Here is a 128,878-nt window from a genome sequence, read left to right as displayed (position 1 = left end):
CTTTCTTCACCCCCTCACTCTCTCCATCAGAGGACACTGAGACCCATTGTGAAGAGCCCTGAGTGGCTGGGTAAGGACAAAGGAGCCATGGGAGAGTCACGGGGGCCTCTGCTGTGTTATGACAGTCTCTCAGCTGGGGCCATGCCTTTTCCTCTCCATACAGACTCCTGTTCTACCTCACTGCTCCACACCAAGCTCTCGTGGGACCTCCTACCATACCCCAGGCTTCTATCTCTCCTCCTCTCCATCTCCTCTAGCCTCCAGCCATGCCTGAACCAGACTCTGTGACCTTGGAAGGGGTCACCCATCTGAGCCCTGGGTTACTTCTTGTGGAATGTGTCTGCACTGAGAAGTGTACACCCCAGAAGCCCCACAGTCCAGGTCCTAGAGGAAACTCTGAGGCATGGCAGGAGATGGTTAAATTTTCTAAGGTTTTGGGGAAAGCAGTCTGCTCCCATACATACTCAGTGACAAGCAGCCCAGAAACAGTCACACTGTGTGGCAGGCAAGCTTGGCAACAAGCCTGGGCTCTGTCTGTCCGTGAGTTCAGTGCAGGTGTGTTCTCCCAGCACTCAGGAGGCTGAGGTAGAAGGATTGCTGTGGCTTGAGGCCAGTCAGAGCTACATAGCAAGCTCAAAGCCTCATCTACTCAGCTACAAGATAAATCTGAAGCTAACGTGGGCTACACCATGAAACTGTCTTCAGACAGACATAAACAATAAACCCCTAAACCAAACAGCAGACTCTGTGAAGGCAGGTGTGGTGACGGCCTGGGGGCAAGATTCCAGCCTCTTCAGTCACAGTCGGGGCCTGACCTGGACAGTGAGTGTGCATACACAGACACACCCAATTCTTACTCACAGAACTGTGATAGCATGCACCTGTAATCATAATGTTTGGGAGGCTGAGGCTGAGGAAGGATTGAGGTCAGCCTGGGCTACTTGGTGAGACTGTCTCAAAACTCCGAGAAAGGGGATGGGAGGAAGATCTATTCAGATCAGGCTAGTGTCATTACCTCCAAGAGCTAGAGGGCATATTCATGATTTTATGTTACTTTTAATATTTTTTTAATTTTTTGGGGGGGCTTTTTGAGACAGGGTTTCTCTGTGTAGCCTTGGCTGTCCTGGAACTCACTCTGTAGCCCAGGCTGGCCTCGAACTCAGAGTTCCACCTGCCTCTGCCTCCCAAGTGCTGGGATTAAAGGTGTGGGCCACCACCACCTGGCCTAAGATTTTATTTCTAAGTATGTGTGTATGAGTGAATCTGTGTGGGGTATGTGCATGTGAGTGCAATGCCAGTTGAGGCCAGAAGAGCTGGAGTTAATAGGTAATTGTGAGCTATCCACAACTCAGGTCCTCTAAAAGAACAAGAAATGCTCTTAACCACGGAGCCATCTTTCCCACCCCTCAGCCCCATTCTTTATATTTTAAACACCTAAATATTGCATAAGGCATAAAGGAAAATGATTGAATAACAATAAATTCACAAAGTTCAGTGGTTCCGATTATGGCAGTTTGCCAGATAACCCTGCCTACCTTGGTAGCCTGGCTGAGTTTCTTTTATTCCAGTTTTAATTACTAATATTAACTCATATCACACAGCACACAATAACTATATCTACACATATGTACACACACGAGTTTATGAATGAATAAACGTTAAAGAAGCTACAGCAGCATTTAGAAGTGGGCTGATATGATCGCAACTAATGTATTGATAAAATGAGAGGAAGCTGGATGTGGTGTCGTATGCCTTTAATCCCAGCGCTCAGAGGGCAGAAGCAGAGGGTCTCTGTAAATCTGAGGCCAGCCTGGTTTACTTAGTGTCCTAGTTAGGGTTACTCTTGTTGGGAGGAAAGGGTTTATTTGGCTTACACCTCCACATCACTGTTCATCATGGAAGGAAGTCAGGACAAGAACTCAAGCAGGGCAGGAACCTGGAGGCAGGAGCTGATGCAGAGGCCATGGAGGGGTGCTGCTTACTGGCTTGCTCCCCATGGCTTGCTCAGTCTGCTTTCTTATAGAACCCAGAACCACCAGCCTAGGGATGGCCACACCCACAATGGGCTGGGACCTCCTCCATCACTCACTAATTAAGAAGATGCCTTACGGCTGGATTTTTTTTTTTCATTTTTCTTTATTAAGAAAATTTTCTACTCACTCTACATAGCACCCACAGATTCTCCCTTCTCCCTCCCCCACCCCCCAGCCCTCCCTCCCAAGCCACCCCGCATCCCCACATCCCCCAAATCAAGGTCCCCCATGGGGAGTCAGCAGAGCCCGGCACACTGAGCCTAGGCAGGTCCAAGCCCCTTCCCACTGCACCAAGGCTGTGCAAGGCACAAACACCACAGGCACCGGGTTCCCAGAAGCCTGCCCATGCACCAGGGACAGATCCCAATGCCCCTGCCTGGGTGACCCCCAAACAGTTTGAGCCAAACAACCGTCTTCTATATCCAGAGAGCCTAGTCCAGTCCCATGGGGGCTCCACAGCCACCAGTCCACAGTTCATGGGCTTCCACTAGTGTGGCCGGTCATCTCTGCACATCCTCCCATCATGATCTCGACGTCCTTCGCCTGCAGTATCTCTCCTCTCTCTCATCAATTGGATTCCCGGAGCTCAGCCTGGTGCCTGGCCGTGGATCTACAGCTGGATCTTGTGGAGGCATGTTCTCAATTGAGGCTCCCTCCTTTCAGATCACTCTAGCTTGTGTCAAGTGGACAAAACTAGCCAGCACACATAGTGAGTTCCAAGCCAGGCAGGGCTCCACACTGAGACCCTGTCTTAAAAGAATGAGGAGAGAAGCTATTGCTGTAAAATCAGACCATGAGAGAGTCGGGGCTGAGAGCGAAGTCGTAGCTGCAGAGACAGAAACTCCAGAGCAGGATGGGCAGGCCCAGCTCCAAAGTCAATCAGGTGGACATGGCCATTGAGTAGGCCTTGTCAACAGAGGAGGACGGGGTCAAGTGGAAGCCCCAGCACAATTGGGAGTTCTCTGTGGTCCATCCTTGCTACACACCCTGGGTGTCAGCTTGGTGGGGCGCATCCATGGCTGCTGTTGTGTTCAGCGTCTATCACTTTACGGGATCCAGGCAAGGGAGTTCCGCCCTTTCCTCGGTCTGGTTTGTCTGGTTAGCTCTTGGGTTTGTTTTGACTAACATGATGTTAACATGCCATGTGTCCACAGTCTAAATTCACACTGATAAATGTATGGGGCAATACCCTTCCTACTTTTAGTAATAAGTCACTTATCACTTATCTAGGTGCTGTGTAGGTGGCGCAGGACAGCTGGTGGTATTTGTGGGTTCACCTTGGTAAGCAGTTACGCTCCACCCTTGAAATGGAGTAGAGAAGTGTTTGTAGAATTCAGTCTTTGGGGCACAGCGTGGCTGAAAAGCAAGTCTACACGATAGGAACTGACAGAACAGACTCATCTCAGCATGAACCTCTAGAGTTTCAATTTTATATTTAAACCATAATAGACGGAGAGATTGAGGCACTGGGCCTTCTGGGGGGAGTTGAATCAATAGCTGAGAAGGGAACCTGAGATCTGTTACTGGATCCTTAGAAAGGCCACCTGGTTGGAACAATGCCCCCTGCCCCTTTTCTTTTTTCTTTTCTTTTCTTTTTTTTTTTTTTTTTTGGAGTTGAGGATCGAACCCAGGGCCTGAGCTAAATCCCCAACCCTTTTTTTTTGTTTTTCGAGACAGGGTTTCTCTGTGTATCTTTGTGCTTTTCCTGGATCTCGCTCTGTAGCCCAGGCTGGCCTTGAACTCACAAAGATCCACCTGCCTCTGCCTCCCAAGTGCTGGGATTAAAGGCGTGTGTCACCACTGCCCGTCCCCCACCCCTTTTCAAGATGGTCTGTGTAGCCCAGGCTGGTCTGGAACTCACTATGTAGCCAAGGATGACCTTGAACTCCTGACTCTGCTGTCTTGCCCTCGAAAATGCTGAGGTGATGGGGTGTGCAAATAGACCCAGTTTACAGTGGCAGTTTTAAAATCTATCCAGAGCTCATAATCATCCAGGGACTGGTGAAAAATGCATATGCTGGCCCCTCTCTGGGAATTCCAAGGTGTGAGAGGCCAAAGGGTCCCGGATTCAACCCACTGAGTCCTAGATAGGACCAGGGGCCTGGAGGCATGGGCACCTCTGTTTTTCTCTCCCCAAGAAGGCTCCCTGACCTGGGCACTAGACTGTGCCCCTCCCTCCTCCCTCAGACATAGGACCACCCTCTCTCTCGGGCCTCACACTTCCCCCGGCTCACTGAAAACACTGGATCTGACTGTAGACATTTGTTTCTTACAGGTCTGGTGTACGGCTGGGCTGTTCCAGATGAGCACCAGCTTCCCGGATGGTGGACTCCCAACACTCTCCTGTCCTCACCCAGGGAGACGGGCACAGTGGCAGCAAGCCCTCTAGTGTCTCTTCCTTTTTTTCTCTTCCTTCCTTCCTTTCCTTTTGTGTATGTGTGTGTGCATGTGGGTGTGGATGTGTGTGTGCATGTGTGTTTGCATGTGGGTGTGTATGTGAGTGTGCATGTGTGTGTATGCATGTGGGTGTGCATAGAGGCCGGGAATAATCTCAGCTGATATTCTTCAGGAGCCGTCCGCCATATTTAATGAGACAAGGGTCTCTCACTGGACTGGAACTCACCAGACTGGCTGGTCAGTGAGCCCCAGACATTCTCCCACCTCTGCTCCACCACAGCTCTGGGTTTACAAGCATGCAACACCACACCTAGCTTTCTACATGGGTTCTGGGGTGGGAACCAGGTCCTCCAGCTCACAGGTCAGGAGCTTTATCAATGGAGATGTCTCCCAGCCCTTTGTCTTCCTTTTCATATAAATGCATCCAACAGACCTGCCCTATCTTCATGATCTAATCTAACCATCCCTGCAAGGGCCCACCCCCAAATCCTGTCACACTGAGGCTTAGGGCTTTAATATATAAACTTGGGGGATACCATTTAGCTCATAGGCACATGTCAGATCTCACTGGAGTGTCATGGCTGACTGCTCATCTGTGTTAACAGGCTACATCCACCGGGTGGTTGGTCACTTGATGTAGAAGTCCCCAGAGGAGAGCTAACCTGCCCCACCTCTCCATCCTACAAGTTCCAACTTCATCCTCATGCTCACCCCCTGCAGTAATGTCTTCCTGAGCATGGGGACACCCCACCTCACCCCACATGGTACCAGCCACCGTCTGCATCCCTTCAGCCACACAAGTCTGTGGAAGAAGCATGGAGGTTGGAGTTCTCCATAGGGTGTGAGGTGACCTTCGGGGGACATCTTGCAATGGGTGGATATAGTCTTGGTTTCACAACTGGAGGGTGTTATGTGCCCAGCTGTCACCTCTGCACATGCAGATGACAGAGCAGGAGCCACACCCTGCAGCCTGCTGAGACCACAGCTTTCCAACTGCATGAACCTGCTGGGTCAGAACATGACTGTCACCAAGGGCCAGACGCTACAGATGTCCCCCTGACCTTCTCCAAGTGGCAACCTCCAGCTCTGGCCTATTTACCCTCATTGCCTCGGGCGTGTCCAGCTCTGTCCATTTCAACCAGCAGTATCTCTGGCTGCCTGTTTTCTATACTTCTCCATAGAAGGCATTGTCCAAGACAGGTTGGAGGCCCCACAGCTGGCTTCGGCCTGAGCCCCCAACTTGTATTTCAGGCAGATGTTCTATGTCTCACTGGGCACCACTTGCTGACCCCTCTATCCAGACAGGACTCAGGGTCTCCACCTCCCAGGGCACAAAACCTGAGCCCTAAGAAGCAATTTTCAGTCTATCTACAGCCTAAGCAGAAACCTGGTCGGCCCCCCAATTTCTCCCTTCCCTTTGCCCCCAAACCCTGGCACCTAATCCAGGACAGTCCTTGAAGTTCTTCCAGGAAGGCATTCAATTTCCTTTTAGATCAGGTCATGTGATGTAGCCCAGGATAGCCTTCTACTCACCATCCTCCTGCCTCAGCCTTTGGAGGGCTGGGATTACAGATGTGTTTCCCCAGGACCAGCCCATCCAAAGCCACTGAAACTCCCCTAGTGACCCTGTTTGAAGTCCCCACAGCCGTGACTGAGGTCTCTGCCCAATCCTAACCCCATCTATCTAGCAGACAAGGCATTGCTGGCTGTCCCCTGCCTCCTGCCTGAACCTCTGCTGTGTTTTACTGATGGCCTGGGGCGGCTCTTCTTCCTTCTCCAGTTCTCTGCCTCTCTCCTGTTTGACCATCAGCCTCCCCTCTGCACAGGCATGTCAAGGTGGGGTAAGGCGGCCTCCCCTCTGCATGGGCATGTCAAGGTGGGGTAAGGCGGCCTCCCCTCTGCACAGGCATGTCAAGGTGGGGTAAGGCGACCTCCCCTCTGCACAGGCATGTCAAGGTGGGGTAAGGTGGCCTCCCCTCTGCATGGGCATGTCAAGGTGGGGTAAGGCGGCCTCCCCTCTGCACAGGCATGTCAAGGCAGGGGTAAGGCGGCCTCCCCTCTGCACAGGCATGTCAAGGCAGGGGTAAGGCGGCCTCCCCTCTGCACAGGCATGTCAAGGTGGGGTAAGGCGGCCTCCCCTCTGCATGGGCATGTCAAGGTGGGGTAAGGCGACCTCCCCTCTGCACAGGCATGTCAAGGTGGGGTAAGGCAGCTCAGCAGGTGCTTATCTGGGCTATGGGCATCTGGGTATGTTTTCTGAGAGCAGGGGTGACAAAGTAGTGGCATTTGCTCCCCATGGCAGGCAGATAATAGTTCCTGGAAACAATACCTCCTAACTCAAGGGACCTGCGAAGGTGACACTGTGGGAGAAAGGGTCTTTCTTTTCTTTTTTTAATGTGTATTGATTAATGTGCTTTTTTTTTCTTTATGTGTATTGGTATTTGACCTGCATGTCTTTGTGAGGGAGTTGGATCCACTGGAACTTGAGTTACAGACAGTTGTGAGTTGCCATGTGGGTGCTAGGAATTGAACCCGGGTCCTCTGGAAGAGCAGCCAGTGCTCTTAACTGCTGAGCCATATGTCCAGCCCAGAGAAAAGGGTCTTTCCAGGTGTGATGAAGTTAAGGATCTTGGCAAGAGGGTCATTCAGGTAGGTGATACCTTGAGTCACAGGTGTCCTCATAAGAGAGGCAGGTGGGCTTGGGATGTAGCTGAGGGGTGGCGCACACGCTGAGCATGCAGGAGGCCCTGGGTTCCATTCCCAGAGGCAGAGACTGAAGTGATGAGACCATGAGCCAAGGGTTGCTGGTAGTCACCCGAAGCTAGAAGAGAGAGAGGACAGTCTTGAGAAGCCCTGCATGGGAACTGGGCGCCATCTAATCTCAATGGCTGGCAGTACTTCTCCTCCTCCTCTTCTTCTTCTTCTTCTTCTTCTTCTTCTTCTTCTTCTTCTTCTTCTTCTTCTTCTTCTTCTCTCTCTCTCTCTCTCTCTCTCTCTCTCTCTCTCCCTCTTCCTTTCTCTCTTTTTAAATTTTGAGACAAGGTTTTACTCTGTAGCTCTGACTAAACTAGAACTCTGTGTCCGGAACTCACGGCAACCCTCCTGGCTCAGCTACATGAGGACTGGAGCTACACATGTCAGCCACCATACTTGGGTCAATTGTGGACTTCTGTCTTCAGTGTTGTGAGAGAGCACAGCCCTCCTCTCACCCACCTGGAGTCATTTGTCACAGCAGCCCCAGGACAGGACAGAGCAGGGTCCAGGAAGCTCCTTAATGATTTCATTTCACACTCTGCCCACTGTTGTTGGGATCTAGGATATTTTATTCACAGGCTGTGTGGGTTCCTCCATGGTTTAGTTTTCTTGAAATGGCAGCTCTACTGAGTTAGGAGTCACACAGCCTGTAGCCTCCACACTGTATAGCTTCACATGGGCATGGGAAATCATCTCTGGGACCCTCCTGCTGCTCTTAGGCAAGGCCACCCCTGAGACACCATCCTCTGACCCCCTGGATCACACTGTGCTCCCTTCCTGGGCCCACATTGGGCATTTAGCTCTAAAACTAGCAAAGATTCAGGGGGCAGGGGTTTGTAGTGTGTTGTGGCTCCGCCTGACTCAGATCCAACCACAAGGAAGGGTTATGGCAGATACCTGCTGGCCCAGAGACACCCTCTCTGCAACCCTGAACTGGGGGTGTATTGATGTCTGGGTCAGGGAGGGTGGGGACGGGGTGTGGCCATCAGTGAGAGACAGCAGCAGGGCCTGAGCTCAGTCTCCTGCTTCTCAGACCCTAGGAGGTCCTCAGTGAGTGTTCATAGAAACACTGGGAGCCACCAGTACTGCAGCCCCAGAAACCCTGCCTTGTGCCAGAAGCTGAGATGGTGTCTTCCCACTCCCAGGAGAGTCTCACAACAATCAGTTACACTCAGGATAAATAACCCAGCTTGGTGCCACACAGAACATGGGAAATACAGATATGAGTGACATCCACCTTGGTGTGCTCCCTCCCCTCACCGGCAGTCTCCTCTACCTCTGGCAGGGCCCTTTCCTCTGCCTGCTGTGTGCCATTTGGTCACAGGGGGAAATGAAGGTGCCTCAATTATGCAGGGACACCCTGCTTGTGCATGTGTGTGAGGGTGGGGATGATATTGAACTTGTGAGGGCTTCCTGGAGGAGGTAGCGTTGCTGGTAGAGCTCTGGTGAGGTTTGTCTTGGGACCCCCGGGGGGACTTTTCTCCTTCCAGCTAGCTTCCTGCCTGCCCCTCACAACTCGGTAGCCCAGACAGCAGCCTGCAGGTCCTGTCACTCCAGTTCTCCTCAGTGGAACCAGGAAGGAATTCTGATTGGAAGGGTGTAGGGTTTAAAGGCAGCTGCCCAACCAAGATAGAATCACTGTGCTATCTGGTGTGGGCGCAGGAGTGTGGTCCAGGGGCACTTGGAGGAATTGGCAGCAGCAGAGGCAGGAGCCAGAAGGGTAGCAGAGGAGCCAGAATGTCCACCAAAGGCAAATACCCAGAAGCCGAGCAGAGGTAGGTGAACCTTCTGGCAGAGGACCCTAGGGCCGCAGATTGGGACCAGTGGCTGATGGAAATGGGATGTCTCAGTCACAGCAGACGGGCAGGACCAGGAGTCCAGGGGTTGAGACCACCAACCCAGTGGTGGCCCAGCGGGCTCAGGGCAGAGGTGTGGCCTTCTTCCTTGCCCTGAGCCTCACATCCCTGTGACAGACAGGTTCCCTGGGGTAGGAACAAAACCCCCCATCTTTCCTAGAGGAGTTCCAGGCTGTGTGGGCAGACGGGATCCTGGCAGGATGCTAGAGCTGGGAACAGGTTGTTAGAAAGAAGGAGGCTTCTTGGGAGATGAGTCCAGAGCTGAGTTTATGGTTCTATGTTTAAAAGGGCCACATATTTATTTTATTTTAGGGACAAGCCTGTAATCCCAGCTCTCTAGAGACTAAGGCAGGAGTCTGAACTCAAGGACTGGGCTATGTAAAAAAAAATATGTATCAAAGATGAAGAGACAGAGGGAGAGGGAAGGAAGGAGGGTGGGCGGGCTGGGATTACAGATGTGTTGCCCCAGGACCAGCCCATCCAAAGCCACTGAAACTCCCCTAGTGACCCTGTTTGAAGTCCCCACAGCCATGACTGAGGTCTCTGCCCAATCTTAACCCCATCTATCTAGCAGACAAGGCATTGCTGGCTGTCCCCTGCCTCCTGCCTGAACCTCTGCTGTGTTTTACTGATGGCCTGGGGCGGCTCTTCTTCCTTTTCCGGTTCTCTGCCTCTCTCCATTTGACTGTCAGCCTCCCCTCTGCACGGGCATGTCGAGGCAGGGGTAAGGCGGCCTCCCCTCTGCACGGGCATGTCAGTAAACAGAGTACTTGCCTGGTGTGCAAGAAGCCCTGGGTTTCAGCCCCTAGCACCATGTAAATGGATCATGATGACACATGCCAGTCATCCTAGCACTTGGGAGGAGGTGGAGGCAGATGGAGTGAGGTGATCAAGGTCATTCCTGGCTGCATAGCAAGTTTGAAACCAGCCCAGGCAGCATAAGATTCTGTCTCAAAAAAAGAGCCAGCGGTGGAGGATGTTCCTGTGTTTCTGGAACTGTTGTATTCTTTTAAATTTTTTACATTTATTTAGCGTGTGTGCATGTGCACACCAGCAATAATATGTAAGTGCAGTAGCCTGACTGTGGAGGGCAGAGATCAGAGCACAGTTTGCCTGAGTTATTCTCTTCTGTGACTATGTGGGTTCCAGGTCATCAGGCTGAGTGGCGAGTGCTCCTTCCTGAGACATCTCACCAACCTGAAGAATTACGTTCTTATTATAGAAAATCTTGAAGTTACAGAAAGGTGTTGGTGATAAAAGGTGTGCTCCTAGCACTTAGGAGCAGAGACAGGAGGATTGCCACAAGTTTGAGGCTACCTAGGGAGTAGCAGGCAGCCAAGGCTTCACAGTGAGACCCACATGGGGCTGGAGAGATGATTCAGTGGCGAAGGGCTTCCACACAAGTGTGAAGGTCAGAGGTCAGAGTTCAGATCCCCTGCCCTCAAGAAAAAGCTGAATAGGCGTAGCAGCCCACGTGTTAACCCAGAGCTCAGAAGTCAGAGAAAACGGGCCCCTGGGCCAGGCGAACTAGCTAGACTAGCCAAATTAGTGAGCTCTGGAGCAGTGAGAGACCTGCCCACAGCAATAGAGGAGAGCCACAGGAGACGGCGCTCAGTGCCAGCCTGTAGTCTCCACATAGCTCCACGTGCACCTGCACATACACACGAGCCCACCTACATTTGAACACGTGCACACACCGTGGGTTGCACATTGGCACATGATCATAATGTTGGTGAGAGGAGAGGCCTGTGGGGTCCAAAAGACCCACTGTTTAGCAGCCACTGTGAGTAAGACACATCAGCTGGCCTCTTTTTTTTTTTTTTTTTTTTTTGGTTTTTCGAGACAGGGTTTCTCTGTGTAGCTTTGCGCCTTTTCCTGGAACTCGCTTGGTAGCCCAGGCTGGCCTCGAACTCACAGAGATCCACCTGGCTCTGCCTCCCGAGTGCTGGGATTAAAGGCGTGCGCCACCACCGCCCGGCCAGCTGGCCTCTTGAAGCCTCAGTTTCTTCATCCTTACAATGGGGTAGCAGTATCTGCCAGGCTTAAACATCACCCCTCCTTCCATCTTTACCCAGCTTTGTATTTGATGTCCACATACTCTACCACAGCTCCCTGTTAGAGGTCCCATCACAGCAACTGCCCTGCTGTGTTTCATTGCTCAAAATCTGCACCACAAGGCCCTTGCACCGGCTGCCTCACATCCACAAAGCCCAGTGTCCCTGTGTCTTCACTGCAGGGAGAGCCGGGCTGATGACTCTATGGCCTGCCTCCAGAGGTGTCTGTGTGTGCTGATCCCGAATAATTGCAGTCTTGTGCCACATCACTGACATGTCAGTCAGTGACAGTCAGAACGAACAACAGTAATCCTACAGATTATAACCGAGCTGAGGGAAGTAGGCTGCCTCACACTAAGGAGCCCTGGGGGCCTCAGCACATCCCAGGTTCAGCCCCATGAAGGCAGTAGGAAGACATGGACAATGTTAGAGCAAGGCCAGTGTGACCAGGAGCTCATGGAGCCCAGGCGGAGGGAACACTGGTGAAGGCTGGTGACGTGGGCCCCCCACAAGGAGCTCTCAGGAAGAGACCTGGAATGCTCTAGGGCCTAGCATCTAGACCAACCACGCCAGCCGTCCAGGAGTGGGGAACCGAGCATCCCCAGCCAGGCCCAGCTCCTCCAGGGAGCCCCTGCAGGGAATGGCCCTGGTCCTCCTGGGAAGGGGTCTAGGTGGGGGCTCCCCCGGGCCTGGCTGTAAGGAGGAGGGTTTGGGTCCCCATCCAGGCCTGACAGGAGTTGAGCCTGCTCAGGGACAGTCCTCAGCAACGCTGCTGTGAGCTGCCTCCTGCTGCCAGCCCCGGGGGAAGGGGACATGAATGTGGAGGCCTCAGCCAGGAAATCAGCAGCACCGTCCTGGGGAGGAGGGCAAGTCTGTACTCTCCTGTCTCCCCACGTTCCTCAGCTGGGACAGCCCCTCAGAGCCTGCAGTGGCTGCTCCACTTTGCCTCTTGTTCTTAGGAACAGTCTCTGTCCTGAGAGTTCTGTCCACAGGGAAGAGTGCTGTCCACAGGGGGCGCTGTCCTGGGAGTTCTGTCCACAGGGGGCGCTGTCCTGAGAGTTCTGTCCACATGTCCACAGGGGGCGCTGTCCTGAGAGTTCTGTCCACAGGGGGCGCTGTCCTGAGAGTTCTGTCCACAGGGGGCGCTGTCCTGGGAGTTCTGTCCACAGGGGGCGCTGTCCTGAGAGTGCTGTCCACAGGGGACAGTTTCCTGAGTGCCCTATCCATTGTGTGTGTGTGTGTGTGTGTGTGTGTGTGTGTGTGTGTGTGTGTGTGTGTGTGTGTGTGTGTAGGGAGCTCTCCTGAGAGTTCTGTCCACAGGGGGCGCTGTCCTGAGAGGACATATGACTGGAGAGGCCAGGGAGTGCCCATGCTGTCCCTGTAGGAGCCCTGCTCCCAAGAGCACTGTTTTGAGAGCTGTCCACTCTGGGGCACTGTCTGACATGAACTCTGTTCACAGGGAGTGCTGTTGCAAGAGCTCTGTTTGAAGGGGTGTGCTGGCATTAGGTGAACCTCCAAGGGCCATGAGCAGGTTCCAGCATGGGCAGCTCCTGTCTACACAGATGCATAGCACACATCTGTATTCATTCAGGTCATCACAAAAACCCAACAATGGCACACACACACACACACACACACACACACACACACACACACACACACATGCTCATACACACAAAGACACTTATCCACAGATTCAGAATAGACACTTGTTCAGACACATGAAGACACATGGGCACAGGCACTCATTTGCACATGGACACACAGCGATCGATGTAAAATGACATCCAGCCTTGAAAGTTGGCTCACGCCTGTAACTTCAGCTCTGTAGAAAGCAGGAGCAGGAGTATCAGGAATTCACAGGTCACTCCTAGCTATATAATACTTTGGAGGCCATCATGAACTACATGAGACCTTGTCTCAAAAACGGCAATCAACAATTCAACAACAAAAACAACAATAAAATAGTCTCTGTCTTCACCAGCATTTAGAAGTGCTCAGCACCACTGCAACGCCCGGCCTGGGAGGGGGGGGGGGTCATAGGAGGGAGGAGGCACCCATGGAAGACCACAAGCTTCTGGAGTGGCCCAAATCACGGGTAATTGGAACGTGTCTTAAAGATGGAGACAGTCCCAGCTGCCCAGTTAACTGCCCTGTGTTGCAGGATGGACCCCTTCGAGGAAAAGCTGCGGAGGCTGAGGGATTCCTTCAACACAGGGAAGACAAAGTCAGCCAAGTTCAGGACTGAACAGCTACTGAGCCTGGGCCACTTCCTGCAGGACAATAAGAAGCAGCTGCATGATGCCCTGACTGGAGACCTGGGCAAGGTGCTGGGGGGTGGGGGAGGGGGCACACAGGTGCCCATGTGTCCTTCCCAGCCTGGGACACATCCTTTCTGAGACCTTGAGTCCCTAAAGAGAGTCATACCTTGCAATGTGATTAGCTGTGTGCCCAAACTGTATCCTGAATATCCATTCCGTGCCTTGTATGCAGAATGCAGTGTTAACCCAGGAACACACAGAGCCCCTCTGAGAGGCCAGCTGGATGGCTGTTCTCAGGTCACAAATAGGGAAACTGAGGCACTCAGGTTAAGTCTCTTGCCTAAAATTACAAGATCAGGCAGTGACAGGTCAGAATCTTGGTTCCCATGGGACCACCATGCTGTCCTTACACTGCATACATTTATATGCTCAAGGAAACCACCTCACGCCCTTTCCAAATGGTAGACCCCAGCCCAGCCTTGAACCTGATCTCCCCACCCCACAGTCAGCCTTCGAGTCAGACATGAGTGAGATCATCCTGTGCCAGAATGAGGTGGACCTGGCCCTCAAGAACCTGCAGACCTGGATGAAGGATGAGTCTGTGTCCACCAACTTGGTGAGCCCTGTAGGCTGGGTGATGGTAGGTGGAGGTGGCAGTGGGGTGGCAGAGCACAGGGCAGCCTGCCCCAGACCCCCTCCTGCCCTAGAGACCAAAGTGAGCCAGTCTTTTCATTGGGGACCCCATCAGCCAGGAAGGTGAGGACACACGTGCAGGGGGCAGGCGGGGGTGGGGTGGGGTGGGGTGGGGAACTGTTCTTCAGTTGACACCTGACTGTCATCCTGCATCCTAGCTCACGAAACTGAGCTCAGCCTTCATCCGGAAGGAGCCCTTTGGCCTGGTGCTTATCATGGCACCCTGGAATTATCCTTTGAACTTGATGATCGTGCCCCTAGTGGGGGCCATTGCTGCAGGTGAGTGGGGTTTGGGGCCCTTAGTCTGAGGGTCCTTCCCAAAGAGGGCATCCAGAGTTCCCTGGTGGTGCAGGCACCAGCCTCCCTCCTCTGCTTCCCCATTGACTCCTGCAGGGAACTGCGTGGTACTGAAGCCGTCAGAGATAAGCAAGAACACAGAGAAGGTGCTGGCCGAGCTGCTGCCCCAGTATTTGGACCAGGTGGGCATGGCTCTGCCTGTCAGCACCCAGCATCCCCACACCCGTGTCCCGGCCAGTGAGGAAGTCCCTGCTGTCCTCAGGTCTGCCTCCTGAGCTGTCACCCTGCCTTGCAGAGTTGCTTTGCTGTGGTGCTGGGTGGGCCCGAGGAGACCGGGCAGCTGCTGAAACATAAATTTGACTATATCTTCTTCACGGGTAAGGATGGCCCTGGCCAGGATCCTGGGGATGGGGGGCAGCAGAGAATACAGTGTGAAGGCATTGAAGCATAAGGCCATAGGCCAGGGTAGAGAACCAATCAAGAGGTGGAGGTGTCCCTGAGGTCCAGTCCAGGCCCTCTGAGAATCTTGGAGATTGGATCCTGGGTGGTCAGGATAGGTGGAACAGCCCAGAACTTGGGCTGGGAAAGGTGTCTGTGGAGAGAGGAGGCCAAAATTTATGCCTAGACCAGTTTGCCAGATGAAGATAGTGTCTCTTGACCATGTCCTCAGGAAGCTCTCGGGTAGGCAAGATCGTGATGGCCGCTGCTGCCAAACACCTGACGCCCATCACCCTGGAGCTGGGGGGTAAGAACCCCTGCTATGTGGATGACGACTGTGACCCCCAGACCGTGGCCAACCGTGTGGCCTGGTTCCGCTACTTCAATGCTGGCCAGACCTGTGTGGCCCCCGATTACATCCTGTGTAGCCAGGAGATGCAGGAGCGGCTGGTGCCGGCCCTGCAGAACGCCATCACACGTTTCTATGGAGACAACCCACAGACCTCCCCTAACCTGGGCAGAATCATCAACCAGAAACACTTCAAGCGTCTCCAGGGATTGCTGGGCTGTGGCCGCGTGGCCATTGGTGGCCAGAGCGATGAGGGAGAACGCTACATTGGTGAGTCTTCTGCGCCCATCACTGGCACACAGCCCACCTGGGCTGAGGCTCTTCTCTGCTGGAAGAGCCCGTTCTGGATCTCAAGTCTGATCCTGCAACTGAATTCTAGTTTCTGGTGCTAGGAGTCCCCAACACTGTGGTTCTTGGCCTGTGACTTTTCAATGCTAAACTGCTGTCCCACAGCTCAACCCCCCCTGAGTTACAACTTTATGCTATTGCCCCATACCCCATGCCAGAGTCCCAGACACTAAGCCTGGAGTTCTCAGAGCCCAGGCTCTGTCCCTGTCAGAGCCCCTGTTTCTCAGAGTGTCCTGCCTATGGAGAGGCTGTCTCCTCTCTGTGTCTGCAGCACCCACAGTGTTAGTGGACGTGCAGGAGACAGAGCCTGTGATGCAGGAGGAGATCTTCGGGCCCATCCTGCCCCTGGTGACTGTGAGGAGCCTGGATGACGCCATTGACTTCATTAACAGGCGGGAGAAGCCGCTGGCACTGTATGCCTTCTCCAACAGCTGCCGGGTGCGTGCGGTCTCCAGGAGTGGGCTACGGGAGCGGTGGCAGCAGAGAGCACAGGCCCTCTGGACAGTGACAGAATTTCAGGGATGGTGGCTTCTTAGGCTCTATCCCTGCCCTCCCTCCCAGAAGGCACTGAGGTCCCCCTCCACCACATCCTATCCAGATTACACATATTCTCCTAGGCACCACCACCTCTGGCTGAACCGAGTCTCTCTTTTTTTTTTTTTTTTGAGACAAGGTCTCAAGTAGCCCTGGCCTCATTCTTCTTATCTAGCTGAGATGGCTTCAGACTCCTGATTTTCCTGCCTTCCCATCAGTAGTTCTGGGGTAACAAGGGGTACACACTGGGCCTGGTTGAAGGTGGTCTGAGGAATCAAACTTAAAGCCTCACACATGTTAAGCAAACACTGCCGACTGAGCTCCATCCTCCAGCCCTCAACGTTGGTTTTGTAAATACACTTTTATTTGAAACACATTTATGGAAAAGCCACAGAGGCAGCAGACTCTAAGCTGGCCTCTGGGGAGGTGTGTGGTACTGCAGATCTTCAAAGAATGCTGACCACTAGGCTACTGCAGACATGTTCTAGACCCTGGGAGAAAGAATTGTCTCCTGAGCCATTTATCTGACTGGATGTGTGTGCATACATTTGTGTATGTGTGTATACATGTGTGTGTATATATATACATGTGTGTGTACATGTGTGTATAAGTGTGTGTATACATGTGTATGTATGTACATGTGTACACATGTGTACGTGTGCACATGTGTGCACATGTGTGTATACATGTGTGTATGTGTATACATGTGTGTATACATGTGTGTATTGTATATACATGTGTGTATTGTGTATACATGTGTGTATGTGTATACACATGTGTATGTGTGTATACATGTGTGTATGTGTGTATACATGTGTACACATGCTGTTTGCTTTGTTTTACGAGGCAAGCTCTTGTAAACCAGGCCAGAGTTCTGTTTCCTATGTTGCTGAGAATGACCTTGAACTCCTGGAGCCAATCTCAGGCTGCTAAGCCCAAACCTGAAGTTAGTGGCCCAAACTCACCCCACAAAGCCCCCCACTTCTTTCACCACAAGACTCAGCAGCCACCTCACGTCCCTCCACTGGGATTACCATGATGACCGTACCTCACTACGGCCCCATTCTGACTACCTCTAGCCTCATGCTGCCCCCTTGGGGTTCTGTCCCAGCACCTGCCAGGGCCACATACAGGCAGACATACTGGGAACATGTCCACAGCATAGGAGTCTGTGAGTCTGTCCAGACCCACCTTGGACCTCAGACCCTTACTGAAACAAATTATAAGCAGGTATTTTACAAGTTCCTCTTTCTCTCTCAGGTGATTAAACAGGTCCTGGCGCGGACCAGCAGCGGGAGCTTCTGCGGGAACGATGGCTTCATGCACATGACCCTGTCCAGCCTTCCTTTTGGAGGAGTGGGTAGGTGGCAGCAGAGCTCTGCCCTCCTGGGCTGCTCCATGGCTGCATCCCCACCCTGCTGCTCCAGCACACTAACTGCAGAACATGCAGCCCACTCTCAGTGCAGCGGACACGAGAGGAAGTCCCTCTCCACAGTCGGTGTCCATCTAGCCTGCCTCCCACCTCCCTCCAGCTGTGGGGGACCTTCCAGGGGTGCTTGCACTTGCATGTGTGGGTGAGGATCCGAGAGGCCATTTGGTGGGTTTTAAGAAAACACACCTGAGGTTTTCAGCCATTAAGCGCTTTGCTGTTCATCAGGAAACACTTGTCGTCAGCCACCCAGCCCCCACGTAACTGGGGGTGTTTTCACTCAACTATGAGGCTACCTGTTTGCCCCTTCCGCCTTCCCTTGTCCATATGAACCAAGCCCTGGGCACCACGGCTTCCAGGAGGCCTGGGATGTGGAGATGCATGCCCCACAGGCATGTGTGACCTTGGTAGGCCCTTTCCCTCTGAACCCACTTCATTATTGAAAGGGTACCCTGGTCCTCCACCTGGGGAGTCTCAGGGGTGGAATGAATGGCAGATGGGCTCTGGCTCTCCTGGTCTGTCTAGAGGACCTGCTCTCTTCTCTTTCCCTCAGTTCTGTCTGCAATGGCAGCCATTCGGCTTGGCCCTAACATGTCACCCACCTCTGAGGCTCCCTCTACTGTTCCCGAGTCCTTTTGGCTCACCCACTAGTCCTCTGGTAGACCTCACCACCCTCTGGCCTCATTCACTCCAGAAATCCCAGCTCCACGGACTTCCCCGGCTGGGTCTCTGTCCCTTTCTAGACACTGGGAACTCCATGGGGCTGAAGATTCACTTCCTTTCTTCACCCTAGGAGGAGGGTGTCACTGTCCCAGAAGAGGAGCCTGAGGCAAAGTCACTTTCTCAAGGTGGCATAGCTATTCAGGGCAAAGCTGGGATCCACCCCCACTCCCACCCTGGCAACTTGGCCTCAAGATACAGCCCATTGGCCACTGTCCAACTATCCTGTATCGGCACCTGGTGCCCGGCAGGCTCAGGGCTCAACCTTTCACTCACAGTGCTTTGTGTAGCCCAGTGGACAAATGGGGAACCAGAGGCTCAGATAACCCCTGTCAGAGCCAGGTCTGTGCGATATTTCTTCAGCTGGCCACTGAAGGCTTGACCCTTTGTTCCATGCTGCCCACAGGATCGAGCGGGATGGGCAGGTACCACGGCAAGTTCTCCTTCGACACCTTTTCCAACCAGCGTGCCTGTCTGCTGCGCAGCCCGGGGATGGAGAAGCTTAATGACCTCCGCTACCCTCCTTACAGTCCCCGTAACCAGCAGTTGCTGAAATGGGCCCTGGGCTCCCAGAGCTGCACCCTTCTATGAGCCCCACCCTGACTCCCCCCTGCGGCCCAGCCCCTGACCTACCTGAGCTTTCAGCTGCTCCCACATCCCCAGTGGTCCCCGAAAGGCAGGTGTCTGCCTGTGAACACCCCACTTCTGGAACTTTTTCTGAACAGACCTGCAGCCAGGCAGGACCTCCAGGTGGCTGGTCCAATCCCTTCCCAGAGCACAGCCCCCTCAGCAGCCTCCTGACCCTCTGTTTAGACAGGTCTGCTGACAGAGAAGCCCCCTCCCCAAGGCTGGGAAGATCTGGTGACTGAGGAAGACTTCCTTTGTCAGATCATAGACAGGGTCCCAAAAGACAGAGCAGAGTGGCCCACAGCTCCATCCACACCCGGAGGGTGGCTTTGTCCCATCTGAAGTGACATGATCTTGAACCCAGGTCAAATAACTAGTGAATCTGTCTGAAGTGTGTTCATTAGTTACTCTCCTGTTGCTTCCATCAAAGGACCTGACATGGGCAAGTTCAAGCGGGAAAGACTCTCTCGTAGCTCATGGTCAGAGGGTTCACTGTCGTGAAGTGTCGTGGCACGGGTGTTAATATTCTGATCTCGCCCTTTGGGGCCGCCCTGTGTCCTGATGTAGAAGCTTCTTTTTAAGGAAAAAAATCTGTCCCTTCCTCTCTCCTTCCACTTTTCCTCCCATGAGGCATGCCCCTCTCCTCCCTCTCCCTCTCCCTCTCCGTCTCCCCTCTCCCTCTCTCTCCCTCTCCCTCTCTCTCCCTCTCCCTCTCTCTCTCCCTCTCTCTCTCTCTCTCTCTCTCTCTCTCTCTCTCTCTCTCTCTTTCTGTCTCTCTCTCTCTTTCTCTCTCTCTCTGTCTCTCTGTCTGTCTCTCTGTCTGTCTCTCTCTCTGTCTCTCTCTCTGTCTCTGTCTCTCTGCCTCTTTATCTCTCTAGTATAATAAACTCTCCATGTGGATGCACTGGCTGGGTTGTGTATTACTGGCAGCTGCCTCGCCGCCAAGCTTGCATGGCGCGCATCTGCCCAGCCTGCTGCTACGTCTGCCCAGCATGTTTCCCTGCACGCGTGAGATACCCTCCAGGGGCTCCTACATAATAAATAAATCATAACACTGGCACCCAGCATTGCCAGGCAGTCCCACTCGGAGATCTTGGGACCCTGTACCACCCACCTTTTTTCGGGCTGGAGGACCGCGGGAAACTCTTCACCCTATCAGGTTAGTAAGATTCTTCCCTTCCCTTTTGGCCATTTCCCCACAACTGAGAATTCACTCATCTCTGTTGATCTTGGTGCACTGTACCGCTTGTCTTTCCGGCTCTAAGCCCCTCAGGCCTATGTCCTCTATGACTGATAGCCATTGTGGCGGCCATTTGTTCTCGCTGACTCTCTGGGATGCTGAAGGTCAATCTCGTTTCTCTCGCTGGCACCACCTGTCTTTGGGGCTCATAGCCCCTCAGCCCCCACCCCTGTGCACCGGCATACGGGGGCAGCCTGTGCCCTCTGAATTCCATGGCCCATGGCCTCTGTGACGACAGTCCATCGACTATCTTGCACCGTTATACCTCATTGTGGAAAAATATGCCTACCCACTCCCAGCCCCCACCCCGTCACCTACCCCCCCCCCACGCCCCTACAGCCTCCACTAAGCAATTACGTCATCACCTGTCACCGGGTTCCTTTCCGCAACATGTGAAATTGCCCATCGGGCAAAGCTCGCTGTCTTTGCCTGTCCCTGCCTCTAATTCCTCTCCTTGTCTTAATCTTTTCTCTCCGTTGCTTTGACTCTGTTATCAAAACCTCCCGTTCTAACGGAGAGAGTGTGGCGCACAGCCCTGAGCCCCGCCCCAGTGGCTGCCCAGCCACACAAATATCTGGTCACCTGACTGTATCTCTGCCTCCACCTCCATTGCAGCCTGAACTCCACTGGCGGCTCCTCAGAGCCCCTCCACTCCCTCCTTAGACAGCCCCCCTTTCCTCTGCCGCTGGGGCTTGGGAGATGGCCACATTAACTTGTTTCCGACTTTTTGTTTGTTTGTTTTTCAAGACAGGGTTTTTCTGTGTAGCCCTGGCTGTCCTGGAACTCACTCTGTAGCCCAGGCTGGCCTCGAACTCAGAGATCCACCTGCCTCTGTCTCCTGAGTACTGGGATTAAAGGCCTGAACCACCATGTCCAGCTCTGACTAACTTTTAAATGCTTCACTTTATCTGTTCCTTATCTGTTCAGTTTGTCTTGACAAAAAAAAAAAAAAAAAATCACATGACCATGTGCTCAGCTGCCATATGTGCCAGGGCAATCACGTGATCAGGCCGCACCATCTTAAATAAGGGCAACCACGTGGTCTAGCTGCCATCTTGGCTAAGGTCAAAACAGGCAGGTCATATGACCTCATCGCCATCTTTACTAAGGGCAGCGTGGGTGGGGTGCCTGGCACTCAAGCTGACGGTATGGAAGGAGGTTAGGGAATTGCCTCCTCCACACAGTTTCACCATTGTTTTACTGGCCGAGGAAAAGTCCTCTAGCCTTGGCCTGGTGTTCCCCAGCTGCCTCTCTCAAGCTGCAGCCGTCTGGGCAGAGGGAAGTGCAGTCATGGCCTGCATTCCTTCCTCCCCAGCCACTCGGGTGGGCGGGGAAAGCACGCTCCTATGCTGGGATAGGGTAGCAGCACCAATGCTTAAGGTTTTAAATTTCAGATTTTAACATTAATACAATTCTGATACCACTTGAGTGACAAGCTCAGGATTTTAAACCTATGGGTATCAGTCTACTGCTTTTCAGACGTCCCATCTCTGCTCGAGTTCAGGAGTCTTTCTCACATGTCTGTTCCTGAGGATGACATTTTTCTCTCCTGGTCTCCAATTACAAAACTACAGGCCTGAAGGCTCCAGATAAGTTCATAAAATTTTATCTCCCATCTCTAGTCTATATTCCAGCGGGCTGGCAGAAACACCAGAGCAGCAGTTATGGAACCTGCAGCACTTGCCCTGCCGCGGATGTCATCAGAGCTTCCTGTCTATGTGATGTAGACCACAGCCAAACGTCAGTGTCCCCGGCCTCTACAGCCAGGTCAGAGGACCACACGCTTCTGACAAGTAACCCATTGCCTGGGTCCTAAACACCTGCACCCTGGTTCAGCTTGAAGCAGCTATGGAGAAAACATCGTCCTGTGCTCCCTGTTCCCAGGACAAGCTGGAGGGCTAGGTTAGGGATGAAGATCCCCTGGCATCGACGACTGATGGGCTATGTAATGCCCATTGATATTTATTAATTAAAATGGTTCCGCAATAATATAAGACACTTGACCTTCTTTATATAGAACCAGGGAGGTATTGTATGACCTTAAGGACTTATTATTTCTTCAGGATGGAGTTTCTGGTCCACCAAGAGGGTCTTTTTCCTTTTCTCAGAGGGCCCTTTTCTCAGAGTTGGGCTGCACTCTGACTCACAAGCCCCCTTTCTCCTGTTCTCATTCAGCCTTGGAATCTTTCCCTGTCACTCCTCTTTGCCTTCTCAGGAGACAGCTTAAGAAATAAGTATTTCCTGGGTTCAATTCCCAGCACCCACAGGGCCGCTCACCACTCTGTAACTCCAGTTCTAGGGGGCCCCAATGCTTCCATCTGGCCTCCACCCAGTACCACACATGCACATTATATATAGACATACGTTCAGGCAAAACACCAAAACTGAAAATAAATAAATAAATTAATTAATTAATTTAAAAAATTAAAAAGTAAAGAAATAAGTATTTCTATATAAGTCATTCAGGATTATAATCTAGCTGTACTCAAAGGTTATGTCCCCCCGTCCTTACTAACTTCATTAAGCTGAAACTAACTGGAAAATCTGTATATTCAGATTTAAGTCATATATATGCTCTCAAAGTTATAAATTCATCTAACAGATTTTGTTCCCCCAGTCCTTAAACACCCATAGAGATCTGAGAACATGGCATTTAATATAAAGGCGTTTTATGGTAAAGAGACATGTCAGCTCCCAGCAGCAGCATCCTGTATCATCTCCAAGAAGAAAAATGGCTGTAGAACCTTCACCTGCAACTTATGACAAGGCCAGCCATGCAGCGAAAAGCTGAGATCCTGTCCAGACCATGAATAAAGAGGAGCAGCAGGGATCGACTGTTCTCTCTGCCAAGACAGGTAGGACAACCTCCCCAAATTCCTACTCCACAGAAAAATCTGTCAGATCTTCTGGGCCTATCAGCTGAACAAATGCTACCTTTGGGGCCTCTGTCCCCCAGGGACCTCAGAGAGACTTGGAATTGCTGCCTAGGTAGCTAGAAAGCTGTCTCACTTCTTAAATTTATCCTTCTCAGATCTGACGATGTTTGATGACTAGGGTGTATCAGTTTGACAGCTCCAATCCCAAGATTACTGACAGTTCATTAATAAGTTTCCTATTAAAATTAAAGACAGCTATACCTTATTCACAGACTTCATGGTACAGGATAGACTGGTTTCAGATATAACTCCAGAGGTTCAAAACTAATATTGATAAATGCAGCCTTGATAAACTGATAACAACACTGACTATAAACAGTTCTTAAGAGTCCTTAAATGTGTATGGATTTTCAACCCTCTTGCTATGATGTAAATCTAGTCCACTGTCTTACAGATACCTACAGGTCCCTGGGAAAAGTTCTGTTACTGCATCAAAAAACTCCTGTCTGACCAAACCTAGCAGTCTCCAGAGCCCACTTGAACCTCACCCATTTTTGAGAATCTTTTGCAGTCTCTCTCCTCCTGCCTGGGCCAGGGGGCTCTCCAGATATGCCAGCCCCTGCACCAGCTGGCACCAGCTCCAAGGACGCCAACCCCCAGACAAGGACACCCACTGGGATGGATGCACCCCCACCTCCAGAGAAATGACAGATAAGATGGCTCCTACCATCCTGAAGAACACATCCCTCAATTCACTGCTGGTGCCACCTCTCCAGGCTCAGGTGGGCACCTGCCCAGCGACTGGAACCTGGTTTTCCAAGATGTCCCAATGAAGGGCATACGTGCACTTGTGTCTCACTCATTCACCCTTGCCTCTTCTGTACAACCAGGGCCCTTCCCTATTCCATTCTTCCTGGCAGTTATCACTCTACCCATGGCTAGCACAGCTCGTAAGGCCAATGATAACCATCTATTTTTTCTCCTAGCAACCTCAAGGAGCAGACACCTGAGATCTCCACACCAGAGATTTCCACGATGACAGCGAACAATGCTTCTTCACTCACGCCTCCCACCATGCGTGACTCCCGGCCTCCCCCCTCCCCACTTGGGAATTCAGTGCCCTTGTTCCCTGACTTGCTCCCCTAACTCACCTCTTTTTATAGTAATCAAAATGGAGAAATGTTAATATTCTGATCCTGACCCTTGGGGCCGCCCTGTGTCCTGATGTAGAAGCCTCTTTTCAAGGAAAAACTCTGCCCCTTCCTCTCTCTCTCTTTTCCTCCCATGAGGTATGCACCTCCCCCTCCCTCCCTTCCTCCCTCCCTCCCTCCCTCCCTCCCTCCCTCCCTCCCTCTCTCCCCCCCCCCTCTCTCTCTCTCTGTCTCTCTCTCTCTCTGTCTCTCTCTCTCTCTCTCTGTCTCCCTCTGTCTATCTCTCTGCCTCTTTCTCTCTCTAGTATAATAAACTCTCCATGTGGATGCAGCGTCTGGGCTGCGAATTTCTGGCTGCTGCAGCTGTCATACCCGCATGGCGGGCATCTGCCCAGCATGTTTCCCTGCACACTCGGGATACCCATGGGGCCCCCGTCATAATAATTCATAACAACGGGGGTGTGGGTTCACACAGATCTGTGGAAAGAAAACTCAGAGGCACCTTAAGAATGAATTTAGCCTTTCGTGGCTGCAGGGGGATCCAGTCTCTAATGACTGAAGCCCTTTCCCTTCTCCCAGAGCATCTTTATTTTTCTCTATATTTACAGTTTAGCCAGTTCATTTCCATATGCTCAAAACAACCTGAATGAAGCCTCCAAAAATACAATGCCAAGCGCAAATTTCTCGATTCATCAGGTACCACAGTTCCCCGGGTTTCCTGAACCAACTTTTTGTATAGGCTTGTATCCTTGGGAGACGCTCAGACAAGATTCCCATAGGGCGACAAGAGAAACAAAGGGTATCTGCTGAACTTTTAAAGATGGATTGGGGCTAGGTGCTGCTCTCTGAAGGCAGGCCAGGTGTACCCAGCGGGAATGTTGCCACAGTTCCCTCCACCACAACTTCTGATGGAGCTAAGGACCTTGGCGAGAGGGTCATCCACATGGTGCTAACTTTAGTCTCAGGAGTCTAATAAGAGAGAAGCAGGGGGCAGGGAGTAGCTCCATGGTAGAGTATTTGCCAAGCATGTGGGAGGCCAGGATTGCTGAAAGAGAAAGGGGGCTGGGCTGATGTGTTCTGAGACAAGACAGAGACAGGATTAGCTGTGTCCTGAGACAAAGGTTATGTAAAGATTGGAGGAGACCGAGGTGGTGTGGCTACAAACCAGGATTCTTGACAGTCACCTGGAGCTGGAAGAAGCAAGGGGCCCCTCCCCGACAGGCTTTCAGGGATCAGGGCCTCAGCATATTTTTATTTATTTTTCTTGTCTGAGATAGAGTCTCACTGTGTAGTCCTGACTGTCCTGGAACTCATGGCAACTCTCCTGGCTCAGCTGCATGAGGACTGGAGCTACACATGTCAGCCACCATGCTTGGGTCAATTGTGGGTTTCTGTCTTCAGTGCTGTGAGAGAGCACAGCCCTCCTCTCACCCACCTGGAGTCATTTGTCACAGCAGCCCCAGGACAGGACAGAGCAGGGTCCAGGAAGCTCCTTAATGATTTCATTTCACACTCTGCCCACTGTTGTTGGAATCTGGGATATTTTATTCACAGGCTGTGTGGGTTCCTCCATGGTTTAGTTTTCTTGAAATGGCAGCTCTACTGAGTTAGGAGTCACACAGCCTGTAGCCTTCACAACTGGGCATGGGAAATCATCTCTGGGACCCTCCTGCTGCTCTTAGGCAAGGCCACCCCTGAGACACCATCCTCTGACCCCCTGGATCGCACTGTGTTCCCTTCCTGGGCCCACATTGGGCATTTAGCTCTAAAACTAGCAAAGATTCAGGGGGCAGGGGTTTGTAGTGTGTTGTGGCTCCGCCTGACTCAGATCCAACCACAAGGAAGGGTTATGGCAGACACCTGCTGGCCCAGAGACACCCTCTCTGCAACCCTGAACTGAGGGTGTACTGATGTCTGGGTCAGGGAGGGTGGGGACAGGGTGTGGCCATCAGTGAGAGACAGCAGCAGGGCCTGAGCTCAGTCTCCTGCTTCTCAGACCCTAGGAGGTCCTCAGTGAGTGTTCATAGAAACACTGGGAGCCACCAGTACTGCAGCCCCAGAAACCCTGCCTTGTGCCAGAAGCTGAGATGGTGTCTTCCCACTCCCAGGACAGTCTCAAAACTCTCATGATAAGGGATTGGAGAGATTGCTCAGTGGTTACCAGCACTGACTGCTCTTCCAAAGGACCTGGGCCTAGTTCCTAGCACTCAGATGGCATCTCACACCATCTGTAACTCCAGTTCCAGGGTATCTGATGCCGCCTTCTGGCCTCTGCGAGCACCAAGAATGCAACATGGTACACATATATACATGCAGGTAAAACACTCATACACGAAAAATTATATATATAATATATATATATATATATATATATATATATATATGACATTAAGCTTAGAGAGGGTAGGTAACTTGACTAGGATCACACAGTAAATAGGAAATACAGACATGAGTGACATTCCCCCACTGGAGCAATTCCCCTGCCTGCAGCGTGTCCTCTACAACCACCAGTGCCCCTTCCTCTGTCCCCTGTGTCATTTGGTCACAGGGGAGTGCAAATAAAAGTACCACAATTTGCAGGGCGGTGGTGGTGCACACCTTTAATCCCAGCACTCGGGAGGCAAAAAAAAAAGTACCACAATTTCTCTTCTAGACAGGGACACCCTGTTTGTGTGTGTGTGAGAGGATAGAGATGATTTAGCCTGTGGAGGCTTCCTGGAGGGACCTGGAAGGGCTGTCAAGGACCTGAGGAGGTTTGTTTTCACCTCCACCCCCCATGACTTTTCTCCCCACTGCTAACTTCCTGTCAGCCTCTCCAGAACATTCATACCCACAGAGAAGCCTGCACAGCCTGCCATTCCGGTTCCCTACAGCTGTGCCCGCGAGGCAGTGCAGAGGGAGAGTGTGGGATTGAGGAGGCGGCTGCCCCACCCACCATCTGTTAGAGCTCCGGCCTGCGCTGCCACGGTAGTGTGGTCCTACTGTGGTCCCACCTAGAAGGGTCAGCAGAGGCAAGAGAGAGCCTGGCTAAAAAAGGAGCCACACATCTGAAACCAGAATGTCTGCTACGGACACAGGCTCGGAGCCCTCGCTGGGGTAGGTAGGGTCACGGGTACTGGCGGCAGAGGGTCTTAGTGCAAAAGGCCTTGGGTGGGTGACAGTCACCGGTGGAAATGGGGTATGGGTCATAGGTGAGGGACGGGGCTGGGAGCCAAGGGGTTGAGATCACCTGCTGAGCCTAGGACAGGACAGTGGCAACAGGACCAGGGGCTGAGCACAGAGGTACAGCTGTCTGCTTTCTCCTTCTGAGTCTCGTGTTCCTGTGACAGATAGGAAGCACTCAAGACCCCTAGGACTGGGGACAACCCATCCTGTCTGGAGGAGCTCCATACTGCTGAAGGTGACAGCCATATGAGCAGATGGAGACCTGGCAAGGGACACCAGAGCTGTGATTAGGGTGTCAGAAAGGAGGGGACTGCAAGGCCAGAGCTGAGGGTTTTGTTTGTTTGAGGAAGGGTCTCACTACGTAGCTCTGGCTGCCCCGGAACTTATTATGTAGACCAGGATGGTCTTAGACTCACAGAGATCCACCTGCCTTTGCCTCTGGAGTGCTGGGGGTTAAAGGCGTGTGCTACCACACCCAATCCAGCTTTAGGTTTAAAAAGCCACAGTAACAGTGCGGCTGTACGCCTGTAATCTCGGCTCTCTGGATGCTGAGGTAGTAGGGTCATGAATTCAAGGACAGCCTAGAATGCATAGTGAGAGCTGTTTCAAAAAGAAAAGAGGAATTAAAAAAGGAAAGGAAACACTGGGGGCGGGGCTGGTGGAGCACTTGCCGGGTGTGCATGAAGCACCGTGTCTGACCCAGGACAGCATAAACTGCATGTAGTGGCACATGGATATAACCCCAGCACTTGGGAGGTAGAAGCAGAGGCATGAGAATCGGGGTTCCAGTTCAACCTTAGCTAGATACCAAATTTGAGGCTAGCATGAGCTACATAAGATCCAGTCGGGGTGTTGGGGATTTAGCTCAGTGGTAGAGCGCTTGCCTAGCAAGCTCAAGGCCTGGGTTCATTCAAAAAAAAAAAAAAAAAAAAATCCAGTCGGGGCTGGAGTGATGGCTCAGTGGTTAAGAGCACTGGCTGCTCTTCCAGGGAACCTGGGTTCAATTCCCAGCACCCACACGTAACTGTAACTCTAGTTCCAGGAGATCCAACACCCTCACACAGAGGACCCAACAACCTCACACAGATACACATGTAGGCAAAACACCAATGCCCATGAAATAAAAATGATTTTTTTTTTAAACAAAAGATCCTATCATTGCGCTGGATGGCGCATGCCTTTAATCCCAGCATTCTGAAGTCAGAGGTAGGTGCATTTCTATGAGTCTGAGGCAGCCTGATCTACGTAGAGGGTGCCAGGCCAGCTAGAGCTACATAGTGAGACTTGGTCTTAAAGGAAAAAAAAAAAGCCCTGTTCATTGTGGCTCTGGAAATGTGACACTCTCTTAGAAAAGTTGGATGCTACCAACAGGCATGGAGGAGATGATAAAAACATGTAAAGCCGGGCGGTGGTGGCGCACGCCTTTAATCCCAGCACTCGGGAGGCAGAGCCAGACAGATCTCTGTGAGTTCGAGGCCAGCCTGGGCTACCAAGTGAGTTCCAGGAAAGGCGCAAAGCTACACAGAGAAACCCTGTCTCGAAAAACCAAAAAACAAACAAACAAACAAACAAACAAACAAACAAACCATGTAACTAAAAGCTTAGTGTGGCAGCCGGCACAACAAGTCGCCTCCATACTCAGAGGCAGGAGGATTGCTTCAAGTGTACCAGGCTGGCTAAGGCTGCATAATAAGACCCTGCCCCAAACCCATCACATACATGGTGATTCCCGACACCCAAGCAAAATCCAGGTGGGCATACCAGCCCACCTGTTAAGCCACTGTTTGGGAAGCAGAGACAGGAAGCCCCCTCGGCCTCACCAACTAGAGCAGCCAAAGTAGTGAGCTCTAGGTTCAGGGATGGATTCTGGCTCATTAAATAAAGGGGGATTGAGGAAGGTAGCAGGTGTCAGTCTCTGGTCTCCACCCACACCCACACATGCATCTGCACACATACAAGCCTTCACTCATACATGTGAACACACACCACACACACACACACACACACACACACACACATAACCCCACACACACCACGTGTGGGACACACATTGGAACATGGTCACAGTGTTGGTGGAGGAGAGATCCATGGGGGCTGATAAGCTTGAGGAGGGTTTTCTCACTTCCTCTCTGTAACTGTGATAAAATGCCCTGCCCAGAAGCAGCTCACAGGAGGAAAGGGTTGATTTCCGCTTACAGGTTACAGACCATCACTGAGGGAAGTTAGCCAGGAGCTAACTCAAAACCAAGGAAGTAGAGCAGAAACCATGGAGGGTGCTGCTTTCTGTAGCTCACAGGCTTCTTCTCAGCTACCTTTCTTATACAGGCCAGGACCACCGACCTAGGGGATGGTGCCACCCACAGTGGACTGGGCCTCCTATGTCAGCTAGCAATCAACACAACCCCTCACAGACACGCACACAGGCAAACCTGGTCTGGGCAAGTCCTCATTTGTGACTCGCTTCTCAGGTGACTCTAGGCTGTGTCAGGTTGACTGGCAAAGCTAATTAGGATGAATCAGCTGGACCCTCTGAGTCTGACTTTCTCATCCTTAGTATGGAGTAATGATATCTTCAGGACTTAAATGAGATGGCACTGCCACCCTTCGGTCCAACTGCCGCTCTGACTTCCTTCTAGCTTTGTTCCATATTGTATTTGATGTCCACAGACTCTACCACAGCTCCGTGTTAGAGGTCCCATCACAGCAACTGCACTGCTGTGTTTCATTGCTCAAAATCTGCACCACAAGGCCCTTGCACCGGCTGCCTCACATCCACAAAGCCCAGTGTCCCTGTGTCTTCACTGCAGGGAGAGCCAGGCTGATGACTCTATGGCCTGCCTCCAGAGGTGTCTGTGTGTGCTGATCCCGAATAATTGCAGTCTTGTGCCACATCACTGACATGTCAGTCAGTGACAGTCAGAACGAACAACAGTAATCCTACAGATTATAACCGAGCTGAGGGAAGTAGGCTGCCTCACACTAAGGAGCCCTGGGGGCCTCAGCACATCCCAGGTTCAGCCCCATGAAGGCAGTAGGAAGGCATGGACAATGTTAGAGCAAGGCCAGTGTGACCAGGAGCTCATGGAGCCCAGGCAGAGGGAACACTGGTGAAGGCTGGTGACGTGGGCCCCCCACAAGGAGCTCTCAGGAAGAGACCTGGAATGCTCTAGGGCCTAGCATCTAGACCAACCACGCCAGCCGTCCAGGAGTGGGGAACCGAGCATCCCCAGCCAGGCCCAGCTCCTCCAGGGAGCCCCTGCAGGGAATGGCCCTGGTCCTCCTGGGAAGGGGTCTAGGTGGGGGCTCCCCCGGGCCTGGCTGTAAGGAGGAGGGTTTGGGTCCCCATCCAGGCCTGGCAGGAGTTGAGCCTGCTCAGGGACAGTCCTCAGCAACGCTGCTGTGAGCTGCCTCCTGCTGCCAGCCCCGGGGGAAGGGGACATGAATGTGGAGGCCTCAGCCAGGAAATCAGCAGCACCGTCCTGGGGAGGAGGGCAAGTCTGTACTCTCCTGTCTCCCCACGTTCCTCAGCTGGGACAGCCCCTCAGAGCCTGCAGCGGCTGCTCCACTTTGCCTCTTGTTCTTAGGAACAGTCTCTGTCCTGAGAGTTCTGTCCACAGGGAAGAGTGCTGTCCACAGGGGGGCGCTGTCCTGAGAGTTCTGTCCACAGGGGGGCGCTGTCCTGAGAGTTCTGTCCACAGGGGCGCTGTCCTGAGAGTTCTGTCCACAGGGGGCGCTGTCCTGAGAGTTCTGTCCACAGGGGGGCGCTGTCCTGGGAGTTCTGTCCACAGGGGGCGCTGTCCTGGGAGTTCTGTCCACAGAGGCACTGTTGTAAGAGTCTGTTCACTGCCGTGGTTGTGGATGTTCTGAGAGTTGTGGGCACTTTTCTGAGAGTAGCTTTGTCCACAAGCAAGGCACAGTCTGCAGGAATGTGTGCTGGGATGTCATTAATTAGGACGGTGACCTGCTGAAGTCAAGGGAGGGTGTAGGTGTGCATGGGGCAGGACTTCAAGGGCACCACAGAGGTGCTGTTCCTGCTCCCTCTCAGGGCTGTGAGCAGGTCCCAACATGTGCTGTTCCTGTCCACACAGATGCAAAGCAACACCTATTCCCACCCAACTCACCGCACAGGACACATGTACACAGACACTCAGGTGAGCACACAAAGATAAACCCACTGACACACACTCCTTACTTGTAGACGCTTGAAAACAGGCACTCGTGGATACCGGCGCACATGCACACGCACACACAAGCATATAAATATCAGCATCATAGTTGGAGGCGGGCCTGGGCTACTGTTGTGTGGCAAAACTTCTACTGCGGGGACAAAACACGAAGATCTGCTCACCCCAGATAGGGATCCCATGGCAGACCAAAGTACGGCTACCACCAAAGTCCAACCTGGTGAACCAATGCTTTAATTACAGGTCACTCACAGGAGATGGGTGAGGGGTGACTTACGAAGCAGAAATGACTCAGGGCCCACCCCAGCACGTGACAGCTCACAAAGCTGGGAACCTGAAGCTCACTGTGCAGCCTGAAGCTCAACCAGTTGGAGAGTGGCCTTACCGGGCAGCTCTACTCTGGAGCCTAGTGGATCTGCGCTCTGAGAGAGAGACAGAGAGACAGAGAGAGAAAGAGAGAGAGAGAGAGAGAGAGAGAGAGAGAGAGAGAGAGAGAGAGAGAGAGGCTGGTGAGATGAGATGGCTCAGCAAGGCAGACACTTCGCACACGAGCTTGGTGACCTGTGTTTGATTGTGGGGACCCAAAGAAAGGTGGAAGGGGAGAACGGACCCCACAATTTGTTCTCTGACCTTCACACACACACAGTATGAGTGCCTCTCTTCACATCCAATAATAAATACAATTTTAAAAAAAGAAAGAAAGAAAGCTATTAAATTGCTTATTTTAAACAATGACAAACAAAAAGTCATTAAAAAAAAAAAAAACAAATCAGACACATACAATAACACCCATGTGCACACAACACCATTCCGTAGCAACTGGTCCATGGGGTATGAAACTTCATCCAAGGGATATGAAACCCCCTCAGGGCAGGGGCTTGGGAGGATGGGCAAGTGGGGCATGACTGACATGCATTTGCGGGCTGCCTTGGGCCCTGGGGCTGCTGAAGCTCTTCCCAAAGGTTGAGTGGTGCACAAGCTACTAGTGAACACTGTCCCATCCTGCAGGGTGGACCCCTCTGAGGACACACTCCGGAGGCTGCGGGAGGCTTTCAAGGCAGGGCGGACTAGGCCTGCTGAGTTCCGGACAGCACAGCTGCAGAGACTGGGCCAATTCTTGCAGGACAACAAGCAGCTGCTGCAGGATGCACTGGCCAAGGACGTGGGCAAGGTGCTGTGGGGGGATGGGAGGGACATCTAGACAGGTGCAACTGTGTCCTTCCCAAGCTGAGTCACATCCTTTCCGAGATCTTGTGCCCTTGATGAGAAGCAAACCTCCTGGCGTGTTTAACCCTTGCAACAGAAGGCAACACTAACTTGACAACACACAGAACATCACGGAGAGGCCAGCTGGATGGTTGTTCTCAGGTCACAAATAGGGAAACTGAGGCAAGTGTTAAGTTGCTTGCTCAAAGTCTCAAAGCCAGGCAGTGGCACTCCAGAATTAGACCCCATGGAACCATATACTGCATTTATATGCTCAAGGAAACCACCTCACGCCCTTTCCAAATGGTAGACCCCAGCCCAGCCTTGAACCTGATCTCCCCACCCCACAGTCAGCCTTCGAGTCAGACATGAGTGAGATCATCCTGTGCCAGAATGAGGTGGACCTGGCCCTCAAGAACCTGCAGACCTGGATGAAGGATGAGTCTGTGTCCACCAACTTGGTGAGCCCTGTAGGCTGGGTGATGGTAGGTGGAGGTGGCAGTGGGGTGGCAGAGCACAGGGCAGCCTGCCCCAGGCCCCTTCCTGCCCTAGAGACTAAAGTGAGCCAGTCTTTTCATTGGGGACCCCATCAGCCAGGAAGGTGAGGACACACGTGCAGGGGGCAGGCGGGGGTGGGGTGGGGTGGGGTGGGGAACTGTTCTTCACTTGACACCTGACTGTCATCCTGCATCCTAGCTCACGAAACTGAGCTCAGCCTTCATCCGGAAGGAGCCCTTTGGCCTGGTGCTTATTATTGCACCCTGGAATTATCCTTTGAACTTGATGATCGTGCCCCTAGTGGGGGCCATTGCTGCAGGTGAGTGGGGTTTGGGGCCCTTTAGTCTGAGGGTCCTTCCCAAAGAGGGCATCCAGAGTTCCCTGGGGGGTGCAGGCACCAGCCTCCCTCCTCTGCTTCCCCATTGACTCCTGCAGGGAACTGCGTGGTACTGAAGCCATCAGAGATAAGCAAGAACACAGAGAAGGTGCTGGCCGAGCTGCTGCCCCAGTATCTGGACCAGGTGGGCATGGCTCTGCCTGTCAGCACCCGGCATCCCCACACCCGTGTCCCGGCCAGTGAGGAAGTCCCTGCTGTCCTCAGGTCTGCCTCCTGAGCTGTCACCCTGCCTTGCAGAGTTGCTTTGCTGTGGTGCTGGGTGGGCCCGAGGAGACCGGGCAGCTGCTGAAACATAAATTTGACTATATCTTCTTCACAGGTAAGGATGGCCCTGGCCAGGATCCTGGGGATGGGGGGCAGCAGAGAATACAGTGTGAAGGCATTGAAGCATAAGGCCATAGGCCAGGGTAGGGAACCAATCAAGAGGTGGAGGTGTCCCTGAGGTCCAGTCCAGGCCCTCTGAGAATCTTGGAGATTGGATCCTGGGTGGTCAGGATAGGAGGAACAGCCCAGAACTTGGGCTGGGAAAGGTGTCTGTGGAGAGAGGAGGCCAAAATTTATGCCTAGACCAGTTTGCCAGATGAAGATAGTGTCTCTTGACCATGTCCTCAGGAAGCCCTCACGTAGGCAAGATCGTGATGGCCGCTGCTGCCAAACACCTGACGCCCATCACCCTGGAGCTGGGGGGTAAGAACCCCTGCTATGTGGATGACGACTGTGACCCCCAGACCGTAGCCAACCGTGTGGCCTGGTTCCGCTACTTCAATGCTGGCCAGACCTGTGTGGCCCCCGATTACATCCTGTGTAGCCAGGATATGCAGGAGCGGCTGGTGCCGGCCCTGCAGAACGCCATCACACGTTTCTATGGAGACAACCCACAGACCTCCCCTAACCTGGGCAGAATCATCAACCAGAAACATTTCAAGCGTCTCCAGGGATTGCTGGGCTGTGGCCACGTGGCCATTGGTGGCCAGAGCGATGAGGGAGAACGCTACATTGGTGAGTCTTCTGCGCCCATCACTGGCACACAGCCCACCTGGGCTGAGGCTCTTCGATACTGAAGAGAGCTGTGTGGGACCCTAAATGTGAGCTTCAACACGAGTCTCGGATCCTTAAGTTCACCACTTCTGGTGCCTTAACTGTGGCTGAGCCTGTGGCTCCTAAATTCCAACCTTGGGCCCCACAGCTCTAGACTTACTGAGCTGGGACCCAGATTTACGGGCTTAAACTTTCATTTGCTTTTCATTGCCCAGTGAGACCTGGTCTCTGGGCACTCAGACCCCGGAGTCCTGAGAGGTCACGTCCTCACACTCTCCAGTCTGAATCCTTGTTTCCATCCAAGCCCTGACAACCAGCGAGGCTGTTTCCCCCTTTGTCCACAGCACCCACGGTGCTGGTAGACGTGCAGGAATCAGAGCCTGTGATGCAGGAGGAGATCTTCGGGCCCATCCTGCCCGTGGTGACCGTGAAAAGCCTGGATGAGGCCATTGACTTCATTAACAGGCGGGAGAAGCCGCTGGCGCTGTATGCCTTCTCCAACAGCAGCCAGGTGGGGTCTGCCAGGGCTGGGGTCCGCCAGGGCTGGGGCCCCGAGGAGCTGGAAAGGGGGCGATTGACCACACCTCTTGCTTGGGGCTTTAGACAGATGCTCTGAGTTTAGCAACCAACCTAGTTCCATTGGATACTGCACAAAGACACCCGAGGATAGGACACAGGCAGGGCCACAGGTGCCAGGTGCATGACTGGCCAGCTGTCTGTCCATCCTGGCTGGGGCAGCCTCCACTTGCGGCAAGAGGTGTGTGAGGGAGCCCCCTCCCCCGTTCTGAGCTGCGCAAAGTTCCTCATAAACCAAACTCCTGTGGGATTGAAGGGCAATACCGACCAGGACCGCACAGGCAGAGCCTGGCTGGTTGCAGTGGGGATCCACCACACCCTCACAAAGTCGTGACCTCCTCATGGTCTTGGTTATGGGCATGAACTTGTGCCCTACATATCCCTATGAAGTGCGCCCCTGGTGGGTGCTTATAATAAGGGACTGCTCAGTGGAGGGAGGAGATGGGAAAGGCAATGTAGGGGTGAAAACTTTGTTCCCCCAGTGGGACAGTCAGTCAGGGCTCACCTCCTGCCCCATGCGCTCCGCCTCTCTCAGGTGGTGAACCAGATGTTGGAACACACCAGCAGTGGTGGCTTTGGAGGCAATGATGGTTTTCTCTACCTGACTCTACCTGCCCTGCCCCTGGGGGGAGTTGGTGAGTTCCTGGCCCCCTCCACAATCCAGCCCCAGCCCCAGAAAGGCCTTTGCTATTCCACCTGAATGTAGGCCCTGGGCCTCATATGGCCTCAGTTTCCCTGTCTGTAAAATGGTTATTTGATTGCCCTGCCTTTCTCTCTTCTCTTGCAAGCTTTGGGCTTCTGGCTCGGGCAGGTGTCTGCTATCCAGGCTGCCAAGCAGGGCTACACAGGTGCTGTCCTCACATGTTCGCTCTCCGTGTCCTTGCAGGCAACAGTGGAATGGGCAGGTACCACGGCAAGTTCTCCTTCGACACCTTCTCCCACCAGCGTGCCTGTCTGCTGCGCAGCCCGGGGATGGAGAAACTTAATGACCTCCGCTACCCTCCTTACGGTCCCTGGAACCAGCAGCTGATAAGCTGGGCCATGGGCTCCCAGAGCTGCACCCTTCTATGAGCCCCACCCTGACTCCCCCCTGCGGCCCAGCCCCTGACCTACCTGAGCTTTCAGCTGCTCCCACATCCCCAGTGGTCCCGAAAGGCAGGTGTCTGCCTGTGAACACCCCACTTCTGGAACTTTTTCTGAACAGACCTGCAGCCAGGCAGGACCTCCAGGTGGCTGGTCCAATCCCTTCCCAGAGCACAGCCCCCTCAGCAGCCTCCTGACCCTCTGTTTAGACAGGTCTGCTGACAGAGAAGCCCCCTTCCCAAGGCTGGGCAGATCTGGTGACTGAGGAGGACTTCCTTTGTCAAATCATAGACAGGGTCCCAAAAGACAGAGCAGAGTGGCCCACAGCTCCATCCACATCCGGAAGGTGGCTTTGTCCCATCTGAAGTGACATGATCTTGAACCCAGGTCAGATTAATTGGTGAATCTGTCTGAAGTGTGTTCATTAGTTACTTTTCCATTACTTCTATCAAAAGACTTTACATAGGCTAGTTCAAGAGGGAAGATTCTCATGTAGTTCATGGCTTCAGAAGGTTCTATCTCCCATGACTCAGCAGACACGACAGAATACAGTTCAGCTCATAGGATGGCAGGCCAGGAAGCATCATGAAAAAGAAGGAAAGCATGGTTGATTAGTCATGTCTGCTCTGGCCCAGGGAGGGCTGTGTGCATGTGTTGGCTACACCTCTACTCCTAGAAAGAGGTAGTGAGAGGTAGAATATGAAATTGGAGACTTGGGGCTAAAGAGATAGCTCTGTGGTTAAGAGCACTGACTGTTCTTCCAGAGGACTGGGATCAGACCCCAGAGCCCACATCACAGCTCACAACCATCTGTAACTCCAGTTTAAGAGGATCTAACACCCTTTCTGACTTCAGCAGGTACCAGGCATACATATGATGCCCAGACATACTCATAGGCAAAACACTCATACATGGAAAATAAAATTTAAAAATAGAGGCTTGGGGGGCTGGGGAGATGGCTCAGCGGTTAAGAACACTGGCTGTTCTTCCAGAGGTCATGAGTTCAATTCCCAGCAACCACATGGTGGCTCACAACCATCTGTAATGAGATCTGGAGCCCTCTTCTGGCCTGCAGGCCAAACACTGTATACTTAATAAATAAATAAATCTTTAAAAAAAAAAAAAAAAAAAAAAAGAGGCTTGGAACCAGGTGTGGTGGTGCACGACTTTAATCCCAGCACTTGGGAGGCAGAGACAGGTGAATCTTTATGCTCTTTGTAATGTTAGCCTGGGCTACAGAGTGAGTTCCAGGACAGTCAGGGGTATGCAAAAACCCTATCTCAAAAACAAACAAAAAGCTGGAGACCTCATCTGAACATGGGGAACTGAGGCCTTGAGTCAAGGCAGGGTTGTACTGAGTTCACAGAGGAGAGCAGGGCTCGAGCTGAGAGACAGTGGGCTTTGTTGAGGATCACAGGGCTGGAGGCTGGGTAGACAGCATGCCTGGCCCTGGGAATGGTTCCTTGTTCTTCCCCAATCCCCCACCCCTACCCCTGACTCCAGAGCCACTTTCAATCCCCAGCCTTGGCTTGCTGGGCTCCTCATCCTTAGAGTCACAGGAAATCTGAGCTAGTGGCCTGAGGTTGAGAAATTAAAAGTGTGGTCTTAGACATTTTGGGTGATGGCATCTCCAGAATGGGGAACATGGGGGACACCGCAGAGGCACCGAACAGGGACTTATGGATGGATGAAGGAGAGAACGAATAAGAGAGAGGAACAGATGGGTGTGTGGCTGGTGGCTGGCTGGGAGGCGGTTGGATGGAGGGATGAGGGGTTACTGAGTAGGTGGCCAGGTGAGTGGCAGGCTTGGGAGCTACCCTGGGGCTCCAGTGGGTCCTGGTGGTGAAATCTAGCCATAGGTGCTGGGCCCACAGTGGTCATTAGCTTCAACCTAGAGTGGCCATAAGAAAATCGACACTATCATCCTTCCTGGTCCAAACCCAGGACATCGGGTTAGCAGGAAGCCAGCAGGACAGCGCTGGAGTGAGAGCTGAAGGGACTGGTCACAGTGAAAGCAGTGGGGAGCAGAGAGAGCAGCGGGCCCCCCCCCCCGATTGTAAACGGGCTTTGGGAGGCCAGGTCTGGTGTAGGAAGGACTCAGGTAGGAGCACATATCTTTGTGCAGCCATAGCCAGGGGCCTCCTGCCCTGGTGTGGATTGTGCTGGTTAGTGTTTTGATAACTTGAGATAAGCTAGAGTCATTTGGAAAGAGGGAACCTCAATTGAGAAAATGTCCCCACCAGATTGGCCTGCACGCAAGTCTGTGGGTTATTTTCCTGATTGGGTGATGGTGGGAGGGCCCAGCTCACTGTGATGGAGCCATCCCTGGGCAGGTGGTCCAGGGGTATGAAAGGGAGTAGGTTGAGCAAGCCCTGGGGAACAAGCCAGTAAGCAGTGTTCCTTCACAGCCTCTGTTTCCATTCCTGCTTTCAGGTTCCTGCCTTGAGTTCCTGTCCTGACTTCCTTCAGTGATGGGTTTGTGCAGACCTATTAACCCTTCCTTCCCAAGTAGCTCTGGTCATGGCGTCTTTATCGCAGCCACAGGAAGCAGGATGCTGTCCCTTCGGCGGTGGCAGCTTTAGCTCCTGTGAAGCAGCACCAAGCGCCAAAAGTCTTGCCTGACACAGTGCAGAGGGCAGAGGACAGAGCTGTCCCCTGGGGCTGTACCTGTAGATCTCAGAGGGTTCTCCCGTGCCCTCTAGAGGAATACAAAGAGACTTCCCACGCCCCCCTGCCCCCCTGTCTGTTCTCTAGAAAGTAGACACAAGGGGGACAGAAGCCAACTCTGGCTGGTTGCCATGTCCCCAGTGCCCAGCCAGAGCTGGCCCTGCCTGGTACCTAAATCAAATTAATAAGGCAGGGTTGAGGGACAAGAAACAAAGGCACCCTCAACCTCTCCCTCCCCCAACTAGCCATGCACTCTTTGAGAAGGGGCCAAGCATCCCCACCTCGGCATCCGCAAGCCCCGTCCTCGAGAACTAGTTATGTTGGCCTGGCCACAAGGTCAGTACCCACACCGCTACCCTTCCAGGTCTCCACTTCAGCAAGGCTCAAAATTTAAACTTCTCATTCAGTGAACCTTTTACCCGAGCTGGGCCCTAGCCTTCCTCCTCTGTGTTGCTCACTGACTCCCCTCCCCTCCCAGGCCCTCTCCCCGGTCCACTTCCTCAGCTCCTTCCCCCACTGCAGGCCGTGTGGTCTCTGACCTGGTCCATGGCACAGCCTCCCAGGTCCTCCCCTGGTTCATTCCCCGGGGCTGGCATCCAAAGCACATTCAGAGAAAGACAAAGTCGGCTGTCATCCCCTAGTCCTTGGCAGAAAACACCAGCCAGGTGCCACAAGCCCTGCAAGGCCACAGCATCCCTCTCAGTGGCCCGAGCACTGTTGCCTGGGAGATTCCATCCCAGAAGGAAGCTGGAGGCGGCTACATGACACACAGTGTGTCTCAGATGTCACCTTTGGAGTCACCGCAGGGAGATGGGAGGTCATTTGTGAAGAATGGACAGGACCGAGCAGCCTGGAGAAGCTGGGGGGGGGGGGGGGGGCGGTGGCCAGTGGCACTTCCCTGAGGACTCAGCGGACCAGGCACAGGGAGCAAGGCTGATGGACCTTGACCAAGATGTGACAGGCAGGCCAGAGGAGCCATAGCCTGGTCAGGAGGGTGGAGGGTCAGGCAGGGGCTCCAGAGCCGCTGGGCCATGATCCTCAGGCATGGATCTCAGGCCCCGAGGCCCTCTTGGATCAAGATTTACAACTTGGGGAGAAGGGGAGCTTGGTTCTGACACCTTTCTGGGCCTCAGCTTCCCTAACTAGAGAGATGCTGGGCCTGTGGGTACTGTGATGATGGGCATTGCTCTAGCCCATGTTCACCTTGGGGTGTTCTTGCCCATGCCAGTTTTCCAGGCTTGCACTTGCTCTGCCCCTACTCCCCACAGCTGCCTCACCCCCACTTCCCATACAGGATCCAAGGCCCAGGGAAGACGCTGACTCCGGATCACACAGCTTCTCAGGAGCCCCTCTGTTTCCTGGGGTTTGGGGGGGGGGGAGAGAGAGAGAGAGAGAGAGAGAGACAGAGAGAGAGAGACAGAGACAGAGACAGAGAGAGAGACACAGAGAGAGACAGAGAGACAGAGAGAGACAGAGAGAGAGAGAGAGAGAGAGAGAGAGAGAGAGAGAGAGAGAGAGAGAGAGAGAGAGAGAGAGAGAGAGCGCTCGAACACTACAATTGTGTTTACATGTTGGCTCCCAGTTCCATTTCCATTCTAGAAACTGGCAGAAACAGAGAAGCCCAGGAAGTGAGGCACTCACTCCTCACTGCTGCCCTCCCCGTAGCTCTGCGCCTCCTGGCAGGAAGGGCTAGAACACTGCCACCCGCCTAAACAGCCAAGAATTCCTACTTCGGAGTCCCTGCAGGAGTCAGCAGGACCCCAGCAGCTGAGCGGCTTTCAGACTGAACACGGAGGCTTTGGGCTGGAGCACAGCGGGGACCGGGAAGGAGACGGGCGGGCGCACTGATCCGCTCCGATCTCCTCCAACACCCCCCCGCCACCTAGGGGTAAGGGCTCGGTGAACAACTGCTGGGAGCTGTTGACAAAAGGTTCGGTGACCCTCTGCGTAGGCCTTGTGGAGGTCTCTGCCTCTCTCAGCTGCCTCACCCAGACTCCAGAAAGGGTGCTCAGGACCACACCCCACCAAAGGACGGGTGCTCTGCGCAGAACAAAGGTGAGCCACGGTGCCCACTCTCCCCACATTGACTTCGTAGAGACACAGGGCGGGGGAGGGTAAGGGGCAGGCTCAGGCCACCTGAGTCAGCGATCTACGCGGCTTTGAGGAAAGTTAGGCCAGAGGACCCTGGCCACCCGGAAGCCCCAAACTGGTCAGCTTGAACCTACAGCAGGACCAACAGGTAATTGGACTGCACGCTTAAGCGGGCTGCACAGTTCACCGCCTCCATCTTGCCTCTCTCCTCCGCGACCTCTGAACAGTGGTTGGCTCCTGCCAGGGGACAGTTGAGCTCAGTGGGAGGGACAGCCCTGGTTCAGGGGACAAGGACTTCTCCTTTGCCCTTCCCCAGGACCCTATAGAGGCAGCAGGGAACGGAAAGGGTCAGACCCTGTCTTCCAGGTCCAACTGTCTCCTGTGTTCAGTGCACCCTTAGCTACTCTGCCTGGGCCTCAGTTTCCACATCTGTAAACTGAGTCTGAGGGTTGTTTCCCAAAACAGAGCAAATAAAGCCATTTCAGTTACAGCATCCTTGAAGACCACAAAGACTAAAGCAAAACTTTCTGCAATTTTGTTTGAAGCATCAAACAAAATTTTGTTTGAACTATACTGAGCCCCGTGGGTCACAGCCTTAAAGAAGTGGGGAGGTGCCCTGACAGATGCAAGGGCAGAGGGCGACACTAAAGAGGCAGAAGGAAGGGGACTTCTTTTCTGATGGCCCCCAAGGTACCGGGCTGGTGCAGCCACAACCAAGTCACTACCCACTGCTCTCTGTCCTAAGCAGCCTCATGGAAAGCGCCTCTCCGGGTGGATCCAGGCAGGACAGCAGGCAGGCCTTGTCTCCCTGTGTGGGACCAGGCCCTAGGCTTCTTTGCCAGGAGGCAAAGCCCAATCCTTTCTGAGGACTGGGAGTCATCGGTCCAAGTCAGGAATCTCTGTGATTCATTTTCCAAGGGTAAGTGCAGTTCCAGCAGGCGTCCTCAGAGGCCCTGGCAGGCAGAACTGTGCCCATTCCCAGAGGAGGAACAGAGGGCAAGGACAGGAACCTGCCCCCAGGGACCTGGACCCATCAGACCGTGGAGAGTCGGGGCAGGTGGAGCTTGGGGGGTGGAGGTGGGGCCCTGTGAACTTTGGCTGCTTGGATCTTAGCCCAGCCACCGCCCCCAGTTCTCCACTAACTGGGCATAAATACTTCCTGCCTGGGGCCTCCAGGCCCGTAAACACAGCGGGCTAGGAGGTGGACAGACACACCAGGCCTGTGGCCTAGGGAAGCCCAGACACGTACAGCAGGTAAGAGGCCTCGCAGAGGCTTCCTGCCGGTTCAGAGGAAGGTGTGGGGGTGGCCTGGGACCCACATGCTTGCTACATAGCTAATGGGGTGACAGTCTCTTCTCCCTGCAAAGCTTGGCATTGGCTTACCATCTATAAAATGGGTGTATGGTTCTATGGTGAGGATGGTGTGGGTGGGACCAGGTCACCCTTCTGAATGTCTGAGTCCCTCTTCTCAGCTTAGGGGTGTTAGACGTGATGGGGAAAAACATTTCCACAGCTGCCTGATTAAAGCAAGCTGTATTTAGAGGTGTACAAGGGACTGGCCAGATGACAGTCTCCCCCTAAGTCGGGGTTCCAGAGAGCAGCCCCTCATTGGCTTTTGAGGTCCCTTTTATGGGGAAGGGTTAGGTTGATAGAAAACAGCTGTGGAGATTATCGGCCGTTACACCTGGACTGAAGAGTGGGGGACTCAGGGCTTGAGGCTGCCGGTGGGGTAGATAAGTGCAAGAATATGTCGTGTGGAAGGGGGGTCACCACCGTGTGGAAGGGGGGTCACCACCGGTGTTCAGGGGTTTAACAAGGCAAAGGGCTGGGCATACATCCTGGGGTCACAAGTTCAGCACAGGTTGAAAAACACGGCTTGCAGGATACATTCGGTTTCAGGAACAGAAACTTCTTGTAAGGCTTGGAGACTTAGTAACAATGTATGACAACGTGGCTCCTTAACAATGTGGCTCTCCTGTTGGTTTCACAGGTGGAAGAAACTTCTTCTAAAAGCATCAAGGAAAGTCTTCTCCAAGAGGAAATCGGGGAGAGCAACACCCACCCTCAAAGAAAGTTCCGGAGACGGGACTGAGGTTCCAAGTGGAACAAAAATTTGGCTGATGGTGTCCTTGAACTTGGCTCCTGGGTACAGGTGGAACACAGCTGACACTACCACTTAGCTACCTCTTCAAGAGCAGCCCCCTGTCTCAGACTCCTCAGGGCCTGGGGAGCTCACCCTACTGTCCAGCTCTGTCTCTTGTGGACTCCTGACCCACACTGGGATGTGCTCCCTTCCTGTGCCCCGGGAGCCCCTGCGCCGAGTGGCTGTGACTGGGGGCACCCACGGAAATGAGATGTGTGGCGTCCACCTGGTCCGGCAGTGGCTGCAGGCCCCAGGGGAGCTGCAGAGACCCAGCTTCTCAGCCATGCCAGTTCTGGCCAACCCAGCAGCCACAGCTGCCTGTCGCCGTTACATGGACCGTGATCTCAACCGCATTTTCACCCTTACCTTCCTCAAGTGAGTAGGCTTGGCCAGGTTGGCTGGTCCACAGCCGGGTACTAGCATCCCTGCAGACCCATCCCTGTGGATAGCAAGCTACCCCTGCCTTTGCTCATTGACCCTCTGGTTTAGAGAGATCCAGATCATAGTCACCTCTTCCAAAAAGTCTATCCTGATGGCAAGCTGGGTCAGAAACTTAGGCCAGACTCTTACCAGCTAGAGTGAGATTAGCATGAGGACGAGGACCAAGGTGCGAGCCTCAGGTTACTGGGGACACAGAGGAAGTGGGAGGGGGGTGCTATGTGAAGCATCCAACCTGGCCAAAAGCAGTCAGGGAAGGCTTCTTGTAGGAGGTAGCATTCTCAGCTAAGCCCTCAAAGGTGAGAAGTTAGCCAAGAAAAAGGAGATTGATTGAGATGATGGGACTGGTGTCCCCTACTCCTTTCCCCACAGTTCCACAGCCACTCCCGATGACTCATATGAGGTGACAAGAGCCCGAGAGTTGAACGAGCTACTGGGTCCCAAGGGCACAGACCAGGCCTTCGACTTTATCCTAGACCTGCACAACACCACAGCCAACACTGGAGTCTGCCTCGTCTCTGAAGCCTCCCACAACCCCTTCAACTTGCACCTGTACCACTACCTACAGGTGGTCCCTAGAGGGCAGGCGAGGGAGGGCAGGGAGGGGGCGCAGTGACCAGTGCCACCTCTGCCTGTCCCTGTCCACAGGGGCCTGCCACCTGCAGGTACTCCAGACTCTCTGGAACCTTCCAACCAAGGGAGAGAGGTGGGGCAGGGTGGATGACTCTGTGCTTCCTGTACACTGCTCTTCCCAGCCTCAGTGCCTCAGTTTCCCTCTCAAGGAGGTCTGGGTCCTGACTGCCTTCTCTCACCCCACAGCTGCAGAACCCGGGGCTGCCCTGCCACCTCTTGCAATACGATCCACCAGGGATGGAGACCTACAGCTTGGAATCTGTGTCCAAGAATGGAATCTGTGAGGGGGATGGGGTGGGAGGAATCAGCAGGGAGGAGAGGAAAGAGGCCAGAAGGGCGGAGTCAGGGCCTGGAGAGGCGGAGTTGGAAGGGGTGGGAAGATGCTTGGAGGGCGGAATGAGGACCCAGAAGGGCAGGACCTCCTATGGTTGTCTGGGCCTGGGACACCTGCCTAACATCTCCTTTCCTGGTCCCCAGGTCTGGAGATGGGCCCCCAGCCTCAGGGCGTGCTGCGGGCCGACCTGTTCTTACGGATGAGAGCTCTGGTGGCGTCCATTCTGGACTTCATCGAGCTCTACAACCAAGGTGAGGCCCCACAATAGCTTGCAGGGAAACTGAGGTCTGAGGAGAGGAAAACGGAGAAATGGACAGACGGTTATACCCAACCTCTACACAGGCAAGGCCTTTCCCGCCTTTGAGATAGACATCTACAGGAGCTTGGGCAAGGTGGACTTCCCCCGCACCGCGGACGGTGACCTGGCTGGCACTGTGCACCCTCAGCTGCAGGTCGGTACTGTGGGAAGCGTGTGTGTGGGGGTACCCTGAGAGTCAGACAGAGCCCCCACTGCCTTAGAACCCTGGCTGGACCAGAGGCTGGTTCAGCCCGTGCCTGCGCCTGGAGCCCCACCTTGCACCTGGCATTTGGAGCCACAGCCATCTTCACGCTCCTGGGTGGCTGCTCTTCTTTGACTGAAGAAGCAGAGGGGAGGGGACGGGACCCAGGTCACTTGATTGGAAGTGCAAATATTCTTTTCCCATGGATATGTGAGCAGCCCCGTGTCTGTGATCTAACCGTCCACAAGGGGTCGCTGTTGAACAGGGTCTTGTGCAGTCTTGCGGCCTTTTCCTGCAGCAGTCTTACTTGGTACTTTTGAGAGTATTTGACACCTGGTAGAGCATCCTAAGTTAGGGCTGCCCATATGCTTTGCAAATGCTATGTAACAACAGTTATTTTAGGGAGTTTACCTTAAAAAAATATAAGCATGTTCTATATTTTGTCCAAGAGGGGACTGTACAGAAGCAATTCTGGTGAGGGGGTATTTCCTGATGATGTCATAGCCATCCTAATTTGCATAGTATACTCCATGAAGTTCTTGTAGTTGATGACACATCTCTCAAAACTAACCCTGTCTTCAGTCAGTGCTCCTTGGCAAGCCTGGAGTTACTCCCTCCTGGGGGGGATGGGGTGCAGAGGTCATGGCCCCAGCAACCTTGGCCTTGGCTCTTCTCCTAGGACCACGACTTTGAGCCACTGAGGCCTGGTGAACCCATCTTCAAGCTGTTCAGTGGTGAGGACGTACTGTATGAGGGGAACTCCACTGTGTACCCTGTGTTCATTAATGAGGCCGCCTACTACGAGAAGCACGTGGCTTTCCTGAAATATGAGAGGATCCGGGTCTCTGTGCCTGCCCTGCCAGAACTGACCTCCAGCTCCACCCTGGCCCCCTAACCCAAGTCATACCTGCCTGGTCTCAGTCTCCCTTTCTGAACAGTCAGTCCTGAGGCATAGTTCCGAGCCCAGGGTCCACTGTCCTACCCTGGGCACCACGTCCCTTGCCAGGCAACCAATCTCATGATATAAATGCAGTGTGCCTGGAGACCACGGTTCCTGTTCTTTGCCCAGCATGGCCTCTCTTCTAATAGGGAGGTGGGTGGAGGAGAGGAGGGATGCCCACAGGACTATGCATGGACCTGCACATGTGAGCATAGCATGCTGAAGGGAAACTGGGGGAAGGGCCACCAGTGTAACCTTGGACCTGGGAACAGTGGTAGCAATCTCCGTGCCCACATTTAGCCACACATCCTGGAAATAGAGAGAGATCCTACATGTGGAAAAAAGTCTGGAGAGGGACTTCTAGGACCCCAGGAGGGATCCCCAGTCCCCTACAGACATGTGCTCATGTAAGCATTGACAGCTGTGTTTGTCCAGGTGTGTGCCTACCCAAGTGTTCTTAGTGTATGTGTGTGTTCCCAAGAGTCCTGGGCCCGCAAATGTTCTTTTTAGGTGATCTGTACGTAGCTAAGCACATGCCCTAGATGCAAATTTCCACGTGAGTCAAGGGATTCAGGACGCAGAAGGGGTGTGCCCAGGACAACTGCCCAGCTGTTGGGCACTGAGGGGAGATGGTTTGGGTCAGGGCAGAAGGAAGCTTACCAGAAGCCAAAGTACCTTTACCACCATTCCCACCCTCTCTACCTTCCCCCACCCACCAGCATCAGGGGAGTGAACATGAACTGAAATCTGAGAGGACCCCAGTCTCTGTGCCTGCCAGGGCTGACCTCCAGCTCCACCCCTGGCTCCCTAACCCTACAGCAATGTCCTAGTGGTGCCCCCCAGTCCTCACCCAGGTGCCCTCCTGGGCAGGCACAGCATTGCAAACCACCCAGGAAAGGTCAAGATGCTGGGGCCCAGAGCTCCGTCCCCCTGCTGCCTCACTCTCTGGGCCTCTGCAGTCTGCCTGGCCCATTCATCTCCCTGCGGCCATGGCTGCCATGCCGCCTCCTGGTATCGAGCTGTGAGATGAGAAGGTGTGAAGGATATGGGTGCGCCGGGGACCAGCTGGCAGACAAGATGGATGAGAGGGCAGTGGGGGCCGGCAGGAGCCTGGGGCAGGAAAGCAGGCCAGTTAGGGAGGGGCGCAGGATGGCTTGCCTTGCATAGTGTGCATGTGTTCATGTGCCGGGCTGTGTCCCCTGTGTGGACAGACTACACACACATAAAAGCTCCATCCACTGTCCTGCTGAGAGCGGGCCCCTGAGTTCATGAGTGTGCTTGTAGGCATGTGAGTTAGCATGTCTATGCTCACGTGTGTGTTTCCCGTTACATGTAACAAAGGCAAGCACACACACGTCAAGACCCAACAGAAGCCCAGGCTGGCCCACTTCTGGAGGAGGAACTGCAGACTGGGAAGAACCCCCAAGCCTCTCCTTTGTCTCTCCTCCTCCCTCCCACCACATTGAATCCTGGGGCAGGAGTGCTGGGCACACTTCGCTGGAGTTCCCTGGGAGACTCTGGCACCCCTTGACTTGCAGACAGCACCCCTTTCTTGCCTGGCTGAGAGCTCCAGAGCCAATGTCAATGTCTTTCACACAGTGGAGTATGGATTTGTGCAGGGTGGGATCCTCCCCCCATCCGTGTGTGTGTGTGTGTGTGTGTGTGTGTGTGTGTGTGTGTGTGTCCGTCTGTCCAGCTTCAGGCTGGAATCTGAGGCTGAGAGCATGGAATAAGTGGCAGGGAGAGGCAGGACATTCTAGCCTGAGTGCACTACCCTCAGAGAAAAGCACCCCTCCAGCCGTGGGTTTGGGTCCTGCCCATTTGCCCCTGGCAGAGACCATGGCTTCTATGAACCTAGCCTAGCACCAGACTCTAAGGAAGCCTAGGTATTCCCTCCCAGGGTGGGCTGAGGTGGCTTGGCCAGGTGAATTTCTGTGGGCCATTTAGTACAGGCCACTAGTCAAGGGGTGCCCTCAGCTAAGGAAGTGCGGGCTTAGAGGAAGCCCCACCCCTGGACAGTGATTAGGTTTCCCTCAGGACAGATGGGGAAGCTTGGAGGAGGTGCCTGGCAAGGCTGGAGAGGGACCAGTGGGTCGAGTGGATGCACAACCTGCCTCAGTCTACCCTAATGAAGATGACAGGTGACCACAACCTGCTATGCCGTTCTCAGCTAAGGCTGGATCACCCCAGACAAAGTTGATTATTCACTGAAGCCAGGGAAACTGAGGCAATCAGGACTGGTGGGAGGATCTGAATATCTTACTACCCAATCTGGAGCTCTCCCTGCCCTTCTTGTGTTTCCTGCTTGTCCCTTGCCCCATGCAGTACCAGTAGGCTGGGTCTCCGGCTAGGAGGGAGGGCATCACCTCTGCACTTAGCCCTCATCAGCTGCCTCCCTTCAGCCCTTCCATCTAGCCAGATCCTGGTCCCCCGTGGACACCAGGCTGTCCTCAAGATGGCACCCCACCCCCACCTGCACTGGGCCCATTGATCAGGAATAGCTGGGGGGCTCTTAGCTGGAGAAGAGAGAGAGGGAGCTTTGCAACGTCACAACCTCCCACCTGCCCCCTTCCACATGCGCCTACCCCTGGAGCTAAACCCAGCCAGTGGCCCAGCTCCAGACACTACGATCAGAGGTGGTTTGGAGACGTCCCCCTCACCCCCAGACATCCCAGAGCCAGACTTTCTGAACATCCAGACCAAGTGCCAGCTCAGGAGGACAAGCCTTGGCCAGGGACGTGGACAGTCGAGGAGTGAAGGATAGTCCTGGAACTGGGGACTTGTGCATGCTTGCGAGTGAAGTGTATTGCTGAACACAGAAGCCAAGCCAGTGTCGCTGGCTACCCTTCCCTGGGTGAGGCTGCATCCCAGCCTGAGTGAGCAGAGATCCGCATGGCAGGTCGGTATGGTTCAGGCAGTAGAGGTGGCCTCATAAGTGGATGGGGTTCCGGGACCTGGGCAACTGGATGGGGGGCTTCTTAAGCTACGGCCTCAGATCCAGCCGATCTTTCCCAAAGGTCTCTACGCGCTGCCGCGATCCCAGGATCTTGTAACATGCCAGTCTTCGTGGGTCAGGGGCAGTCAGGGCTGCGGTGAAATCCTGTCCTCACTGCTCTGTAAGCAGTCCAGTGGCACTGCCTACCTGGGGTCATGTTAGACACCTCTAGCCACTGTCTTCTTTATTGTTTACAATTATTGTATGTGCAGTTTCCTGCACATACATGCATGCTAGTGTGCATGGTTGGGTGGGGCGGCCATAGAACTCCTGTGGGGGTCGGAGGACAACTTTTGTGGGGTCGGTTCTCTCTTTCCAGCTTGGTTGGTTCTGGGAACGACACTCGGGTCGTCTGGCTTTCATGGCCACCACTTCACCTGCTGAGCCACCTCACCAGCCCCCCATCTCTCTTCATCTGTCTGTCTGTCTGTCCAGCAGCCTCCTTTGCTCAGGCTTACCTGGTGGCACTGTTGGGAATGGAGACCTGGCCTCCTGCCTCCCGGCCATCATGCATTCTGTGGGCCCTCCTGTCCTCAGCCGACTGGAATGGCGTTCACCGAGTTTTGTTTCCGTACTGAACAGGTCTCGTGTAGCCGAGGCTGACCTTGAATTCTGTATTGCTGAGAGTACCTTCAGCTTCCAAGCATTGGGAGTACAAGTGTGCACCCACCACATTTGGCTCAAAATAACCTGCTTTAAAATCCAATGTGGGCATTGAAAACAAGTCCCCATACATGCTAGGCAAGTGCTCAATTGCTGAGCTATATCACCAGCAAAACTTCTAAATTGTGGAAAGGATATATAATGTAAAATTTACTGTATTGACCATGTTTAAGCATACGGTATTAGGTATTAGGACATTCATGGCTGTGTATCCCTCACCACAGTCGGCTTATATCTCTTTGCATCTTTTAAAACTGAAACTCTCTCATCCCCATTGAACATTTCTCGTCCTCCTGGGTCTCGGCAACCACCACTGAACTTTGTGTTTCTATAACTTTTCACCTTCTGTGAGTAGAATTATACAGTTTGGCCCTGTGCTTCTCTCACTGAGCAGAATGTACACACACACACACACACACACACACACACACACACACACACAGCCTCAGAAAGTCCTTTCCTTTGCAGGGTGAATAGTAGCCCATTTTACTTACCTGCTCATCTGTCAGTGGACACTCGATTGCTTCTGCCTTTGGCTATAGCAAGCCATGCTGCCCAGAAGCAGGTGGGCAGACACCTTTGTGTGGGCTCCTATTTTGGGGACCCCATGTTTAGTTTTGCAAGAAGCCTCCAATTTCCGCAAAGGCTGCACCATTTTAAATTCCCACCAACCCTAGGATTCCAGTTTCTCCATAATTTCACCCACACTTGTTAAATTCCGGCTTCTTTTCTTGTCCTAGCAGCCATCCTGATGGCTGGACCTGGTGTCTTACTGAGAATAGTATCACTGTTTGTTTATTTGTAGGTTTCGAATCAGAGTCTTATCCATTCTGTTTGCTTGTTAATTTTCTTTTTATTCTCCCCCCCCCTTTTTTGAGACAGGGTCTCATGTGGTCCAGGCTGGCCTCAAACTCACTATATAGCTAGGAAGAGCCTTGAACTCCTGATCCTCCTGCCTCTACCTCTCAAGTCCTAGCATTACAGGCACGTACTACCATGTTGCTGTGTTTTTAATGTGGTGCTGGGGATCAAGCCCAGCGTTTTGCACACACTAGGCAGCAAGCAATCTACCAGCTGAGCTGTGTCCCAGCCTATCGCCATTATTTTATGTTGATATTTATCTATTTCCCATGTGTGCTGGTTAGTTGTCAACTTCACTCAAACTAGAGACATTTGGGAAGAGGGAATTCACCTGAGGAATTGCTCGAATCAGATTGGCCTGTGGGCATGTCTCTAGGGCATTTTTCTTGATTAAAGATTGGTGTGGAGGATGCAGTCCACTGGTGTGTGGTGCCACCCCGGGCAGGGGGTCCTGGGTCATGTAAGAAAGCAAGATGAGGGCTGGGTGGTGGTGGCGCATGCCTTTAATCCCAGCACTTGGGAGATAGAGGCAGATGGATCTCTGAGTTCAAGGCCAGCCTGGTCTACAGAGTGAGTTCCAGGACAGCCAGGGATATAAAGAGAGAAGCCTTGTCTTGAGAAACAAAAACAAAACGAGAGAGAGAGAGAGAGAGAGAGAGAGAGAGAGAGAGAGAGAGAGAGAGAAAGCTGAGGAGAAAGCCAGTGAGCAGTGTTCTCCCACGGCTTCAGTTCCTGCCTCCAGGCTCCTGCTGGAGTTCCTACCCCGACTTCCCTCAATGATGAGCCAAATAACCCCTTTCCTCCCCAAGTCGCTGTTGGTCTTGGCGCTTACGACAACAACAGAGAGCAAACTAGCACAGTATGCATGAACGGAGGTCGGAGGACAAGTCAGTTTTCTCCTTCTACCACGTGGGGCCTGGGAATTGAACTCAGGTATTCAGGCCTGGCAGCAAGCTCCTTCACCTGCTGAGCCCATATCTTAGCCCAAGTATCATTATTTTAAATGGGAGACTGGAGAGTTTGGGAGCTTTGGCCAAGGATTGTATTGGAAATCGTGACAGAGACTGTCCAGAACGTGGTGTGTGTGGGGGCAGTTGGGGGCGGGAGTTGCACTGCCATGAACATCCTAATGCCATGAGTTGTATGTTTAAACATGGTTAACACTGTACATTTTTTACATTATGTATACTCTAGCCACAATGTAAAGGTTTTGACGGGGATGTGGCTCAGGTTTCAGGTCTAAGGAAGATCATTTAGATCATTCGGATGAACTGAGATCCCCCATCAGTCCCCTTCCCCGTAAACACTAGGCAGCTGGGGTTCCACAGACTTTCTAAGCGCCTGATGCCCTTCCTCACTTATACACCATCTGTAAACATGTCACCTATGGAGAGTCTCCTATGTGTCACACTCCGCTCTCCACACCAATGTGCATGTCTGCCCTATGAGACAGGGAACCTGGGGGTCCAAGAGCTGAGACAACTCGTCCAAGGCCATGTAGCTCTTGTCTCTCCTCTCCAGAATCTTCTGGGGGAAAGACTTTAGATCAGGAACAGTGACTGTAATCCCAGCACTTGAAAATCTGAGGCAGGAGGATTCCCTCTAGCTTGTGGCCAGCCTTGGCTCCCGAATGCTACCATGCCTCAACACTTCCATCCAAATAGTTGTGGTGACACATGGTTGTAACCCTAGGCCTGGGAAGTGGAGGCAAAAGGCTCCAAAGTTCAAGGACATCTTCAGTTACATATTGAGTTTGAGGCCAGCCTGGGCTACATGAGACTATGTCTCAGAAAAAAAAAAAAAGTTCACTGTAACTGAATATGGGGTGATGTTTTATGACAAAACTAGGAACAGATGCCTGGCAGGGAGGGAGGCCTTCCGGAGGAAGAGGTGTGTGGATACTACCTGAAAGATGAGGCTGAATGGACAGTGAGTCAGGCTGGCAAGGTCAGGGCTCACAGATTCACCCTCTCTCCACAGTCTTCCTGTCTGCTGGCCTAGGGGTACTTGCTCCCCCAGAGACCTACCCCCCACCTGTGACCAGTGCCAGCTGGGAGCCCCGGCTGGGGATGTCCTTCCCATCAGGTTCCTGCACCATGCCCACAGAAGGCCAAGCTATGGTGGAGCCCACTGGGCAGGGCCCCAAGAACCCACGTGTGTCCGGTGTGATGGTACAGTTGGAGATGAAGCCACTATGGGAAGAATTCAACCAGCTGGGCACGGAAATGATTGTCACCAAAGCGGGCAGGTGTGGGCATGGACAGTGGGGGCTGGGCAGGGGGTGGGGGCCACGGCCAGGCTGAGCACCTCTCTCCCACAGGAGGATGTTCCCCACCTTCCAGGTGAAGATCTTGGGCATGGACACATTGGCTGACTATGCTCTGCTCATGGACTTCATCCCGCTGGATGACAAGAGATACAGGTCTGGGCCCCAGGGGGGTGGGGGAAAGGTGCTGAGGACAGGAACTGGACCCCAAGGTTGGGCGGGGTGATGTGGAGCCCTTCTGAGTTCATGCCCAGGAGGCTTAGCCTGGAGCAATAGCCTTTAGGCAGAAGGAAGCCCAGCACAGAGGGGTGGGCTAGCCTGAGGCAGGCACAGGCATGTACACATGCAGAATTAATTCAAAAACGAAGGATGCTGGGTCAGGATCAGCCTCTTCACTATTCTCTTGGTCAGATTTGGCACTGAGCAGGACGGGGACAGCCCTTGACCTCTCACTATGCTCCCCCAGGTATGCCTTCCACAGTTCTGCCTGGCTGGTGGCTGGCAAGGCTGACCCCGCCACACCTGGCAGAGTGCACTTCCACCCTGACTCGCCAGCCAAGGGTGCCCAGTGGATGCGTCAGATCGTGTCCTTCGACAAACTCAAGCTGACCAACAACCTGATGGACGACAACGGCCATGTGAGGCGCAAGCCCCTAAGCCACTGGGGAGGGGCTGAGCCGGTTGTAGCCGGCTGGCACTCTGATTGGCATGAAGCCGGGGGCTAGAGCTGGCAGGGCTGACATATCTGAATGGTATCAGAAGGAAGAGGGGGAGGAAGGTGCGAGAGGAGGCTGTTTGAAGCCTAGGGGACAGCCTGAGCAAAGGTCCTGAGGCCACCAAGTATGGAGTGAGTTGGGAGGCTGCCAGGAGATTCCCAGTGGGGCTGAAGGGAAGACAAGGGTAGGGCTCTCACACAGGCCAGGTGCCGAGGTGAGAACCCTGGCTCTTCCTCTCTGTGGATGGCGCTACAGAGGGTTTAGAGCAGGTGTGCGTGTCTTGCCCAGCTGCTGTGTGGAAACCGGGCAGGACAAGATGGGGAGGCAGGGAGGCCAGGCAGGATACAGCTGAAAGATGACGGGGCTGGCTAACATGGGGATAGGTTGGAGAGGTAACCAGATTCTACGTAGTTCTGAAGGTAGAGCGGAGATAGGCCATGGGCAAGGGGCAGAAGGATCGTGGGCCCAGGGAGGATGGCTGCACCAGCTGTATCCCTGCACTCGGCTCCCACCCTCCTACAGATCATTCTCAACTCCATGCACCGTTACCAGCCCCGTTTCCATGTGGTCTTCGTGGACCCACGCAAGGACAGCGCCCGCTATGCCCAGGAAAACTTCAAGTCCTTTGTTTTCACGGAGACCCAGTTCACAGCTGTGACAGCCTATCAGAACCACCGGGTGGGTCATACCAGAGCTCATGAGGACCAGCTCATCTCTGAGTGGTGGGGACTGAGGCTGGGGGTTCCCCCTGCCCCCTGGACATCTGCCTTCATGTTGGCTCTGGAGGTCCTAGGCCAAGGGGGTCTGGGTCCTGCTGACTGGGAGTTCCCAGGGGACGGAGTGGCTAAGTGTGGGCTTTTCAGGGCCCAATGGCTGGAAGCCAGCCCATAACTATACTTTCTCTCTGTAGATCACACAGCTGAAAATTGCCAGCAACCCCTTTGCCAAAGGCTTCAGAGAGAGTGACGCGGACTCATGGTACTACCTCATCCCTGCCTTCTTGCTCTAAGCCCAGCCCTGGCCCCAGGTCCCACCCAAGCAGCTCCAAAGGCCTTCACTTCTGACTTGTTTCACGGTTATGTCCTCTGGCTTGCCCTGGGATCCCCTATCTGACTCTGACCACAATGTCTGGGGTGGGGGTTCCCCTTGGCCTCCTACCTGATTCCTGCTTGCCCTGTCTTCAGGCCTGTGTCCCCAAAGCCACTGTTCAGCATCTCAGCCCGGAGTCGTAGCAGTCTCGGTCCTTGCCTGCTTAAGGGTTCTGCAGAACGAGAGAAAGGTAAGAACCCAGCCCAAACACAATGACAGGGACACATAGGCCTCTAGGAAGGGGCTTCACCATGATCAGCAATATCCCCACCTAGGCAGAAAGGCCCAGGGAAGAGAGAACAGGGCAGGGACATGGTATAGAACACAGGAGGGGTGCCTGGTGGGCTTCCTGGAGGAAGCAGATCCTGAGCTGGGCATTGGAGATGGAAGCCCAGCGTGGGACTGGGAGAGGGTATTGGGATAGAGGAGAAGGTAAGGAAGAAAGTTCAGGCAGAAAAGAAAACAAGGAGAAATACTGAAGCAGGCCAAGATGGGCAACCAGGGACAAGTAGGCCTCAGTATTAGGACCGGGAATGTGAGGGGAAATCCCTGGTCCTCTGAAACCATTTTCTCCCTCAGAAGCCAGTAAAGTTTCAGCTTCCAACTCCAGGACCCCTACCCAGCCGCACCATCAGCTGCTGCCTGCCCCAGAGGTCCTGCTGGCTCCTGCCACCTACAGGCCCCTCCCTTACCAGGACCTGTACCCTGGAGGCCCTGGCCACGTTGGAATCCCAAGGGCTCGGCTGGCACCGTACCCTCTCCCCAACATCGGCACTGATGGAGATCAGGAGGACCCAACCCTCCCAGCCAGACTGGGGCTCCTGCCCTCCTCTGCCTTGTGCTTGGGGCCTAGCCAGGACTCCCAGTGATGCCAAGTGCTTTGGAAGCCTTTTACTCTGTGCCCCACCTCTCCTACCCTCCTCTGTAGAGACATCTTCTACGGAGAGCAGGGCAACTGGAAGCCCTGATGGCAGCGGTTCCTGCCTCAAAGCCAGTCTGGAGCCTGCCAGTCTTGGAAGCAGGACTCCTACCCAGAAGCCCTGAATTCTGCCCCCCTGCCTCAAAGATGACTCCTCTAAATCCTGCTTCGATTGTCCTTCCTCCGCATTAAACTGCTTGACACCAGGAGTCAAAGCACTTCTGTCCACCCACAGGAACTCCCAGACCAGATAATCCCATCACCTTTGCAGGTATCCAAAAGCTGGACCCAGGAGCACAGGGTGATAGTAACAGTGATGACACCAGCAAGGCTGTGCTTAACCTGGTGTGTCCCCCACTTTGTGCACCCATATAAGGACGTAACTGGCTCAGAGAGGCTTCTGCTCACAGTCACACAGCAAAATACCGCTGACACCCATCACTCCATTTAAATGATGTCCTCCAAGGCTGGTCCTGAAGGCTAGAGGCCATCAAGGGGTGCTTAATATGATAGGTAGGGATCACACAGGCCAGGGTAGGGACGGGTGTAGACTCGGAGAGCCAATCAAGGCCGGAGGGAAAAGTCCAGGTGGACAGGGGCTGGAGTCCTGCTCGGCAGAGGCTGGTGGGATAAGGCTGGGGGAGGCGCGTATCCTTCATCCTCTTGGAGTGGGCGCCCCAGGACCCGGAGGATCCGACTCTGCTTAACCCAGAGCTCTTCCTGTGAGACCTTTTGGAAAGCACCGACACCCACAGGGGCGAGAGACAAGGAGCCCAGCAGATCTTCAGTAGCCAGACATCTCAACCCCCCGAACCTGAAGTCAGGACCCACTCAATTCAGGTCACCCAAGTGTTCTGGAAACACAAAGACCAAAACAACACCGCAGCATTGATAGGGAAGTCAAACTGGCCCTCTTTTCCGGGCACGCCTCCACTAGCTCTAGGCCCGGTCTTTCCCTCAGGTGGCGCCCTGGTTCCGGTACACAAAACCTCGTCTGCCCTCGCCTAGCAAGCCCCGCCCCAGATGCCCCGCCCCAATCAACCTCCGCTGCCCAATAGCAGCAAGCCCCGCCTTCATGCCCCCAGTATGCCCCGCCCCCGACAGCCTCCGAGACTGCCCCAGACGGCTTCGTGTGGAAGGCCTCCGAGATCCCGCCCCAGCAGACACTGCCTTGTCCGCCTCCGAGGCTCTGCTGGGGCAGGCCCCATCCCCTCGGCCTGTGAGGCCTTGCTCCGGCAGTCCCCGGCCCGCCCGTCTCCGATACCCGCCTCCGGAAAGCCCCGCCCCGCCATCCGAGGCCCCGCCCCCGCAGGAGCACAGGCTTCCGACCGCCCCTGAGGCTCCGCCCCTCAGTCCCCAGCAACACCCCCTTCCGACTCTCGCTTAAGTCCCGCTCCGCGCCTGAGCTTCCGCGCCGCCGCGACTCCTCCCTCGCTGGCCCGCACCCTCTGTGTCCCGGGCGTCTGGGACATGCTGCCTGATTGCTTGTCCGCCGAGGGCGAGCGGCGCTGCCGGCAGCTGCTAGCGGGGACCACTGCCCGGCTGCGCTCGCGGCCTGCGGCGGCCGCGGTGCTCGTGCCGCTGTGCCTGGTGCGCGGTGTCCCGGCGCTGCTCTACACGCTGCGCTCCAGACGCCTGGTCGGAAAGCACAAGGGGGAAGTCAGGTACGCCGGCCGTGCCGGCGCACCACCTGCGGCCCGCACACCCCGCTGAATTTTCCCCTTCAAAACCTGGACTCTGCCCCTTACCGGAGACTGGAGAGTGGCCGTCTGGGGCTCCCGTTGAGGGCACTCCAGGGTCAATATCTGTGCCACCAGGACATCATAGGCAGACTTGGGGTGTCTGAGCAGCAAGATAGTCTTACCCTGCTGTCGACCCTCATGTCCTAACCTGCATTTCCAGTGCCTGTCGTCCTCTCCTCCCCGCTCCTCACTTACTCTAAAGGGAGGTAAACTGCCTCCCGAGGGCCTGTGGTTCTAAGACACCCTTTGCCCATTCAGTTTCCCAGGTGGTAAATGTGATCCCGACGACCAAGATGTAATACATACGGCCCTTCGGGAGACCCAAGAAGAGCTGGGCCTAGAGGTGCCCAAGGAGCACGTGTGGGGTGTCCTGCAGCCTGTGTATGACCGGGTGAGCCACCCTCATCCTGTCACACTCTGTGCCCCAAGTGAAGGGGTGAGCCAGCCCTGCTCAGGGTCCAGGGAGGCTTGCAGGGTAGGCTGCATTGATCTGGGCTTGAAAGACAAGTGGGAGATTTTAGGGGGGTAAGGGAAAGAGATTCTAAACACTTCAAACCTGTGAGTCAGTCAGCATGGTGAGAAGCTAAGGAAAAGGATTGGAGGGCTTGGCCATGACTGCCCAAGACCTCTGGATGGCAGAGCGAGGTCTGCCTCTCAGCTCTGCTTCGCCTGACTGCTCACTCTCCTCCTACCCTAGGGAAAGGCCACCGTAGTCCCTGTGCTTGCCAACGTGGGCCCACTGGATCTACAGAGCCTCAGGCCCAACCCTGAGGAGGTGAATGGGGGTTACTGAGGAGCTGGGATGTCCTACCAGGGGATTCAGAGGCAGTCCTCTGTCCACCCTCTCTTTGTCTCTTGCCCACAGGTGGATGAGGTATTTGAGCTGTCTCTGGCCCATCTGCTGCAGACCCAGAATCAGGGGTATACCCACTTCTGCCAGGGTGGCCACTTCCGCTACACAATGCCTGTCTTCTTGCATGGACCACACCGTGTCTGGGGCCTCACAGCTGTCATCACTGAGTTCACCCTGAAGTTGCTGGCCCCTGGCATCTACCAGCCCTGCCTAGCTGTCCCCGAGCTGCCTAGGAGTTGAGGTCTGGCCTTTAGGGGCCTCGGCCTTCATTTGAGCAGGCTACTCCAGAGCTGATTAAAAGAGTCTTTGACAACTTTGCTTTAGCATCTTCTGTGTGGAACAGGGGGAAAAAGCAGGGCATGGTGACACACCCGTGTAATCCCAGCACTGGGGAAACAGGTGGATCTCTTGGGGCTGCTGGCCAGCCAGGATAGGCTACTTGGAGAGACCCAGGCCAATGAAAGACCCTGTTTCAAAAGAAAAAAAAAAAAAAGAAGAAGAAAGAAAGATAAGGGCTGATGAAATAGCTGGGTGGGTAAAGGCACCTGTCCCAAAGCCTGACAACCAGGATTTGATCTTTGGGACCCACATGGTGGAAGGAGAGAACCAACTCCTGCAAGTTATCTTCTGACCACTACATGCATGCTCACATATGTGTATGTATATACATACACAGAATAAATATTAAGTGAAAGAAGCAGAGTATGTGGCACACCCCTGTAATGCCTGCACACTGGAGGCAAGCTAGGAGGGTGGAGAATTCAAGGCCCCCTGGTACTTGTGTTGCATAGTGAGACTTTGTCTCAGAAACCAATAGGCTGTTGGGTAGCAGAAGGGGAAGGGTTGCTGGGGAGCTACTGTCAGTGAGATCTCCTGTCAGGAACACCTCAAAAAAGTGACCAGCCGGGCGGTGGTGGCGCACGCCTTTAATCCCAGCACTCGGGAGGCAGAGCCAGGCGGATCTCTGTGAGTTCGAGGCCAGCCTGGGCTACCAATTGAGTTCCAGGAAAAGGTGCAAAGCTACACAAAGAAAACCTGTCTCGAAAAAAAAAAAAAAAAAAAAAAGTGACCAATGGCCAGGGCAAAGGCCAGTCTAGGTAGAAGGTACTGCCTGGAAGGAGGAAGGGAAGAGCCATATGGAGATGAAGAGATAGGCCAGTTCCACCGCACGGAGGGCCACCATAACGCCAAGGGGACAGACTTGGGAGACAAAGGGACATGACTGCTTTGATTGTATCCCAGCCAGGGGACAGGGCCAGAGTGTGGCATGATTTCCAGCTGGTTTCCTCAAGGGAACTAGAATGTAGGGCCTTCCCAGTTGCTATACCCACTTCTCCCACAGATGCCTCCCCATCCATGCCCACCTCCATAGCCCCCTCTCTTCACCTCCCTTCATCTCCCCACATTCCTACCCTTCTCACCTGTGTCCTTTCCCGCCTACCCCCAACACACCCTCTTTGTCACCTCTAGCCCTGCGGCCTCCTTAACCAACAGCAGGACCACATGATGCTGGTAAAAATAGCTCCACTTGACAGAGTGTGGGTGGAGGGGGGGGCAGAGGCAGGAGACAAGGCTGGGCCCCCGGTGCTAGGGAAGGGCCCTTGGGTGGTGTGGGCTCCTGACCCCTCCCTGCTCAGTCACACATTTGCTCAGGTCACTTTAGTCTCGGGTTCTGTCACCCTAAGCATACACCCAGGACCAGCAGCAGCAGAGCGGTGTGACAGCTGTCTCAGGTAAGGACCCCAGAAGGCTGACTCCAGCCTTGACCCTCCAGGTAGAGCCCCAACCCTGCCCGTTTAGTCTTAGGATACCTTGGTCTGTCCTAGGGCAGCCTTGGTGATGCTTCTTTCTTCCATCTTGGTATTTAGGTGTGTGCCCAGTGTCTCCAGTAGGGGGGAGTTTCTCTGAGTCTATGTCTGAGCCACCATGGCGTGTGCAGGGCCAGCCGGTGGGCGGCAGCGGGTGAGCATGCAGGAACACATGGCCATCGACGTGAGCCCCGGGCCCATACAGCCCATCCACCTCATTTCTGACTACTTCCCACACTTCTACCCCTTCCTGGAGCCGGTGCTGTGCGCACCAGACCCGCAGGTGGCCCCGGCCATCCACTCTGCACCCCAGCTGCAGCCCAACCCGGAGCCAGAAGGAGACTCAGATGACAGCAGTGAGTAGGGGAAGCAATGAAGGGGTGCTCCCTAGGACCGGGTCGGGGTGTCTCTAGCACCCATGGCAGAGGCCAGGCAAGTGGCACTGTGCCATGTGGGACAGGTGGGTGCAGGAGTGGGGTGACCATGCCTGCCCCTGCCCCCTTAGCTGCCCTGGGTACCCTGGAGTTCACGCTTCTCTTTGATGCAGACAACAGCACCCTACACTGCACAGCCCATCGTGCTAAGGTGAGGATGGGGCCAGGGCTCCTGGGGTGGGACAAGCCACAGGCCTCTCTACATCCACGTTCTGTTTCCAGGGCCTCAAGCCACCAGCCTCGGGCTCTGTGGACACCTATGTCAAAGCCAACTTGCTGCCAGGGGCCAGCAAGGTGAGGGTAAGATCTAGGCCCCTTAGATGGCAGGGCCAGCTTAGGTACCCACGGAAACTACGTCACCCCTACCCCAAGAACTAAGTCTCAGTTGATAGGATCCAAGAGTCAGGGCAGGAGGCCAGGAGGGGACCTGACCTGCCTGCCTGGATCCAGGCCAGTCAGCTTCGGACTCGCACTGTTCGAGGCACGAGGGGACCTGTCTGGGAGGAGACACTCACCTATCATGGCTTCACTCACCAGGATGCTGGACGGAAGACCCTGAGGTGAGGACCAGATTAGCCACCGGTGGGGGGCAAGGGGCGGGGTTTGTATGATCAGGAGTGACCTGGATGGCCACCAGGTTATGTGTATGTGAAGATTCACGGCTGCGGCGCCGGCGGCGAGCACCCCCTTTAGGGGAGCTACGCGTGCCCCTGAGGAAGCTGGTGCCAAACCGAGCCAGGAGCTTTGACATCTGCCTGGAGAAGCGGAGGCTGGTGAGTGGGGCTGGGGCTCCGGTTGGGTCCACAGGGCCAGGATCCATGTAATGAGGATGGGTAAGGGACCTGGACAAGGTCTACTGAAGTAACTAAGTGCTATGCTTTTTCAGACCAAGAGGCCCAAGAGCCTGGACACAGCCCGCGGCATGTCTCTGTACGAGGAGGTAGGTAGGAAAACTTGACTGAGCAGGTATGGAGACAGACAGGCCTAGATGGCCTGGGCTGGGATCAGGTGTGAGCTGGACAGGGGTCCAGGTCCTTAAAGGCTTAGAGGAATTTGAGTCCATTTCTCTCGTAAGTTCTGTGAGTCCTCAAGAACTGGCTGGGCAGGGTGACGGTGACTCTTTTGCCAGGGTAGCCTGGAGATGAGGACCTGCAGAGTTCTCAGAGGATATGTAGGCAGAGACCCAGGCATCTAGAGGCAGAACCTGAAAGGTGGTGCCCGTGGCCAGTGGAAGGTCTGGGCCGGGTAGAAGAATAAGCTCCCAGGATGCTTGTCTGCCTAGTGTCAGTGCTGGGGATACCTCTGGGTGTGCCTGTCAGGAGGCAGTGAAGGTGACCAGTGCTTACTGAACCGCACCTGAGATCCTGCCCAGAAGCCCCACCACCCAGCAGGAAGGGCATCTAAAGGCTGGAGGCAGGCTCTCCACCTGCTGCTGTCAACAGAGTGGGTGCCCTGCCTCCTAGTGGAGGCCCAAGTTTCTGCAGCGGCTGATTAGCTATGCCCAAGCCTTTGAGTCCCTCATAGTGGACATCAACTAAGAACCCCGAAACAGTCACAGCCAATCCCAGAGCCTGTGGCAGAGCACTCCTGTATTACCAAGCACCACCAATGATAAGGAAGTTTGGATCTCTGCTGTCAGTTCTACCCCAAAGGTGGGGAAGAAGGCATGATCTCCCAGGCCATCATCCCAGCTGGGGGGCTCCAGTGTCTAAAGAATGTGGCAAAGGACATTCATAACATGGTCAGTAACATGGCATAACAGGCATAACAGGCAGTGTTTGTGGAGGTGGGCTTAAGAGGTAAGAGACCTGTCTCTCCCTGATGACAGCCTCCCAGAGCTACTTCCATTGCATGGGAACAAGCTACTTAGAAAGCCCCTGGCATGGATGGCTGTGACAAACATGTTCCCTTACTTGACCTGACAGAGATGTGAGCAGCAAGCCCTTCCTTTCCTTGGGCTTTGGAAGGGACAGACCTCTGAGAAGGTCTCTTCATGGGTACTGGGGAAAGTGCTGTTTAGGGAAACAAACTTGATGGCCTGGTTTCTCTATAGGCAATTGTGCTCTCACACTGGGGCCCAGCCCCTGCAGGTGGGGGCTTCAGACTGGACAGGGTCTGACCACAGCTTACATCTGCAGGAGGAAATGGAGGCAGAGGTGTCTGGGGAGGAACGTGGGCGCATCCTACTGTCCTTGTGCTACAGCTCCCAGCGCGGTGGCCTGCTGGTGGGTGTGCTGCGCTGCGCCCACCTGGCCCCCATGGATGCCAATGGCTACTCGGACCCCTTTGTCCGCCTGTGAGTAGAAACAGGCAGGTGGGCATGAAGCGTGAGAGAGAGAACCCTTGGCTCTGCAGGGTTCTAGCTAGCCCATCTCTCCCTCCAGTTTCCTGCATCCAAGTTCTGGGAAGAAATCCAAATATAAGACCAGTGTTCGGAGAAAGACCCTGAACCCCGAGTTCAATGAGGTGGGTCACGGCTGGGAGAACCCAGTAAGTGTGGTCTGGATTTAGCAAACCAGGCCCTGCCTGAGCCTGTCTCTAAAGCTGCAAGGGACTCACCTCCCTCTTCCCTGTCCCTTTCCCTGCAGGAATTCTTTTACGCAGGTCATCGGGAGGAGTTGGCCCAGAAAACACTGCTGGTCTCCGTGTGGGACTACGACCTGGGCACAGCTGATGACTTCATCGGTGAGCAGAAACACGGGGTGCTGAGGGGAGCCTCAGGAGCCTCTGCTGACTACTGACCCATCTTTCGGCAGGTGGGGTGCAGCTGAGCAGCAGAGCCAGTGGGGAACGCCTTCGCCACTGGCGCGAGTGCCTGGGCCGCAGTGACCGCCGGCTGGAACTGTGGCACCTGCTGGACAGTGTGCCCCCCCAACTTGGCGACTAGCCAGCACAGGCCCTGCTCGCAGCCTGTTCAGGGGCCAAGACATCTGCTGCAGCTGCAAAGAGCTGTAGGTTGGCCCCTACCTGCTGTGCCCATTCCTGTCTCCTTTCAGTCACCCCACCCCCAAACACTACGCAAAACAAACATCTGCTTCTGCCAGCCAGGAGCCTGTCCTTTCTCTAGGAACATCTGCCTCTTCTCTGCCCTCGCCTCACAGGGCAGAGCAGGCCCATATTCTGTTTCCCACCCCTTAGAACAGTGGTTCTCAACCTTCCTAATTATGCAACCCACCCAAACAGTTCCTCATGGTGTGGTGACCTCCAACTATAAAATCACTGTTGCTACTTCCTAACTGTAACTTTGCTACTGTTATGAATCATAATGTAACTATCTGAAATGTAACCCCAAAAGGGCCATGACCCACAGGCTGAGAACCACTGCTTTAGAGGCTGCATTGGGCCAGGTTTGGGACTGGGGATACAGCTCAGTGGCAGCACACACAAAGCCCTGGGATGGATCCCTAGTGTCACAAAAAGAAAAGTAGGCCATGCCCAGCCTTCACCTCCCTGTCCCATCCTGCTTCTCTTGCCCAGTGCAGGAGGAAGCCTCCACAGGTGGATGGAAGATAGTGGGGTGGAAAGCAAAGCCACAGACAAGCTGTGATTGAAGAGTGAGCAGCACTTGTTTATTGTCCGGCTGCCCGAAGGATATGAAATCACCAGGCCAGGGTACGGGCTCAGGAGGCTGACTGCCTGGCCTGGTGCTGCTGTGCGAACCGTTGCATCCGCTCCTCAAGCTCTGGCCGGAAGTGTCGGATCAGACCCTGGGAGAGAGGCAGGCACTGTAGGAACCAGAGTTCCAAATTCCCAAAGCTCCGGGCTCTCAATGCCACCCACTTTAGAGTCACACAGCAGGGCAGTGTGTACCTGTACTGGCCAGGCGGCCCCATCACCCAGGGCGCAAATGGTGTGGCCCTCTATCTGCTTGCTGATCTCCCAGAGGGAGTCGATCTCAGCTGGCCGGGCATCCCCCTTCACAAAGCGGGCCATCACTTTGTTCATCCAGTCGACACCTGCAGCAGAGTAGCAAGAGGGGCCTGAGGCTCTCCCACCAGGGAGGGGGCAACAGGACGGGGGAGGTGAACAACAGCCCAGCAGCCAAAGCCCAGCCTTCCCAGGAAGCTCACCCTCACGGCATGGGGTACACTGGCCACAGCTCTCATGCTTGTAGAACTCAATGAGACGAGCGATGGCTTTCACAATGTCTGTCTGGGAGACAAGGGGCAGTGCAGACACCTCAGCCTCCCACAGCACCCCACCTGGATCCCAGGGTTCTGGCCCCACTTCCCCACTGTACTGGGACCTCAGGCTGCCAGGATTGTGGGGCATGGGGACTGCATTACCGAACGATCCATGACGATCACTGCAGCTGTGCCCAGGCCTGTCTGGGCCTGCACCAGTGCATCAAAGTCCATCAGTACCGTCTCACACACAGACTTGGGGATCAGTGGAGTGGATGAGCCACCAGGAATCACAGCAAGGAGGTTGTCCCAGCCACCTGTGACACCACCTGTGACATTCCCCAAAGAATGATCACAGCTAAGACTGGCACATCTGCTTAGGCTTAAGACAGGACCAATGTCAGCCCCTGAAGCCAGCCTGGCTCCTGAGGTTTCCCACTGCGCCTTCTCACAGCACCCTGCCCCTCCTGGCTGGCCCCCAGGCTTACCAGCATGCTTCTCAATCAGCTCCTTCAGTGGCACGGACATCTCCTCCTCCACAGTGCAGGGGTGGTTGACATGGCCAGAAATGTTGAACAGTTTGGTCCCCGAGTTGCGTTCTCGGCCAAAGCCAGCAAACCAGGTGCCCCCACGACGGCAGATGGTGGGGGACACAGCCACTGTCTCCACGTTGGCCACAGTTGTGGGGCACCCAAACACTCCTTCAAGGAAATGAGAGGAGACAGGTGACTGGTGGCTTCTCAGGAAAGGGAGCACGGTTCTTTTTTTTTGAGACAAGGTTTCTCTGTGTAGCCCTGGCTGTCCTGGAACTTGCTCTGTAGACTAGGCTGGCCTTGAACTCGGAGATCCTCCTGCTTCCGCCTCCCAAGCAGTGAATTAAAGGCGTGTGCCACCACTGTGTGGCTGGGAACATGTTTCTTGCAGTGGGATGTTTTATGTCCTGGTCCCATGGCAGTTCCTGCTCTTGTCGCCTCATCACTCTTGGCCCACACTGCACCCCAGACTCCAGGGAAGCTCATCTCCTGTTCACCACCACTCCTAGCTCCTAGGACAGGTACTGTGAAAGAAAGTCCACTGCCAGGAGGGGACATGGGTATGTGATGGTGGCACTGGTAGAGCCTGTGTTAGAAACACTGTCCCCTATCAATCTGTCCTCCCCTCCAAAGAGCACAGAGAAATATTGTAAGAAGCACCCAGAGGGCACCTGGTCACATCAAGATCCCACAGAGCAGAGCTAAGGCAAGGCCTCAGCCAGGGTCAGGCAGTCTTACCCACATCTGCTGGGAAGGGTGGCTTCAGGCGTGGCTTTCCCTGCTTGCCCTCAATGGACTCAATGAGCGCCGTCTCCTCTCCACAGATGTAGGCCCCAGCCCCGCGCACCACGAACACGTCAAAATCATAGTCAGAGCCACAGGCATTCTTGCCAATCAGACCTGCTTCATAGGCCTCTCGGATAGCTACCTGTGGGACAAGGTGTGAGTTCCCCAGCCCCACCACAGCCCAAGAGTCAGCCTCCAACCCAGGGGCCATGGAATCCTTGAAGACTTCCTAAATGGACCTTTGGAGCACAAAGGAAGAACTCTGGGGCCAGGTCCTGTTGTTGATGGACTCAGAAATGGACCCCTGCCCCCTGTTGGACCAGAGACTGGAGCTACCATCTAAAGATGGCTGTTCCAGGAAAGGGAGCATGTGAGGTGTGCATGCACTGTTGGCCAACACCCATGTCTCACCTGCAGATTGGAGGCCTCATTGTAGAATTCCCCTCGGATGTAGATGTAGGCAGCCCGGGCGCCCATGGCCCGGCCTCCAACCAGGCAGCCCTCCACCAGCTTATGAGGGTCATGGCGCATGATCTCTCGGTCCTTACAGGTTCCTGGCTCCCCCTCGTCAGCATTCACCACCAGATACTTGGGCCTGTGGGGTCCTGAACATCAGTCAGGCTACAGACCCACCAGGACCCAGCTCTCAACCAAACTCCATTCCTCTTGTACCCAGAGAACCTCAGAAAAGCTGGTCCTCTCTGCCCTACCTGAGGCTCTCTGCCTCACCACCAATGCCAGGGCACTCCCAGCCTAGTCCATCTGTGGCCAGGTATGTCCACAAGCAAAGTCTTTGTTCTCCTTAGTCCCGACATCACTCCCTGTGCCTTCTCTTGAGAGTCAGCTCTTGGTCATAAAGACTCTCCTTCAACCTCCACCACAGCCCTGAGGCCAACAGGAGGTAGAGTGGCTGACTTAAAAAAAAAAGGGGGGGGGGAGCTGGGCATGGTAGTCAACATCTTTAATCCCAGAACTCTCAAGTCAAAGGATCTCTGTGAGTTCGAGGACAGTCTGGTCTACAAAGCAAGTTCCAGGAAAGCCAGGGCACACAGAGAAACCCTGTCTTGAAAAACAAAATTTTTTTTTTGCTTATTACATATATTTACTGGTAGAGGCAGCATGTGAAGCTCAGGGAACAATTTGTGGGATTCAGTTCTCTCTTTCTTCCAAGTGGGTCCTGGAGATGACCTCAGGTCACCAGGCTTGGAGGCAGGCTCCCTTACCTGCTGAACCATTATGCTAGCCTTGTGGCTAACTTTTATAATTTGTATTCTAGGTGTCAACTGAAGTTGCAGGTCAAAAGCTGAACCAACAGTATCTTTTTAATTCCTGAATATCATGCTCAGGCATGAAAAAAGAAACTTGAGATTCAAAAGGGCCAGATTCCCCAAAACTTGACAATTACTAAAAGGCAAAGTTGGGATTTGAGTAATAAGGTCTGCCTGAGTCAAGTCTTGTATACACTATAATCTCTTGAGTCTCTGCTGAGGAAATCCAGAGACATCTCGTAAGCTCTGCCTGGCCTCTTAGAATCAGCCCCAAAGCCCAGCGCTCCGGCAGCTCTAGTCTGTCCTACCACCACAGCTCGTGGCGCTCCCCACAGACCTGCCGTCTGAGGGCTTATTCATGAAGCTCCACTTGAGGCCAGTGGGGAAACCAGCACCGCCGCGGCCCCGTAAGCCGGATGTCTTGATCTCACCCAAGATCCAGTCAGGCCCTTTCAGCAGGATCTCCTTTGTCTTGTACCAGTCACCCCGACTCTGGGCACCTTTCAGCCTGGACAGAGAAGGAAAGGATGTGAAGGAGAGGCCCTGCTAAGGGACCAGCAGGCTAAGGGCACCGTCTCACCTCCAGTCATGGCGGCCATACAGGTTGGTGAAGATCCGGTCTTCATCCTTCAGCGAGCCAAATGAGGTTTTCTTGGGTGCTGTCTGGGGAGACGGAAGGTCAGGAGGCCCAGCGGAGCTCTGTGGCCATGAGGGGCTGGGGCAGAGGCTTCAAACTCTCTGAAGCATCACAGCTACCTATCATCACTACCAATTTCAACGCTTCCTGTTTAGAAGTTACTGGGCTAAACGTTCCATACTTCATCTCAATTCAATCCAAGACAGGAATGGTTTCCTCCATTCTACAAAGAAGGAATCTGAGGCCCTGAGCGAAAGGAACTTAGGGAAGGTCACAAAGCCAAAAGCAGATGGTCCCTGCTGAGCCCATATCATACTTCAACTATGGCACCAACACTGGTTCCCCAAGCCCAGCATTTACTTGTCCAGCTCTTCCGCCAGAGCGAAACCTCGTTAGAGGAGGGGTTTGACTTCCCTACCTCTGCTAAAGAGGCAGTATGTGTTCACTGATGGAAAGGAAATGCCTCACTGGAGCTGGGACACAAAAGGGATGAGGGGCCTACCTGAGATTGGGTGGAGGGGTATAGATTGGATTGGCTCATGGTAGTAGAAAGTGGCCTGACTTCCATTCTTACCTCCTTAAAAGTATTTTCCAGGTGTGGTGGTCGATGCCTGAGCACCCCGGGAGGCGGAGATAGGAAGATCATCACTAGTTCGAATACAGCTTGGACTATATAGTGAGTGAACCTCTATCTCATAAAGCAAACAAAAACCACAAAAGCGCTTCCTGGCCACTACAGGAAGCAGAACACTGGCGGGGCAATGAGGAGGTATACAACCTCTCCAAAGCTGTTTTCTGCATTTGCAAATGGGGCAATGACCCTGATACCCGGCAAGGGTGCGAGAAAGAAATAACAGACTTAAGATGTCGCAAAACCTGCAAACCCTCACGCTAGGACGAGGCTGTTAAACAAAAGAAGCTGGACCGGAGAGCGTCAGCCCTGGGTTGGGACCGTTCGTTTTTATCCAGGCTGGGCGGCAGCCTGGATTAAAGAGGACTCTGCAGAGGGGACCATAGACCCGAGGAAGGAGCGCGCTGCGCGGACACCCCAGGCCTGAACCAGGACGGGCCTCACCGTGCCGCTGCTGAAACGCACAGACACCCGCACGGGAAGCGACCCGCCGAGAAGCTGCCGTGCCGCTAGCATCGCCGGACCCAGGCGGGTCACCTCCCGCTGTCACCTTCAGAACTCCGAGCCGCGGGACCGGCGCGACTGAAAGGCACGGGGACGCACAGGAAGCGCGTCACACGCCTCTCAACCGGCGGCGCGCCCATGCACCCGCGCGCCTTCGCGCTCCGCCCTCGGCCCCGCCTACTAAGGGGGCGTGGACACAGAGACCGGAACTTTACTTCGGGGCTGGGGCTTCTGGGAGGTGTAGTCCAGCTGACCCAGCCTGTCCTTTCTTAGAGACCAGGTTCCTCTCCCAAGTAAACAAATGCTCTGGTGTCGCCCTCTGCTGGATCCCGAGTATTCCACTTCCTACAGGCTCTGCGTTTAGTGGGCATAAACTGTATGCACGAAAGGACGCTGGGGAGAGAATCAGTCGGACTAGAGCCAAATTGACCTGATCTAGTGTAATTACACTGACAGAGCCCAGCCCTGCTGGATAAAGCGCTCCCTCTGGACATCGTGTGCCGGGAAAGTGCTCATTAACCCCCCACCCCAAAAGCTGACCGGGCATCTTTGCGTTGATCTTCTCTGGAGCAGTGTGTCTGCAGGCCTTTTGGAGTGATGCAGAGACCATGGTCAGTGGGTGTCACAAACCACTTTCGTTCCAGTCGGTGCTGCAAGGCTTGCCCTCCCCTTTCCAGGGAATCTAGCCCACACTGCAGCCTGATCCCTCCTGTCCTCAGAATCCAACCCCAGCTTGGCATTTGAGGATTCCACCGTTCATTCAGCATGGTCCAAACCACTGTTGTCTCTTCCAAGACCCTTTTCTGGGCCTCAGTGGACATTAGAGCGTGACTGTTGCTATCTCCTTCTGAAGGGACCAAGCAGATGCCATAACAGGCTGCTCAGTCTTCTCTCAGAGATCAGGCCTCAATTTCAGTTTCCTGAGACTTGAGCAAGCAGTTTCTGGGAGGGCCCCGAACAAAAGACAGTCCTTACAGAAGCTCCCTTTCTGCACGTACTCTGACCGCTCAAGGTTCAGTCAGTTGTTTACTGTCTGGGACCCCTTACCAACTTAGAGCTACGTGCATGGGTCAATGTGAACATTGACCAGCCAGCCTCCATGGCAGCTCAGGGACAAAGCCTGGGCTACTGAGTCAGCCCTCACAGTCAGTATGTGCTAGGCCAGCCAGCCTCCATGGCAGCTCAAGGATAAAGCCTGGGACTTGTCCAGGCCTGCCCCAAAATGATAACTGTAACCCCCAACCAGTAAATTCAAAGGTTACACACCCTCACCCAATCATATGATGCAAAGGCTTGTACCACCCTGTTTGCAGTTTTTCCCTTTAAAAACCCCTCACCCTGAGAGCTCAGGGCTGTCTTCCTCCACCCGCTGTGTCAGATGTTGGACGTGGACCAAGCCCGGGCTTGCTTGTTTTTAATAAACCCCTGTGTGCTTTGCATCAGGAATTGGCTCTGTGGTGCTCTTGGTCTCTCGACATGGCACAAAACTTCCCCTTATTTTCTCTGTCCTTTTCAGTTCAAGAAAGTATTGGGCACTTGATCGATCTGTAGAGGGGACCCAAAACGGCTTGACCACACAGCTGCCATGACAGGCTTTAGGAGCCTAGACATAGCTTCTGTGACAGGCTTACTGGCAGGCAACACCCAGATCCAGGATAATCCTTATGCTGACACCACCCAGGGATCCACCCAGGGATGGGGAAGTACCTGACATCCCAAATTTTCCAACCATTAGATAAGGTGGCCAGGTGTCCGAGTCTAGCACACCCCTGTTTTTGTTTTACAGATACCCCTAGACAATTGCCAGACAATCAGGGTCCTGGACCCTGGAAATCCCCTCACCCCAACCTCTGCTATGATAAAAACCCTACACAGCCCGGGCTCAGGGCTCTCTGCTCTCACCGCTGCATCAGACAGACAGAGAGACCAAGCTCGGAGCTTGAAGAGAATAAAGGCTCTTTGCTTTTACATATAGGGTTCCTGGTGGTCTTTTGGGGGTCCCCAAGATCTGGGCATAACAGATCAATGCTTGTCTTACTCAGCCTTCGGACCTTGCTCTGGTGTGACTTTTACAGAACAAAACCAAAAACATTTCGTTTGTTTTTCTTTCAAGATAGGGTCTCATTTAGCCCTGGCAGGCCTGGGATTCACTATGTGGTGTAGGCTGGCTTTGAGCTTGCTGTGATCGTCTGACTTCCTAATACTGGTATTACAAGATAGACCCAGATATAAGATAAGAGTTTTCCCTCCCTTCCTCTCTCCCTTCCTTCCTCCCTCCCTCCCTCCCTCCCTTCCTCCCTTCCTCCCTCCCTTCCTTCCTTCCTTCCTTCCTTCCTTCCTTCCTTCCTTCCTTCCATCCACTTAGCCAAACAGGGTCTCACTATACAGTCCTAGCTGGGCTGGCACTCACTGCGTAGGGTCAGATTAACCTTGCGCTCACAGAAATCCTCTGCCCCACGTGCAGTGATTACAGGTGTGGGCCACCAGACCTGGCTTTCTTTTGGGCCTTTCTCCCCATTTTAATCTTCCATTCTGGGTAGGAAGGAACTGCCCTATCCTGTAGTTCTGAACTCATTCTTTCTTTTTAAGGATGTACTTGCAGCAGTGGTGGCGCAGGCCTTTAAAATCCTAGCACTTGGGAGGCAGAGGCAGGTAGACCTTGGTGAGTTAGAGGCCAGCCCAGCCAAGGCTATACAGAGAAGCCCTGTCTCAAAAAAAAAAAAAAAAAAAAAAAAAAGAAAAGAAAGAAAAGAAAAGAAAAAAGAAAAAAAGAAAAAGAAAGAAAGAAGAGAGGAAAAAAAGAGATGTACTCGTAGGGAGGGGCCAGAGAGGTGGCTCAGCAGCTAAGAGGACTTGTTGCTTCTGCAGAGGATCCAGGTTTGGTTCCCAGTGCCCATGTGGTGGCTCACAACCATCTGTAACTCCAGTTCCAGAATATTTGGCACCACAGTCTAACGTCTGAGAGTACTAGACACCCATGGGGTACACATATATACATGTGGGTAAAACACTCATACATGTAAAAAAAAATCTAAAAAATTAATTGTTTTTAAAAAACAGGATCTTGCTGGCTGATAGTGGCACACAATTTTAATCCCAGCACTTGGGAGGCAGAGGCAGAAGGATCTCTGAGTTCAAGGTCAGCCTGGTCTATAGAGTGAGTTCCAGGACAGCCAGGGCTACACAGAGAAACCCTGTCTCAACCTCACCCCACCCCCCCAAAAAAAACCAAAAACCCAGGATCTTGTTATGTAGCCCAGGCTGGCCTCTAACTCACAATCCTGCTTCAACTTTCTGAGTGCTGGGATTACAATGTGTGTAGGAGACTAGTGTGGGCCTGTTCACTCACACACTCCCCAGAATGTGTGCTGGTTAGTTTTTTGGTTTTTTTTTGTCTGTTTGTTTTTGGTCAACTCGACACAAGCTAGAGTTATCTGGAAAGAGGGAACTTAACTGAGGGATTGCCTCCACCAAATTGCCTGTAAACAAGTCGGTGGGAGCATTTTCTTGATTAATGATTGACATGAGAAGGCCCAGCCCCTGTGGATGGAGCCATCCCTGGGCAGGCGGTCCTGGGTTGTATTAAAAAGAAAGCTGAGCAAGTCATGGAGAGCAAGCCAGGACGTAGTGTTCCTTCGTGGCTTTTGCTTCCACCGTTTCTGCCTCCAGCATCCTACCTCTAGTTCTTGCCCTTACTTCCCTCAATGATGGACTGTGAATGTGGAAGTGTATGTCAAGTAAACCCTTTCCTCCCCAAATGTTTTTTGGTCATGGTATTTATCACTGAAATAGACAGGAAACTAGGAAGTGACCCTAGCTGGTGTAACTCCATGGGCATAAAAATGAGGCTCTGAGGCTTTCCTCCCTGACTGGTAGAGCTTTCCTTCCCATAGTGCTCTGCATACAGCAGACCCACAGCACTGCTGACGTGCCTGTGACAGTCACTGCGTTCATCACGGCACCTGAAAGAGGCACCAAGAGCATCCAGGTTCTGCCTGAAGTTTCACAGCCTGGCAGGACAGTCCCAGCCCCCCTCTCATGGGTAGAGAAGAAATGCCTGTGTAGAGCTAGGGATTACGCAGTTAATCCAGGGCTCAGACTTAAGTCTCTGGATCCTTTGGGGACAGAAGAGGGGGAGCAGGATGGAGCCAGGGGATTCCCCAACCCCCGTCTCTCATCAAGAGTACTCAAGTCATAATGGGAAGGGGCAGGGGTGCCAGGGACAAGAGATGGTGGTCATGGAAGTGATGGAATGGAGCCTGAAGGACAAATCCCACATTTGTCTAGTGTCAGGCTCAGCGCCAAGGCTTACCATGTGGTGTTCCCTTAATCCTTCCACGTACAGAGTGTAAGTGATGAACCTGATTACAGAAGCAGACAGTGTAGCTATGATGCCGAACGGTCCACCCAGCGTGTTACAGCTGCCAATGTACTTGCTTGCCAGGCTCCTCAAGTAAAGAAGGTCTGAGGCAGAGGCAGGAGGATTACTAGACATTCAAACCATCGTGTATGTAGTGAATTCCAGGCCAACCAGGGATACATAGCAAGACCCTGTTTCAAATAGGGGAGGTTGCTTATTTGTTTGTTAGTTTGTTTTTAAGGAGGCAGCTGGAGATGTCCCTTAGCTTGCCTAGCATGCTCAAGGCCTTGCCTTTGACCCCAGTAAAAAAGAGGTGTGTGTGTGAGTATGTGTGAGTGTGTGTGAGTGTGTGTGTGTGTGTGTGTGTGTGTGAGTGTGTGTGTGTGTGTGTGTGTGTATGTGTGGGCAGAGAGAGACACAGAGGTCTGTAAACTGGCTGTGCAGGCTCACATCTGTACTTTCAACTCTTGCCAACTAAGGTAGAAGGATTGCCAAGAGTCTGAGGCCAAGTTAGACTAGAAAAACAAATCTTTCTGAAGGTCCACTCTGGAGTCATCTCTTAAGCAGGCTCCTCTGGGGTGCTTCTCCTTTCTCAGCCTGTTCCTTCTCTGTCACTCTCTGTCTGTACACCAGGAGTCCCGAGGGATGCCTGCTGTCCCACATGCTCCACGGTCCTTTCCATACACTCCTGCTTCCGTGTCCACAGGCTCTTCCTCATAACTGACCCACCTTGACTTTGCAGTATGGGGCAATTGGTCCTCCATTGTTCCACTTATTCACAGTCTGGATAGGATCTCAGATTTTTGCTGTGTGGCCAGCCTTGCCATAAGCTTCCGGGTAGAAGTTCTTCTGTGGCCATCTGTCTTCTTGGAGGAGATACAGGATGCTGCCAGGAGCTGACATGGCTTTTATACTAAATGCCATATTCTAAGATCTCTACAGGTGTTTGAGGATGGGGGAACAAAAACTATTAGATGTATTTATAACTTTGAGAGCGTATGTATGACTTAACCCTGAATATACAGGTTTTCCAGCTAGTTACAGCTTAATGAAGTTAGCAAGGACAAGGAGGTTCACATTCTTAAGCTGAATAGACCTTGAGTAAGGAGAGACATTCTTTAAGTTGTTGGCAGTGATATCTGAATCTATTACCATTTTTAAGGCCCTGTAGCTGTAGTTCTGATCTTTGAGTACAGCTAGATTATAATCCTGAATGATTTATATAGAAATAATTATTTCTTAAGCTGTCTCCTGAGAAGGCAAAGAAGAGTGACAGGGAAAGATCCCAAGACTGAATGAGAACAGGAGAAAGGGGGCTTGTGAGTCAGGGTGCAGCCCAACTCTGAGAAAAGGAAAAGGACCCTCTTGGTGGACTCTATGCCGGGGTTTCCATCCCTAACCTAGCCCTCCATCCTGTCCTGGGTACAGAGAGCACAGGACAATGTATTCTCCATAGCTGCTTCAAGCTGAAACAGGGTGCAGGTGGTTAGGAGGACTCTGGCTAGTTAAAGGTGAGGAGGGAACCCAGGCATGTGGTCATCTGACCTGGCTGTAGAGGCAGGGAACAACTGTGTTTGGCTGGGCTGATCCACATCTCATAGACAAGAATCTCTGCTGACATCCATAGCAGGAAAAGCGCTGCAGGTCGTGGTCCACAATTACTGCTTTGATGTTTCTGCCAGCCTGCTGAAATATAGACTAGAGATGGGAATTAAAATTTATGAATTTATTTGGAGCTTTTTGGCCCATGGTCTTAATAATTGGGAAGAGCAGGAGTCCCAGGACCAGGAGAGAGAGAAAAAATACCACAATTATGAATAGACAAGTGAGGAAAAAATAAAAAAATTTAGATAAATTAGTATTATCAATCAGTACTGAAATTCAAATTATGGAAAAGTAGGTAATGAGTAGCCAAAAAAATTTTAAAATCCTAAGCTTGTGGCCCAAAGTGTATCAGAATTGTATTAATATTAAAATCTGAAATTTAAAATCTTAATAGAATGATACTGCTTGCATGTGGTTTCGCTGATGCCCCAGAGGGGAGCCACACATCTCTGGGCCCATCCACATGAGCAACGAACACCAGGCCATGACTGGACCTCTGCCCCACACAGACGGCTTGAGCCTGAGAGAGGTAGGCCAAGACTGGAGGACTTTTCTTTGGCCTATAAAATGATGGTGAAACAATGCGTGGTAGGAGGCAATTTCATAACTTCCCTCCATACTGAGTGCCAGGTGCCCCACCCATGCTACCCTTAGTAAAGATGGCAGTGAGGCCATATGACATGTCTGTTTTGACCTTATTTAAGATGTCTCCTAACGTCATGTTTATGTGTTTTTGTTTGTTTGTTTGTTTGTTTGTTTGTTTTTTAAGTAAACTGAGCAGATAAGGAACAGATAAATTGAAGCATTTAAAGTCAGTCAGAAAGAAATATAGATGGCCATATCAGTCATACATTTCCATTCACACATAGAAAAAAAAGATGGAGAAGTAGCAGTGTGCAGCTGGGCAGGAGAGAGGGACGCCCCCACCCCACCCCCAATGCGGCATGGTGCTAGCAGCTGCAGGGGAACGAACCCAAGCCATGAGTCAGCAGCAGTAGTCAGGGCGGGGGGCCATAGGTGTATTTTTCTACAATGAGGTATAAGGCCCAGTGAACTGACCTCGGGCGTCCCAGGGGATCAGCGAGGGCCAATGATAGCATCGTAAGATAGCCAATGGACCTCTGTCACAAAGGCTATGGGCCATGGGATTGAGAGTGTTATTCACTAAGCGGTGCTGTTTATTGTGTGAGAAAAGCCGCAGGTACAACAAAACCCACTATAAGAGTTTATTAGGGGAAGGGGAACAGAAGGGATGTGCTTAGGCCTATTGAAAGATTGTGCAGGAAGGGGGGGAGGGGTATGTGTGACCCACTTTTATAGATCCCCCCCCTCCGCACAAGTGCATATGGGCTTATGTAGCTATGCCACACATGCAATGCATAATTACATGATCACGCTGTGCACAAATTACGTGACCATGCAGTGTGAGGATTACGTAGAACATAAGGCCCTGGGATGACTAAGTGTCTTGCCAGTGCATACGTGGTCATGGCGGAGTGGCTAGGGATTTTATCAGAGAGGGCACAGGCTTCTCCATATGCCATTGCATAGGAATGGGGGCCGAAGGGCTATGAGCCCAAAAGACATGTGATACCAGCAAGCAAAATCAGACGAATCTGACCCCCAGTGTCCCAGAGAGTCATCGAGGACTAACGAACGGTGCAAGATAGCCAACAGACTCTCATAACAAAGGCTGAGGGCCGTGGAATTGAGTGGGCACAAGCTGTCTCCCTATGCCATCGAAGAACAGAGGCCGAGGACTAACGGCCCAGGAGAGACACAGTCGCCCTACCAGGACTTCGAGAAAAGCCAGAAGGCGAGGAGAGGACTGTGCTCAAGAAATGAAGCCTCACATCTAGGGAAATAGAGGTGGGGGGCCCCACCACAGACCCAATTGTTGGTATTGAATGGAAGGCAAAGTTGTTGATGAGTGAGAAAGCAGATTTATTGCAGGTGGAAGAGAGCGGATCAGGAAACAGATTTGTTGCAGGTGTGAGGGAGGGGGCGAGCAAAAGAGTGAAAGGCTGCTTTGGAGTAGGGACTTAGTAAGAGAAAGCTTGAACGCAGGGTACCCCCTTCCATCTATCGGATCGCTGGCAGACTTTGCAAAGGTCCTGTAAACACCAGGATATGAAGTGCTGGGAAGCAGCCATTTTGATTGGTGTATGGGACCAAGTCTAGGCCCTTATGGAGGTAGGCACATTTTCCATGAGTGAGGTAGAAAAAGTCCAAGGGCTGGAATCTCCCCACGTTCCTCAGCTGGGACAGCCCCTCAGAGCCTGCAGCGGCTGCTCCACTTTGCCTCTTGTTCTTAGGAACAGTCTCTGTCCTGAGAGTTCTGTCCACAGGGAAGAGTGCTGTCCACAGGGGGCGCTGTCCTGGGAGTTCTGTCCACAGGGGGCGCTGTCCTGAGGGTTCTGTCCACAGGGGGGCGCTGTCCTGAGAGTTCTGTCCACAGGGGGGCGCTGTCCTGAGAGTTCTGTCCACATGTCCACAGGGGGCGCTGTCCTGAGAGTTCTGTCCACAGGGGGCGCTGTCCTGAGAGTTCTGTCCACAGGGGGCGCTGTCCTGAGAGTTCTGTCCACAGGGGGCGCTGTCCTGGGAGTTCTGTCCACAGGGGGCGCTGTCCTGAGAGTTCTATCCACAGGGGGCGCTGTCCTGGGAGTTCTGTCCACAGGGGGGCGCTGTCCTGGGAGTTCTGTCCACAGAGGCACTGTTGTAAGAGTCTGTTCACTGCCGTGGTTGTGGATGTTCTGAGAGTTGTGGGCACTGTTCTGAGAGTAGCTTTGTCCACAAGCAAGGCACAGTCTGCAGGAATGTGTGCTGGGATGTCATTAATTAGGACGGTGACCTGCTGAAGTCAAGGGAGGGTGTAGGTGTGCATGGGGCAGGACTTCAAGGGTACCACAGAGGTGCTGTTCCTGCTCCCTCTCAGGGCTGTGAGCAGGTCCCAACATGTGCTGTTCCTGTCCACACAGATGCAAAGCAACACCTATTCCCACCCAACTCACCGCACAGGACACATGTACACAGACACTCAGGTGAGCACACAAAGATAAACCCACTGACACACACTCCTTACTTGTAGACGCTTGAAAACAGGCACTCGTGGATACCGGCGCACATGCACACGCACACACAAGCATATAAATATCAGCATCATAGTTGGAGGCGGGCCTGGGCTACTGTTGTGTGGCAAAACTTCTACTGCGGGGACAAAACACGAAGATCTGCTCACCCCAGATAGGGATCCCATGGCAGACCAAAGTACGGCTACCACCAAAGTCCAACCTGGTGAACCAATGCTTTAATTACAGGTCACTCACAGGAGATGGGTGAGGGGTGACTTACGAAGCAGAAATGACTCAGGGCTCACCCCAGCACGTGACAGCTCACAAAGCTGGGAACCTGAAGCTCACTGTGCAGCCTGAAGCTCAACCAGTTGGAGAGTGGCCTTACCGGGCAGCTCTACTCTGGAGCCTAGTGGATCTGCGCTCTGAGAGAGAGAGAGAGAGAGACAGAGAGAGAAAGAGAGAGAGAGAGAGAGAGAGAGAGAGAGAGAGAGAGAGAGAGAGAGAGAGAGAGGCTGGTGAGATGAGATGGCTCAGCAAGGCAGACACTTCGCACACGAGCTTGGTGACCTGTGTTTGATTGTGGGGACCCAAAGAAAGGTGGAAGGGGAGAACGGACCCCACAATTTGTTCTCTGACCTTCACACACACACAGTATGAGTGCCTCTCTTCACATCCAATAATAAATACAATTTAAAAAAAAGAAAGAAAGAAAGCTATTAAATTGCTTATTTTAAACAATGACAAACAAAAAGTCATTAAAAAAAAAAACAAATCAGACACATACAATAACACCCATGTGCACACAACACCATTCCGTAGCAACTGGTCCATGGGGTATGAAACTTCATCCAAGGGATATGAAACCCCCTCAGGGCAGGGGCTTGGGAGGATGGGCAAGTGGGGCATGACTGACATGCATTTGCGGGCTGCCTTGGGCCCTGGGGCTGCTGAAGCTCTTCCCAAAGGTTGAGTGGTGCACAAGCTACTAGTGAACACTGTCCCATCCTGCAGGGTGGACCCCTCTGAGGACACACTCCGGAGGCTGCGGGAGGCTTTCAAGGCAGGGCGGACTAGGCCTGCTGAGTTCCGGACAGCACAGCTGCAGAGACTGGGCCAATTCTTGCAGGACAACAAGCAGCTGCTGCAGGATGCACTGGCCAAGGACGTGGGCAAGGTGCTGTGGGGGGATGGGAGGGACATCTAGACAGGTGCAACTGTGTCCTTCCCAAGCTGAGTCACATCCTTTCCGAGATCTTGTGCCCTTGATGAGAAGCAAACCTCCTGGCGTGTTTAACCCTTGCAACAGAAGGCAACACTAACTTGACAACACACAGAACATCACGGAGAGGCCAGCTGGATGGTTGTTCTCAGGTCACAAATAGGGAAACTGAGGCAAGTGTTAAGTTGCTTGCTCAAAGTCTCAAAGCCAGGCAGTGGCACTCCAGAATTAGACCCCATGGAACCATATACTGCATTTATATGCTCAAGGAAACCACCTCACGCCCTTTCCAAATGGTAGACCCCAGCCCAGCCTTGAACCTGATCTCCCCACCCCACAGTCAGCCTTCGAGTCAGACATGAGTGAGATCATCCTGTGCCAGAATGAGGTGGACCTGGCCCTCAAGAACCTGCAGACCTGGATGAAGGATGAGTCTGTGTCCACCAACTTGGTGAGCCCTGTAGGCTGGGTGATGGTAGGTGGAGGTGGCAGTGGGGTGGCAGAGCACAGGGCAGCCCGCCCTAGGCCCCTTCCTGCCCTAGAGACCAAAGTGAGCCAGTCTTTTCATTGGGGACCCCATCAGCCAGGAAGGTGAGGACACACGTGCAGGGGGCAGGTGGGGGTGGGGTGGGGTGGGGTGGGGAACTGTTCTTCAGTTGACACCTGACTGTCATCCTGCATCCTAGCTCACGAAACTGAGCTCAGCCTTCATCCGGAAGGAGCCCTTTGGCCTGGTGCTTATTATTGCACCCTGGAATTATCCTTTGAACTTGATGATCGTGCCCCTAGTGGGGGCCATTGCTGCAGGTGAGTGGGGTTTGGGGCCCTTTAGTCTGAGGGTCCTTCCCAAAGAGGGCATCCAGAGTTCCCTGGTGGTGCAGGCACCAGCCTCCCTCCTCTGCTTCCCCATTGGCTCCTGCAGGGAACTGCGTGGTACTGAAGCCATCAGAGATAAGCAAGAACACAGAGAAGGTGCTGGCCGAGCTGCTGCCCCAGTATCTGGACCAGGTGGGCATGGCTCTGCCTGTCAGCACCCAGCATCCCCACACCCGTGTCCCGGCCAGTGGGGAAGTCCCTGCTGTCCTCAGGTCTGCCTCCTGAGCTGTCACCCTGCCTTGCAGAGTTGCTTTGCTGTGGTGCTGGGTGGGCCCGAGGAGACCGGGCAGCTGCTGAAACATAAATTTGACTATATCTTCTTCACAGGTAAGGATGGCCCTGGCCAGGATCCTGGGGATGGGGGGCAGCAGAGAATACAGTGTGAAGGCATTGAAGCATAAGGCCATAGGCCAGGGTAGGGAGCCAATCAAGAGGTGGAGGTGTCCCTGAGGTCCAGTCCAGGCCCTCTGAGAATCTTGGAGATTGGATCCTGGGTGGTCAGGATAGGTGGAACAGCCCAGAACTTGGGCTGGGAAAGGTGTCTATGGAGAGAGGAGGCCAAAATTTATGCCTAGACCAGTTTGCCAGATGAAGATAGTGTCTCTTGACCATGTCCTCAGGAAGCCCTCACGTAGGCAAGATCGTGATGGCCGCTGCTGCCAAACACCTGACGCCCATCACCCTGGAGCTGGGGGGTAAGAACCCCTGCTATGTGGATGACGACTGTGACCCTCAGACCGTGGCCAACCGTGTGGCCTGGTTCCGCTACTTCAATGCTGGCCAGACCTGTGTGGCCCCCGATTACATCCTGTGTAGCCAGGAGATGCAGGAGCGGCTGGTGCCTGCCCTGCAGAACGCCATCACACGTTTCTATGGAGACAACCCACAGACCTCCCCTAACCTGGGCAGAATCATCAACCAGAAACACTTCAAGCGTCTCCAGGGATTGCTGGGCTGTGGCCGCGTGGCCATTGGTGGCCAGAGCGATGAGGGAGAACGCTACATTGGTGAGTCTTCTGCGCCCATCACTGGCACACAGCCCACCTGGGCTGAGGCTCTTCGATACTGAAGAGAGCTGTGTGGGACCCTAAATGTGAGCTTCAACACGAGTCTCGGATCCTTAAGTTCACCACTTCTGGTGCCTTAACTGTGGCTGAGCCTGTGGCTCCTAAATTCCAACCTTGGGCCCCACAGCTCTAGACTTACTGAGCTGGGACCCAGATTTACGGGCTTAAACTTTCATTTGCTTTTCATTGCCCAGTGAGACCTGGTCTCTGGGCACTCAGACCCCGGAGTCCTGAGAGGTCACGTCCTCACACTCTCCAGTCTGAATCCTTGTTTCCATCCAAGCCCTGACAACCAGCGAGGCTGTTTCCCCCTTTGTCCACAGCACCCACGGTGCTGGTAGACGTGCAGGAATCAGAGCCTGTGATGCAGGAGGAGATCTTCGGGCCCATCCTGCCCGTGGTGACCGTGAAAAGCCTGGATGAGGCCATTGACTTCATTAACAGGCGGGAGAAGCCGCTGGCGCTGTATGCCTTCTCCAACAGCAGCCAGGTGGGGTCCGCCAGGGCTGGGGTCCGCCAGGGCTGGGGCCCCGAGGAGCTGGAAAGGGGGCGATTGACCACACCTCTTGCTTGGGGCTTTAGACAGATGCTCTGAGTTTAGCAACCAACCTAGTTCCATTGGATACTGCACAAAGACACCCGAGGATAGGACACAGGCAGGGCCACAGGTGCCAGGTGCATGACTGGCCAGCTGTCTGTCCATCCTGGCTGGGGCAGCCTCCACTTGCGGCAAGAGGTGTGTGAGGGAGCCCCCTCCCCCGTTCTGAGCTGCGCAAAGTTCCTCATAAACCAAACTCCTGTGGGATTGAAGGGCAATACCGACCAGGACCGCACAGGCAGAGCCTGGCTGGTTGCAGTGGGGATCCACCACACCCTCACAAAGTCGTGACCTCCTCATGGTCTTGGTTATGGGCATGAACTTGTGCCCTACATATCCCTATGAAGTGCGCCCCTGGTGGGTGCTTATAATAAGGGACTGCTCAGTGGAGGGAGGAGATGGGAAAGGCAATGTAGGGGTGAAAACTCTTTGTTCCCCCAGTGGGACAGTCAGTCAGGGCTCACCTCCTGCCCCATGTGCTCCGCCTCTCTCAGGTGGTGAACCAGATGTTGGAACACACCAGCAGTGGTGGCTTTGGAGGCAATGATGGTTTTCTCTACCTGACTCTACCTGCCCTGCCCCTGGGGGGAGTTGGTGAGTTCCTGGCCCCCTCCACAATCCAGCCCCAGCCCCAGAAAGGCCTTTGCTATTCCACCTGAATGTAGGCCCTGGGCCTCATATGGCCTCAGTTTCCCTGTCTGTAAAATGGTTATTTGATTGCCCTGCCTTTCTCTCTTCTCTTGCAAGCTTTGGGCTTCTGGCTCGGGCAGGTGTCTGCTACCCAGGCTGCCAAGCAGGGCTACACAGGTGCTGTCCTCACATGCTCGCTCTCCGTGTCCTTGCAGGCAACAGTGGAATGGGCAGGTACCACGGCAAGTTCTCCTTCGACACCTTCTCCCACCAGCGTGCCTGTCTGCTGCGCAGCCCGGGGATGGAGAAACTTAATGACCTCCGCTACCCTCCTTACGGTCCCTGGAACCAGCAGCTGATAAGCTGGGCCCTGGGCTCCCAGAGCTGCACCCTTCTATGAGCACCACCCTGACTCCCCCCTGCGGCCCAGCCCCTGACCTACCTGAGCTTTCAGCTGCTCCCACATCCCCAGTGGTCCCCGAAAGGCAGGTGTCTGCCTGTGAACACCCCACTTCTGGAACTTTTTCTGAACAGACCTGCAGCCAGGCAGGACCTCCAGGTGGCTGGTCCAATCCCTTCCCAGAGCACAGCCCCCTCAGCAGCCTCCTGACCCTCTGTTTAGACAGGTCTGCTGACAGAGAAGCCCCCTCCCCAAGGCTGGGCAGATCTGGTGACTGAGGAGGACTTCCTTTGTCAAATCATAGACAGGGTCCCAAAAGACAGAGCAGAGTGGCCCACAGCTCCATCCACATCCAGAAGGTGGCTTTGTCCCATCTGAAGTGACATGATCTTGAACCCAGGTCAGATTAATTGGTGAATCTGTCTGAAGTGTGTTCATTAGTTACTTTTCCATTACTTCTATCAAAAGACTTTACATAGGCTAGTTCAAGAGGGAAGATTCTCATGTAGTTCATGGCTTCAGAAGGTTCTATCTCCCATGACTCAGCAGACACGACAGAATACAGTTCAGCTCATAGGATGGCAGGCCAGGAAGCATCATGAAAAAGAAGGAAAGCATGGTTGATTAGTCATGTCTGCTCTGGCCCAGGGAGGGCTGTGTGCATGTGTTGGCTACACCTCTACTCCTAGAAAGAGGTAGTGAGAGGTAGAATATGAAATTGGAGACTTGGGGCTAAAGAGATAGCTCTGTGGTTAAGAGCACTGACTGTTCTTCCAGAGGACTGGGATCAGACCCCAGAGCCCACATCACAGCTCACAACCATCTGTAACTCCAGTTTAAGAGGATCTAACACCCTTTCTGACTTCAGCAGGTACCAGGCATACATATGATGCCCAGACATACTCATAGGCAAAACACTCATACATGGAAAATAAAATTTAAAAATAGAGGCTTGGGGGGCTGGGGAGATGGCTCAGCGGTTAAGAACACTGGCTGTTCTTCCAGAGGTCATGAGTTCAATTCCCAGCAACCACATGGTGGCTCACAACCATCTGTAATGAGATCTGGAGCCCTCTTCTGGCCTGCAGGCCAAACACTGTATACTTAATAAATAAATAAATCTTTAAAAAAAAAAAAAAAAAAGAGGCTTGGAACCAGGTGTGGTGGTGCACGACTTTAATCCCAGCACTTGGGAGGCAGAGACAGGTGAATCTTTATGCTCTTTGTAATGTTAGCCTGGGCTACAGAGTGAGTTCCAGGACAGTCAGGGGTATGCAAAAACCCTATCTCAAAAACAAACAAAAAGCTGGAGACCTCATCTGAACATGGGGAACTGAGGCCTTGAGTCAAGGCAGGGTTGTACTGAGTTCACAGAGGAGAGCAGGGCTCGAGCTGAGAGACAGTGGGCTTTGTTGAGGATCACAGGGCTGGAGGCTGGGTAGACAGCATGCCTGGCCCTGGGAATGGTTCCTTGTTCTTCCCCAATCCCCCACCCCTACCCCTGACTCCAGAGCCACTTTCAATCCCCAGCCTTGGCTTGCTGGGCTCCTCATCCTTAGAGTCACAGGAAATCTGAGCTAGTGGCCTGAGGTTGAGAAATTAAAAGTGTGGTCTTAGACATTTTGGGTGATGGCATCTCCAGAATGGGGAACATGGGGGACACCGCAGAGGCACCGAACAGGGACTTATGGATGGATGAAGGAGAGAACGAATAAGAGAGAGGAACAGATGGGTGTGTGGCTGGTGGCTGGCTGGGAGGCGGTTGGATGGAGGGATGAGGGGTTACTGAGTAGGTGGCCAGGTGAGTGGCAGGCTTGGGAGCTACCCTGGGGCTCCAGTGGGTCCTGGTGGTGAAATCTAGCCATAGGTGCTGGGCCCACAGTGGTCATTAGCTTCAACCTAGAGTGGCCATAAGAAAATCGACACTATCATCCTTCCTGGTCCAAACCCAGGACATCAGGTTAGCAGGAAGCCAGCAGGACAGCGCTGGAGTGAGAGCTGAAGGGACTGGTCACAGTGAAAGCAGTGGGGAGCAGAGAGAGCAGCGGGGGGGCCCCCCGGATTGTAAACGGGCTTTGGGAGGCCAGGTCTGGTGTAGGAAGGACTCAGGTAGGAGCACATATCTTTGTGCAGCCATAGCCAGGGGCCTCCTGCCCTGGTGTGGATTGTGCTGGTTAGTGTTTTGATAACTTGAGATAAGCTAGAGTCATTTGGAAAGAGGGAACCTCAATTGAGAAAATGTCCCCATCAGATTGGCCTGCACGCAAGTCTGTGGGTTATTTTCCTGATTGGGTGATGGTGGGAGGGCCCAGCTCACTGTGATGGAGCCATCCCTGGGCAGGTGGTCCAGGGGTATGAAAGGGAGTAGGTTGAGCAAGCCCTGGGGAACAAGCCAGTAAGCAGTGTTCCTTCACAGCCTCTGTTTCCATTCCTGCTTTCAGGTTCCTGCCTTGAGTTCCTGTCCTGACTTCCTTCAGTGATGGGTTTGTGCAGACCTATTAACCCTTCCTTCCCAAGTAGCTCTGGTCATGGCATCTTTATCGCAGCCACAGGAAGCAGGATGCTGTCCCTTCGGCGGTGGCAGCTTTAGCTCCTGTGAAGCAGCACCAAGCGCCAAAAGTCTTGCCTGACACAGTGCAGAGGGCAGAGGACAGAGCTGTCCCCTGGGGCTGTACCTGTAGATCTCAGAGGGTTCTCCCCTGCCCTCTAGAGGAATACAAAGAGACTTCCCACGCCCCCCTGCCCAAGCGTCTGTTCTCTAGAAAGTAGACACAAGGGGGACAGAAGCCAACTTTGGCTGGTTGCCATGTCCCCAGTGCCCAGCCAGAGCTGGCCCTGCCTGGTACCTAAATCAAATTAATAAGGCAGGGTTGAGGGACAAGAAACAAAGGCACCCTCAACCTCTCCCTCCCCCAACTAGCCATGCACTCTTTGAGAAGGGGCCAAGCATCCCCACCTCGGCATCCGCAAGCCCCGTCCTCGAGAACTAGTTATGTTGGCCTGGCCACAAGGTCAGTACCCACACCGCTACCCTTCCAGGTCTCCACTTCAGCAAGGCTCAAAATTTAAACTTCTCATTCAGTGAACCTTTTACCCGAGCTGGGCCCTAGCCTTCCTCCTCTGTGTTGCTCACTGACTCCCCTCCCCTCCCAGGCCCTCTCCCCGGTCCACTTCCTCAGCTCCTTCCCCCACTGCAGGCCGTGTGGTCTCTGACCTGGTCCATGGCACAGCCTCCCAGGTCCTCCCCTGGTTCATTCCCCGGGGCTGGCATCCAAAGCACATTCAGAGAAAGACAAAGTCGGCTGTCATCCCCTAGTCCTTGGCAGAAAACACCAGCCAGGTGCCACAAGCCCTGCAAGGCCACAGCATCCCTCTCAGTGGCCCGAGCACTGTTGCCTGGGAGATTCCATCCCAGAAGGAAGCTGGAGGCGGCTACATGACACACAGTGTGTCTCAGATGTCACCTTTGGAGTCACCACAGGGAGATGGGAGGTCATTTGTGAAGAATGGACAGGACCGAGCAGCCTGGAGAAGCTGGGGGGGTGGGGGGTGGCCAGTGGCACTTCCCTGAGGACTCAGCGGACCAGGCACAGGGAGCAAGGCTGATGGACCTTGACCAAGATGTGACAGGCAGGCCAGAGGAGCCATAGCCTGGTCAGGAGGGTGGAGGGTCAGGCAGGGGCTCCAGAGCCGCTGGGCCATGATCCTCAGGCATGGATCTCAGGCCCCGAGGCCCTCTTGGATCAAGATTTACAACTTGGGGAGAAGGGGAGCTTGGTTCTGACACCTTTCTGGGCCTCAGCTTCCCTAACTAGAGAGATGCTGGGCCTGTGGGTACTGTGATGATGGGCATTGCTGTAGCCCATGTTCACCTTGGGGTGTTCTTGCCCATGCCAGTTTTCCAGGCTTGCACTTGCTCTGCCCCTACTCCCCACAGCTGCCTCACCCCCACTTCCCATACAGGATCCAAGGCCCAGGGAAGACGCTGACTCCGGGTCACACAGCTTCTCAGGAGCCCCTCTGTTTCCTGGGGTTTGGGGGGGGGGAGAGAGAGAGAGAGAGAGACAGAGAGAGAGAGAGAGACAGAGACAGAGAGACAGAGACAGAGAGAGACACAGAGAGAGACAGAGAGACAGAGAGAGACAGACAGAGAGACAGAGAGAGAGAGAGAGAGAGAGAGAGAGAGAGAGAGAGAGAGAGAGAGAGAGAGAGCTCGAACACTACAATTGTGTTTACATGTTGGCTCCCAGTCCCATTTCCATTCTAGAAACTGGCAGAAACAGAGAAGCCCAGGAAGTGAGGCACTCACTCCTCACTGCTGCCCTCCCCGTAGCTCTGCGCCTCCTGGCAGGAAGGGCTAGAACACTGCCACCCGCCTAAACAGCCAAGAATTCCTACTTCGGAGTCCCTGCAGGAGTCAGCAGGACCCCAGCAGCTGAGCGGCTTTCAGACTGAACACGGAGGCTTTGGGCTGGAGCACAGCGGGGACCGGGAAGGAGACGGGCGGGCGCACTGATCCGCTCCGATCTCCTCCAACACCCCCCCGCCACCTAGGGGTAAGGGCTCGGTGAACAACTGCTGGGAGCTGTTGACAAAAGGTTCGGTGACCCTCTGCGTAGGCCTTGTGGAGGTCTCTGCCTCTCTCAGCTGCCTCACCCAGACTCCAGAAAGGGTGCTCAGGACCACACCCCACCAAAGGACGGGTGCTCTGCGCAGAACAAAGGTGAGCCACGGTGCCCACTCTCCCCACATTGACTTCGCAGAGACACAGGGCGGGGGAGGGTAAGGGGCAGGCTCAGGCCACCTGAGTCAGCGATCTACGCGGCTTTGAGGAAAGTTAGGCCAGAGGACCCTGGCCACCCGGAAGCCCCAAACTGGTCAGCTTGAACCTACAGCAGGACCAACAGGTAATTGGACTGCACGCTTAAGCGGGCTGCACAGTTCACCGCCTCCATCTTGCCTCTCTCCTCCGCGACCTCTGAACAGTGGTTGGCTCCTGCCAGGGGACAGTTGAGCTCAGTAGGAGGGACAGCCCTGGTTCAGGGGACAAGGACTTCTCCTTTGCCCTTCCCCAGGACCCTATAGAGGCAGCAGGGAACGGAAAGGGTCAGACCCTGTCTTCCAGGTCCAACTGTCTCCTGTGTTCAGTGCACCCTTAGCTACTCTGCCTGGGCCTCAGTTTCCACATCTGTAAACTGAGTCTGAGGGTTGTTTCCCAAAACAGAGCAAATAAAGCCATTTCAGTTACAGCATCCTTGAAGACCACAAAGACTAAAGCAAAACCTTCTGCAATTTTGTTTGAAGCATCAAACAAAATTTTGTTTGAACTATACTGAGCCCCGTGGGTCACAGCCTTAAAGAAGTGGGGAGGTGCCCTGACAGATGCAAGGGCAGAGGGCGACACTAAAGAGGCAGAAGGAAGGGGACTTCTTTTCTGATGGCCCCCAAGGTACCGGGCTGGTGCAGCCACAACCAAGTCACTACCCACTGCTCTCTGTCCTAAGCAGCCTCATGGAAAGCGCCTCTCCGGGTGGATCCAGGCAGGACAGCAGGCAGGCCTTGTCTCCCTGTGTGGGACCAGGCCCTAGGCTTCTTTGCCAGGAGGCAAAGCCCAATCCTTTCTGAGGACTGGGAGTCATCGGTCCAAGTCAGGAATCTCTGTGATTCATTTTCCAAGGGTAAGTGCAGTTCCAGCAGGCGTCCTCAGAGGCCCTGGCAGGCAGAACTGTGCCCATTCCCAGAGGAGGAACAGAGGGCAAGGACAGGAACCTGCCCCCAGGGACCTGGACCCATCAGACCGTGGAGAGTCGGGGCAGGTGGAGCTTGGGGGGTGGAGGTGGGGCCCTGTGAACTCTGGCTGCTTGGATCTTAGCCCAGCCACCGCCCCCAGTTCTCCACTAACTGGGCATAAATACTTCCTGCCTGGGGCCTCCAGGCCCGTAAACACAGCGGGCTAGGAAGTGGACAGACACACCAGGCCTGTGGCCTAGGGAAGCCCAGACACGTACAGCAGGTAAGAGGCCTCGCAGAGGCTTCCTGCCGGTTCAGAGGAAGGTGTGGGGGTGGCCTGGGACCCACATGCTTGCTACATAGCTAATGGGGTGACAGTCTCTTCTCCCTGCAAAGCTTGGCATTGGCTTACCATCTATAAAATGGGTGTATGGTTCTATGGTGAGGATGGTGTGGGTGGGACCAGGTCACCCTTCTGAATGTCTGAGTCCCTCTTCTCAGCTTAGGGGTGTTAGACGTGATGGGGAAAAACATTTCCACAGCTGCCTGATTAAAGCAAGCTGTATTTAGAGGTGTACAAGGGACTGGCCAGATGACAGTCTCCCCCTAAGTCGGGGTTCCAGAGAGCAGCCCCTCATTGGCTTTTGAGGTCCCTTTTATGGGGAAGGGTTAGGTTGATAGAAAACAGCTGTGGAGATTATCGGCCGTTACACCTGGACTGAAGAGTGGGGGACTCAGGGCTTGAGGCTGCCGGTGGGGTAGATAAGTGCAAGAATATGTCGTGTGGAAGGGGGGTCACCACCGTGTGGAAGGGGGGTCACCACCGGTGTTCAGGGGTTTAACAAGGCAAAGGGCTGGGCATACATCCTGGGGTCACAAGTTCAGCACAGGTTGAAAAACACGGCTTGCAGGATACATTCGGTTTCAGGAACAGAAACTTCTTGTAAGGCTTGGAGACTTAGTAACAATGTATGACAACGTGGCTCCTTAACAATGTGGCTCTCCTGTTGGTTTCACAGGTGGAAGAAACTTCTTCTAAAAGCATCAAGGAAAGTCTCCTCCAAGAGGAAATCGGGGAGAGCAACACCCACCCTCAAAGAAAGTTCCGGAGACGGGACTGAGGTTCCAAGTGGAACAAAAATTTGGCTGATGGTGTCCTTGAACTTGGCTCCTGGGTACAGGTGGAACACAGCTGACACTACCACTTAGCTACCTCTTCACGAGCAGCCCCCTGTCTCAGACTCCTCAGGGCCTGGGGAGCTCACCCTACTGTCCAGCTCTGTCTCTTGTGGACTCCTGACCCACACTGGGATGTGCTCCCTTCCTGTGCCCCGGGAGCCCCTGCGCCGAGTGGCTGTGACTGGGGGCACCCACGGAAATGAGATGTGTGGCGTCCACCTGGTCCGGCAGTGGCTGCAGGCCCCAGGGGAGCTGCAGAGACCCAGCTTCTCAGCCATGCCAGTTCTGGCCAACCCAGCAGCCACAGCTGCCTGTCGCCGTTACATGGACCGTGATCTCAACCGCATTTTCACCCTTACCTTCCTCAAGTGAGTAGGCTTGGCCAGGTTGGCTGGTCCACAGCCGGGTACTAGCATCCCTGCAGACCCATCCCTGTGGATAGCAAGCTACCCCTGCCTTTGCTCATTGACCCTCTGGTTTAGAGAGATCCAGATCATAGTCACCTCTTCCAAAAAGTCTATCCTGATGGCAAGCTGGGTCAGAAACTTAGGCCAGACTCTTACCAGCTAGAGTGAGATTAGCATGAGGACGAGGACCAAGGTGCGAGCCTCAGGTTACTGGGGACACAGAGGAAGTGGGAGGGGGGTGCTATGTGAAGCATCCAACCTGGCCAAAAGCAGTCAGGGAAGGCTTCTTGTAGGAGGTAGCATTCTCAGCTAAGCCCTCAAAGGTGAGAAGTTAGCCAAGAAAAAGGAGATTGATTGAGATGATGGGACTGGTGTCCCCTACTCCTTTCCCCACAGTTCCACAGCCACTCCCGATGACTCATATGAGGTGACAAGAGCCCGAGAGTTGAACGAGCTACTGGGTCCCAAGGGCACAGACCAGGCCTTCGACTTTATCCTAGACCTGCACAACACCACAGCCAACACTGGAGTCTGCCTCGTCTCTGAAGCCTCCCACAACCCCTTCAACTTGCACCTGTACCACTACCTACAGGTGGTCCCTAGAGGGCAGGCGAGGGAGGGCAGGGAGGGGGCGCAGTGACCAGTGCCACCTCTGCCTGTCCCTGTCCACAGGGGCCTGCCACCTGCAGGTACTCCAGACTCTCTGGAACCTTCCAACCAAGGGAGAGAGGTGGGGCAGGGTGGATGACTCTGTGCTTCCTGTACACTGCTCTTCCCAGCCTCAGTGCCTCAGTTTCCCTCTCAAGGAGGTCTGGGTCCTGACTGCCTTCTCTCACCCCACAGCTGCAGAACCCGGGGCTGCCCTGCCGCCTCTTGCAATACGATCCACCAGGGATGGAGACCTACAGCTTGGAATCTGTGTCCAAGAATGGAATCTGTGAGGGGGATGGGGTGGGAGGAATCAGCAGGGAGGAGAGGAAAGAGGCCAGAAGGGCGGAGTCAGGGCCTGGAGAGGCGGAGTTGGAAGGGGTGGGAAGATGCTTGGAGGGCGGAATCAGGACCCAGAAGGGCAGGACCTCCTATGGTTGTCTGGGCCTGGGACACCTGCCTAACATCTCCTTTCCTGGTCCCCAGGTCTGGAGATGGGCCCCCAGCCTCAGGGCGTGCTGCGGGCCGACCTGTTCTTACGGATGAGAGCTCTGGTGGCGTCCATTCTGGACTTCATCGAGCTCTACAACCAAGGTGAGGCCCCACAATAGCTTGCAGGGAAACTGAGGTCTGAGGAGAGGAAAACGGAGAAATGGACAGACGGTCATACCCAACCTCTACACAGGCAAGGCCTTTCCCGCCTTTGAGATAGACATCTACAGGAGCTTGGGCAAGGTGGACTTCCCCCGCACCGCGGACGGTGACCTGGCTGGCACTGTGCACCCTCAGCTGCAGGTCGGTACTGTGGGAAGCGTGTGTGGGGGGGTACCCTGAGAGTCAGACAGAGCCCCCACTGCCTTAGAACCCTGGCTGGACCAGAGGCTGGTTCAGCCCGTGCCTGCGCCTGGAGCCCCACCTTGCACCTGGCATTTGGAGCCACAGCCATCTTCACGCTCCTGGGTGGCTGCTCTTCTTTGAAGAAGCAGAGGGGAGGGGACGGGACCCAGGTCACTTGATTGGAAGTGCAAATATTCTTTTCCCATGGATATGTGAGCAGCCCCGTGTCTGTGATCTAACCGTCCACAAGGGGTCGCTGTTGAACAGGGTCTTGTGCAGTCTTGCGGCCTTTTCCTGCAGCAGTCTTACTTGGTACTTTTGAGAGTATTTGACACCTGGTAGAGCATCCTAAGTTAGGGCTGCCCATATGCTTTGCAAATGCTATGTAACAACAGTTATTTTAGGGAGTTTACCTTAAAAAAATATAAGCATGTTCTATATTTTGTCCAAGAGGGGACTGTACAGAAGCAATTCTGGTGAGGGGGTATTTCCTGATGATGTCATAGCCATCCTAATTTGCATAGTATACTCCATGAAGTTCTTGTAGTTGATGACACATCTCTCAAAACTAACCCTGACTTCAGTCAGTGCTCCTTGGCAAGCCTGGAGTTACTCCCTCCTGGGGGGGATGGGGTGCAGAGGTCATGGCCCCAGCAACCTTGGCCTTGGCTCTTCTCCTAGGACCACGACTTTGAGCCACTGAGGCCTGGTGAACCCATCTTCAAGCTGTTCAGTGGTGAGGACGTACTGTATGAGGGGAACTCCACTGTGTACCCTGTGTTCATTAATGAGGCCGCCTACTACGAGAAGCACGTGGCTTTCCTGAAATATGAGAGGATCCGGGTCTCTGTGCCTGCCCTGCCAGAACTGACCTCCAGCTCCACCCTGGCCCCCTAACCCAAGTCATACCTGCCTGGTCTCAGTCTCCCTTTCTGAACAGTCAGTCCTGAGGCATAGTTCCGAGCCCAGGGTCCACTGTCCTACCCTGGGCACCACGTCCCTTGCCAGGCAACCAATCTCATGATATAAATGCAGTGTGCCTGGAGACCACGGTTCCTGTTCTTTGCCCAGCATGGCCTCTCTTCTAATAGGGAGGTGGGTGGAGGAGAGGAGGGATGCCCACAGGACTATGCATGGACCTGCACATGTGAGCATAGCATGCTGAAGGGAAACTGGGGGAAGGGCCACCAGTGTAACCTTGGACCTGGGAACAGTGGTAGCAATCTCCGTGCCCACATTTAGCCACACATCCTGGAAATAGAGAGAGATCCTACATGTGGAAAAAAGTCTGGAGAGGGACTTCTAGGACCCCAGGAGGGATCCCCAGTCCCCTACAGACATGTGCTCATGTAAGCATTCACAGCTGTGTTTGTCCAGGTGTGTGCCTACCCAAGTGTTCTTAGTGTATGTGTGTGTTCCCAAGAGTCCTGGGCCCGCAAATGTTCTTTTTAGGTGATCTGTACGTAGCTAAGCACATGCCCTAGATGCAAATTTCCACGTGAGTCAAGGGATTCAGGACGCAGAAGGGGTGTGCCCAGGACAACTGCCCAGCTGTTGGGCACTGAGGGGAGATGGTTTGGGTCAGGGCAGAAGGAAGCTTACCAGAAGCCAAAGTACCTTTACCACCATTCCCACCCTCTCTACCTTCCCCCACCCACCAGCATCAGGGGAGTGAACATGAACTGAAATCTGAGAGGACCCCAGTCTCTGTGCCTGCCAGGGCTGACCTCCAGCTCCACCCCTGGCTCCCTAACCCTACAGCAATGTCCTAGTGGTGCCCCCCAGTCCTCACCCAGGTGCCCTCCTGGGCAGGCACAGCATTGCAAACCACCCAGGAAAGGTCAAGATGCTGGGGCCCAGAGCTCCGTCCCCCTGCTGCCTCACTCTCTGGGCCTCTGCAGTCTGCCTGGCCCATTCATCTCCCTGCGGCCATGGCTGCCATGCCGCCTCCTGGTATCGAGCTGTGAGATGAGAAGGTGTGAAGGATATGGGTGCGCCGGGGACCAGCTGGCAGACAAGATGGATGAGAGGGCAGTGGGGGCCGGCAGGAGCCTGGGGCAGGAAAGCAGGCCAGTTAGGGAGGGGCGCAGGATGGCTTGCCTTGCATAGTGTGCATGTGTTCATGTGCCGGGCTGTGTCCCCTGTGTGGACAGACTACACATACATAAAAGCTCCATCCACTGTCCTGCTGAGAGCGGGCCCCTGAGTTCATGAGTGTGCTTGTAGGCATGTGAGTTAGCATGTCTATGCTCACGTGTGTGTTTCCCGTTACATGTAACAAAGGCAAGCACACACACGTCAAGACCCAACAGAAGCCCAGGCTGGCCCACTTCTGGAGGAGGAACTGCAGACTGGGAAGAACCCCCAAGCCTCTCCTTTGTCTCTCCTCCTCCCTCCCACCACATTGAATCCTGGGGCAGGAGTGCTGGGCACACTTCGCTGGAGTTCCCTGGGAGACTCTGGCACCCCTTGACTTGCAGACAGCGCCCCTTTCTTGCCTGGCTGAGAGCTCCAGAGCCAATGTCAATGTCTTTCACACAGTGGAGTATGGATTTGTGCAGGGTGGGATCCTCCCCCCATCTGTGTGTGTGTGTGTGTGTGTGTGTGTGTGTGTGTGTGTGTGTCCGTCTGTCCAGCTTCAGGCTGGAATCTGAGGCTGAGGGCATGGAATAAGTGGCAGGGAGAGGCAGGACATTCTAGCCTGAGTGCATTACCCTCAGAGAAAAGCACCCCTCCAGCCGTGGGTTTGGGTCCTGCCCATTTGCCCCTGGCAGAGACCATGGCTTCTATGAACCTAGCCTAGCACCAGACTCTAAGGAAGCCTAGGTATTCCCTCCCAGGGTGGGCTGAGGTGGCTTGGCCAGGTGAATTTCTGTGGGCCATTTAGTACAGGCCACTAGTCAAGGGGTGCCCTCAGCTAAGGAAGTGGGGGCTTAGAGGAAGCCCCACCCCTGGACAGTGATTAGGTTTCCCTCAGGACAGATGGGGAAGCTTGGAGGAGGTGCCTGGCAAGGCTGGAGAGGGACCAGTGGGTCGAGTGGATGCACAACCTGCCTCAGTCTACCCTAATGAAGATGACAGGTGACCACAACCTGCTATGCCGTTCTCAGCTAAGGCTGGATCACCCCAGACAAAGTTGATTATTCACTGAAGCCAGGGAAACTGAGGCAATCAGGACTGGTGGGAGGATCTGAATATCTTACTACCCAATCTGGAGCTCTCCCTGCCCTTCTTGTGTTTCCTGCTTGTCCCTTGCCCCATGCAGTACCAGTAGGCTGGGTCTCCGGCTAGGAGGGAGGGCATCACCTCTGCACTTAGCCCTCATCAGCTGCCTCCCTTCAGCCCTTCCATCTAGCCAGATCCTGGTCCCCCGTGGACACCAGGCTGTCCTCAAGATGGCACCCCACCCCCACCTGCACTGGGCCCATTGATCAGGAATAGCTGGGGGGCTCTTAGCTGGAGAAGAGAGAGAGGGAGCTTTGCAACGTCACAACCTCCCACCTGCCCCCTTCCACATGCGCCTGCCCCTGGAGCTAAACCCAGCCAGTGGCCCAGCTCCAGACACTACGATCAGAGGTGGTTTGGAGACGTCCCCCTCACCCCCAGACATCCCAGAGCCAGACTTTCTGAACATCCAGACCAAGTGCCAGCTCAGGAGGACAAGCCTTGGCCAGGGACGTGGACAGTCGAGGAGTGAAGGATAGTCCTGGAACTGGGGACTTGTGCATGCTTGCGAGTGAAGTGTATTGCTGAACACAGAAGCCAAGCCAGTGTCGCTGGCTACCCTTCCCTGGGTGAGGCTGCATCCCAGCCTGAGTGAGCAGAGATCCGCATGGCAGGTCGGTATGGTTCAGGCAGTAGAGGTGGCCTCATAAGTGGATGGGGTTCCGGGACTTGGGCAACTGGATGGGGGGCTTCTTAAGCTACGGCCTCAGATCCAGCCGATCTTTCCCAAAGGTCTCTACCCGCTGCCGCGATCCCAGGATCTTGTAACATGCCAGTCTTCGTGGGTCAGGGGCAGTCAGGGCTGCGGTGAAATCCTGTCCTCACTGCTCTGTAAGCAGTCCAGTGGCACTGCCTACCTGGGGTCATGGTAGACACCTCTAGCCACTGTCTTCTTTATTGTTTATAATTATTGTATGTGCAGTTTCCTGCACATACATGCATGCTAGTGTGCATGGTTGGGTGGGGCAGCCATAGAACTCCTGTGGGGGTCGGAGGACAACTTTTGTGGGGTCGGTTCTCTCTTTCCAGCTTGGTTGGTTCTGGGAACGACACTCAGGTCGTCTGGCTTTCATGGCAACCACTTCACCTGCTGAGCCACATCACCAGCCCCCCATCTCTCTTCCTCTGTCTGTCTGTCTGTCCAGCAGCCTCCTTTGCTCAGGCTTACCTGGTGGCACTGTTGGGAATGGAGACCTGGCCTCCTGCCTCCCGGCCATCATGCATTCTGTGGGCCCTCCTGTCCTCAGCCGACTGGAATGGCGTTCACCGAGTTTTGTTTCCGTACTGAACAGGTCTCGTGTAGCCGAGGCTGACCTTGAATTCTGTATTGCTGAGAGTACCTTCAGCTTCCACGCATTGGGAGTACAAGTGTGCACCCACCACATTTGGCTCAAAATAACCTGCTTTAAAATCCAATGTGGGCATTGAAAACAAGTCCCCATACATGCTAGGCAAGTGCTCAATTGCTGAGCTATATCACCAGCAAAACTTTTAAATTGTGAAAAGGATATATAATGTAAAATTTACTGTATTGACCATGTTTAAGCATACGGTATTAGGAATTAGGACATTCATGGCTGTGTATCCCTCACCACAGTCGGCTTATAGCTCTTTGCATCTTTTAAAACTGAAACTCTCTCATCCCCATTGAACATTTCTCGTCCTCCTGGGTCTTGGCAACCACCACTGAACTTTGTGTTTCTATAACTTTTCACCTTCTGTGAGTAGAATTATACAGTTTGGCCCTGTGCTTCTCTCACTGAGCAGAATGTACACACACACACACACACACACACACACACACACACACAGCCTCAGAAAGTCCTTTCCTTTGCAGGGTGAATAGTAGCCCATTGTGAGCTACATTTTACTTACCTGCTCATCTGTCAGTGGACACTCGATTGCTTCTGCCTTTGGCTATAGCAAGCCATGCTGCCCAGAAGCGGGTGGGCAGACACCTTTGTGTGGGCTCCTATTTTGGGGACCCCATGTTTAGTTTTGCAAGAAGCCTCCGATTTCCGCAAAGGCTGCACCATTTTAAATTCCCACCAACCCTAGGATTCCAGTTTCTCCATAATTTCACCCACACTTGTTAAATTCCGGCTTCTTTTCTTGTCCTAGCAGCCATCCTGATGGCTGGTGGACCTGGTGTCTTACTAAGAATAGTATCACTGTTTGTTTATTTGTAGGTTTCGAATCAGAGTCTTATCCATTCTGTTTGCTTGTTAATTTTCTTTTTATTCTCCCCCCCCTTTTTTGAGACAGGGTCTCATGTGGTCCAGGCTGGCCTCAAACTCACTATATAGCTAGGAAGAGCCTTGAACTCCTGATCCTCCTGCCTCTACCTCTCAAGTCCTAGCATTACAGGCATGTACTACCATGTTGCTGTGTTTTTAATGTGGTGCTGGGGATCAAGCCCAGCGTTTTGCACACACTGGGCAGCAAGCAATCTACCAGCTGAGCTGTGTCCCAGCCTATCGCCATTATTTTATGTTGATATTTATCTATTTCCCATGTGTGCTGGTTAGTTGTCAACTTCACTCAAACTAGAGACATTTGGGAAGAGGGAATTCACCTGAGGAATTGCTCGAATCAGATTGGCCTGTGGGCATGTCTCTAGGGCATTTTTCTTGATTAAAGATTGGTGTGGAGGATGCAGTCCACTGGTGTGTGGTGCCACCCCGGGCAGGGGGTCCTGGGTCATGTAAGAAAGCAAGATGAGGGCTGGGTGGTGGTGGCGCATGCCTTTAATCCCAGCACTTGGGAGATAGAGGCAGATGGATCTCTGAGTTCAAGGCCGGCCTGGTCTACATAGTGAGTTCCAGGACAGCCAGGGATATAAAGAGAGAAGCCTTGTCTTGAGAAACAAAAACAAAACGAGAGAGAGAGAGAGAGAGAGAGAGAGAGAGAGAGAGAGAGAGAGAGAGAAAGCTGAGGAGAAAGCCAGTGAGCAGTGTTCTCCCACGGCTTCAGTTCCTGCCTCCAGGCTCCTGCTGGAGTTCCTACCCCGACTTCCCTCAATGATGAGCCAAATAACCCCTTTCCTCCCCAAGTCGCTGTCGGTCTTGGCGCTTACGACAACAACAGAGAGCAAACTAGCACAGTATGCATGAACGGAGGTCGGAGGACAAGTCAGTTTTCTCCTTCTACCACGTGGGGCCTGGGAATTGAACTCAGGTATTCGGGCCTGGCAGCAAGCTCCTTCACCTGCTGAGCCCATATCTTAGCCCAAGTATCATTATTTTAAATGGGAGACTGGAGAGTTTGGGAGCTTTGGCCAAGGATTGTATTGGAAATCGTGACAGAGACTGTCCAGAACGTGGTGTGTGTGGGGGCAGTTGGGGGCGGGAGTTGCACTGCCATGAACATCCTAATGCCATGAGTTGTATGTTTAAACATGGTTAACACTGTACATTTTTTACATTATGTATACTCTAGCCACAATGTAAAGGTTTTGACGGGGATGTGGCTCAGGTTTCAGGTCTAAGGAAGATCATTTAGATCATTCGGATGAACTGAGATCCCCCATCAGCCCCCTTCCCCGTAAACACTAGGCAGCTGGGGTTCCACAGACTTTCTAAGTGCCTGATGCCCTTCCTCACTTATACACCATCTGTAAACATGTCACCTATGGAGAGTCTCCTATGTGTCACACTCCGCTCTCCACACCAATGTGCATGTCTGCCCTATGAGACAGGGAACCTGGGGGTCCAAGAGCTGAGACAACTCGTCCAAGGCCGTGTAGCTCTTGTCTCTCCTCTCCAGAATCTTCTGGGGGAAAGACTTTAGATCAGGAACAGTGACTGTAATCCCAGCACTTGAAAATCTGAGGCAGGAGGATTCCCTCTAGCTTGTGGCCAGCCTTGGCTCCCGAATGCTACCATGCCTCAACACTTCCATCCAAATAGTTGTGGTGACACATGGTTGTAACCCTAGGCCTGGGAAGTGGAGGCAAAAGGCTCCAAAGTTCAAGGACATCTTCAGTTACATATTGAGTTTGAGGCCAGCCTGGGCTACATGAGACTATGTCTCAGAAAAAAAAAAAAAAGTTCACTGTAACTGAATATGGGGTGATGTTTTATGACAAAACTAGGAGCAGATGCCTGGCAGGGAGGGAGGCCTTCCGGAGGAAGAGGTGTGTGGATACTACCTGAAAGATGAGGCTGAATGGACAGTGAGTCAGGCTGGCAAGGTCAGGGCTCACAGATTCACCCTCTCTCCACAGTCTTCCTGTCTGCTGGCCTAGGGGTACTTGCTCCCCCAGAGACCTACCCCCCACCTGTGACCAGTGCCAGCTGGGAGCCCCGGCTGGGGATGTCCTTCCCATCAGGTTCCTGCACCATGCCCACAGAAGGCCAAGCTATGGTGGAGCCCACTGGGCAGGGCCCCAAGAACCCACGTGTGTCCGGTGTGATGGTACAGTTGGAGATGAAGCCACTATGGGAAGAATTCAACCAGCTGGGCACGGAAATGATTGTCACCAAAGCGGGCAGGTGTGGGCATGGACAGTGGGGGCTGGGCAGGGGGTGGGGGCCACGGCCAGGCTGAGCACCTCTCTCCCACAGGAGGATGTTCCCCACCTTCCAGGTGAAGATCTTGGGCATGGACACATTGGCTGACTATGCTCTGCTCATGGACTTCATCCCGCTGGATGACAAGAGATACAGGTCTGGGCCCCAGGGGGGTGGGGGAAAGGTGCTGAGGACAGGAACTGGACCCCAAGGTTGGGCGGGGTGATGTGGAGCCCTTCTGAGTTCATGCCCAGGAGGCTTAGCCTGGAGCAATAGCCTTTAGGCAGAAGGATGTCCAGCACAGAGGGGATGGGCTAGCCTGAGGCAGGCACAGGCATGTACACATGCAGAATTAATTCAAAAACGAAGGATGCTGGGTCAGGATCAGCCTCTTCACTATTCTCTTGGTCAGACTTGGCACTGAGCAGGACGGGGACAGCCCTTGACCTCTCACTATGCTCCCCCAGGTATGCCTTCCACAGTTCTGCCTGGCTGGTGGCTGGCAAGGCTGACCCCGCCACACCTGGCAGAGTGCACTTCCACCCTGACTCGCCAGCCAAGGGTGCCCAGTGGATGCGTCAGATCGTGTCCTTCGACAAACTCAAGCTGACCAACAACCTGATGGACGACAACGGCCATGTGAGGCGCAAGCCCCTAAGCCATTGGGGAGAGGCTGAGCCGGTTATAGCCGGCTGGCACTCTGATTGGCATGAAGCCGGGAGCTAGAGCTGGCAGGGCTGACATATCTGAATGGTATCAGAAGGAAGAGGGGGAGGAAGGTGCGAGAGGAGGCTGTTTGAAGCCTAGGGGACAGCCTGAGCAAAGGTCCTGAGGCCACCAAGTATGGAGTGAGTTGGGAGGCTGCCAGGAGATTCCCAGTGGGGCTGAAGGGAAGACAAGGGTAGGGCTCTCACACAGGCCAGGTGCCGAGGTGAGAACCCTGGCTCTTCCTCTCTGTGGATGGCGCTACAGAGGGTTTAGAGCAGGTGTGCGTGTCTTGCCCAGCTGCTGTGTGGAAACCGGGCAGGACAAGATGGGGAGGCAGGGAGGCCAGGCAGGATACAGCTGAAAGATGACGGGGCTGGCTAACATGGGGATAGGTTGGAGAGGTAACCAGATTCTACGTAGTTCTGAAGGTAGAGCGGAGACAGGCCATGGGCAAGGGGCAGAAGGATCGTGGGCCCAGGGAGGATGGCTGCACCAGCTGTATCCCTGCACTCGGCTCCCACCCTCCTACAGATCATTCTCAACTCCATGCACCGTTACCAGCCCCGTTTCCATGTGGTCTTCGTGGACCCACGCAAGGACAGCGCCCGCTATGCCCAGGAAAACTTCAAGTCCTTTGTTTTCACGGAGACCCAGTTCACAGCTGTGACAGCCTATCAGAACCACCGGGTGGGTCATACCAGAGCTCATGAGGACCAGCTCATCTCTGAGTGGTGGGGACTGAGGCTGGGGGTTCCCCCTGCCCCCTGGACATCTGCCTTCATGTTGGCTCTGGAGGTCCTAGGCCAAGGGGGTCTGGGTCCTGCTGACTGGGAGTTCCCAGGGAACGGAGTGGCTAAGTGTGGGCTTTTCAGGGCCCAATGGCTGGAAGCCAGCCCATAACTATACTTTCTCTCTGTAGATCACACAGCTGAAAATTGCCAGCAACCCCTTTGCCAAAGGCTTCAGAGAGAGTGACGCGGACTCATGGTACTACCTCATCCCTGCTTTCTTGCTCTAAGCCCAGCCCTGGCCCCAGGTCCCACCCAAGCAGCTCCAAAGGCCTTCACTTCTGACTTGTTTCACGGTTATGTCCTCTGGCTTGCCCTGGGATCCCCTATCTGACTCTGACCACAATGTCTGGGGTGGGGGTTCCCCTTGGCCTCCTACCTGATTCCTGCTTGCCCTGTCTTCAGGCCTGTGTCCCCAAAGCCACTGTTCAGCATCTCAGCCCGGAGTCGTAGCAGTCTCGGTCCTTGCCTGCTTAAGGGTTCTGCAGAACGAGAGAAAGGTGAGAACCCAGCCCAAACACAATGACAGGGACACATAGGCCTCTAGGAAGGGGCTTCACCATGATCAGCAATATCCCCACCTAGGCAGAAAGGCCCAGGGAAGAGAGAACAGGGCAGGGACATGGTATAGAACACAGGAGGGGTGCCTGGTGGGCTTCCTGGAGGAAGCAGATCCTGAGCTGGGCATTGGAGATGGAAGCCCAGCGTGGGACTGGGAGAGGGTATTGAGATAGAGGAGAAAGTAAGGAAGAAAGTTCAGGCAGAAAAGAAAACAAGGAGAAATACTGAAGCAGGCCAAGATGGGCAACCAGGGACAAGTAGGCCTCAGTATTAGGACCGGGAATGTGAGGGGAAATCCCTGGTCCTCTGAAACCATTTTCTCCCTCAGAAGCCAGTAAAGTTTCAGCTTCCAACTCCAGGACCCCTACCCAGCTGCACCATCAGCTGCTGCCTGCCCCAGAGGTCCTGCTGGCCCCTGCCACCTACAGGCCCCTCCCTTACCAGGACCTGTACCCTGGAGGCCCTGGCCACGTTGGAATCCCAAGGGCTCGGCTGGCACCGTACCCTCTCCCCAACATCGGCACTGATGGAGATCAGGAGGACCCAACCCTCCCAGCCAGACTGGGGCTCCTGCCCTCCTCTGCCTTGTGCTTGGGATCTAGCCAGGACTCCCAGTGATGCCAAGTGCTTTGGAAGCCTTTTACTCTGTGCCCCACCTCTCCTACCCTCCTCTGTAGAGACATCTTCTACGAAGAGCAAGGCAACTGGAAGCCCTGATGGCAGGGGTTCCTGCCTCAAAGCCATTCTGGAGCCTGCCAGTCTTGGAAGCAGGACTCCTACCCAGAAGCCCTGAATTCTGCCCCCCTGCCTCAAAGATGACTCCTCTAAATCCTGCTTCGATTGTCCTTCCTCCGCATTAAACTGCTTGACACCAGGAGTCAAAGCACTTCTGTCCACCCACAGGATCTCCCAGACCAGATAATCCCATCACCTTTGTAGGTATCCAAAAGCTGGACCCAGGAGCACAGGGTGATGGTAACAGTGATGACACCAGCAAGGCTGTGCTTAACCTGGTGTGTCCCCCACTTTGTGCACCCATATAAGGACGTAACTGGCTCAGAGAGGCTTCTGCTCACAGTCACACAGCAAAATACCGCTGACACCCATCACTCCATTTAAATGATGTGCTCCAAGGCTGGTCCTGAAGGCTAGAGGCCATCAAAGGGTGCTTAATATGATAGGTAGGGATCACACAGGCCAGGGTAGGGACGGGTGTAGACTCGGAGAGCCAATCAAGGCCGGAGGGAAAAGTCCAGGTGGACAGGGGCTGGAGTCCTGCTCGGCAGAGGCTGGTGGGATAAGGCTGGGGGAGGCGCGTATCCTTCATCCTCTTGGAGTGGGCGCCCCAGGACCCGGAGGATCCGACTCTGCTTAACCCAGAGCTCTTCCTGTGAGACCTTTTGGAAAGCACCGACACCCACAGGGGCGAGAGACAAGGAGCCCAGCAGATCTTCAGTAGCCAGACATCTCAACCCCCCGAACCTGAAGTCAGGACCCACTCAATTCAGGTCACCCAAGTGTTCTGGAAACACAAAGACCAAAACAACACCGCAGCATTGATAGGGAAGTCAAACTGGCCCTCTTTTCCGGGCACGCCTCCACTAGCTCTAGGCCCGGTCTTTCCCTCAGGTGGCGCCCTGGTTCCGGTACACAAAACCTCGTCTGCCCTCGCCTAGCAAGCCCCGCCCCAGATGCCCCGCCCCAATCAACCTCCGCTGCCCAATAGCAGCAAGCCCCGCCTTCATGCCCCCAGTATGCCCCGCCCCCGACAGCCTCCGAGACTGCCCCAGACGGCTTCGTGTGGAAGGCCTCCGAGATCCCGCCCCAGCAGACACTGCCTTGTCCGCCTCCGAGGCTCTGCTGGGGCAGGCCCCATCCCCTCGGCCTGTGAGGCCTTGCTCCGGCAGTCCCCGGCCCGCCCGTCTCCGATACCCGCCTCCGGAAAGCCCCGCCCCGCCACCCGAGGCCCCGCCCCCACAGGAGCACAGGCTTCCGACCGCCCCTGAGGCTCCGCCCCTCAGTCCCCAGCAACACCCCCTTCCGACTCTCGCTTAAGTCCCGCTCCGCGCCTGAGCTTCCGCGCCGCCGCGACTCCTCCCTCGCTGGCCCGCACCCTCTGTGTCCCGGGCGTCTGGGACATGCTGCCTGATTGCTTGTCCGCCGAGGGCGAGCGGCGCTGCCGGCAGCTGCTAGCGGGGACCACTGCCCGGCTGCGCTCGCGGCCTGCGGCGGCCGCGGTGCTCGTGCCGCTGTGCCTGGTGCGCGGTGTCCCGGCGCTGCTCTACACGCTGCGCTCCAGACGCCTGGTCGGAAAGCACAAGGGGGAAGTCAGGTACGCCGGCCGTGCCGGCGCACCACCTGCGGCCCGCACACCCCGCTGAATTTTCCCCTTCAAAACCTGGACTCTGCCCCTTACCGGAGACTGGAGAGTGGCCGTCTGGGGCTCCCGTTGAGGGCACTCCAGGGTCAATATCTGTGCCACCAGGACATCATAGGCAGACTTGGGGTGTCTGAGCAGCAAGATAGTCTTACCCTGCTGTCGACCCTCATGTCCTAACCTGCATTTCCAGTGCCTGTCGTCCTCTCCTCCCCGCTCCTCACTTACTCTAAAGGGAGGTAAACTGCCTCCCGAGGGCCTGTGGTTCTAAGACACCCTTTGCCCCTTCAGTTTCCCAGGTGGTAAGTGTGATCCCGACGACCAAGATGTAATACATACGGCCCTTCGGGAGACCCAAGAAGAGCTGGGCCTAGAGGTGCCCAAGGAGCACGTGTGGGGTGTCCTGCAGCCTGTGTATGACCGGGTGAGCCACCCTCATCCTGTCACACTCTGTGCCCCAAGTGAAGGGGTGAGCCAGCCCTGCTCAGGGTCCAGGAAGGCTTGCAGGGTAGGCTGCATTGATCTGGGCTTGAAAGACAAGTGGGAGATTTTAGGGGGGTAAGGGAAAGAGATTCTAAACACTTCAAACCTGTGAGTCCGTCAGCATGGTGAGAAGCTAAGGAAAAGGATTGGAGGGCTTGGCCATGACTGCCCAAGGCCTCTGGATGGCAGAGTGAGGTCTGCCTCTCAGCTCTGCTTCGCCTGACTGCTCACTCTCCTCCTACCCTAGGGAAAGGCCACCGTAGTCCCTGTGCTTGCCAACGTGGGCCCACTGGATCTACAGAGCCTCAGGCCCAACCCTGAGGAGGTGAATGGGGGTTACTGAGGAGCTGGGATGTCCTACCAGGGGATTCAGAGGCAGTCCTCTGTCCACCCTCTCTTTGTCTCTTGCCCACAGGTGGATGAGGTATTTGAGCTGTCTCTGGCCCATCTGCTGCAGACCCAGAACCAGGGGTATACCCACTTCTGCCAGGGTGGCCACTTCCGCTACACAATGCCTGTCTTCTTGCATGGACCACACCGTGTCTGGGGCCTCACAGCTGTCATCACTGAGTTCACCCTGAAGTTGCTGGCCCCTGGCATCTACCAGCCCTGCCTAGCTGTCCCCGAGCTGCCTAGGAGTTGAGGTCTGGCCTTTAGGGGCCTCGGCCTTCATTTGAGCAGGCTACTCCAGAGCTGATTAAAAGAGTCTTTGACAACTTTACTTTAGCATCTTCTGTGTGGAACAGGGGGAAAAAGCAGGGCATGGTGACACACCCGTGTAATCCCAGCACTGGGGAAACAGGTGGATCTCTTGGGGCTGCTGGCCAGCCAGGATAGGCTACTTGGAGAGACCCAGGCCAATGAAAGACCCTGTTTCAAAAGAAAAAAAAAAAAAAAAAGAAGAAAGAAAGATAAGGGCTGATGAAATAGCTGGGTTGGTAAAGGCACCTGTCCCAAAGCCTGACAACCAGGATTTGATCTTTGGGACCCACATGGTGGAAGGAGAGAACCAACTCCTGCAAGTTATCTTCTGACCACTACATGCATGCTCACATATGTGTATGTATATACATACACAGAATAAATATTAAGTGAAAGAAGCAGAGTATGTGGCACACCCCTGTAATGCCTGCACACTGGAGGCGAGCTAGGAGGGTGGAGAATTCAAGGCCCCCTGGTACTTGTGTTACATAGTGAGACTTTGTCTCAGAAACCAATAGGCTGTTGGGTAGCAGAAGGGGAAGGGTTGCTGGGGAGCTACTGTCAGTGAGATCTCCTGTCAGGAACACCTCAAAAAAGTGACCAGCCGGGCGGTGGTGGCGCACGCCTTTAATCCCAGCACTCGGGAGGCAGAGCCAGGCGGATCTCTGTGAGTTCGAGGCCAGCCTGGGCTACCAAGTGAGTTCCAGGAAAAGGTGCAAAGCTACACAGAGAAACCCTGTCTCGAAAAAAAAAAAAAAAAAAAAAAAAAAAGTGACCAATGGCCAGGGCAAAGGCCAGTCTAGGTAGAAGGTACTGCCTGGAAGGTGGAAGGGAAGAGCCATATGGAGATGAAGAGATAGGCCAGTTCCACTGCACGGAGGGCCACCATAACGCCAAGGGGACAGACTTGGGAGACAAAGGGACATGACTGCTTTGATTGTATCCCAGCCAGGGGACAGGGCCAGAGTGTGGCATGATTTCCAGCTGGTTTCCTCAAGGGAACTAGAATGTAGGGCCTTCCCAGTTGCTATACCCACTTCAACCACAGATGCCTCCCCATCCATGCCCACCTCCATAGCCCCCTCTCTTCACCTCCCTTCATCTCCCCACATTCCTACCCTTCTCACCTATGTCCTTTCCCGCCTACCCCCAACACACCCTCTTTGTCACCTCTAGCCCTGCGGCCTCCTTAACCAACAGCAGGACCACATGATGCTGGTAAAAATAGCTCCAATGACAGAGTGTGGGTGGAGGGGGGGGGGCAGAGGCAGGAGACAAGGCTGGGCCCCCGGTGCTAGGGAAGGGCCCTTGGGTGGTGTGGGCTCCTGACCCCTCCCTGCTCAGTCACACATTTGCTCAGGTCACTTTAGTCTCGGGTTCTGTCACCCTAAGCATACACCCAGGACCAGCAGCAGCAGAGCGGTGTGACAGCTGTCTCAGGTAAGGACCCCAGAAGGCTGACTCCAGCCTTGACCCTCCAGGTAGAGCCCCAACCCTGCCCGTTTAGTCTTAGGATACCTTGGTCTGTCCTAGGGCAGCCTTGGTGATGCTTCTTTCTTCCATCTTGGTATTTAGGTGTGTGCCCAGTGTCTCCAGTAGTGGGGAGTTTCTCTGAGTCTATGTCTGAGCCACCATGGCGTGTGCAGGGCCAGCCGGTGGGCGGCAGCGGGTGAGCATGCAGGAACACATGGCCATCGACGTGAGCCCCGGGCCCATACAGCCCATCCACCTCATTTCTGACTACTTCCCACACTTCTACCCCTTCCTGGAGCCGGTGCTGTGCGCACCAGACCCGCAGGTGGCCCCGGCCATCCACTCTGCACCCCAGCTGCAGCCCAACCCAGAGCCAGAAGGAGACTCAGATGACAGCAGTGAGTAGGGGAAGCAATGAAGGGGTGCTCCCTAGGACCGGGTCGGGGTGTCTCTAGCACCCATGGCAGAGGCCAGGCAAGTGGCACTGTGCCATGTGGGACAGGTGGGTGCAGGAATGGGGTGACCATGCCTGCCCCTGCCCCCTTAGCTGCCCTGGGTACCCTGGAGTTCACGCTTCTCTTTGATGTAGACAACAGCACCCTACACTGCACAGCCCATCGTGCTAAGGTGAGGATGGGGCCAGGGCTCCTGGGGTGGGACAAGCCACAGGCCTCTCTACATCCACGTTCTGTTTCCAGGGCCTCAAGCCACCAGCCTCGGGCTCTGTGGACACCTATGTCAAAGCCAACTTGCTGCCAGGGTCCAGCAAGGTGAGGGTAAGATCTAGGCCCCTTAGATGGCAGGGCCAGCTTAGGTACCCACGGAAACTACGTCACCCCTACCCCAAGAACTAAGTCTCAGTTGATAGGATCCAAGAGTCAGGGCAGGAGGCCAGGAGGGGACCTGACCTGCCTGCCTGGATCCAGGCCAGTCAGCTTCGGACTCGCACTGTTCGAGGCACGAGGGGACCCGTCTGGGAGGAGACACTCACCTATCATGGCTTCACTCACCAGGATGCTGGACGGAAGACCCTGAGGTGAGGACCAGATTAGCCACCGGTGGGGGGCAAGGGGCGGGGTTTGTATGATCAGGAGTGACCTGGATGGCCACCAGGTTATGTGTATGTGAAGATTCACGGCTGCGGCGCCGGCGGCGAGCACCCCCTTTAGGGGAGCTACGCGTGCCCCTGAGGAAGCTGGTGCCAAACCGAGCCAGGAGCTTTGACATCTGCCTGGAGAAGCGGAGGCTGGTGAGTGGGGCTGGGGCTCCGCTTGGGTCCACAGGGCCAGGATCCATGTAATGAGGATGGGTAAGGGACCTGGACAAGGTCTACTGAAGTAACTAAGTGCTATGCTTTTTCAGACCAAGAGGCCCAAGAGCCTGGACACAGCCCGCGGCATGTCTCTGTACGAGGAGGTAGGTAGGAAAACTTGACTGAGCAGGTATGGAGACAGACAGGCCTAGATGGCCCGGGCTGGGATCAGGTGTGAGCTGGACAGGGGTCCAGGTCCTTAAAGGCTTGGAGGAATTTGAGTCCATTTCTCTCATAAGTTCTGTGAGTCCTCAAGAACTGGCTGGGCAGGGTGACGGTGACTCTTTTGCCAGGGTAGCCTGGAGATGAGGACCTGCAGAGTTCTCAGAGGATATGTAGGCAGAGACCCAGGCATCTAGAGGCAGAACCTGAAAGGTGGTGCCCGTGGCCAGTGGAAGGTCTGGGCCGGGTAGAAGAATAAGCTCCCAGGATGCTTGTCTGCCTAGTGTCAGTGCTGGGGATACCTCTGGGTGTGCCTGTCAGGAGGCAGTGAAGGTGACCAGTGATTACTGAACCCCACCTGAGATCCTGCCCAGAAGCCCCACCGCCCAGCAGGAAGGGTATCTAAAGGCTGGAGGCAGGCTCTCCACCTGCTGCTGTCAACAGAGTGGGTGCCCTGCCTCCTAATGGAGGCCCAAGTTTCTGCAGCGGCTGATTAGCTATGCCCAAGCCTTTGAGTCCCTCATAGTGGACATCAACTAAGAACCCCGAAACAGTCACAGCCAATCCCAGAGCCTGTGGCAGAGCACTCCTGTATTACCAAGCACCACCAATGATAAGGAAGTTTGGATCTCTGCTGTCAGTTCTACCCCAAAGGTGGGGAAGAAGGCATGATCTCCCAGGCCATCATCCCAGCTGGGGGGCTCCAGTGTCTAAAGAATGTGGCAAAGGACATTCATAACATGGTCTACCAGGCAGTGTTTGTGGAGGTGGGCTTAAGAGGTAAGAGACTTGTCTCTCCCTGATGACAGCCTCCCAGAGCTACTTCCATTGCATGGGAACAAGCCACTTAGAAAGCCCCTGGCATGGATGGCTGTGACAAACATGTTCCCTTACTTGACCTGACAGAGATGTGAGCAGCAAGCCCTTCCTTTCCTTGGGCTTTGGAGGGGACAGACCTCTGAGAAGGTCTCTTCATGGGTACTGGGGAAAGTGCTGTTTAGGGAAACAAACTTGATGGCCTGGTTTCTCTATAGCCAATTGTGCTCTCACACTGGGGCCCAGCCCCTGCAGGTGGGGGCTTCAGACTGGACAGGGTCTGACCATAGCTTACATCTGCAGGAGGAAATGGAGGCAGAGGTGTCTGGGGAGGAACGTGGGCGCATCCTTCTGTCCTTGTGCTACAGCTCCCAGCGCGGTGGCCTGCTGGTGGGTGTGCTGCGCTGCGCCCACCTGGCCCCCATGGATGCCAATGGCTACTCGGACCCCTTTGTCCGCCTGTGAGTAGAAACAGGCAGGTGGGCATGAAGCGTGAGAGAGAGAACCCTTGGCTCTGCAGGGTTCTAGCTAGCCCATCTCTCCCTCCAGTTTCCTGCATCCAAGTTCTGGGAAGAAATCCAAATATAAGACCAGTGTTCGGAGAAAGACCCTGAACCCCGAGTTCAATGAGGTGGGTCACGGCTGGGAGAACCCAGTAAGTGTGGTCTGGATTTAGCAAACCAGGCCCTGCCTGAGCCTGTCTCTAAAGCTGCAAGGACTCACCTCCCTCTTCCCTGTCCCTTTCCCTACAGGAATTCTTTTACGCAGGTCATCGGGAGGAGTTGGCCCAGAAAGCACTGCTGGTCTCCGTGTGGGACTACGACCTGGGCACAGCTGATGACTTCATCGGTGAGCAGAAACATGGGGTGCTGAGGGGAGCCTCAGGAGCCTCTGCTGGCTACTGACCCATCTTTCGGCAGGTGGGGTGCAGCTGAGCAGCAGAGCCAGTGGGGAACGCCTTCGCCACTGGCGCGAGTGCCTGGGCCGCAGTGACCGCCGGCTGGAACTGTGGCACCTGCTGGACAGTGTGCCCCCCCAACTTGGCGACTAGCCAGCACAGGCCCTGCTCGCAGCCTGTTCAGGGGCCAAGACATCTGCTGCAGCTGCAAAGAGCTGTAGGTTGGCCCCTACCTGCTGTGCCCATTCCTGTCTCCTTTCAGTCACCCCACCCCCAAACACTACGCAAAACAAACATCTGCTTCTGCCAGCCAGGAGCCTGTCCTTTCTCTAGGAACATCTGCCTCTTCTCTGCCCTCGCCTCACAGGGCAGAGCAGGCCCATATTCTGTTTCCCACCCCTTAGAGCAGTGGTTCTCAACCTTCCTAATTATGCAATCCTCCCAAACAGTTCCTCATGGTGTGGTGACCTCCAACTATAAAATCACTGTTGCTACTTCCTAACTGTAACTTTGCTACTGTTATGAATCATAATGTAACTATCTGAAATGTGACCCCAAAAGGGCCATGACCCACAGGCTGAGAACCACTGCTTTAGAGGCTGCATTGGGCCAGGTTTGGGACTGGGGATACAGCTCAGTGGCAGCATGCACAAAGCCCTGGGATGGATCCCTAGTGTCACAAAAAGAAAAGTAGGCCATGCCCAGCTTTCACCTCCCTGTCCCATCCTGCTTCTCTTGCCCAGTGCAGGAGGAAGCCTCCACAGGTGGATGGAGGATAGTGGGGTGGAAAGCAAAGCCACAGACAAGCTGTGATTGAAGAGTGGGCAGCACTTGTTTATTGTCCGGCTGCCCGAAGGATATGAAATCACCAGGCCAGGGTACGGGCTCAGGAGGCTGACTGCCTGGCCTGGTGCTGCTGTGCGAACCGTTGCATCCGCTCCTCAAGCTCTGGCCGGAAGTGTCGGATCAGACCCTGGGAGAGAGGCAGGCACTGTAGGAACCAGAGTTCCAAATTCCCAAAGCTCCGGGCTCTCAATGCCACCCACTTTAGAGTCACACAGCAGGGCAGTGTGTACCTGTACTGGCCAGGCGGCCCCATCACCCAGGGCGCAAATGGTGTGGCCCTCTATCTGCTTGCTGATCTCCCAGAGGGAGTCGATCTCAGCTGGCCGGGCATCCCCCTTTACAAAGCGGGCCATCACTTTGTTCATCCAGTCGACACCTGCAGCAGAGCAGCAAGAGGGGCCTGAGGCTCTCCCACCAGGGAGGGGGCAACAGGACGGGGGAGGTGAACAACAGCCCAGCAGCCAAAGCCCAGCCTTCCCAGGAAGCTCACCCTCACGGCATGGGGTACACTGGCCACAGCTCTCATGCTTGTAGAACTCAATGAGACGAGCGATGGCTTTCACAATGTCTGTCTGGGAGACAAGGGGCAGTGCAGACACCTCAGCCTCCCACAGCACCCCACCTGGATCCCAGGGTTCTGGCCCCCACTTCCCCACTGTACTGGGACCTCAGGCTGCCAGGATTGTGGGGCATGGGGACTGCATTACCGAGCGATCCATGACGATCACTGCAGCTGTGCCCAGGCCTGTCTGGGCCTGCACCAGTGCATCAAAGTCCATCAGCACCGTCTCACACACAGACTTGGGGATCAGTGGAGTGGATGAGCCACCAGGAATCACAGCAAGGAGGTTGTCCCAGCCACCTGTGACACCACCTGTGACATTCCCCAAAGAATGATCACAGCTAAGACTGGCACATCTGCTTAGGCTTAAGACAGGACCAATGTCAGCCCCTGAAGCCAGCCCGGCTCCTGAGGTTTCCCACTGTGCCTTCTCACAGCACCCTGCCCCTCCTGGCTGGCCCCCAGGCTTACCAGCATGCTTCTCAATCAGCTCCTTCAGTGGCACGGACATCTCCTCCTCCACAGTGCAGGGGTGGTTGACATGGCCAGAAATGTTGAACAGTTTGGTACCCGAGTTGCGTTCTCGGCCAAAGCCAGCAAACCAGGTGCCCCCACGACGGCAGATGGTGGGGGACACAGCCACTGTCTCCACGTTGGCCACAGTTGTGGGGCACCCAAACACTCCTTCAAGGAAATGAGAGGAGACAGGTGACTGGTGGCTTCTCGGGAAAGGGAGCATGGTTTTTTTTTTTTGAGACAAGGTTTCTCTGTGTAGCCCTGGCTGTCCTGGAACTTGCTCTGTAGACTAGGCTGGCCTTGAACTCGGAGATCCTCCTGCTTCCGCCTCCCAAGCAGTGAATTAAAGGCGTGTGCCACCACTGTGTGGCTGGGAACATGTTTCTTGCAGTGGGATGTTTTTTGTCCTGGTCCCATGGCAGTTCCTGCTCTTGTCGCCTCATCACTCTTGGCCCACACTGCACCCCAGACTCCAGGGAAGCTCATCTCCTGTTCACCACCACTCCTAGCTCCTAGGACAGGTACTGTGAAAGAAAGTCCACTGCCAGGAGGGGACATGGGTATGTGATGGTGGCACTGGTAGAGCCTGTGTTAGAAACACTGTCCCCTATCAATCTGTCCTCCCCTCCAAAGGGCACAGAGAAATATTGTAAGAAGCACCCAGAGGGCACCTGGTCACATCAAGATCCCACAGAGCAGAGCTAAGGCAAGGCCTCAGCCAGGGCCAGGCAGTCTTACCCACATCTGCTGGGAAGGGTGGCTTCAGGCGTGGCTTTCCCTGCTTGCCCTCAATGGACTCAATGAGCGCCGTCTCCTCTCCACAGATGTAGGCCCCAGCCCCACGCACCACGAACACGTCAAAATCATAGTCAGAGCCACAGGCATTCTTGCCAATCAGACCTGCTTCATAGGCCTCTCGGATAGCTACCTGTGGGACAAGGTGTGAGTTCCCCAGGCCCACCACAGCCCAAGAGTCAGCCTCCAACCCAGGGGCCATGGAATCCTTGAAGACTTCCTAAATGGACCTTTGGAGCACAAAGGAAGAACTCTGGGGCCAGGTCCTGTTGTTGATGGACTCAGAAATGGACCCCTGCCCCCTGTTGGACCAGAGACTGGAGCTACCATCTAAAGATGGCTGTTCCAGGAAAGGGAGCATGTGAGGTGTGCATGCACTGTTGGCCAACACCCATGTCTCACCTGCAGATTGGAGGCCTCATTGTAGAATTCCCCTCGGATGTAGATGTAGGCAGCCCGGGCGCCCATGGCCCGGCCTCCAACCAGGCAGCCCTCCACCAGCTTATGAGGGTCATGGCGCATGATCTCTCGGTCCTTACAGGTTCCTGGCTCCCCCTCGTCAGCATTCACCACCAGATACTTGGGCCTGTGGGGTCCTGAACATCAGTCAGGCTACAGACCCACCAGGACCCAGCTCTCAACCAAACTCCATTCCTCTTGTACCCAGAGAACCTCAGAAAAGCTGGTCCTCTCTGCCCTACCTGAGGCTCTTTGCCTCACCACCAATGCCAGGGCACTCCCAGCCTAGTCCATCTGTGGCCAGGTATGTCCACAAGCAAAGTCTTTGTTCTCCTTAGTCCCGACATCACTCCCTGTGCCTTCTCTTGAGAGTCAGCTCTTGGTCATAAAGACTCTCCTTCAACCTCCACCACAGCCCTGAGGCCAACAGGAGGTAGAGTGGCTGACTTAAAAAAAAAAAAAAGGGGGCGGGGAGCTGGGCATGGTAGTCAACATCTTTAATCCCAGAACTCTCAAGTCAGAGGATCTCTGTGAGTTCGAGGACAGTCTGGTCTACAAAGCAAGTTCCAGGAAACCCAGGGCACACAGAGAAACCCTGTCTTGAAAAAAAAAATTTTTTTTTGCTTATTACATATATTTACTGGTAGAGGAAGCATGTGAAGCTCAGGGAACAATTTGTGGGATTCAGTTCTCTCTTTCTTCCAAGTGGGTCCTAGAGATGAGCTCAGGTCACCAGGCTTGGAGGCAGGCTCCCTTACCTGCTGAACCATTATGCTAGCCTTGTGGCTAACTTTTATAATTTGTATTCTAGGTGTCAACTGAAGTTGCAGGTCAAAAGCTGAACCAGCCGGGCGGTGGTGGCGCACGCCTTTAATCCCAGCACTTGGGAGGCAGAGCCAGGCGGATCTCTGTGAGTTCGAGGCCAGCCTGGACTACCAAGTGAGTTCCAGGAAAGGCGCAAAGCTACACAGAGAAACCCTGTCTCGAAAAAACCAAAAACAAAAACAAAAACAAAAACAAAACAAAACAAAAAAACAAAAACAAAAACAAAAAAAAAAAGCTGAACCAACAGTATCTTTTTAATTCCTGAATATCATGCTCAGGCATGAAAAAAGAAACTTGAGATTCAAAAGGGCCAGATTCCCCAAAACTTGACAATTACTAAAAGGCAAAGTTGGGATTTGAATAATAAGGTCTGCCTGAGTCAAGTCTTGTATACACTATAATCTCCTGAGTCTCTGCTGAGGAAATCCAGAGACATCTCGTAAGCTCTGCCTAGCCTTTTAGAATCAGCCCCAAAGCCCAGCGCTCCGGCAGCTCTAGTCTGTCCTACAACCACAGCTCGTGGCGCTCCCCACAGACCTGCCGTCTGAGGGCTTATTCATGAAGCTCCACTTGAGGCCAGTGGGGAAACCAGCACCGCCGCGGCCCCGTAAGCCAGATGTCTTGATCTCACCCAAGATCCAGTCAGGCCCTTTCAGCAGGATCTCCTTTGTCTTGTACCAGTCACCCCGACTCTGGGCACCTTTCAGCCTGGACAGAGAAGGAAAGGATGTGAAGGAAAGGCCCTGCTAAGGGACCAGCAGGCTAAGGGCACCATCTCACCTCCAGTCATGGCGGCCATACAGGTTGGTGAAGATCCGGTCTTCATCCTTCAGCGAGCCAAATGAGGTTTTCTTGGGTGCTGTCTGGGGAGACGGAAGGTCAGGAGGCCCAGCGGAGCTTTGTGGCCATGAGGGGCTGGGGCAGAGGCTTCAAACTCTCTGAGGCATCACAGCTACCTATCATCACTACCAATTTCAACGCTTCCTGTTTAGAAGTTACTGGGCTAAACGTTCCATACTTCATCTCAATTCATCCTGGTACCAAATCCCAAGACAGGAATGGTTTCCTCCATTCTACAAAGAAGGAATCTGAGGCCCTGAGCAAAAGGAACTTAGGGAAGGTCACAAAGCCAAAAGCAGATGGTCCCTGCTGAGCCCATATCATACTTCAACTATGGCACCAACACTGGTTCCCCAAGCCCAGCATTTACTTGTCCAGCTCTTCGCCAGAGCGAAACCTCGTTAGAGGAGGGGTTTGACTTCCCTACCTCTGCTAAAGAGGCAGTATGTGTTCACTGATGGAAAGGAAATGCCTCACTGGAGCTGGGACACAAAAGGGATGAGGGGCCTACCTGAGATTAGGTGGAGGGGTACAGATTGAATTGGCTCATGGTAGTAGAAAGTGGCCTGACTTCCATTCTTACCCCCTTAAAAGTATTTTCCAGGTGTGGTGGTGGATGCCTGAGCACCCCGGGAGGCAGAGATAGGAAGATCATCACTAGTTCGAATACAGCTTGGACTATATAGTGAGTGAACCTCTATCTCATAAAGCAAACAAAAACCACAAAAGCGCTTCCTAGCCACTACAGGAAGCAGAACACTGGCGGGGCAATGAGGAGGTATACATCCTCTCCAAAGCTGTTTTCTGCATTTGCAAATGGGGCAATGACCCTGATACCCGGCAAGGGTGTGAGAAAGAAATAACAGACTAAGATGTCGCAAAACCTGCAAACCCTCACGCTAGGACGAGGCTGTTAAACAAAAGAAGCTGGACCGGAGAGCGTCAGCCCTGGGTTGGGACCGTTCGTTTTTAATCCAGGCTGGGCGGCAGCCTGGATTAAAGAGGACTCTGCAGAGGGGACCATAGACCCGAGGAAGGAGAGCGCTGCGCGGACACCCCAGGCCTGAACCAGGACGGGCCTCACCGTGCCGCTGCTGAAACGCACAGACACCCGCACGGGAAGCGACCCGCCGAGAAGCTGCCGTGCCGCTAGCATCGCCGGACCCAGGCGGGTCACCTCCCGCTGTCACCTTCAGAACTCCGAGCCGAGGGACCGGCGCGACTGAAAGGCACGGGGACGCACAGGAAGCGCGTCACACGCCTCTCAACCGGCGGCGCGCCCATGCACCCGCGCGCCTTCGCGCTCCGCCCTCGGCCCCGCCTACTAAGGGGGCGTGGACACAGAGACCGGAACTTTACTTCGGGGCTGGGGCTTCTGGGAGGTGTAGTCCAGCTGACCCAGCCTGTCCTTTCTTAGAGACCAGGTTCCTCTCCCAAGTAAACAAATGCTCTGGTGTCGCCCTCTGCTGGATCCCGAGTATTCCACTTCCTACAGGCTCTGCGTTTAGTGGGCATAAACTGTATGCACGAAAGGACGCTGGGGAGAGAATCAGTCGGACTAGAGCCAAATTGACCTGATCTAGTGTAATTACACTGACAGAGCCCAGCCCTGCTGGATAAAGCGCTCCCTCTGGACATCGTGTGCCGGGAAAGTGCTCATTAACCCCCCACCCCAAAAGCTGACCGGGCATCTTTGCGTTGATCTTCTCTGGAGCAGTGTGTCTGCAGGCCTTTTGGAGTGATGCAGAGACCATGGTCAGTGGGTGTCACAAACCACTTTCGTTCCAGTCGGTGCTGCAAGGCTTGCCCTCCCCTTTCCAGGGAATCTAGCCCACACTGCAGCCTGATCCCTCCTGTCCTCAGAATCCAACCCCAGCTTGGCATTTGAGGATTCCACCGTTCATTCAGCATGGTCCAAACCACTGTTGTCTCTTCCAAGACCCTTTTCTGGGCCTCAGTGGACATTAGAGCGTGACTGTTGCTATCTCCTTCTGAAGGGACCAAGCAGATGCCATAACAGGCTGCTCAGTCTTCTCTCAGAGATCAGGCCTCAATTTCAGTTTCCTGAGACTTGAGCAAGCAGTTTCTGGGAGGGCCCCGAACAAAAGACAGTCCTTACAGAAGCTCCCTTTCTGCACGTACTCTGACCGCTCAAGGTTCAGTCAGTTGTTTACTGTCTGGGACCCCTTACCAACTTAGAGCTACGTGCATGGGTCAATGTGAACATTGACCAGCCAGCCTCCATGGCAGCTCAGGGACAAAGCCTGGGCTACTGAGTCAGCCCTCACAGTCAGTATGTGCTAGGCCAGCCAGCCTCCATGGCAGCTCAAGGATAAAGCCTGGAACTTGTCCAGGCCTGCCCCAAAATGATAACTGTAACCCCCAACCAGTAAATTCAAAGGTTACACACCCTCACCCAATCATATGATGCAAAGGCTTGTACCACCCTGTTTGCAGTTTTTCCCTTTAAAAACCCCTCACCCTGAGAGCTCAGGGCTGTCTTCCTCCACCCGCTGTGTCAGATGTTGGACGTGGACCAAGCCCGGGCTTGCTTGTTATTAATAAACCCCTGTGTGCTTTGCATCAGGAATTGGCTCTGTGGTGCTCTTGGTCTCTCGACATGGCACAAAACTTCCCCTTATTTTCTCTGTCCTTTTCAGTTCAAGAAAGTATTGGGCACTTGATCGATCTGTAGAGGGGACCCAAAACGGCTTGACCACACAGCTGCCATGACAGGCTTTAGGAGCCTAGACATAGCTTCTGTGACAGGCTTACTGGCAGGCAACACCCAGATCCAGGATAATCCTTATGCTGACACCACCCAGGGATCCACCCAGGGATGGGGAAGTACCTGACATCCCAAATTTTCCAACCATTAGATAAGGTGGCCAGGTGTCTGAGTCTAGCACACCCCTGTTTTTGTTTTACAGATACCTCTAGACAATTGCCAGACAATCAGGGTCCTGGACCCTGGAAATCCCCTCACCCCAACCTCTGCTATGATAAAAACCCTACACAGCCCGGGCTCAGGGCTCTCTGCTCTCACCGCTGCATCAGACAGACAGAGAGACCAAGCTCGGAGCTTGAAGAGAATAAAGGCTCTTTGCTTTTACATATAGGGTTCCTGGTGGTCTTTTGGGGGTCCCCAAGATCTGGGCATAACAGATCAATGCTTGTCTTACTCAGCCTTCGGACCTTGCTCTGGTGTGACTTTTACAGAACAAAACCAAAAACATTTCGTTTGTTTTTCTTTCAAGATAGGGTCTCATTTAGCCCTGGCAGGCCTGGGATTCACTATGTGGTGTAGCCTGGCTTTGAGCTTGCTGTGATCGTCTGACTTCCTAATACTGGTATTACAAGATAGACCCAGATATAAGATAAGAGTTTTCCCTCCCTTCCTCCCTCCCTTCCTTCCTCCCTTCCTCCCTCCCTCCCTCCCTCCCTCCCTTCCTCCCTTCCTCCCTCCCTTCCTTCCTTCCTTCCTTCCTTCCTTCCTTCCTTCCTTCCTTCCTTCCTTCCATCCACTTAGCCAAACAGGGTCTCACTATACAGTCCTAGCTGGGCTGGCACTCACTGCGTAGGGTCAGATTAACCTTGCGCTCACAGAAATCCTCTGCCCCACGTGCAGTGATTACAGGTGTGGGCCACCAGACCTGGCTTTCTTTTGAGCCTTTCTCCCCATTTTAATCTTCCATTCTGGGTAGGAAGGAACTGCCCTATCCTGTAGTTCTGAACTCATTCTTTCTTTTTAAGGATGTACTTGCAGCAGTGGTGGCGCAGGCCTTTAAAATCCTAGCACTTGGGAGGCAGAGGCAGGTAGACCTTAGTGAGTTAGAGGCCAGCCCAGCCAAGGCTATACAGAGAAGCCCTGTCTCAAAAAAAAAAAAAAAAAAAAAAAAAAAAAAAGAAAAGAAAGAAAAGAAAAGAAAAAAGAAAAAAAGAAAAAGAAAGAAAGAAGAGAGGAAAAAAAGAGATGTACTCGTAGGGAGGGGCCAGAGAGGTGGCTCAGCAGCTAAGAGGACTTGTTGCTTCTGCAGAGGATCCAGGTTTGGTTCCCAGTGCCCATGTGGTGGCTCACAACCATCTGTAACTCCAGTTCCAGAATATTTGGCACCACAGTCTAACGTCTGAGAGTACTAGACACCCATGGGGTACACATATATACATGTGGGTAAAACACTCATACATGTAAAAAAAAATCTAAAAAATTAATTGTTTTTAAAAAACAGGATCTTGCTGGCTGATAGTGGCACACAATTTTAATCCCAGCACTTGGGAGGCAGAGGCAGAAGGATCTCTGAGTTCAAGGTCAGCCTGGTCTATAGAGTGAGTTCCAGGACAGCCAGGGCTACACAGAGAAACCCTGTCTCAACCTCACCCCACCCCCCCAAAAAAAACCAAAAACCCAGGATCTTGTTATGTAGCCCAGGCTGGCCTCTAACTCACAATCCTGCTTCAACTTTCTGAGTGCTGGGATTACAATGTGTGTAGGAGACTAGTGTGGGCCTGTTCACTCACACACTCCCCAGAATGTGTGCTGGTTAGTTTTTTGGTTTTTTTTTTGTCTGTTTGTTTTTGGTCAACTCGACACAAGCTAGAGTTATCTGGAAAGAGGGAACTTAACTGAGGGATTGCCTCCACCAAATTGCCTGTAAACAAGTCGGTGGGAGCATTTTCTTGATTAATGATTGACATGAGAAGGCCCAGCCCCTGTGGATGGAGCCATCCCTGGGCAGGCGGTCCTGGGTTGTATTAAAAAGAAAGCTGAGCAAGTCATGGAGAGCAAGCCAGGACGTAGTGTTCCTTCGTGGCTTTTGCTTCCACCGTTTCTGCCTCCAGCATCCTACCTCTAGTTCTTGCCCTTACTTCCCTCAATGATGGACTGTGAATGTGGAAGTGTATGTCAAGTAAACCCTTTCCTCCCCAAATGTTTTTTGGTCATGGTATTTATCACTGAAATAGACAGGAAACTAGGAAGTGACCCTAGCTGGTGTAACTCCATGGGCATAAAAATGAGGCTCTGAGGCTTTCCTCCCTGACTGGTAGAGCTTTCCTTCCCATAGTGCTCTGCATACAGCAGACCCACAGCACTGCTGACGTGCCTGTGACAGTCACTGCGTTCATCACGGCACCTGAAAGAGGCACCAAGAGCATCCAGGTTCTGCCTGAAGTTTCACAGCCTGGCAGGACAGTCCCAGCCCCCCTCTCATGGGTAGAGAAGAAATGCCTGTGTAGAGCTAGGGATTACGCAGTTAATCCAGGGCTCAGACTTAAGTCTCTGGATCCTTTGGGGACAGAAGAGGGGGAGCAGGATGGAGCCAGGGGATTCCCCAACCCCCGTCTCTCATCAAGAGTACTCAAGTCATAATGGGAAGGGGCAGGGGTGCCAGGGACAAGAGATGGTGGTCATGGAAGTGATGGAATGGAGCCTGAAGGACAAATCCCACATTTGTCTAGTGTCAGGCTCAGCGCCAAGGCTTACCATGTGGTGTTCCCTTAATCCTTCCACGTACAGAGTGTAAGTGATGAACCTGATTACAGAAGCAGACAGTGTAGCTATGATGCCGAACGGTCCACCCAGCGTGTTACAGCTGCCAATGTACTTGCTTGCCAGGCTCCTCAAGTAAAGAAGGTCTGAGGCAGAGGCAGGAGGATTACTAGACATTCAAACCATCGTGTATGTAGTGAATTCCAGGCCAACCAGGGATACATAGCAAGACCCTGTTTCAAATAGGGGAGGTTGCTTATTTGTTTGTTAGTTTGTTTTTAAGGAGGCAGCTGGAGATGTCCCTTAGCTTGCCTAGCATGCTCAAGGCCTTGCCTTTGACCCCAGTAAAAAAGAGGTGTGTGTGTGAGTATGTGTGAGTGTGTGTGAGTGTGTGTGTGTGTGTGTGTGTGTGTGAGTGTGTGTGTGTGTGTGTGTGTGTGTGTATGTGTGGGCAGAGAGAGACACAGAGGTCTGTAAACTGGCTGTGCAGGCTCACATCTGTACTTTCAACTCTTGCCAACTAAGGTAGAAGGATTGCCAAGAGTCTGAGGCCAAGTTAGACTAGAAAAACAAATCTTTCTGAAGGTCCACTCTGGAGTCATCTCTTAAGCAGGCTCCTCTGGGGTGCTTCTCCTTTCTCAGCCTGTTCCTTCTCTGTCACTCTCTGTCTGTACACCAGGAGTCCCGAGGGATGCCTGCTGTCCCACATGCTCCACGGTCCTTTCCATACACTCCTGCTTCCGTGTCCACAGGCTCTTCCTCATAACTGACCCACCTTGACTTTGCAGTATGGGGCAATTGGTCCTCCATTGTTCCACTTATTCACAGTCTGGATAGGATCTCAGATTTTTGCTGTGTGGCCAGCCTTGCCATAAGCTTCCGGGTAGAAGTTCTTCTGTGGCCATCTGTCTTCTTGGAGGAGATACAGGATGCTGCCAGGAGCTGACATGGCTTTTATACTAAATGCCATATTCTAAGATCTCTACAGGTGTTTGAGGATGGGGGAACAAAAACTATTAGATGTATTTATAACTTTGAGAGCGTATGTATGACTTAACCCTGAATATACAGGTTTTCCAGCTAGTTACAGCTTAATGAAGTTAGCAAGGACAAGGAGGTTCACATTCTTAAGCTGAATAGACCTTGAGTAAGGAGAGACATTCTTTAAGTTGTTGGCAGTGATATCTGAATCTATTACCATTTTTAAGGCCCTGTAGCTGTAGTTCTGATCTTTGAGTACAGCTAGATTATAATCCTGAATGATTTATATAGAAATAATTATTTCTTAAGCTGTCTCCTGAGAAGGCAAAGAAGAGTGACAGGGAAAGATCCCAAGACTGAATGAGAACAGGAGAAAGGGGGCTTGTGAGTCAGGGTGCAGCCCAACTCTGAGAAAAGGAAAAGGACCCTCTTGGTGGACTCTATGCCGGGGTTTCCATCCCTAACCTAGCCCTCCATCCTGTCCTGGGTACAGAGAGCACAGGACAATGTATTCTCCATAGCTGCTTCAAGCTGAAACAGGGTGCAGGTGGTTAGGAGGACTCTGGCTAGTTAAAGGTGAGGAGGGAACCCAGGCATGTGGTCATCTGACCTGGCTGTAGAGGCAGGGAACAACTGTGTTTGGCTGGGCTGATCCACATCTCATAGACAAGAATCTCTGCTGACATCCATAGCAGGAAAAGCGCTGCAGGTCGTGGTCCACAATTACTGCTTTGATGTTTCTGCCAGCCTGCTGAAATATAGACTAGAGATGGGAATTAAAATTTATGAATTTATTTGGAGCTTTTTGGCCCATGGTCTTAATAATTGGGAAGAGCAGGAGTCCCAGGACCAGGAGAGAGAGAAAAAATACCACAATTATGAATAGACAAGTGAGGAAAAAATAAAAAAATTTAGATAAATTAGTATTATCAATCAGTACTGAAATTCAAATTATGGAAAAGTAGGTAATGAGTAGCCAAAAAAATTTTAAAATCCTAAGCTTGTGGCCCAAAGTGTATCAGAATTGTATTAATATTAAAATCTGAAATTTAAAATCTTAATAGAATGATACTGCTTGCATGTGGTTTCGCTGATGCCCCAGAGGGGAGCCACACATCTCTGGGCCCATCCACATGAGCAACGAACACCAGGCCATGACTGGACCTCTGCCCCACACAGACGGCTTGAGCCTGAGAGAGGTAGGCCAAGACTGGAGGACTTTTCTTTGGCCTATAAAATGATGGTGAAACAATGCGTGGTAGGAGGCAATTTCATAACTTCCCTCCATACTGAGTGCCAGGTGCCCCACCCATGCTACCCTTAGTAAAGATGGCAGTGAGGCCATATGACATGTCTGTTTTGACCTTATTTAAGATGTCTCCTAACGTCATGTTTATGTGTTTTTGTTTGTTTGTTTGTTTGTTTGTTTGTTTTTTAAGTAAACTGAGCAGATAAGGAACAGATAAATTGAAGCATTTAAAGTCAGTCAGAAAGAAATATAGATGGCCATATCAGTCATACATTTCCATTCACACATAGAAAAAAAAGATGGAGAAGTAGCAGTGTGCAGCTGGGCAGGAGAGAGGGACGCCCCCACCCCACCCCCAATGCGGCATGGTGCTAGCAGCTGCAGGGGAACGAACCCAAGCCATGAGTCAGCAGCAGTAGTCAGGGCGGGGGGCCATAGGTGTATTTTTCTACAATGAGGTATAAGGCCCAGTGAACTGACCTCGGGCGTCCCAGGGGATCAGCGAGGGCCAATGATAGCATCGTAAGATAGCCAATGGACCTCTGTCACAAAGGCTATGGGCCATGGGATTGAGAGTGTTATTCACTAAGCGGTGCTGTTTATTGTGTGAGAAAAGCCGCAGGTACAACAAAACCCACTATAAGAGTTTATTAGGGGAAGGGGAACAGAAGGGATGTGCTTAGGCCTATTGAAAGATTGTGCAGGAAGGGGGGGAGGGGTATGTGTGACCCACTTTTATAGATCCCCCCCCTCCGCACAAGTGCATATGGGCTTATGTAGCTATGCCACACATGCAATGCATAATTACATGATCACGCTGTGCACAAATTACGTGACCATGCAGTGTGAGGATTACGTAGAACATAAGGCCCTGGGATGACTAAGTGTCTTGCCAGTGCATACGTGGTCATGGCGGAGTGGCTAGGGATTTTATCAGAGAGGGCACAGGCTTCTCCATATGCCATTGCATAGGAATGGGGGCCGAAGGGCTATGAGCCCAAAAGACATGTGATACCAGCAAGCAAAATCAGACGAATCTGACCCCCAGTGTCCCAGAGAGTCATCGAGGACTAACGAACGGTGCAAGATAGCCAACAGACTCTCATAACAAAGGCTGAGGGCCGTGGAATTGAGTGGGCACAAGCTGTCTCCCTATGCCATCGAAGAACAGAGGCCGAGGACTAACGGCCCAGGAGAGACACAGTCGCCCTACCAGGACTTCGAGAAAAGCCAGAAGGCGAGGAGAGGACTGTGCTCAAGAAATGAAGCCTCACATCTAGGGAAATAGAGGTGGGGGGCCCCACCACAGACCCAATTGTTGGTATTGAATGGAAGGCAAAGTTGTTGATGAGTGAGAAAGCAGATTTATTGCAGGTGGAAGAGAGCGGATCAGGAAACAGATTTGTTGCAGGTGTGAGGGAGGGGGCGAGCAAAAGAGTGAAAGGCTGCTTTGGAGTAGGGACTTAGTAAGAGAAAGCTTGAACGCAGGGTACCCCCTTCCATCTATCGGATCGCTGGCAGACGTTGCAAAGGTCCTGTAAACACCAGGATATGAAGTGCTGGGAAGCAGCCATTTTGATTGGTGTATGGGACCAAGTCTAGGCCCTTATGGAGGTAGGCACATTTTCCATGAGTGAGGTAGAAAAAGTCCAAGGGCTGGAATCTCTAGCGTCTCAGAAGTTCAGCGAGGACCGACAAGGAGGCACAAGCTGCTCCGTGGACCGTCGTCCAAAAACGCAGGGGCCGAAAGGCTAGGAGCCCGAGTGAGACACAGTCACCTGGTTACCAGGACGTCAAGAAAAGCCAGAAGGCGAAGACTGTGCTTGAGAAACAAAGCCTCATTCATGGGAAATGGGGGTGGGGGGGGGGGGGCGCTTACCAGTGGTTGGTGTTGAATGGAAAGTCCCAGCGATCTGTTAGGTGGGAAAGCAGGGCTGTTGCAGGCAGACCAGGTTCCAGGGTCCTGGCACATTTCAGACCCCTGGGAGAGCCTTCCCGGTCAGGAACCAGTGTTGTATTTTAAAAATAATGAGACGGCAGACAGGAGTCACACCATACAACAGGGCCCATGGAGGAGCTTTATTGAGGGGAGGCAGAGAAGGAGGCAGAGAAGGGGGCAGGGACTGGGAACAAGGAAGGAAAGAGAAAGGAGAGAGAGAGGGATGGGGGTGTACAAGGCGAATGCCTGAATGCTAACACGGATTATAGTTTTCCCATTGTGCTTTGAAGCCTGTGTTTAAACTCTAAAGTCTCTTCACTACTTTCTTGTTTATATTACATCTATGTATGTATCTATGTATCTTTCTATGTATCTGTCTGCCTGTCATCTATCTATCTCTCTAGGTGTGTGTACATACATGTACATGCCATGGCATAAGTGTGGAGGTCAGAGGACAACTTACAGGAGTCAGTTCTTTCCTTCTACCACATGAGTCCTAAGGGTTGAACCCAGGTCTATCAGCAAGCACGTTTACCAGACCCGCCCTGGCCCTGCTTGTTCTCATTTGCTTGAGAGTGGGCCATTCTATGTAGCCCAGGCTGGCCTCCAGCTCACCTTCGTCCACAATCAGCCTGGTGAGTGCTTAGAGCCACAGGAGTGGTTCCATAACACCCGGCTTCCCTTTGTGAATTCCAGCCATGTAGTTCCGTGCTAGAAGCTCTCCACGGCATTGCTTCACATTTTACTTTCGTGAGAAGCTGAGACAGACTTTTGTTCTTGTGGTCTTTGTGGTCAGTGGGAGGTCAGCCTCTTGTGTGGGAGACTGCAGGCATTTCCTCTGAGCTAATCATCTCTGAAAATCGGATACCCAACAATGAGCCTTGTGCAGAGGAAATCCTCAACTGTTTTTGGGGGGCCTTGTTTAAGAAACGCACCCCAGGCCTAAGGTCACAAGGGCATTGTCTTCCACTGTTACTGTTTCTTTCTTTATTCATTTTGAGACAGGGTCTCACTATGTAGCTCATGCTGGCCTCGATCTTGCAATCCTCCTGCTTCTACCTCCCGGTGCTGGGATTACAAGTGACTGCAGATACAATCTGACCACCTGCCTCTTGCCTCTGCTGCCTGACTTCCCCATCATGATGGACTGTGTACCCTTGAACTGTGAGTCAAAATGAGTCCTTTCTTAAGTTGCTTTTGTCAAGGCATTTTGTCAGAGAAAAATGAACTAACACAAGGGATGTGATGTCTTCTAACTGGCCCTTGGAAGCCCCTCAGGGTCACTCCCTCTGCACTGCCCCCCCTGCCACCGCCCCACACAGTGCAACAGCTCACCCCCTTCCACAGAGAAGCTGGAAGACAAAAAAAAAAAAAAAAACTTTTGAACTTGTTTGAAAGTCACCCACCCCCCAAATCTAATGCAATTCCCTGTCGTCTTGTGCTTTGCTTTTCCGTGTCTTAAAGGTCATCATGTGGGATGGTTAGTGTTAATGCTAACTTCACAGAATCTGGAGTCGCCCAGGAGATGTCCAGGCATGCCCTGTGGTGACCTACCTTATTAGGCTAATAGAGGTGGAAAGACCCATCCTAACTGTGAACACGCCCATACTCTGACAAGAGATTCTGGACTATGTAAGCAGGGAGGGAGCTGAGCTAGCAGGCTCACATGCACCGCCCCCCTTCCTGACTGTGACTGAGATGTGACCAACTGCTTCGTGCTCCTGCTGCCTTGACTTCCCAGCCGTGGTGAATGGTGATCTTGACCTGTGACAGAAGACCAACCCTTCTTCCTTAAGTCACTTTTGTCATAACGACAGAAAAAAAAAAAAAAAAAAAAAAAAAACAACAACAACAACTAAGACACCGGGTCTTCACTCCTGAGAGTTCTGGACTCCACAAGATGGTTGTTGTCAGGCTTGGTTGCTTCTCAGCACTTCATTGCTCTGGGTGCTGAGTGTCCTTTGTTCTTCAGCCCTGGGAACCCAACTGTGTGTTCAGTGAACACTTGAGACATGCAAACAGAGTCCTGCCCGCGCCTCTCTCCCTCTGTCTGGACTTCATCAAACAACACTCCCCTTTTCTTGTATTATCACAGCTTTATCTGCTCCATTTTACACATATTCCCAACTTCCCAATATTTCTCATGTGGGCTACCCTATAATAGACCCCCAAACTCTTTCTCTTCTCATATTTATATCCTGGATATAGTAGTATCTTTTAAAGTTACCCCCCAAGAAAATTATTAATGTTGACTTGGAGGTGTGTCTCCATTGTCTCTTTTTCCTCCGGCTTCACTTTCCTCCTTCTGTATTACAGATTGCTCTTGTGCCAGTTGTTGATTGTCAGCTTGAGAGCACTTAGGAAAGCCAAGTTCTTCTGCTGCAGAACAACCCTTTTCTATATTATGAATATGTATTACTCTCATTGGTTAATAAAGAGCTGACAGGCTGTTAGCTGGGCAGGAAGTTAGGTATGAAAGCCAAACTGAGAATGATGGAAAGAAGGAGGGAGGAGTTGGGGGAGACACCAGCCAGCCACCCAGGAAGTAAGACATGCCAGAAGACAGGTAAAGCCTTGAGCCATGTGACAATACATAGATTAATACAAATGGGTTAATTTAAGTTCTAAGAACTTAATAATAAGTAATAAATAATAAGCTCAGTAATAAGCCTGAGCGACGGCCAAGCATTTATAATTAATATAAGCCTCTGTGTGGTAATTTGGGAAGTGGCTGCCAGATATTTGGGAACAGGCAGTCAGGACAAGAAAACATCTGTTTAAATTTTCTTTTTTAATTTTAATTTTATTTGTATGGGTGTTTTGCCATGTCTGTCTGTGCACCACTTGTGTGTCTGGTGCCTGTGGAGGCCAGAAGAGGGCTTCAGATCCTCTGGAACTAGAGTTGCAAATTGTGAGCTACTACATGGGTAGTGGGAATTAAACCCAGGTCCTCTGGAAGAACAGCCAGTGCTCGTAACTGCTCAGCCACCTCCCTATCCTGATATTATTTCAGTTTTAATTCACCTTACCTGAATCCAAAAGCCTATGGTAATATGGGCTGCAGCCACTGGCCTATTTCCTTGCCCTCCTGGGCAATATCTGGTGTTATCTCCAACTATTCTGTGTACTTGAGATTTGCCAAGTAGCTCAGGCACCCTACCTTGATGCATCATCCAAGATGGTTCTGGGGTTTTTTTGGGTTGTTTTTGTTTTTTGTTTTGTTTTCGAGACAGGGTTTCTCTGTGTAGCTTTGGAGTCTGTCCTGGAACTCACTCTGTAGCCCAGGCTGGCCTCAAACTCACAGATCCACCTGCCTCTGCCTCCCAAGTGCTGGGATTAAAGGCGTGTGCCACCACTGCCCGGCCCTAGATTGTTCTGATATTATAAACAGCCTCTATACATGTACACAGCCATGGCCATTCCATGCCCAACCCCACGGCCCCATAGCACCTGGGCAGACCTTCTCAGTCAGGACATTAATGCTTCTTTTTTGGCTCTCTAGTGACAATTCCCATAAGGTTTCATTTTATTGCAATGAGGTTTTTGTTTTGTTTTGCTTTTAAGAGACAGAGGGAGGGAATTTGGTGTCTAGATGGGCTCCAGTATGTGGGGTCTGCCTTTGGGCCAACAGTGGCTTCTGATCCTAGGTAAGCCTCCTCAGAGATATACTTTCTTCCCTTTAGGCTGCTTGAAGGAGGCCTCCATGGCTTTTTCTTCTCTCCAATTACCACTGGGAGCACTGAAGGACACACCCTGCTGGTCCTTGCAGCCCTGACCTGCTCACACCCAGTGCCTCTGTTTTGACCTGGCCTCCCTCTGTGCTGACTACCTACCCCACCTCCAGTCACCACTTTATCCCTTTCCCTCCTCTATCCTCCAACAAAAAGGGTGAAAAGAGGGGGCAGTAGAGAGCTGGGATTGCCCAGTTAAGATATTCAATCTACCTGTCTGTTTCACTGAGCCATGGGATGCTTAGATAGACATATGAACATTATCCCTGGATGCTCTATAAGGGTGGTTTTGTAAGAGACTAGCATTTGAGTCTGAAAAGGAGACATGTGTTGTGTTGGGTTGGTTCACACGGGTCTATGGAAGAAACAGGGTCACTCTGTAGAATGCTTACGTCAGTCTCTGACGAACTCAGCAGTTTGAATCTCTTTATGAAGTGCCAGTCCAGCTGTTGTAGCAGCAGCAGTCAATGCAATAATTCCCATAACCAGAGTGAGAACCTGTCCAAACGTTTATGTGTTCTTAATATCTTTTCAGTGAGCTTCCATACCAGGATCATCACGGGTGAGTCTTGCCCTGGCCTCGGCAACTTCACCAGTATCCAGACTGCTGTCCTTGCTCTAAGAATGTATAAACTTTCAGAGGTTAAATTTAAAGACATACTAGAATTAAGACAGGTGTGAAGGGTACAGTGTTCACAAGTAATGCTATAATTGTTAGTGTACCATTGTATAGGCCCCTTCAGTAGCAAATAATGGTACACATGCTATAAAAGGATGGCTTTGAGCCGGGCAGTGGTGGAGCATGTCTTTAATCCCAAAACTCAGGAGGCAGAGCCAGGTGGATCTCTGTGAGTTTGAGGCCAGCCTGGTCTACAGAGTGAGATCCAGGACAGGCAACTACACAGAGAAACTGTGTCTTGAAAAACCAAAAAAAAAAAAAAAAAAAAAAAAAAAAAAAAGGATGGCTTTGATTTAGTCTAAAAGACAAAGTATGCTTATCATCTTTTAATGTTTAACTCTCCATCCCATGCTTTAAGAGAATGGAAGGCACTTGTTAATTTTCACAAGTTAGTCTGAACTGAATTGCCAAATTGTAGGAGAGGACTTGACATCCAATTCCATGCCATTGAATAGGTTCATTAACAGTAGAACTAATTTCTACAATTCCACTTGAACTATACCTGTGCCATCTTAATTCTGAGTGAGAATATTTTCTTTGAGG

General features: G+C 53.4%; 13 protein-coding genes across 15 annotated transcripts; 11 read left to right on the top strand and 2 right to left on the bottom strand.

The window, feature by feature from the left end:
* The first annotated feature begins 8,921 nt into the window (after positions 1-8,921).
* LOC131898268 (aldehyde dehydrogenase family 3 member B3) lies at positions 8,922-19,155 on the top strand. Of its 3 annotated transcripts, XM_059249395.1 has the most exons (10): positions 8,922-8,959; positions 13,259-13,421; positions 13,861-13,971; positions 14,207-14,327; positions 14,442-14,527; positions 14,641-14,722; positions 15,016-15,402; positions 15,752-15,918; positions 17,275-17,374; positions 18,570-19,155. In XM_059249395.1, the coding sequence occupies exons 1-10, from the start codon at positions 8,922-8,924 to the stop codon at positions 18,752-18,754; spliced, it is 1,440 nt and encodes a 479-aa protein (XP_059105378.1). In that variant the 3' UTR covers positions 18,755-19,155. The 3 variants fall into 3 exon arrangements, with proteins under 3 accessions (XP_059105378.1, XP_059105386.1, XP_059105394.1); XM_059249403.1 differs by lacking the exons at positions 8,922-8,959; positions 13,861-13,971 and having other exon boundaries at positions 13,260-13,421; XM_059249411.1 differs by lacking the exons at positions 8,922-8,959; positions 14,641-14,722 and having other exon boundaries at positions 13,260-13,421; positions 15,285-15,402.
* Positions 19,156-26,930: 7,775 nt separating this feature from the next.
* Positions 26,931-37,290, top strand: LOC131898261 (aldehyde dehydrogenase family 3 member B2-like). The gene is made up of 10 exons (XM_059249381.1): positions 26,931-27,153; positions 32,415-32,577; positions 32,963-33,073; positions 33,309-33,429; positions 33,546-33,631; positions 33,745-33,826; positions 34,120-34,506; positions 34,890-35,056; positions 35,657-35,756; positions 36,008-37,290. Exons 1-10 carry the CDS (start codon positions 27,116-27,118, stop codon positions 36,190-36,192), a joined length of 1,440 nt encoding a protein of 479 aa, XP_059105364.1. The 5' UTR covers positions 26,931-27,115; the 3' UTR covers positions 36,193-37,290.
* A 3,459-nt stretch (positions 37,291-40,749) lies between these two features.
* LOC131898251 (N-acyl-aromatic-L-amino acid amidohydrolase (carboxylate-forming)-like) lies at positions 40,750-46,045 on the top strand. Its single transcript, XM_059249370.1, has 8 exons — positions 40,750-40,926; positions 41,711-42,216; positions 42,953-43,480; positions 43,916-44,111; positions 44,363-44,456; positions 44,654-44,761; positions 44,853-44,962; positions 45,690-46,045. Exons 3-8 carry the CDS (start codon positions 43,245-43,247, stop codon positions 45,903-45,905), a joined length of 960 nt encoding a protein of 319 aa, XP_059105353.1. The 5' UTR covers positions 40,750-40,926; positions 41,711-42,216; positions 42,953-43,244; the 3' UTR covers positions 45,906-46,045.
* A 6,377-nt stretch (positions 46,046-52,422) lies between these two features.
* Positions 52,423-55,409, top strand: LOC131898242 (T-box transcription factor TBX10-like). Its single transcript, XM_059249361.1, has 7 exons — positions 52,423-52,717; positions 52,790-52,891; positions 53,202-53,373; positions 53,974-54,129; positions 54,362-54,429; positions 54,636-54,730; positions 55,120-55,409. The coding sequence occupies exons 1-7, from the start codon at positions 52,539-52,541 to the stop codon at positions 55,407-55,409; spliced, it is 1,062 nt and encodes a 353-aa protein (XP_059105344.1). The 5' UTR covers positions 52,423-52,538.
* A 1,157-nt stretch (positions 55,410-56,566) lies between these two features.
* LOC131898230 (mitochondrial coenzyme A diphosphatase NUDT8) lies at positions 56,567-58,406 on the top strand. The gene is made up of 4 exons (XM_059249349.1): positions 56,567-57,123; positions 57,460-57,592; positions 57,899-57,976; positions 58,067-58,406. Exons 1-4 carry the CDS (start codon positions 56,930-56,932, stop codon positions 58,292-58,294), a joined length of 633 nt encoding a protein of 210 aa, XP_059105332.1. The 5' UTR covers positions 56,567-56,929; the 3' UTR covers positions 58,295-58,406.
* A 726-nt stretch (positions 58,407-59,132) lies between these two features.
* LOC131898222 (double C2-like domain-containing protein gamma) lies at positions 59,133-63,421 on the top strand. Its single transcript, XM_059249338.1, has 10 exons — positions 59,133-60,218; positions 60,368-60,447; positions 60,519-60,590; positions 60,747-60,856; positions 60,934-61,069; positions 61,183-61,236; positions 62,435-62,592; positions 62,681-62,762; positions 62,885-62,981; positions 63,053-63,421. The coding sequence occupies exons 1-10, from the start codon at positions 59,981-59,983 to the stop codon at positions 63,181-63,183; spliced, it is 1,158 nt and encodes a 385-aa protein (XP_059105321.1). The 5' UTR covers positions 59,133-59,980; the 3' UTR covers positions 63,184-63,421.
* A 422-nt stretch (positions 63,422-63,843) lies between these two features.
* LOC131898211 (NADH dehydrogenase [ubiquinone] flavoprotein 1, mitochondrial) lies at positions 63,844-68,914 on the bottom strand. The gene is made up of 10 exons (XM_059249331.1): positions 68,720-68,914; positions 67,588-67,670; positions 67,345-67,515; positions 66,151-66,334; positions 65,692-65,881; positions 64,909-65,121; positions 64,583-64,749; positions 64,367-64,448; positions 64,107-64,252; positions 63,844-64,003 (listed from the first exon to the last, which is right to left on the bottom strand). Exons 1-10 carry the CDS (start codon positions 68,789-68,791, stop codon positions 63,917-63,919), a joined length of 1,395 nt encoding a protein of 464 aa, XP_059105314.1. The 5' UTR covers positions 68,792-68,914; the 3' UTR covers positions 63,844-63,916.
* Positions 68,915-78,834: 9,920 nt separating this feature from the next.
* Positions 78,835-83,707, top strand: LOC131898208 (aldehyde dehydrogenase family 3 member B2). The gene is made up of 9 exons (XM_059249317.1): positions 78,835-78,992; positions 79,378-79,488; positions 79,724-79,844; positions 79,960-80,045; positions 80,159-80,240; positions 80,534-80,920; positions 81,304-81,470; positions 82,073-82,172; positions 82,424-83,707. The coding sequence occupies exons 2-9, from the start codon at positions 79,396-79,398 to the stop codon at positions 82,606-82,608; spliced, it is 1,221 nt and encodes a 406-aa protein (XP_059105300.1). The 5' UTR covers positions 78,835-78,992; positions 79,378-79,395; the 3' UTR covers positions 82,609-83,707.
* Positions 83,708-87,154: 3,447 nt separating this feature from the next.
* On the top strand, positions 87,155-92,468 carry LOC131898198 (N-acyl-aromatic-L-amino acid amidohydrolase (carboxylate-forming)-like). Its single transcript, XM_059249306.1, has 8 exons — positions 87,155-87,331; positions 88,116-88,286; positions 89,358-89,885; positions 90,321-90,516; positions 90,768-90,861; positions 91,059-91,166; positions 91,258-91,367; positions 92,091-92,468. The coding sequence occupies exons 3-8, from the start codon at positions 89,650-89,652 to the stop codon at positions 92,304-92,306; spliced, it is 960 nt and encodes a 319-aa protein (XP_059105289.1). The 5' UTR covers positions 87,155-87,331; positions 88,116-88,286; positions 89,358-89,649; the 3' UTR covers positions 92,307-92,468.
* A 6,364-nt stretch (positions 92,469-98,832) lies between these two features.
* On the top strand, positions 98,833-101,820 carry LOC131898190 (T-box transcription factor TBX10). The gene is made up of 7 exons (XM_059249299.1): positions 98,833-99,127; positions 99,200-99,301; positions 99,613-99,784; positions 100,385-100,540; positions 100,773-100,840; positions 101,047-101,141; positions 101,531-101,820. The coding sequence occupies exons 1-7, from the start codon at positions 98,949-98,951 to the stop codon at positions 101,818-101,820; spliced, it is 1,062 nt and encodes a 353-aa protein (XP_059105282.1). The 5' UTR covers positions 98,833-98,948.
* Positions 101,821-103,224: 1,404 nt separating this feature from the next.
* Positions 103,225-104,783, top strand: LOC131898180 (mitochondrial coenzyme A diphosphatase NUDT8). Its single transcript, XM_059249286.1, has 4 exons — positions 103,225-103,534; positions 103,871-104,003; positions 104,310-104,387; positions 104,478-104,783. The coding sequence occupies exons 1-4, from the start codon at positions 103,341-103,343 to the stop codon at positions 104,703-104,705; spliced, it is 633 nt and encodes a 210-aa protein (XP_059105269.1). The 5' UTR covers positions 103,225-103,340; the 3' UTR covers positions 104,706-104,783.
* A 1,614-nt stretch (positions 104,784-106,397) lies between these two features.
* LOC131898170 (double C2-like domain-containing protein gamma) lies at positions 106,398-109,884 on the top strand. The gene is made up of 10 exons (XM_059249275.1): positions 106,398-106,635; positions 106,785-106,864; positions 106,936-107,007; positions 107,164-107,273; positions 107,351-107,486; positions 107,600-107,653; positions 108,831-108,988; positions 109,077-109,158; positions 109,280-109,376; positions 109,448-109,884. The coding sequence occupies exons 1-10, from the start codon at positions 106,398-106,400 to the stop codon at positions 109,576-109,578; spliced, it is 1,158 nt and encodes a 385-aa protein (XP_059105258.1). The 3' UTR covers positions 109,579-109,884.
* A 354-nt stretch (positions 109,885-110,238) lies between these two features.
* Positions 110,239-115,496, bottom strand: LOC131898158 (NADH dehydrogenase [ubiquinone] flavoprotein 1, mitochondrial). The gene is made up of 10 exons (XM_059249266.1): positions 115,353-115,496; positions 114,209-114,291; positions 113,966-114,136; positions 112,547-112,730; positions 112,088-112,277; positions 111,305-111,517; positions 110,979-111,145; positions 110,762-110,843; positions 110,502-110,647; positions 110,239-110,398 (listed from the first exon to the last, which is right to left on the bottom strand). The coding sequence occupies exons 1-10, from the start codon at positions 115,422-115,424 to the stop codon at positions 110,312-110,314; spliced, it is 1,395 nt and encodes a 464-aa protein (XP_059105249.1). The 5' UTR covers positions 115,425-115,496; the 3' UTR covers positions 110,239-110,311.
* Positions 115,497-128,878: the final 13,382 nt, after the last annotated feature.

The sequence above is a fragment of the Peromyscus eremicus genome, chromosome 1 (genome assembly GCF_949786415.1).
Source record: "Peromyscus eremicus chromosome 1, PerEre_H2_v1, whole genome shotgun sequence".
Taxonomy (NCBI): Eukaryota; Metazoa; Chordata; class Mammalia; order Rodentia; family Cricetidae; genus Peromyscus; species Peromyscus eremicus.
Note: the sequence above shows the minus strand (reverse complement) of the source record. Positions and strands in the feature narration are given on the sequence as shown.

Bases quoted from the DNA above. Each gene is read 5' to 3' on its own strand.
- LOC131898268 (XM_059249395.1), top strand. From the start codon at position 8,922: ATGTCCACCAAAGGCAAATACCCAGAAGCCGAGCAGAG. The intron at 8,960-13,258 runs GTAGGTGAACCT...CCTGTGTTGCAG, and splicing joins TACCCAGAAGCCGAGCAGAG to GATGGACCCCTTCGAGGAAA. The intron at 14,328-14,441 runs GTGAGTGGGGTT...TGACTCCTGCAG, and splicing joins AGTGGGGGCCATTGCTGCAG to GGAACTGCGTGGTACTGAAG.
- LOC131898261 (XM_059249381.1), top strand. From the start codon at position 27,116: ATGTCTGCTACGGACACAGGCTCGGAGCCCTCGCTGGG. The intron at 32,578-32,962 runs GTGCTGTGGGGG...CCCACCCCACAG, and splicing joins TGGCCAAGGACGTGGGCAAG to TCAGCCTTCGAGTCAGACAT. The intron at 33,074-33,308 runs GTGAGCCCTGTA...CCTGCATCCTAG, and splicing joins AGTCTGTGTCCACCAACTTG to CTCACGAAACTGAGCTCAGC.
- LOC131898251 (XM_059249370.1), top strand. From the start codon at position 43,245: ATGTGCTCCCTTCCTGTGCCCCGGGAGCCCCTGCGCCGAGTGGCTGTG. The intron at 43,481-43,915 runs GTGAGTAGGCTT...CTTTCCCCACAG, and splicing joins TTCACCCTTACCTTCCTCAA to TTCCACAGCCACTCCCGATG. The intron at 44,457-44,653 runs GTGAGGGGGATG...CCTGGTCCCCAG, and splicing joins TGTGTCCAAGAATGGAATCT to GTCTGGAGATGGGCCCCCAG.
- LOC131898242 (XM_059249361.1), top strand. From the start codon at position 52,539: ATGTCCTTCCCATCAGGTTCCTGCACCATGCCCACAGAAGGCCAAGCT. The intron at 52,718-52,789 runs GTGTGGGCATGG...TCTCTCCCACAG, and splicing joins ATTGTCACCAAAGCGGGCAG to GAGGATGTTCCCCACCTTCC. The intron at 54,430-54,635 runs GTACTACCTCAT...CCCTGTCTTCAG, and splicing joins GAGAGTGACGCGGACTCATG to GCCTGTGTCCCCAAAGCCAC.
- LOC131898230 (XM_059249349.1), top strand. From the start codon at position 56,930: ATGCTGCCTGATTGCTTGTCCGCCGAGGGCGAGCGGCGCTGCCGGCAG. The intron at 57,124-57,459 runs GTACGCCGGCCG...TTGCCCATTCAG, and splicing joins AAGCACAAGGGGGAAGTCAG to TTTCCCAGGTGGTAAATGTG. The intron at 57,593-57,898 runs GTGAGCCACCCT...CTCCTACCCTAG, and splicing joins TGCAGCCTGTGTATGACCGG to GGAAAGGCCACCGTAGTCCC.
- LOC131898222 (XM_059249338.1), top strand. From the start codon at position 59,981: ATGGCGTGTGCAGGGCCAGCCGGTGGGCGGCAGCGGGTGAGCATGCAG. The intron at 61,237-62,434 runs GTAGGTAGGAAA...TTACATCTGCAG, and splicing joins GCATGTCTCTGTACGAGGAG to GAGGAAATGGAGGCAGAGGT. The intron at 62,593-62,680 runs GTGAGTAGAAAC...CTCTCCCTCCAG, and splicing joins TCGGACCCCTTTGTCCGCCT to TTTCCTGCATCCAAGTTCTG.
- LOC131898211 (XM_059249331.1), bottom strand. From the start codon at position 68,791: ATGCTAGCGGCACGGCAGCTTCTCGGCGGGTCGCTTCCCGTGCGGGTG. The intron at 65,882-66,150 runs GTGAGACATGGG...CTTGTCCCACAG, and splicing joins ATGAGGCCTCCAATCTGCAG to GTAGCTATCCGAGAGGCCTA. The intron at 64,253-64,366 runs GTGAGCTTCCTG...ACTCTGCTGCAG, and splicing joins GTGTACCCCATGCCGTGAGG to GTGTCGACTGGATGAACAAA.
- LOC131898208 (XM_059249317.1), top strand. From the start codon at position 79,396: ATGAGTGAGATCATCCTGTGCCAGAATGAGGTGGACCTGGCCCTCAAG. The intron at 79,845-79,959 runs GTGAGTGGGGTT...TGGCTCCTGCAG, and splicing joins AGTGGGGGCCATTGCTGCAG to GGAACTGCGTGGTACTGAAG. The intron at 80,241-80,533 runs GTAAGGATGGCC...CCATGTCCTCAG, and splicing joins TGACTATATCTTCTTCACAG to GAAGCCCTCACGTAGGCAAG.
- LOC131898198 (XM_059249306.1), top strand. From the start codon at position 89,650: ATGTGCTCCCTTCCTGTGCCCCGGGAGCCCCTGCGCCGAGTGGCTGTG. The intron at 90,517-90,767 runs GTGGTCCCTAGA...CTCACCCCACAG, and splicing joins ACCTGTACCACTACCTACAG to CTGCAGAACCCGGGGCTGCC. The intron at 91,167-91,257 runs GTGAGGCCCCAC...ACCTCTACACAG, and splicing joins CATCGAGCTCTACAACCAAG to GCAAGGCCTTTCCCGCCTTT.
- LOC131898190 (XM_059249299.1), top strand. From the start codon at position 98,949: ATGTCCTTCCCATCAGGTTCCTGCACCATGCCCACAGAAGGCCAAGCT. The intron at 99,128-99,199 runs GTGTGGGCATGG...TCTCTCCCACAG, and splicing joins ATTGTCACCAAAGCGGGCAG to GAGGATGTTCCCCACCTTCC. The intron at 99,302-99,612 runs GTCTGGGCCCCA...ATGCTCCCCCAG, and splicing joins CTGGATGACAAGAGATACAG to GTATGCCTTCCACAGTTCTG.
- LOC131898180 (XM_059249286.1), top strand. From the start codon at position 103,341: ATGCTGCCTGATTGCTTGTCCGCCGAGGGCGAGCGGCGCTGCCGGCAG. The intron at 104,004-104,309 runs GTGAGCCACCCT...CTCCTACCCTAG, and splicing joins TGCAGCCTGTGTATGACCGG to GGAAAGGCCACCGTAGTCCC. The intron at 104,388-104,477 runs GTGAATGGGGGT...TCTTGCCCACAG, and splicing joins TCAGGCCCAACCCTGAGGAG to GTGGATGAGGTATTTGAGCT.
- LOC131898170 (XM_059249275.1), top strand. From the start codon at position 106,398: ATGGCGTGTGCAGGGCCAGCCGGTGGGCGGCAGCGGGTGAGCATGCAG. The intron at 106,636-106,784 runs GTGAGTAGGGGA...CTGCCCCCTTAG, and splicing joins AGGAGACTCAGATGACAGCA to CTGCCCTGGGTACCCTGGAG. The intron at 107,008-107,163 runs GTGAGGGTAAGA...GCCTGGATCCAG, and splicing joins TGCTGCCAGGGTCCAGCAAG to GCCAGTCAGCTTCGGACTCG.
- LOC131898158 (XM_059249266.1), bottom strand. From the start codon at position 115,424: ATGCTAGCGGCACGGCAGCTTCTCGGCGGGTCGCTTCCCGTGCGGGTG. The intron at 114,137-114,208 runs GTGAGATGGTGC...TTCTCTGTCCAG, and splicing joins TATGGCCGCCATGACTGGAG to GCTGAAAGGTGCCCAGAGTC. The intron at 110,844-110,978 runs GTAATGCAGTCC...CTTGTCTCCCAG, and splicing joins TGATCGTCATGGATCGCTCG to ACAGACATTGTGAAAGCCAT.